Source organism: Alligator mississippiensis, chromosome 12 (assembly GCF_030867095.1).
Source record: "Alligator mississippiensis isolate rAllMis1 chromosome 12, rAllMis1, whole genome shotgun sequence".
In the NCBI taxonomy this organism is placed as follows: domain Eukaryota; kingdom Metazoa; phylum Chordata; order Crocodylia; family Alligatoridae; genus Alligator; species Alligator mississippiensis.
In genome coordinates, this window is record NC_081835.1 from 42,440,109 (window position 1) to 42,575,019 (window position 134,911).

A 134,911-nucleotide genomic window follows, 5' to 3' on the forward strand; every position below is an offset into this window, starting at 1 on the left:
ACAGAATAGACAGTGCTCCAAATTAACTTTCCTGTTCAAAGCATAACTGCTTTTTCCACAGTGTCATCCAACTCAGCATCGTGCTGCATTGCATCACAAGGATTGCCTTCATACTACCAGCCTGGACTGCAATAGGGAAACCATGTGCCCTAGGTTTATGCGCTGGACTAGGCTTCAGGAAACCTGATTTCTGATTCTAACTCTGCCAGTGCCCCGATGGATGATCTTAAGTAAGTAAGTCACTCCACATTTCAGTGCCTTAGTTTCCTCTTCTATAAAATAGAGTAATGATAATGACCTTGTTTGCAAAGCACTTTTGAGATACTGTAATGAAGAAAGATATAGAAGTAAGTGTTGTTGTTGTTGTTATTATAGTAACTGAAGGCACTCATGACTGAAGCCCCATTCACTGCACAATAGGCTTAATTATCCATCTCAGCATGGGGAAGCTCTGATAATTGGCAAGATCCCCAGATTTATCTCTCCCTATTCTTTTTGGGGGAAGTCCCTTGCTGGAAATGTTATATCATCCAGAGTATCCAAATACACAGGTAATGTTTGTGGCAGGCAGTAACAGCATTGTGTCAGTCCGTCTATGGAATATCAGTGAAAAGCAGAGCCACGCGCTAGTGCTCCTGACCGAATTAGAGTTCCATCCATTAAAGCCCAAGTGTCTGCAGGTGCACGGGGATCTGCTTAATCTGTTATGCTGCTGCTGCTGTTTGTCACTTCCCGGTGTCCATAGGCTCTGGCCACGTTTCCAGAGCTACCGGGATCCAGCTCGTCACGTTTCCAACACACCAGCCAAGGCCCCTAAGTTGTGCTATACCCTGTCTTCACTGTTCCCGTGCGCCTCCCCGGCAGCAGGCAGGAGCCAGCCCTGCCTCCCTCTCCCCGCACTGAGCGCCGCCAGGGCCGGCCCTGCGACCACCAACCCGGGTGTCAGGCCTCTAAACTACACCTCCCAGCGTGCCTCCGGGGGAAGCCCTAGGCGCTGCAAAGCATTCTGGGAAATGTAGTTTGCTTTCCGCTCCGCTTACGCCGAGGTCGCTAGAGCATTAGGCCGCGGGGTGCCTCGCACTGCATTGTGGGAGCGGCAGTGCGGAAATGGGTCAGGACTCTACGTCCCATGGTTCAGCGGGGTTGCCCCACCCCGGAACTTCCGGCTTCCTCTCGGCGCTGCGGCGAGCCGGGACGGCCGACCCGTCCGTGGCTAAGGTGAGCGGCCCGGTTATTATGGGATGTCGGGCGGGAGCCGCGAGGCCGTTCCCTGCCCCCGCGCGCTCCGGGGCGGTGGCGACAGCGCGGCTTCGCTCGGGCTGACGCGCGGGCCCCGGCCCTGGCCCCGGCCCTGGCCCGGCAGCGCTCCCCGGCGGGCGCGGGGCGCGGCTTCACGCGGGCGGGACCGGGCCCTGCCGGGAGCGGAAGCGGCCGCGTCCTGGGCGGTGGGGCCCTGCCGGGCGGGACGTGCCGCCGCTATGGGCGCTCCCAGCTCGGCCGGGCCTCCCCGCCCCGCCCCGCCCCGCCCCGGGGCAGTGTAGCGGCTGCTGCTGTCCGGGTGCCCAGGCACGGCTCGGCGGAGCGGGGCCCGCGCAGCTGCGACTGGAGGGCGCGTGGTGGAAAGGCGTCGCTGTCCCGCGCGGTCCCCGCTGCGCAGAGCCCGGAGGCTTCCTTCCCCTGCGGGTGCCTGTGGCGGGCGGTCTCGGCTTGTGGCCTGAGCGCGCCCGTGGTATATGGCAGCCGGCTGCAGCGCCCCCATGTCTCCTGAAGAGGCGGTCTGCAGTGACACTTCCCCATGCTGCCAAGTACTTGGCAGCTGGAGATGCGTGCATGCGTGTGCGATGCTCCACAACAGGCCGAGGCCCTGGCTCTGGGGGTTTAGGCGAAGTTCTGTGAAACATGTGAAATAGCCAGCACTGCGGCTGGCCTTCCTGTGGGTTCAGCCTTGCTGTAGTTTATTCAGCCTCTCCATAAGATCACAGAGCAGAAGCTAAACTTTCTTGGACATGTCTGAATTTGTAAGGATGTGAAAAAGGAATTTTTGAATGTAGCCTCCCTTTATGGTCTGTTAGTGCCCCGAGTTGTCCACACGTGTTAACTGCAGCTTGACGTGCTCCTGCTTCGAGTTCCAAAAATGTGTGTAAACAGCTCCTCTAGTAATATGGGCGTTGTCTACTTGAATAATAGTGCTTTTGTATTGCTAGAAACATCCAGGATTTTAATACACAGTAATATTGAATGCAGCAGAAATGTTATAAACACTTCACTTAATTCCATTCCTGATCTCTCTCAGCACTGCCAACTTTTTGTGGAGATAGGGAAGAAGAGGGTTGTAGTTCTGTCACCTTGGTCCCTTGCGATAAATTATCATGCATATGTACTAAGGAACAGTTAAAAACTTGTTTTTGTTTGTAAATTTTGCATTGTTTAATATTTGGTGTTTAAATGAAACGTTCTCTAAAATTCTATCATATATTACGAAAACCCTATATTAAAGTTAGTAGGATGCTATGTAAGCGAGCAACTCTAGGTTATAGTTCAAAAACTTCACTCTGAAACTATTTTCAGTGTTGTCAGTCAACTTTAATGGCATGTGTCTGTATAGCTTCTGTATACTTATTGAGAGATGTTTGCTAGTTGTTTTTATTGAACAAAAAATTCTTTCCAAGTTGTTTATGAATTAGAAATGTAATTTTTTGTTCAGCTTTAGAACTAAGGGTCTGCCTGATGGGTCTTGGACCTTTCTCATAAGGTAATTTTGAGTATTAGGCCCTGTGTAGTCAAGTTAAGTGGCTGGTTTTTGGTGGAAGAGTAGTGATGTGTCTGATGTATTTCAAAATACATTTCCCCAGGCCCTGATTAAGACTGGGAGGTATTGTGCTTGGTAGTAGATCTCTGATATGATGGCTGCTGCTCCAAGGAACGTATGGTTTTTCATTTTATTAAGTAAATAAATAAATATTTATAAAATAAATTTAATACATTTGAAACAGGGCAGAAATGGATGTATGTTAGAATGTGAGAGAGGATAATCTTGTCTCTTGTTGGGAGCGGCATTTCTGAATGATATTGGGATGCTAAATGGATTAGATTCTGAGTAACCTGCTCAAAATAGTGTTCTCAGTGGGGGAACAGGGTCCTGGGTAAGACTGTAAATGGAGGATAATGTGTAGATGGCATGTTTTCTGGCATATACCAGGGAATATGGAAGACAAGCTTTCATTAATGCAAGCTGTTAACAGTATTGGGAGCCCTAGCATAAGCAGTGTCTCTGTCCTTTTTCAACAGAGCTTACAATATTCATAGTGTGACAGGGAGATCTTGGTAAAAATAAATATGTTTATTAGTTGCAGACACTTGTACAGTCCTTGTGATCTTATGAGATCAGAAAAGTATGCAAGGAAATATCCCTTTACCTGCATCCAGTATGTGATGGCTTTTTTAATACTTTTTTTTTTTTATTTACTCCACTTCTGTACATGCCAAAATGTACTTCACTTCATATTGTAGTATTGGTATCAGACCCAGTTTTTTGTCTCTTGTAACAATTAATAGTTAAATGCATAAACCTCTGAAGTCAGAGGCTAGCAACCTACAGCCCATGGACCAGATCTGACTCTCAGAGACATTTTATTGAGTCCTTGGAGTTCGAGGGTTTTTGCAGTGTTTTGGTGGCAGGGGGCTTCACCTGGGTGGCATGGAGAAGCACGGTGGCATTATTGCAGGGGTGAATGGTGATGGATGCTCTTGTGGTGCTGTGGACCAGGTTGGAAGCAGCTCATGCTTGGCTCCACTTGAGTCTTTCCCCTGCCCCTCGCCCTGCAAAAACTTGCAGACCCCATCTTAAGAACATACTATCTTTCAACCCCACTGACTACTTTATAACTTAATTATACTTGTTACCTGAATACCAAGTCTAGAAAATGCATCTCTACCCTGCCTTCTGCCTGGCGTACTAACTGGAACTGTCTGCTTTGCAACTAATTGTTCTCTCTCTAACTAGAAACAGTGAAGGGAGCCTAGTAATTTTTATGGCTATCTCCCCCTCACTTCCAAGAAGCAAGGTGATTTTTCCTTTCCTTTTTTTCGCAATATCTTTTACTTGCTGCTTTTCCAGGCCTGAAGGAGGAGACTTGCTGCCCAGAAGCTTGTCTAATCTCTCTCCCAACTATACAGTTGGTTCAATAAGTTATGTTGCTCAATAAATTATTGCTTCCCTTATGTTTCCTGACCCATCATGGCTACAACCCTTGAATGCTCATTTTCAAGACTTTGAAATAGCAGACCTAAAGCTGTTGGAAGTGATTCTGTAAATTCTAAAACTATAAAGCCTATGCTCCCCATATCCATTTTCAAGTGGGTATTTCTAGTCTGGTTTCTGGGAGAGATGAGTTATCCCTTTGCTACCTAACTTTCAAATATTTGAATGATATAGTTTTAATGTTTTGGGGTATAGGACTGCTGTCTTCAATTTTTAGTCATTTTCTTGGTTATTGGAAATTTCTATATTTTTAGAAGCATTCAGGCCTGTGACTTGTAGTGTTGGAAGTCTGTAGGAGCTCTTCCTCAATTTGTCTAAGGTTGTGGAAGTTTTTACTGAGTGTGCAGAGAGGTTGTCAGATCTCCATCTTTGGAAGTTTTTAAAGAGTCGGTTAGACACTCACTTGGTTGGGATGGCTTAGAGAGGAAGGATCTTCCTTTAGCATAGGTGTGGATTAGATCAGTATTTTTCAACCTGTGGGTTGTGTCTCAGAAGCGGGTCTCAAGAATATATGAAAGGATTGTGAACAAACTTTAAAAATGTTTTCTCCTTTAAAGGAGAAAAATGTGGGAAACCGTGGCTTTTCCCCTGGGGCTTGGGATGCCCTCTGCCCCACACACCTACCACCTGCCCCATGCACTGGGGGGCTGGGGCCAGGGGGCAGCGGGTTGCAAGTGTGGGGCACTGAGTCAGGACTGGCTGTTGATGTTTACAAATGGGTCCTGGTGCAAAAAAAAGTTGAGAACCACTGGATTAGACCTCCTGAGGTCCTTTCCAACCCTACTCTGCTGTGATTCTGTAGTTAAAAGCTACCTCTTTTAGGAGTAGTTCCTACATAGCTGTAATTTTGACAACCTGCCAGCACTGTAATTCAGTATGCTTGTAGCAACTATTAAAGGGGCAATAAATAAGGGCCACCTGGAATAATAGGGATACACACTGAGAAAACAACCCTGAACTCTGCAGCAGTGTTGTTGTGCCATCATGAAATAGAATTGTCAGCTTCAAGACATAGTTGCCTATTCAAAGGAAATGGGAATGAATGCTAATTTTATAGATTATTTCTGAGGATCAGGTAGGTTCCCTAGCTTCCTTTTTTTCTGGCTTATGAGTGATCTTTGGTAGTAATGCAATAAATTTTCATTTTTTAATAAACACTGAAAATCAGGAGGTTACAGGTAGGCAGGAAGACAAGAATTGAATAAGCTGGTACCTGGCTACAGCAGAATGGCCAATTCTGCAGCAAAAATGCTGATTTTTTTTTTGATGCATTTTGGCAAAATGTTAGACTCCCTGGTCATGGAATTGGGAAGTCTGCAAAGCCTGATTGAGATGAGTGAGATGGTGCACACTCTTTAGAGCACTTGTTTTGGTCTCTTTACATACTCAGATGTGTAGCATTGCATAGGCTGACTGAATGAAAAAAAGATGAACTTGAGGGCTTTTCTTTTTCTATATAATTTTTTTAGTGCAGTATTCAATCTGTTCCTAACTGACAAGAAATGTAAATGTCAGTGGACAGACTCTTGTTGCTTTGAAGTAAATTGAGGGACAAAATAGGAGGAGTAAATGGGGAACATATAAGGTCCTGGCACCTGTTTAGAAGACTTTGCAGCTTCAATCCCTGTTGCAGTTTGCCATAATTAAAAGAACTGTTGATAGCAGCCATCATGCAGGTATTCAGGAGAGAATGCTGTTACCTCAGTACCTTGGGATTGCAAGACCACCCACTCTCTGAAGAGTATAAGAGGAAACCATCTCCTCAGCATTTGCTCTTACTATCCTAGGGGGATAAGAAGGTAGAGCAGGGGTCAGCAACATTTTTGGGCACAGTACCAAAAAATACCTACAACCTGGACTTGTCAGGTGTTGATGTGCCAGGGGTGGATGGTGGGGGATCTGTGAGGGGCCTTTCCTTGTTGTGGCATCTCAGCCCTGGTCCCTTCCCTGCTGTCAGTCCCAAGGTGCACGTGCATTGCTCTGGCACCTTTGCCATGGGTTGTCTGGTCCTGAGGTAGAACCTTTTCTAAGGATGGACAGAAGGAGCAACCAGAAGGGCTACAACAGGCTTATCCAACATATGGCCTGTGGGCCACCATGCATCCTGCCAAGCCATTTTCTGAGGTCCAAGGTGCTGTGATGGGAAACAAAAGTAAACACTGTACTTTTGTTTCGGGGGGTGATGTGATACCGCTTCCTGTGAGGTCTTTGAATATGGCTCTTCGGCCCACTGGGTGATAAAGTTCATGATCCAGCCCCACATTAAAAAAGATTGGACACCCCTGGGCTACAACTTCAGGGTCCCTTTAATGTTAGCAGGGGTCAGCTGCTCTCCATGGTATTAGAACTTCATGGATGTTTTGCCTATAGTTTTGCTTTGGAAATTGCATCCATATGGAGAGCTTAAGTACAAGTGATAAAGATGTCACTTTGTTTTGTAAGCCAGTCCAACAGGAGTATGTTCAGGGGAGGGGACCAAATGATTGGTACAGGGTACAACTTTTCTTTATTAGTTATCAGCTGCTGAACCCTCAAGTATGGAGGCTACTATATTCTTCCTATTTTAAAGTAGCCTTCCCACCCACACTTTTTATCAACTGAATTGTAATGGTCCCTAGCTTTAAAAAAAAATGGTATTCTTTGTTCATAAAGCAATCATTGGCAGTTTTAATTTCTTGGCATGGACATATTTGGGAACATGCTTGATCTGGGCCAGAAAGATTAGCCTTTAGAATCTTTCCCTGTTCTCTACCATGCTGCATTCTCACTAATGGTTAGTAGTAGCCAAAGGGCATGCCTCTTAGTAATCAGACAGAGGTTTATTAATTTTGATGAAAAACTCCATATAGCCACTGTAAAGGCAGGTATGATGGTCTGTGTTCCTAGTACAGTTTATGCTTCAAAACCTGTTTCAAGTGAACGGTGGAGTTGGTTCAACTTAGATGACAGGACATGGACAAGGTCTAGCCCTACATTTCTCTCAAGCTGTTAATATAAGGAAGGGTCTGTATTATCTATTACAACAATATCCATGGTTGCCTATCTATGATCTCTGAGGATTCCCTCCCCCACCCCAGTACTGCTGCTGCCTTCTTTCTGAGTAGGATGCTGATGCAGGATTTATGCAAGATCTTTAGGCAAAATCAAGACCCTTTTGGTGGTTATCTATCAGTGTGCCAGTGCTGCAGCTGTGTTATCATTTTTCTGGTTGGTTGTTTCAGCTGTCAAACTTCTTTCTTTAGACCTGAGGGTGATTAAGTTAATGTTGATGCCTTGTTTTATTAATCCTTGTGTCATTGTTGGAGGCCTGTTGATGTTGCATGGTCTTTTCAAATGGTCAGTCTGATAACATGAAGTCTTATCTTGGGTTAGTGAGCCCTGCTGCACATTCCATTGAAGAAATTGGCTAGTAGCACCAGGCTTACTAAGATGGTATAACTTGTAGGACCTGCAGTTTGTGTCACAATCTCCTGCTGCTTCTAATGGCAAGGACAGTTGAGCTGCTGTTGAATCACTTAGAGTAGAAATAAATGTCACCAAATGAAGTGGATCAGTTTTGCTAGGATGTGTCCTGGCCCAGCTGGCTGCTTTGTTGAACAAAACACACATCAGCCTGTTGTTCCCCATCAACAGGCAGGACAGCAGGTGATGTGTTGTTATCCCAGTGATTGAGGGGCCTAGTCTTGTGCCCCCTAGGAAGTCCCATGCAGAATCGGGTGCCCCTCAAGCTTTGGAAACACCTACCCGGCTTTCCCCACTGATGATCAAGATGCACCTCTGATTTCTGGGGCATGCAGTCTCAGTAAGCTAGGGAGGTGCTTCCAGGGCTTGAGGATCCTGATCCTGCACAGGATTTCCCAGGATGCACAGGACCAGTCCCCTCAAACCTTTGGAGCACCTGCCTGGGGTGGGCAGCTCCAGGCTGCCTGTGCTCTCACACCATAAAATAAACAAGACATCTGCCACTAGGTCAGAGGTAGGCAAAATCTGCGTGACGGACCAGAACTGGCTCACCAGTTGATTGGCTCTGGCCTGTGGCTGCCCCCATGGCTTTCTACATGGGGCCAAGCCCTGCCCTCTCCTTTGTGTGGCAGCTCCCACCCTTACCTGCCCTGTGCCCACTGGTGGCCCCAGCCCTGGCCAGTGTGCACAGCTTCCTAGCAGGGCTGTTTTCCACCCACCTGGCTGCCTGCAGATGGCTACTAATTGTGCCAAGTGGCTGAGTGGGTAGAGAGTGGCTGGGAGCTGGAGCTCCATGTGCTGGGGCAGGAGCTCCCTGGTTGCACCCCCCCCCCCCCCCCCCGTTTGCCTGGGCATGTGGTGCCCCATGCTACCTGCTGCCTGGAGCTGCTCAGGAGGGAGGAAGGAGCTGCTGGAGGTGGGGGAGCTGAGCAATACCCAGACAACTGCTGCAGCAGTGGCTGTGCGCATTCACCAGGGCTGGGGCAGTGCCATCGGCAGGCCATGGGGCAGGTGTAGGAGTGTGGCACAGGCTTTCCTGGGCCAGAGTGAACTGGATGGGTGGGGGGGGGAGTGAGCACACCACCCAAGCTCTGCTGCACCTGCCCACCCCAGTCCAGTTCCCTCTCCTAGCATGCAGACAGCTCCCTCATGCGTACACCCTGCCACACACACCCCTCCTCTCCCCCCATCCCCTCCCACACACAATATATGAGAGTAAGACTTTATTTTGAGCTGTTAGACAGCTCTGTATATACTACTCAAAAAAACATACTTCAGGACAAAAAATATTTTTTGAAATAAAATATGTTATAGTAGATTTTTTTTTTTTAAAGTGTATGATTTGTTTTGTATCCATAAGTTGTTAAAGTGATATCTTCTGAATGATTTTGTGTGTGACCCTCAACAGCTCTCCAAAACTCATTAAGTGGCCCTCCAGCTGAAATAATTGCATACCTCTGCACTAGATAGTAGCACAAATTAATACCGCTTTTGTCATGGCCGCTATTTGTGGTGTGACAAAGGGTACAGATGCTTGTTTGCTTGGCATTTGTGCTGCCATAAAATACTGTATGTATCCATTGTTTAGAGGTGCACCGATTAAATGCCCGTGCTGCGCACAGCCATAGCACAGCACTTGGGCAGCAAGGAGCACAGCCGGTAGTGTGGAGAGCTGCTTCCAGCTGGTAAGTTCAGTGTGGTGGAAGGGGTTGGGGGGGGGGCAGATCAGTGCCCCCTGCAGTGAGGGAGGGGGGTTCAGGAGCTGCCCAAGTGGGGCAGGGGGAGCCAGAGCCGTAGCTTGTGGGGGGGAGGCGGCTCTTGTCTCTGCTTGAACCCCAAAAGGGCATGGTGGGGAGGGCTTATGCCCCCCAGATGTGCGCGGGGTAGGCCAGGCTGCAGCCGGGGCTGTGAGGTGCTCTTCTCTGTGGGGCTGGGCTTGGAGCTGGTATTGACAGTGCTGGGAGCATGCTGCATCCAATACAAATTTTGCCACCGCTCTGCTCCCAGTGCCAATGCTGCCAGCTGCCCAGTGCAGCCCCAGCTCAACACCCCGCCTCCACTCATGCACTGGGAAGAGCTGGGGGTGCCCTGGGCGGCTGGTGGCAGTGGTGCTGGGAATGGAACGGCAGCAAAATTTGTGGTGGATGCAGCACCCTCTCAGCACCACCAGCACCCTCTCTGAACCCATCCCCCACCAAGAAGAGCACTGTGCAGCCCTGGCTGCAGCCCGTGCCCTGCGCAGATCCGGGGGACATGCACCCCATGCCCTCCCAGGGTGCAAGCAGCAATGGGAGCCGCCTCCCCCTCCATAAGCCGCAGCTCCAGGCCCCGCCCTGCCCGGGCAGTGTCTGCCTCTGCCCTTTCCCTCACCGTTGGGGACGTTTTTCTGCTCCCCCCATATCCCTTCCCTCCCTCCTCTCCTTCCACCACACCGGACTTACCAGCTGCAGGCAGCTGTAACGGAAATCGAATCTGTATCGGCCGATATGCCTCCTTAAATATTGGCTCTTGGTATCGGGCCCCCAAAATCTCTATCAGTGCACCCCTAATACTTTTTTTTTTTTGCGGCCTGGTCACTTAATGTTTCTGTGCTTCAATTCTCCACCTGTAAAATCAGATAATTAGAGGTGCACTGATGCATCAGTCTGATATCGGATTGACACCAGTACAAAGAAAATTGACTGTATCATAAATCGGCCATATCAGGCTGATAATTTGGCAGTTAAGTGGCCCATGTGTGCATGCAGCCGCAGCGCAGCACAGCACAGGCAGCGAGGAGCACAGCCGCCCGGTAGTGTGGAGGGCTGCCTGGTAAGTCTGGCGTGGTGGAAGGGGAGGGGCGAGGGGGGGCAAATCAAGGCCCCCCATGGAGAGGGAGGTTGTGGGGGTGGGGCAGGGGCTGGGGCAAGCGTTGTGCAGCCGGGGTGGACACAGCATGGAGCTGTGCCACGTCCGGGGGGGAGTGGGGGGACAGGATGGCTCACACCACTTGGCCAGGAGCCTCTGGTCCAGCAGCTCATCTGGTGCTTGTCCACTGTTGTTGTGGCTCCCCACCCCGACAAGCTGCAGCTCCATGCTATGCCTGCCTCACCCTGGCTGGGCAGCACTTGCCCCAGCCCCGCACCCTCCCTTACTGTGGGGGGCGTTGATCTGCACCCCAGCCCCTTCCCTCCTTCCTCCCCTTCCACCACACCAGACTTACCAGCTGGAGGCAGCTCTCCACACTGTTGGGTTAGGTATTGGAAATCGGATTGGTATTGGCAGATATGCCTCTTTAAAAATTGGCTATTAGTATCGGCTGTAAAAAATCTCTATTGGTGCACCCCTACAAATAATACTGTCTTACCTAAACATTAACCTACCACCTTTGTTGACTTCAGACAGTATATTGGTGGAGATAATATAACTAACAATTATCACTTGCACACTGTCGTCAAGGAAGTTCCTTCTTTCTTAGGTGGAGGGTCTGTGGAGTAGGATGTTAACAGATTGGTATGCATGCTTCGTGTTTTGTCTGCTATCAGAAGGCCTGAAAGTTTAGGGGAACAGCAGTGTTCTCTTGTATGACATCAGGCTTTTTATTCATTGTCTTGTTTCTCAAAATTATGCAAGCAGTATATACCATGCAGTCTCTGCAAGCTAAGTTTCCTGCATTAGTATAGTCAGGGACGCTTTCTCTTAGTTGCAACTGTCAGTTGTCAACTCTGTCAGTTATTTTTGGTGATCAGAACTGTCACAGACTTTTCTGGAGAAAACAAATGCTTGGTATCTGCCCTGGATTTGATAATAGCCAGCAACTCTTTAGAAATTCTGGTTCTCTGGGTAAGAAAAAGTGGGTGAGAATCCTCGCAGTGGCAGATAGAACTTGGTCTAGAAGTGTGTTTTTTGACCCTTCTCAAACTCTTGGCAAATACCTGCTATTCCACCCTACCACTGGACTTCCTCTAAAAAGCTGTGAATGTATGTGCTGTTTGTTTGTGTTGCTTCACAGTGAAATGAGTTTGTCTAGACACATTTTTAAGTGCATTTCTTCACCAGCTGAACCATGCAAGAACAATTGCTTCAGTCTTCTATACTACCACCATTCCATGTGTCTAGTAGTGAGCTTGCTTACATGTTGCACCTAGCTGTTTAAGGTCAAAATCCATGCAAGGCATTTGCTGACATTGGTCAAATGATCTTTGCTGTTGCTACCATTAAGGTTAAAGTACTTGCCACACCCTGTGGCTCCTTTTGTTCTTCATCCTATTGGTTTTCTGGATCGTGCTCACTAAAGTGCAACCATGGGAATTTTAACTTAACTGCTGCTTTCTAAGAGCACTTGTTCCACTGATGTAATACCCTCTTCTGCCTTTCCTTTGTGCTAGTCAGCTCTAACAATGTCAGCCGTGAGAAGCCACATTGCTTTGCCTGTTACCTGAATCCGGCTTAAGGTGGTGTCAGGGTTGAGATGTATAAGGAGAGATGAGAGTTCCACTCTATAAAGTGCATTTATTGAGAGATAAACACGTAGTGTTGACAGGCAACAAGTTGGTTATCTTGCTAAGCAGATGTTCTGTCCCAGAGAAGGTTGATCAGACAGCCCGTGGGCTGTGTGGGACCACATATCACCTCAGCGGTTTTGAAAGCATGTCCAGCCACACTTTTACGCTCTTACCTTTTCTTAGCTTACCTCCTCTAGTGCCTAAGCATGTTTTATTATACTTTCCCCATATCTATTGTCTTAACTCTGCCTTTACAGTCCCAGTCTCACTTCTCTCATGCCCATACAATGTGGTTTTTGTTGCATCTTTCTCCCCAAAAAACAGAATTAACCTTAGTCATCACAAAGTTTTTAACCTGACGAGCTAGAGCAAATAGTTGATAAGCTCAATTATTCTAATTCAATAGGGCCTTGTTAAGTTTCTGGAACAGAGATGGAGGAGGGTGGAAAGGTGGAAAATGTGAACAGATGCTGACTAGCTTTTTGGCCCATATGCCCACCTATGCAAGTTCTTGTCCTAACTACACACAAACTGTCAGATTTTTCCATCTAAGTTGCTATGAATTCTTTTGTTTGGTGCCCTTAAACTCCTCTCTTTCTTGGTTATCACCACTTGAAAAGCTGTCCTTGAGTGTGAACCTCTTGTGATTTTGGGCTTATGGGTGTTTCATAATCTACACTGGAAGTCTTTTCAAGGGTTTATTTGTGAACTTTACAACCTTCTTGATTAAGACTATGCATAAACATAATGCCTATATAGTACTGTATTTACCTGAATCCAAAATGACTGAATTTAAGACAACCCTCCAATAATTAGATTCTGTACATGAAAAGCTTATAAATTTATTATACTTTCCAACTGTACAATTTAATTATGGAAGGGTTGTCTTAAATTCATCCCTCCCCTCCCCCTCCATTGCAACAGTGGGGCAGGGTGGGTGGTGGGGAGAGCAGGCAATGGGGGAATCTAGACGCCTTACCCCTTGCCTCTTGCTCCTTGCCTTCTGCTGCCTGTCCCTCCTGCCACTTGCCTCCCCCACTATCTGCCTCCAATGCCTGCACCCCCTGGCATCTTTCCTCCTGCCCCCACTTGCTACCTGTCCTCCCCCATTGCCTCTGCTCCCATCCCTACCCAACACTCCTTACCCTCTGGTTTTGACCTTGCTACAGCCCAGGGCACAGCAAGTGGTTGCTTCAGCCATACAGCAGCTGTTATGGTGCAGGCAGCTTCAGCCCAATCCCCGACTGGAGCTGCTGTCACTGCTCCTGCTATCAGGCTGAACTGGAACCAAAGCAACCCTGTGCTCCATGGCCTGGGCCAGAGTCCTATCAACAGGGATCTGGGTTTTCCGTTTCCCATGAAAAATCAGTGTTTTTTCTGTTTTTCTCTTTTAACTGAGAACTAGGCAGATTTTCCATTTTAATGGAGAAACATACAGATTTTCCACTTTTGCAAAGAGCTCTATGCTGGCTGGCAGAGTTCCAGCCTGCAAGGGGCTGGAGGGACCAGGAGAAGGGTGGTCAGGCATGGGGACACCACATGTGCTCTCACACATACATATGACCCCCATGCAGCCTGGAGAGCGGCTTCCACAGGTAAGTCGAGGGGGGGAAGGGGACAGGAAAAGGATTGAGGTCTCCATAGGGAGGGAGGGAGTTGGGCAGGTCTGGGTCTGCTGCCTAGCTACCTGGTGTGTGGGACTTGGGGCCAGGATGTACGACCACAGGGCCTAGGCAAGGTGGGGAGCGTTCCCTACTGCTTTGTGCGTTCCTGGGGGAGCACATGCCCCCCCAGATCTGGGTGTGGGGCAGGGGTGGGTGCAGGCTTGGGCTTCCTGCCCTGCTACCCTCCCCCGGGGGCCTCCACAGCCCAGCGGGCAGGGCAGAGCAGGGCCAGGTACTCCATGTTGCCATGGCAAGGCATCCTCTGCCCATCCGGCGGCAGCAGCAGGGGAAATAGCACTGAATTGTACCCCTTGCTGCTTCCAGACGGGCAGGGGATGCCTCACCAGGGTGGCACTGGGCTCCCAGCAGCGGCACCGAGTTTCCCCGCCCAGCCCTGCCGGGTCCCGCCCGCTGGGCCATGGAGGGCTGGGAGGAAGGCAGCAGGATGGGGCGCCCTGAGCCTGCAGTGGGCAGCCTGCTCACTCTTCCCCAGGCTACTCTCTGGCAGTGCTGCCTGTTAGTTGGGGAGCCAGGCTCCATGCTCCACTCCCTACTTGGGCTGCAGCAGCTGCTGCCTCCCACAGGTGGCAGCTGGGGCTGGAGGGCAGGGGTTTGTGGACACGGACCCCTGGCCCCATAGCCCTGGCAGCTGGAGACCCCCTCCGGCATGGCTGGGGGTCAGCAGGGAGCTGTGGGTGGGGAGTGAGGGGCCTGGACCTGCATCCTGGGGAGGGGGGAGGAGGGGCAGCTCTGATAATTATCATGGGGGAAAAAAACCCACACAAAACCAAATACCAAGATTTATAGGTACTTAGAATTGATTTTATTATAGTGATTGAAGCACTGGTAGTCTTCAAAATTACTTTAACATTGTAAATATATCAGTGAAGCATTGTATTCTGTATGTGTATAGTGGTGTTTCATTTTAATTGCCAGTTTGGGGGGGTTTAATAAGAGACTCTGTGATTTTTATCAGAACTTTTGATTTTTAAACAGAAAACCAGGATCCTTGCCTATCAGAGTGAGAGGGTTAATTGTCAGGGGGCGGGGGAGAAGCTGTAGCTCCAACCCTGCATCAGAGCTGCAGAAGCTGCCTCCCCAACCACTTTGTACTTGAATCCAAGATTAGGGGTTTCCCCCACTTCCCCCCCCATGTTAAGTGGGGAAAGAAAACCTAATTTTGCATTCAAGTAAATACAGTATTTTAAGTGCGTGTGGTAGATCGTTAAAATGGAAATGCTTTGTCTGTCTTGGTTTTGTTTTTGTTTGGTTTTTGTTATTTTTAATAAAGCTGTGGCTCTAGTGATTTTTAGACTTCTAGTGTTTTCTCCTGTATAATTGGATGTAAATGTCACAGTAATAGACACTGCTATTAGTGATGTTAATCAACTGCATATTAAATTGCTGTTCCATACCATATTGACAGGCCAGTTAAAAATATGAGTGGCTGAGACCGAGCATGAAAGGAGAAGTTTAATTGTTGTACCTATGTAAGCTAATACTTGTATTAATACTTCACCTACATTCATGGGTGGAAGGCAGGGTACATTTGCACCATATAGACTAGTCAAAGTAGAGAGAGATAGCTTCAGCCTATGAAAGCCTGTGCTCACTTCATCAGATACTGTGAAAAGACCTGCACAAAGCAGTGGATGCGAGGAAATTTGAATGCAAGAGACAAGGCAGTGGGAGGGGACAGTGCTGAAAAGGCAAGCAAACAAGCAGTAAACCCATAGGAACAAAGTAGTCACAAAAAGCTAGTCCAGGTAAGGGGATAAGAAAACAAAGTTCCCATTTAAACTATGCTTAATGCAGTCCAGCCTGTTGATCGTGTTTATTGTTCTGCAGTTTTCCATTCAAATCAGTTTTTAGAAGTTTGTTGTCTGAGAACAGCCACCTGCCTGTCAGTGACGGAGAGATTAAAGTGTTCTGACACAGGCCAGCATGCCTTTCTGCAGCTGATGTCAAATCTGTGTTCATTCATTGTGTCATGTAGGAATCGCACCATCTGTCCAATGTAGAAAGCAGAGGGGCACTGTAAGCAAGTGATGGCATATATGACAATGGTGGAGTTGTAAGTGAATGAACTTTGGATGTTTTAATCCATGTTATTTGGTCCAGTGATGATGCAATCTGTATTGATGCTGGGGCACAGAAAGCATCTGGGTCCATTGCAAGGCATCGTGCCTTGGTGAGACTGGAAGTTAGGTGGCCTGTTGCTTGAGAAAGATTGGGGTTGGGAGGCTGTAAGCTAGGATAAGTTTATCCCCCATGACTACTTTGAGGCAATTGTAGAATCATAAGAAAAATAGGGCTGGAGGGTACTTCCACAGGTCATTTAGCCCAGCCCCCTGCCTGAGGTAGGATCCAAACCATCCTATACAGTCCACAGTATAAACACTACATACGACCTACCATCAACCCTAACACAACACAGTTCTCACACCCTCACCTGCCACAGGTAAAGCAGGGGAACCATGGCAGCCAATGTCCTGCTTCTATGAAATGTTGTCAGTACATGCTCAAAAGATCCTGGAGAGAGGGCCATGGACCCCACTACAGAGGAAGGGAAAAACCTCCACAGTCCATACCAATCAGCAGAGATGTGGGTTTTCTGGAAAAATTTCCAATGCCCTAAATAGAGTGTGATCTGATGTAGCGTATTTATTTGACTTAAACAAAACTAAAAAGGTACTGCCATGTTAATTTTATGTCCCAATAGCCACCAGTATTTGAACTGAAATATTTGATTAGGGAGAAAAAATAAGTACAGCACACTTAATGTGGTTTAAATGTTATATTCGAACAAATTTAAAGCTTTATGTGGAAAGACATTTTTATTGTAATACTTGTAATAAAAGACATACACAATAGCATGGACTTCCCTTGCATTTTGTTTACATTTAAGAAAAAAAATGAAGACCCTGAAAACTGTTCATACACTAATTTGCAAAGAACTGTGCATGACATGCTGTGGTTGTCCACTCATCTACTTCAACAGAGTTTAACTCTCTTCCACTGAGGTCACTGCAGCACCTCCAGTTTCATTGTCACTATCTGTAGAATCACTTACACAACTTATTAGTTCCATTTCAGCGTCAGTTTGAGGCAAATCTGATTCAGAACTACTTGAACCACATGTTCTTTCACTAAAGGATGGTTTTACCAATGAGTCTGTGGGCAAGGGTAACTTATCATCACACTTCATCTTCTTCACTAATTGTGCTCCTGACTGATTCTCCAGAAGCAAGAGATTATGAGAAATAGAAACAAGCTTAGCAGTGGGTTCATTTGTTAGTCTATTCCTCCTTTTTGTCTTGGTTGAGCTGAAAGCCTTCCAGTTCCATTCACAACATCCCCTTTGGCCAGGACCAGGTCCAGTTCTGTTCACAAGAAGCTGCTGTTGGTGGAATATTTAGGATCCTTAGAGCAATCCTGGACAAGTTGGGTGTTACAGTATCCCTTCCACCATGTGAGAGGAGACGTATTCTCTGCTGCCCACCAAATGATGTCTTTGCTCCAAAGTTTTTCTTTTGTGTGGCACTCGGCAATGTGTCATCATAGCTATTTCATTGATGTTGCGCCATTCTTAGCTACTTCTATAATTGTACTGAGAGCAGTAGATAATTCATCTTCTGATAAATGTTGTCCTCTGGGTTGAGGGTCCAAAAGGTTTGCTGCCAGATGAACTGGATGAGAACAAAACTCAGATCTCTTAGTAAACATTTGTACTACTACTTTTTTGGATAGAGTTGAAGAAGGCAAAACCCCAATTAGATTTTCATTCAGTTGTCTGAATATCTCTGGACTATTTGAAAGGCTTGGTGTATCTCCTTCACCTTTCTTAATAGCCATGGAAACTGGTAGTAGTAAATTGAATGCTCCTTGAAGTCGAACTAAGATCACATCACTGTCAAGAATCTGTTTTTGAATGTTCACAGGAATAATCTGGGATACTGTGTCATTTATTGAAGGACACTGTAAGCAGTTCTTTGCACGCAGCAAACTACGTACAGGCAGTCCTTGGACTTATGACACAATTGGTTCCTGAAAGCCACATCTTAAGTTAAAATGTTGTAACTCAGAACCGATTTTCCCATAGGAAAAATGTTATCAATGGGGGGTGGTTCCTGAACCAAGGACTGATACCCTATTTTCACCAAAAATAACCTAGCATTTTGTATTCAATCAATTAGCTATACTCATCTCAAATACATTAATGTATTTATATTGTAAACAGCAATCATATTGATTTGGAAGAACTTGTTTGAAGTGACTTTGCTGGACTTTTTGAAGGGCTCTTGGCTAGAGTCTTCTCAGGAGTCTTGGCTCCAGGTTTTTCTGGAGTGTTGTCTGCTTTCTTAAAGAAAGTGTCCAAGGAAGTTTGGACAGATGTTCTCTAGGGAGATGGGTAATGCAGTGAACTTGTTCTCTGGTGCGGCATTGCGTCAGATCAAGTGTTGTGAAGTCGAAACTGATATCAGAAAGTCGAAACAGTGTCAATTTATAAATGTCATAAGTGCCATTTGCTGTAACTCGAAACGTCTTAAATTGAGGACTGCCTGTAAACACTTTGTAGCTGAGCCCCATCTAGTTCCTCCTGACAGTAAAAGTGCACTTTCCTTCCCCTACTTCTCTTTCTGTTATTTCTTCAAAGTCTGATTAGCAACATGATGATTGTTGAATACCTTCACAATTGCTTTGCAGTTTGCCAATATTGTCTTTGCTGTATTTGCAGTTATTATTTCCTTTGCCAGAAGATTCAACCCATGAGCAAGACAGCCAAATACTATTAAATGAGGATACTTTATCTTTAACATTTGCCATGCAGCTTTCATGTTATTTGCATTACCAGTTACAAAGGCTCTAGTTACCCTAGAGGGACCTGCACTTTCAGTCTCTTCACTCAGTAATTTGGCTATATATTCACCTGTATGACTATAAGATTTGGTAGCAGTTGCTTTCAGAATATTGGTTCAAGTGTTGCTAACATAATGTTCAATAAAGGATTTCCTTGTATATCAGTCCATCCATCTGACATCGGAGTCAGTGATTCTGCTTGACCAATCCTTTGAATAACCATTGTTTGAACTCTGTCATACTCTCTATCTAAGAGAGAATGTGATAAGCAATAACATGATGGTAATTTATATGATGGGCGAATTAGTTTGTAATGTTCCTTCCATTTTTTATTTCAGTTATGGAAAGAGGTGTACCACTTGCACATATAGCTTGAGCTAATGTCTCATCTGCTTTTTCTTGATCTTCTTTGACGTTTTGTCCACAAAGCTTGATTAAAAAGCTTTCCTGAGTTCTCTGCCCGAGCTGCACACCTCTGGGGGGGAGGGAGGAGGGGCGGGAAGCCCTGCATGATGGAGCCAGCTGCCCAGCCCCACTAGCTGCCATGTGCAGGTCATGGGGGAACTGCGGGGAGCTTTGTCCCTCTCTTTGCTGCCCTGGCCGAGCCCCACAACATGCACCAATGGCTTCATTGCATGGGGTTTTGGCTGGAGAACCTGGGAATTCCATGCAAGTCCCTTGCAATGGATCTGGTGGGCAGCCATGTGCAGTCCTGGGGTTCTCCGGGACTGTACATTGCCTGGGCACTCCATCTGCCATGGGCTTTGAGTGCCCCAAGGGCCTGCTGCTACTGCTTGTGGCAGTGGCTGTGTGCAGTTGAGGTGGGGAGCATTTCAGGGGGACCCCCACACACCCCACCGTACGCATGTGCCCACCCCACACACATGCCATACACACCCCTCACAACCCCCAAACATCCATACGCAGACCCAGCGCCCTCACCCCCCCATGCCTACACACACACCCACCCACCCACCCTTCTATCCCACCATATACAAGAGTAAAACTTCATTTTGAGCTATTATGCAATCGCCTCTATATGCACAACGCAAATGTACACCAATCGGGGAAAAATATTTTTTGAAATAAAATTAAAATATAGTGGACATTTGATTTATAGTATATAATTTGGTTTTTTTTCTGGTTCTAAGATGGCAACCCCCCTCCCAAGAGGAGTACTTCTGTGGGCAAGGGGAGGGACTTCTGGTGGCAACGGTCAGGGTTTAGGTGGCGGGAATTGAGGTCTCAAGGAGTTGACCAGGGGGCGGGGCACCTATCCAGGGGTCGGGCTACCTTTGAGGCCCTCGACAGCTCACCAAAAGTCGTGAAGTGGCCCTCTAGCCAAAATAATTGCCCACCCCTGCTGTAAGATGCCCTAGCCAGGGGCTGTAGGAGACAGCCAGTGGGACTGTTGTCCTTGTCCCTGGGAGGTGGGGTGGGGCTCAGATACAAAAATATTTACATTGCTCAGGTGATAGTTTTCTAGGTTTATTTCCTTGTCTAATGGCTGATGGATATTTTTCCTACAGGTTCTGTGTTTGGGTTTTTTTTGGAAAGAGTTTCCATTTCTGGAAGACAGGGAAACATGTGGGGGGACCCTCGACCAGCCAACAGAATGGGCCATTTCCAGTAAGTATTTGAATTTGGACTTTATATTTCAAGGGTGCTTTTTTTAATGAAATGTTTAAACCAGTGTGGGCTGTGACATTCATTATGTTCTGTCTGAAGCATCCAGGTATTACTGTATAACAAAGTGACAGGTTCCTAACCACTCCTCTCCCCCACTCAGGGAGATGAGGGTTTGCAAAGTATCCCCGGGATGCACAGAGCTGGAGCAAAAAGTTCTGCAGAATCACAGAGATGTTCTAATTCAGGGGTGGGCAATTATTTGGGCCAGTGCACCACATAAGGAGTTTTGGTGAGCCGTTGTGGGCCGGGTCAGCACGCCCCAGCATGCAACAGGTCACCAAAACTCCTGGGGTGCTTGGCTGGGATGGGTCTGCAGGCAGGTGGGGAGCAGCATCTGGGAGCAGGATGGATAGGTTGGGGTGGTGCTGGGATCACAGGTTGGTGACAGTGTGGGGCCAGGGCCCCGTGGCAGAGCTGCAGTCTGTTGCCTGAACGCCCCTGAGACCAGTGTAGGTTCTGTGGGCAGGAGTATGTGGGGAGCAGATTGGGGCTCCACTCTGGCCCCCAGCCCCACACTGTCACCACCCAGCGATCCCAGGGTCTCCATGGAGACTGGCTGGGACCCACGCTGGGGCCTCAGGCTGGCAGGGAGCTGTGTCGGGTTGTAGCCGAGATCTTGGGGCAGTCATAGTGTGGGGCTGGAACCCAGGGCAGAGCCACAATCTGCTCCCTGCATGCCCCTGCCTGCAGTACCCATACCTGTTGCAGGGATGTGTGGAAGTGGATTGTGGCTCGATGCCAGCCACGCTGTGTCACCACCTTGCAATCCTGGCCTTGGCTGCTCATTCTGCTCCCGAACACCATTCCCTGCCTACCTGCGGCCCCATCCCATTGGCCCAGCTGCCCCCACTGCCTACACAGGTCCCAACCCTGGTGGTGGGTGTGGGGTACATTGGGCCTGGGTCTGGCAGCCGCAGCAGCTGGAAGGAGCTGTTGCCTCCACGGCCAGGGCTGCCAGAAAGCGAGCCTGGCCACTGCATTGCTTCAGCCCCTCTGTGTACCTGGGAGCAGCGGGACTGGCTGCATGGACCATGGCCTGGGCTGCCCCCCGTATCTAGGCTGGGAGGGACCCTCTGTGGGCCAGACAAAATCCCGTAGTGGGCTGGATCCGGCCTCCAGGCCATATTTTGCCCACCACTGTTCTAAGTGCTTGCTGTGGCTTTTATTTCAAATATCACTACTTTTCCAGTCAGCCATTCAGCTATGGTCATGATCTCCATGGGTGCCTGTAATTGTGCAGGGAGGCCACTCCAACACGCTGTAATTACAATGCATCAGAGCAGACTCAATTAACCAAATCTAGATTAATAGAGTCTGCTGGAGCGTGCTAATTAGCGTGCCTCCAGCAGCCTCCATGTCTCATGCATCAGTGTCCCAGTGCTTCAAAATGGCAGCAGGACTGCTTTAACTAAAGCTCATTGAATGAGCTTTAGTTAAAGCACTCCAGCTGGTATTTTGAAGCACAGGGACACTGATACACGAGACATTGTGGGTGCTTTAATTAGAGTGGCTCTTGGAGCCACTCTAAAGTATTGCCCCTCCTCCCCCCCAGACACACCCCGGAGCACGTGTAAAAACGCCACATTTGATTGGAGAAGTAGCACCTTATGAAGTAAAAGCCCACAGTGCTTGCTGAATGGTGTTTGCTGAAACTTGTTCTGGCAAATTTTAACATGTTGTGGACCTCCCCAATGGGAATGCTCTGCATTCAGATATTTGTCAGAATTTCCTCTTCATCTTGCTGTGAAATACTATTTTTTCCATGATGTCTAAGATATTGTTCAGGCACCAACACTGGCTTAAGCTGCTTGTTTTCTAGCACAACATTTTGTTCCAGCTTTCTGGAAAGTCTTACTGATTTTTTTTTTTTTTTCCTCTAAGGATAACTGTTTCTAACATTTCTGCTCCACTCATTGCCAATTTCCAAAAAATATCCTTAAATTTAAGGAAGATATACATGTCTGTGGGCTTTAATATACACCTGACTTTGACTCTAGATGTTGCTAAGACCTCTGGGAATTTTAAATATAATGTGGATCCTCTTGGATCACAGTGTCTTTCTTAGTTTTACATATACCTGCAGTTTCATAACTTCTGTTAAGTCTCTTGTGTGGATTGAGGGTTTAGGCTACTCTGAATACTAGAGAGAGAAATTTCAGAGCACAAAGCTAAAGATTTGGGTGTACAATAAGAGTCCTAGGGATGTTGGAGCTGTCCTCAGCCATGAAGGACCAGCACAATAGAACACTTCCCTCATTTTGCATTCCTTTTGATTGTTTTTGTGCCCTATCTTGAAAATGGGACATTGGGTAAGAAAAAGGAGGCTGCAGAATCTAGACAGATTTTTTTTTTTTATTTGTTAGTACATAGTTCTTTTTTTCATTCTGGTGAACTTGTTTATATTGTCCAGCACATTTTCCCTGAATATGAATCCACTGATTACATTATTTCACACTTGAAATTGCTCCTGGGATCTCCAAGGGGATTGAGTATCCTTGTTACTGTCTGAAGCAATAGTTAGAAGTAAAGAATACTGAGAAATCATTTCACCCTTATGTACTTCAAATGTAACTGCACATATCTTTGGCCTGTAATTAGCACTGTCAGAGCACTATTGATGATTTTTTATTTTCAACAAATTTAAACATTATTATTCTTTAGTGCTAGAAAATTCCACCCTTGTCCCTGATTCAAGTTATAATCCTTGTTTTTGTATTAGCATTCAATATGATAATTCTAATGGCCAAGTTCAGATGTGTCATTGCACATTTTATTGGTGAATAATTTTGTCACTGTTAACTTTTTAAAAAGAACTCAATGTGCTAAGATGGCTAAAGAAGTGTCTGGTGAATGATCAAGATCTGGGACTATTTTTAAAGTCTTGAAATACTTTCTTTCTTGATTATTATTATTTTTTATTAGGTTTTTTTTTGCGTGTATGTGTGAGGGACTTGTACTTGACTAAAGTGCTCTGTATTGCAGTAAAATCTACTGGATTGATTATAAAACTGAATGAGATGTTGAGAATAAACCTCCCTGAGGATCTTATTATGTAGGGATCATTAGCTCCCACAGTACCACCTGCATACTAGAATTGGATGCACAGAAGCTAGCATGATATTGTAAGGAAGCTGTACAATTTTGCATCTGACCACTGCTCTGTTCCTAGTCTTTGGTACCTTTAAATATCTTAGTGAAATTAGCATGAGTTATGGGTCCTCTGCATCATACAATATGGCAAAAAGATACAGCAAGAAAGATAAATTAGCATGTAGAGCATATTAAGATGTTTAGGTAACCTTCACTTCTGAATGTCTCATGGTGCTTTAGAAAGTTAACCATTTGTAGAGGTGGTGAGAGAACTTTGTCAAAGCTGGCCAGTTTCCTCTAGCATTGTACTGATGATGATTACACAAATGTACTACTTGAGGGAACCTTGCACAGCTCCCTAGCCATATACAGTTTAGGACTGTCAATTGCTACCATCACTAACTCATTAATATTGCAGGTATTTCCTGTTGAGTGCTTCTGGAAATTGTGGTGAAATGGGAGCACGCGAGTTTTCTTTCTCACAACTGTCGTATGCTGCCTCATCTTAAACTGCCAAACATCAATATCTTCTGCGGATCTTAGACTGTTACACAACTCTATAAAGGGTTAGAGAAGAATGTGCTGCTGTGTAGATTGCAGACTCTGAGCGCGTTATGAATAATACTGTCTTTATTTCTACAGTGGGAGCCAAGAAGAAAGGTTTGCTCCCGGGTGGAACAGGGAATATCCTCCTTCCCTTGATAGTCTTGCTCAAGAAAGACACTCTGGCAACTTCTCTGGCAGAGAATCACTTCCTTTTGATATCCAGGCAGTCACAGGCCACCTCAATCCTCAGTTTGCCAGCAGAGAGGAAACTTCTTTCAGCTTTGGAGGTAGAGATGGACCACGTAGTGACTTCAGAGCTGGGGAGGGGCATCATGATTTCAGGGGCAGAGATTTCCCACCATGTGACTTTCAAAACAGAGCTGATTCACAGCTGGACTTCAGAGGAAGGGAACCTCCCGCTTCTGAATTCAGGGGCAGGGAAATGTACTCAGGAGACTTCCGGCATAGGGAGGGGCTACATATGGACTTCAGGGGTGGGGACATTCCTTCAATGGATTATAGAAATAGGGAGGCATTTCGTATGAATTACAGAGATAGGGAATCACATACAATGGATTATAGGGGAAGAGATGAACCCCCATCAGATTTCAGGGGTAGGAGTTCATTTGATCTGGACTTCAGAGGTCGAGACGGATCTCATTCTGACTTTAGGGTAAGGGACATGTCTGAGTTAGACTACAGGGGCAGAGACCATTCCTATTCAGATTTTAGAAATAGAGATGTACCTGATTCGGACTTAAGGTGCGTGGGTACATCTGATCTGGATTTCAGAAACAGGAATATACCACCTTCAGACTTCAGAAATAGGCACAGGTCCCGGTCTGATCAGGATTTTAGGGGCAGGGATGTTGCTGCTTCTATGGATTTCACAGACAGGGAGATGCCCCCTGTCAACCCAAGTCTTACAGATTTTAGGCAGAGTCAGTCTACGGTACCTTTAGCAGACAGAGAGCCCTCTGGTACAAGTGGCAACAAGAGAGAGGAGTCTGCTACTCTAGACAGACCTTCCTTTGGTGGACAAAAAGGAGAGTTTCAGCCTTCCGAGCCAAGAGCCAGAGAAGAGGAGTCCCTTGGACTGGGTCTTGAAACTGAAACTCCACTCGATTTCCAGAGTAGCCATGGGCCTCTTCCCACACTTCAGGACCAGGATGAGGTGCCTCAGAACTTTGCTAACAAGCAGCAGCTTTCTGGGGGTGAGCAGCAAGGAGGCGAGTCTAGCCTTGAAGTAAAGGGAGAAGGTGACCTGGATTTCCTTGGAAGGCAAGATACAGACTACAGAAACATCGAGTACGGAGATGTAGATCACCGGGTGGCGGGGGTTCAACTGTTTGATTATGAGCACGGCAAGTCCTTTACAGAAGGAAAACCCAGCAAAGATTCTAGGCAAGACCTTCAGGTATGTGGTTTTATTGAAACTCTGAGCCATAACCCATCTCTCTTTTTCTTACTTTTTCCTTGCATGCTTTAAAGAATGGGGGAGAGTTTCTATTTATGTCCTATGCTGACAGCTGTATCCCACTTTTCCTACTTTCTCTGAAAGCTGCTTCACTCTCCAGTTCTCTGCACCTGCTCCTTTTCTATGAAACCTCTTTCTCATCCATATTTAATTTATTCAAAGTAATGTCAAAATAAATAAAAGAAGTCGGCTTTCAGTGTCTAAATGTCTAACTTATGGGGAGCACGTAAAAGACAGACAACAAATAGCCTACCTTTCGTTAACATTGTTTTTTATTGTCCTATGATCTTTTCAGGATTTGGGACACTTGGCAGTGACTGATTATTCTGAATTAGTTAGCATGTAGGCAAATGTTTGCTCAGATTAGATTGAGACAATGACATTTGATCCTATAATCTAAAATCCATTTGAAACGGATCTCCCTAAAGAGCTAGAGTAAGTTGCCCAGTTGGCTGCCTAAATCTAAAAAATAACATTACTTTGAAAAGGTGGTCTGAGGAATTTTCATTATGCTCCTTGTGTTAGAATTTTGTTCTACTTTACCGTTCGCTATTTTGTCTTTTGGACAAGTATGCCTTATTTGTCAAACCATCTTGATTTCTAACCTTAAGGACCAAGATTACAGGACCTGTCCCAAAGATGTAAAACCAAGCAAACTCATTCGGTTAGGAGGAGTGCCTGAATCTGCCACAAAGGATGATGTAAGTCATTGTTTTAATACTTCCAAAATCTATTTACCCATGTAGCAAAAGGGGTTTTACCCTCCTATGTATTGCAGATACTTACTCGCATATTCAGAAACAAACTTACTCGTCTTCCCCCAAGAAAATCTTTATATCTTTTTAAACAGAACAAAAACAAAAAGCCCAAAATTACCAGTCTAAAATTTTCAGGTCTTTTGTTTCTAAGTGATGTGCTGAGTACAGCTTACCTCATCTCCTCAGGTTTATTTTCCACATTTTCCTATCCAGGTTCAGAGATGATCAGTAGTAATTATAGGTAGTTCTGATTTGACCGAGTGGTGCGTAGAAGTTAAATTCCTGTTCTCTCACAGGTGGGGAAATGTAATTAATATTGGCTTGATAGTTTAAACCATTTTGGTGGTCCCAAGGCATTAATTTCCCTTTCTTTCAAGGCTGCCTCCTTCATTTACATTCGTCTTAGTCATCAATGCAGTTAATGTCCAAGGGAGTGACAGGCTGCTCCATAGTGAATAGCTAGAAACTGCTAATATAGAGATGTCTTTTTCTATCTTGTACTGTATTTGATTGTAGTAAAAAAGCCAACACTGCTTCTATGAGGTGGCAGAAATTACCTCCGTAACGCTTTTAGTTTGTCCCATGATATGTTTTACAGTTATTCCGAACACTGGACCTGGTATCTTTAACACTCTTTGCTTAGACCTTCAGTGATGGTCAGGCAATTACAGAGATCTGGCTACCTTGAGAATTTGTGAGAATTTTCTTTGCTGAGACTCTTTCATCAGAGACCCTATCAAGACCCAAACTGTCTCAAAGATGATGAGCAATCACTGATTTTAATAATGTAAAAGAAGTGGTCAGGGGAGGATTGCAGTTCATTGAGGAGATTAAAACCAACATAACACTATGTAACAAACCTTTTGCACTGTAGCTAAAACAGATTTCAGCCGTGTTCATCTTCACAAAGCAGTTCGCAGATTTGAAGGGGACTTGGGAGACCATGTCCAAGAACACTTGTCCAAAACTAATAGAAATCGTAGAATGTGTTAGGTAGTACTGCATTGTAAATATGTTGCCTTTCCAGAACAGTCTATATTTTGGTATTTGTTTTTGAATGATGCAGATTTTTGGGACTTTTTTCCTATAGATTCTCAGTGCTTTCCGGGGGCCTGATGGAACGCGTGTGAAAGGCCTGCGCCTGAAAGATTACTGTTCAGGTGAGTGTGTGGACTTTTTCAACACTTACAAGACTGGTGCTCACTTAGATTTTCTTTTTTCTTTTTCTTTTTTTTAACTCCTTGATGTCATAACCACACAAACATTTTAAATCCACAGTACCTACTGAGTCATATAGTGTGTCCACTTGCTACCTTCAGGATTGATGGCATCAGTCACAGATGTGGTACTTCTGAGGTTAAGCACCTGCACTAGTTCCACACTAGCCATAGGGGCTAGACTGGGAGTGACAAAGTGCACCAAGGCTGTTCTGATGAACCCTATCACAGTTAAAATAACTTTTCACACCAGGTAGTGTTGTCTAATAAAACTAGTTATTGGGCAATATTTTTTCCTGTTCATGAGGCATTGACCTCTGGAAAAAATTCTCTACAAATAGTAGTCTTCTCATAAGACCTTGTAATGTTGATGGATACAGCTGTTACATCTCATAGATGTGAAACTTGGGACAAAACCTAACTTTTTTAATCACTCTAAGTACTGGGTCAGGATAGATTTCCTCATCTCTACCTATCTGTTTTGGTTCACATTGCTTTGCTTCTCACTTGTATTCAGAGGAGTTTTGCACAGGAAATCTTTTAAAAGGTTCCTTTCTAGGTGAGAAAAATGTAGAAACAAGGAAGTGCAATGGTTGAGAATGATGAACATAAGTGATTGAGGGTGATGTTAGAACAGGGATGGGCAAAAAAAGGCCAATGGGCTGGATCCAGCCTGTAGGTGCCCCCACAGTGTTTGAAATGGGGCAAAGCCTCACCCACTCCTGCCAGAGCAGCCTGTGCTGCACTCCTGCCAGCCCAGGCCCTGGCCAGTGTGCAGCTTCTGGCAGGGCTGTTGCCCGTGCAGCAGCCAGGTGCTGCTTTGGTCCCCTCACCCCCAGCGGGAACCACCCAGCTGAATCTGCCTGCCCAGACCAGCGGAGCAGGGGCAGGAGTGAGAGAAGGAGCTGCTGCTGGAGATGAGGGGAACAGAGCAGCACCCAGCTAGCTGCACCTGCACCAGGAACAGCCCTGCCAGATGCTGCACACACTGGCTGGTGTCCAGGCCAGCGGGGCTGTCCTGCTACCCTTGCTTGCAGCTGCTACTTCTGCCGTGCCACGCTGCTCTGGGTAGGTGTGGGGGAAGCTTCAGCTGGGCAGCTCCTGCCCAGCATATGGAGCTCTGGCTGTAGCTCCTGGTTGCCTTCCACCGGCTTCTCCCACCTGGCATGATAAGCAGCCACCTGTGAATGGGTGGAAGGCAGCTGGGAGCTGGAGCCAGAGCCCCACATGCTGTGCAGGATCTGCCTAGCTGAAGTTTCCCCCAGGCCTGCCTGGAATATCATGGCAGCAGCAGCAGTTACAGCTGGAAGTGAGGGGAGCAGAACAGCCCTGTCGGCCTGCTTTCCAGCCGGTGCATGCAGCTTCCAGTGGGGCTGTTCTTGGTGTGGCTGCAGCAGCTGGGTGCTGGTCTGCTCCCCTTGCCTCCCAGTGACAATGTGAGCCCAGCTGGCTGCGGTTGCATTGGGAACAGCCCTGTCAGAAGCTGTTTTGTGGCTGGCTGGTTGTGGGCGGGAGCATGGTACAGGCTGCCCCAAGCAGGGGTTGGCCCCATGTGGAGTCCAGCTGCCTACTGGGTGATCTCTGCTGCATGTGCCCCCTACTTCCCACTCCCTCCCCTTACCCCTGGCTGGCTCCCAGGCAGCACCTCCACACATGCACATGCCCCCTCCATGTACCCCTGCCATATCTCCCCTCCCCCTCAACAGGGCAAGGTGTGTAGGGAGCTGATCACATCTGTCCTGCTCCCTGCCCACTCAAAGCCCCACAGGGAGTTTGATGAGTTGTGGTGAGGGTGGGGGGGGTGCTGATCCAGCTGGTGACAGACAGCGCATCAAAACTGTCCATGTAGCTCTTGGGTCCAAATAATTGCCCACCCCTGTGTTGGAATCATACTAGCAGGGGTGGTCTGTAACTAGCGGGGGTGATCATTGTAACCCTGAAAAAGGTAAAAGTTTCTGTGCTTGCTGCTGCATTGTTTTATTGTGAGTTTAGGTTGTTTACTGAGCACTTTGAGTCCTTGGGGTCAATTCATTACTTATTTGCAGTTAATTTCTAGGGGTGCACCAATAAAGATTTTTTTGGCCGATGCCAATGGCCTATTATTAAACATCCATATTGGCTAATACCAATCTGATAGCCAACATGCAGCCTGGCAACTTGTAAACCAGTGTCTGGCCGGTAAATCTGTTGGGAGGAAAGGTTGTGGGGGGGGGGGGGGGGGGGCAGATAGAGGCCCCCTCAATAGGAGGGAGTGGGGCTGGGGCTGGGGCAGGGGCAGAAACAGGCGCTGCCCAGCCAGTGTGGGGTGGACCTGCAGGCAGCTCATCTAGTGGGGAGTGAGGAGGAGGGACAGCTCCCAGCCACTGTGCACACCGCTGAGGGAGCCATGGGGGGCATGTGCCCTCTGGATTTGTGCGTGGGGCTAGGTTGGGCTGCCTGCTGCAGGCTCTGGGCCAGGGACTGTGCCAACCTCTTCCCGGTGGGGTCTGGGCTGGGGCTGCATTCAGGGCAGGTGGGGGTGGGGTGGGTGGCAGTGGTGCTGGGAGAGGGGCTGTGGGGGGGCTACAGTGAATTTTGAGTTACAGCCCATTGCATAGCCCCTCCTCCCAGTGCTGCTGCTGCTGACCTCAAGCCCAACACCCCCCCCCCCCCCCCCCCCCCCGCCAGGAAGAGGCTGGCACAGCCCCTGGCCCTGAGCCCACAGCAGGCAGTCCATCCTCACCCTGCATGCTAATCCGAGGGGCACATACGTCCTCCAGAGGTGTGTGCAGTGTGGGGAAGCCACCCTCTACCCCATCCCCTGCAGCTCAGTCCTGCGCCCTGCCCCTGCTGGGCAGCACCTGGTCCACTCCCTCCCTCTGTGGGGGCCTCCATCATGGAGTCCCACCTCCATGCCCTTCCCCTCTGCTGCTTCCCTTCCTGTCCACCCCCTCCCTCACAGCAGACTTACTGGCTGAACACTGCTCTCCAAGCTGCTGGGCTGCATTCCTGACTACATGTATGCTGAGGCTGTGTGCTTCCACGTGGCATTTATTGGTGACATTATTGGCTACACTGGCCAAAAAAAGCCATTGGCCTATAATGTCATTTTTCCTTTTATTGGTGCCAATCCGATATGGACTGATATCTCGGTACACCTCTATTCATTTCCTAGTTTTATTAGCTAGGGGCAGAGAACCAGGAACCACTAGGCATTTCACAAAACAAATTCTTTTAATGCATCTTTGGTTCTAGAAACTGAAAGAAGCTTTCTCAGTTTTTCTGTGATCCCCTGAATTATAGAATGTACCAGTGTGATGTTGCTTGCTCTTGCCCAACAAGCAGGATTCACGGAGGGTATCGTCAGTTTTTCTCTGCACCCTTCCATTTTCTTTAGGTAATGATACAGCATGGTTATCACCAAGACTGTTAAACAAATACAGTGAAATACAGCAATTGCAGAGCATGGAGGTTATACATGTGCAAAATGGTTCTTTTTGGTATCCTTTATCAGAAATATCTCACTTTTCAATCATGTATACATTCCAAATTAGACTTCTCTTCACAGGTCTGGCGGCTGCTGCTGTTAGGAATTGACTTACTGCCCCACAGATTCAATACTTGAAACTGCCAACTGGTGGTCATTCTTTACCCTTAAGGGTGCCAACTTTCTTTGCAAAGTTCATTTTGTTTCAGTCTTTGTCCTTATCAGTTTGGCAAGAAATAAATTGTTTTTTATAAAATACATCCATGTGGTGGGAAGGGGCTACTTCAAGTAGCTCCTACTTTGAGGGCCACCTGAAACCTGTATTTTGATCCTCTTTTGGGAACTTGATTGCTTAATAGACTGGCTTCGTAGTGGCTGGTTTACAACCATGCAGAATTATTGTAGGTCGCATGACTTTTTCAGCAGTTCTATTATTTTAGCACTCTAACAGATTTTCTTTTCCATATATCCCAAATCTTAATCTCAACCATGTTGTTGGAGTAAACAGTAGTTGGAGATCTCAGAATTTGAGGTTCCCATGCTATTGACTCATCTGCCCTGACTATATCTATGACAAAAGAGCTTTATAAAACACCTAATCAGGTAGCTAAAGAGATTAATAAATTTTACTTAATTAAAAAATTACTGAGTTGAAGAGGGTTTATGAAATTGAACACACAGTTGAGTTTTTCTGAAAAAACAAATATTTGGAAGTAGTAGTACCCTTATGACTAGGACACTGCTCCTGCAGCTTAGGTAGGTCAAAAGCAAAATTGTGTGGCAAACTGTTAGAGTATAGCTATAACCTCTGTCACATACCTACTTGTAATAAACAGGCCCATTAGCTGTGGTGTTGATTAAATACAGTATTTTGAATTATGCTGTGAAGTAATGTTAAAACCCTCTAAGAGTGGGTTGTATATTCTTCTTTGAGTGTGTATCTGCTGTCCCACCAAAACTGATAAATTTAAATGCGTAATTGTGTTGGTAATATGTTTTGGGAAGAAGAATTACTGCAGGTACAGGGAGAAGGAAGTTGCCAGTAACTAATAACACATTCATAGAATCATAGAAATGAGGTTGGAAGGGACCTCTGGAAGTCATCTAATTCAACCCTCTGCTCAAAGCAGGAGCATCCCCAACTAGATCATCCCAGCCAAGGTTTTTGTCTAGCTAGGTCTTAAAATCCTCTAAGGATGGAGATTCTGCCACCTCTCTGGGTAACCTGTTCCAGTGTTTTACTACCCTCCTAGTGAGGAAGTTCTTCCTAATACCCACTCTAAACTCCCCTTCCTGTAACTTGAAACTATTGTTCCTTGTTTGTTCTGTCATCTGTCACCACTGAGAACAGTCTAGCTCCATCCTCTTTTTAACCCCGCTTCAGAAAGTTGAAGGCTGCTATTAAATCCCCTCTCCGTCTTCTCTTCTCTCAACTATATAAGCCCAGTTCCCTCAGCATTTCCTTGTAAGTCACATGCCCCAGCCCCCTCACCATTTTTGTTACCCTTTGTTGGACCATCTCCAACTTATCCACATCCTTTCTGTAATGTGGGGGGGGCTCAAAACTGGACACACTACTCCAGATGTTGCCTCACCAGTGCTGAATAGAGGGGAATAATCACTTCCCTTGCCCTGTTGGCAACATTCCTACTAATGCAGCCCAGTATGTCATTAGCCTTCTTTGCAACAAGGACAACACTGCTGGCTCAACACTGCTTCAACTTACTGTAGCCCCCAGGTCCTTTACTGCAGAGCTGCTGCCCAACCAATCGGCCCCCAGCCTGTATCGGTTTATGGGATTGTTCCATCCTAAGTGCAGAACTTTGCACTTGTCCTTGTTGAACCTCATGAGATTTCTTTTAGCTTAATCCTCTTAATTTGTATAGGTCCCTCTGAATCCTAACCCTACCCTCCAATGCATCTACTCTTCCCTCCCAGCTTTGTGTCTTTGAAAACTTCCTGAGGGTGTACTCTATGCCATCTTCCAAGTCATTTATGAAGACATTGAACAAAATGGGCCCTAGGTCCATCCCCTGGGGCACTCTACTCGATACCAGCCATTGATTAGTACCCCTGAGTCTGCTCCAGCCAGTTTTCTATATACCTTACAGTTCATACATTCAGCTCATACTTCCTTAGCTTGCCTGCGAGATTCAATTTGAAGTAGGCTTTCCATAAGTAATGATCAGATTGGTTGAAAGTTATAAGATAACAAATATAGTAAAAAGGTTAGCTAGCTCTCACAAAATCAATGACCCTGCTCTGTGCCTTTTGCAAGACTAGTTTGTATGTCAAAATGTGCATAGTTAGTTATTCATTCTTAAGATTAACAACTTGACTTGTTTATAAATATAATCTTAAAAATGATAAAATGTAATAAGGGAGGCATATTTCCCCCTCTGTACATACTGATCATAGAACACTGTACCTTACACAGAGCTTTATTTTTGTTGTTGTTTGGATTCAAGTGCTCTCTTCCTTAGACTGTTGGCCCATGAGGTATGCAAACAGTAAAACACTTTCTGTGGGGGTTTTTAAAGGGGGGAGTAGAAGGATAAATCAAGACAACTGGCTTTACAGTGCTATTGACTTTCAGCAAAAAAGCCAGCACTAAGTTAGATGAGCATCTTGTATCCAAGCTAAAATTACTGTACCCTGTTACCTTCCACAGTGCCAATTGATTTTGAGCTCGTAAGTTGCGTTTTTGGAATGCTCTTTATGGGCAGGCTAAAGGGACTGAGCAAATACATTGGTATGGAGGTTTTTCCAACCTAATGGTATAGAATAATGTTGGCAGATCTAATCATAGTGTAGGGTAAGTAGTCTAGATTGGTGGTTCCTCCTTTGATTACACCTTTTTCAGAGTTTTTTTCTTTCTTGGTTAGTGTCACGAAGACATGGTATCTAGTGTTTCTTTAAGAACTGTATGCCATTTTATTCTCTATCACCTTCTTTTGTTGATTGACGAGGAAGTGCTTACCCCGAGGTTGGAAAGTTGTGGAGTTTGTAGTGATATGTAAGATACCACCAGTCTATTTGTACCACATCCTAATTTCTTCCTATCTTATTATCTATAAATTCGAAATGGTGCTGACACTGGCAGAAATATGAAACTGAAAGTTTGTCCTTCAGGGAATCCCCTCTTTTTAGTTTTTGGATCTTCTCAAATTTTAAAACCCACTGTTCCTGCATAACTTTTTTCAATCTTTATTTTTTTACTGTTTTAGCTAGTGTGTAAATGCTTCAATTTTTTGTGTGCGTGCCTAGTGCCAACAGAGCTTTTGGGATCGCTGTACATATGACCAGCTCAATAGAGAGTGAGGAGCTAAATTTATTTTTAAAGGACTTTTAATGAGTTGTGCTCCTTTTAAACAGCTATAGTAATATTTGCCAAATGCAAAATTAATTCTAAGTAAATGAATGAGAGCATGAGATGGATTATATAGTACCAATCTCAGCTTTCTGTTCAAATGAATTGTTGCTGCTTTGGAAAATCTCTGCAATGGAAAGAGCATGGAAGGGGTGCTTTCTTCAACCAAAATTTGTATTAGGGTTGGTACCAGCAGTTGGGGAAGCTGTATAAGGGTGATGAGCCATAAGCAGAGGTTGCTGGTAGACCCCTGAGGTTGTTCTGGCTTGCTCTACAAGTGCATCTGGGGAGCCAAGAGGAGTTCTTCCAGAACTGGGAGACCCTTGCGGAGGATGGACACATTGGCCGAGGTGGAGAGCGGAGCGCCCAGAGAGGAGTCCCATGAAGCGGAGCTGGAGGGATCAGGTGAGCTGGGGAGGAGATAGTGTTGGTTGAGGGAATGATAAGACCTATAGCAGCCTATTTAAATATACCTTAAGTGGCTTGGGAGTAGAAAAATTTAGAGTGAGGAGGTTATGGGGTTTTGAATCCTGTTTTTAAACGGGGAGCTGATTTCTGAATATTTTGTTTGAAAGCCTGCGTTGGGTAACGAAAGGAAGAGCCCAAGAACACTATACATTGAGAAATGGGAATATCTTCCTCCCCCCCCCCCCCTTCCCCTTCCCTGCTTCTCCTGTTAGTAGAAATATATGGGTGACTTGGGTGCAGGGAGGGGAAACTGCAAAGTTTGACTGGATAGCTATTAGAGTAGGAAGCATCCCAGAAAAAAATATCTGGGTACGACACTGCTATGACAGACCAGAGATGCCAAGTAGCCCAATGATGCATATGCTAGATAAAGTGTTATGGAACAATTGGGTATTTGAGCTCTGAAAGGCACTTCAACCACAGTGTCAGAGTTACAGAGTTCGTCTTCAGAGCAGGAGGAATATGTAGAGCAGTAATCATCCCTGCTCATTGAAGGAGGATAGTTCAGTTGGGAGCAAGTGTCTGATAATGGAAGGAGGGATATTTGTAATTGCCGATTTGCTTTTGGTCTATAGGAAATTAATAGTATTACCTATTAATTTGCATGAATTTCTTAGAAGCTGCTTTTAATATCAGCTGTTTTGCTTTATTTGTTCTTGGTGGGTGTTCTAGACACCACTACTTTTTCCTTTGATCCCATTATACCTCTCTTTAGTGACCCTGCCAGCTCTCTTTGCCTGTTGGCTCTGCTGAGCGCTGCTCTACTTACTCAGCTAAAGGGTGGGATGGAAGGTACAAGCTTTACATAGCTGTCTGCCTTCTCTGGCACCAAGCACATTGACTTCATGTTCATTCTCTATGGCCCTGGATGTGTCCTGGAAGGTGGGCAGTGCATGCACTTCCCTTCCCATGCAGCTTAAGGCAGTTCTTTCTAGGACTTGACCAAGAGAGTTGAACTTCATGGTCATTCTGCTTAGCTGCTACCATATTGGTGCCCTTTCAGATCTTGATTAATAAGCTCTATAGGTAAACTCATGAAAGGGATTCTTTCTGGTGCAGTCTATCCTGTATATCGGAGCAGTGAAGTGAGTATCCATTAAGATTTTGAAATTTAAAATAGAATTCCCTCATAAGGCTTATTAACTTGGTAAGAGCTTGTAGTTTGAAGGCTGATAGTCAACACTTCCTTTGGGATTTTTGTATGTTTTTCTCATCAGAATGAAGCATTCCCACATACTGGGGCATATACTCTTCACCTTTTAGTGTGCATGCCAAGGTAGATGGGATCCTCTTGTTAAAGCAGAGCTCTTATGTTCTCAAGCATTCATTGTCCTTTTACTCTGGGGTGTTTTTTTTTTCCATATAACCTAATTCCAGCTCCCTCCTCCTATCCATGAGTGTAGCTGGGGCAGGTGGGAAGGAGAGGACTGACAGCATGCTTTAAGACTGAAGTCTTGCACCTTCACAACCTGCTGGTGTTTGTGTAATTGCACAAAGCATTGCTGCACCTTCCTGCCCTACTGTCTCCTGAAGGCTTAGTGCCACTATTCTGACACTGCCAGTGCCAATAATACCTATGTTTGCATCCCATATCCTACATAGCAGTACAAAGCCAAGCTGCTGTTCTGGTCAGTGGGGATTGTTTTGTGAAGGGTGGACAAGTGCCTGACTAAACTGAACCTTTTTTTTGTTTCCTTTCAGAAGTGACTCAGGTTAATCCTTCTGAAGTATGGATTTGTGGCCTCCATTGGAAGCCTCACTGCAGAAGAGGTCTTGGTGCCAACCATATGGAGCACAACTAGAGATAGATCCCACAAGGGCTTGTGTCATAGTTTGGTGCAAGGGACATGCTGTGGAATGAGTTACTGTTTCTAATAAAAATCTGTGGCACAGAGGGGCATTTTGCCCAGTGTAGTAATTATACATTTAGGGGAAAATGACTTGGCTCACCAACCAAGACTGGGATTAACGAACATGAAGAATGACCTTATAACATTGTGTTCAGTGTTTCCCAAGGCAAAAGTTATGTGGTCCACTCTCCTGCCTAGGGCATGGCTGGTGATGTGCAACCCACCAGCACTTATAGAGAAGTCTAGGAAGATGATTATTAAGGAACTCTCCAGATTCTGCAGCATGTTTGGAATCTCAGTTTTAAGGCATGACCAGATACGCTGTTCCCCAAAGCTATTTAATCTTGATGGGTCTCAACTTTCAGAAATGGGGGAAAGTGTCTATAATGCCAGCCTGCGAGAAACAATTGAATCCTGTTCGTAGCCAACGGAAGTGGCCTGGACCAAAAATCCCACTTAATTTCAGTTGGTTCTTGTATCTGGGCAGGTCACTTGGTCCCTGTTAAGTCTGTTCAACAGAACAGACGGTTACTTCTTGACAAGTTTCACAGTTCTAGGGCTACAATAAGCTGCCTCTTACCAGTAAAAAGGAAGCGAGAAAAGTGCTAATTGCCTTGTCAACCCCACTATAGAGTTATGGGGCTAATGCAATAACCCTGAAATGCAACAGCAGGCAAGGCCATTGATTAAAAAAGTGTTCACAGCCCTTTTGAGATGCACAGTCCTCTTTCTATATTTGTTCATGTGAACTATGCTGGCCCTTTTCACTTCCTTCCACAGACTCTGACAGCTCCTAACCCCCTCTGCAAGTTGACTCTCTACCTGCATTTTTACTGAGTTACTTGATTTATTTTGTGATTTGATACAATTCCCCTTCATGTCACTAACTGCTTGGGGTTGTGTGTTTAGAAACATTGTAATACAACAAGACTCCTGTATTTAGTTATGCCTTCCATCATGTGCAGCTTCCAGTCCTCTTATGGGATATTTTGATGGCTCCCACTACCAGATTTTGGGATCTTCTGTATATACAGTGTTGTAATACTTTATCCTTAATAAAGGTGCAGTGTGTACAATCTAGCAGTATTGTGGGTTTCTTTTTTATCTCTGTTCTGATCAAATCTGGAGGCTATGATGCTGAAACTGTTATTTTCAGTTTCGTTGCTTTAAGTGAAGGGAAAATGGAGAAAGGGTGTATTCAATGAAGGGCTCAGCCCCTTGTGTGTGTGTCTTGGGCAGGCCATTTCTGCACATTTCCCTCCCTCCTCCCCCCCCCCCCCCAAAAAAGAGGGGGGGGGGAAAAAGGAGTAGCTGCCATATAACAAAAAAAAATATATTAATAGTCATGGTTGATGACGTTTCCATTATTTTAAAAGTGGATACATATATTTTTGGCTTCACTGCCTCTTCTCGACTGATGCAGTTTTGTTGCGTTTTGAGTTTGTGGTGCTACCCTCTTAGTACAGAGGGAACAATAAATTACTTTATCATTAATAAAGTTACAGACTTCTGCCTTGCCAATAAGAGTGTATATTTTCTGTGTGTTCAATCTAGAGTGAAGAGAAATTGCATAAGTTTTCCTATAATCTGTGCTATTGAATTTCAAGTGAACCCCCCTCCCCCCCCCCCCCAAAAAAAAAAAAACAAAACAGCTCATCCAACTCCCTGCCCATCCCATTCTTCATGACCTTAAAGACTTTTATTTATGTATAAATTATGTAGAATCCAGGTTTGGAAGAAAAATTCCTACCAACCCAAAATGCATCAACTGCTAATAAAATGAAAATAAGAACATTTATTCTTATTTTTAGGTTCTGAATTCCATTGCCAGCAGTTTTGTTGGTTGCTATTCACTGTAACATCGCTAGCATACTAAAATATCAATGTTGGAATTGGCCTGGCTTGGCCACAGAATTACCTGATATTTTTTCATAATATTCTTTGACTTTAAATCTAGCTTACATCTTAAAAATTAACTTTTGCAATATTATGTTCCTAAGAGCATGACCCATGTATTCCATAAGTAAGCTTCATGTTCCTGTGGAGTCTAGAAGAGAGAGAGAATGGAGGAAGGGGGTGTTATCTGCAGTGGGACTGGATTTCAAGATCTTCAAGGGCAGTGGGTAAAGTAGCTCTTAAATGCATAAGTAAGGAATAGATACCAAATGTATCGGAAGTTTTATTTTTGGTTTAGTTTTCAAATTGCTTTCCATTTCATCATCTGGACTAGTGGGAGGGGTAAATATTTTTTTTCAATCTTTGTTAAAATAAGCTGTGTGAAATGCTGTTTCCAAGTAGCCCTGTTTTTGCAATAATTAGGAGCAGGGAATTGATTTCCTGAATTAGGTAGACAGTGAATCTATTGGTTTCATAAACTGCTATCATTTATGATCTCAGTTGTATACTCTTGTGAATACCTTACAATAACTGTGTTTTGAGTAATCTTGGATAAGTTTTTTTGTATTCATATATTTTCTTGCAGGCTTAATTTGCAGTAAGTGTCATACCTACCTAAACTTCTTATCAAACTAAACTGGTCACTAGCACAAGTGGGGAAGGTTTTTGTTTTAAGTTTACAAAAACCATTTGCTTTGTGGCTTATTGGCCTGGAGAGCTTACTGTGCATCAGTACAAACATCTGAAATATTGCTATATCAAAGATATAATAAAATCAAGATTTTTTTTTAAGTGTCCTTTGTTCTGGTTTAATATCTAACCCCTCAGCCCCTTTACTTCCAATCAGACTGTATTAGTGCTGCTAGTTTTAATTTGTCCATTCCAAGTTCTTTGCACTGCCAGATGTTTCAAATTAGTTAACTATATTTACATGGGTGACTCTGATCCCAAGTTCTATTTTCCTTTAGCCAAATGTGTTTATTTGTAAATATTAATGTAAAAACATTGGAATCTCATCTTTCCCTATCATGGCTGAGAACAGGGTTTGGTAAACTATGGCCCATAGGCAGGATCTAGTCCATGGAGCCACTGGTTCCAGCCTGTGGATCTAGGGGGCTTCAGCAGCTTTCTGGCACTGAGCAGTGGAGAACTTAGTCCATACTGCAGTGGGGCAGCTGGGAGAAGCAGTGGTGGTGGCAGTGGCCTTCCTCAAACCCCAGTGGGGTCATTCTGGCCCTCCACAGCAGAAAAGTTTGACTGCTGGCTTAGATGACAGTGGAATGAGGAATTTTTTTTTTTGTAACTTTTTAGTTCACTACAAAGTTTTAAAAAGTATTTAAAATTGTAAGTTAAGTAAGAGTGAGTTAATTATGAGATACCTGAAAATGTAGGTTCTTGTAAAGTATAACGCATCTTAAGTTCAACTACATATATAACTTGTATTCACTAAAAGCAAACAGCCGAACATATTTGTGTTCCAGTTCATTTGAGTTCTACTTGATAGGTTTCAAGTTCATGGCAGAATGGTGCCATTTCTAACCAGACCTTTTACTTGGGGGGAGGGCGGAATACCTAAATTTAAGGGCTTGTCTAAAAATCCTAAAGTGCACTGTTTTTACTACGGGGGCACTTCCATTTTAGGTTTAAATGCACATTTTATTGACTAGCTTACATCTTCAAATTACAAGTGCAATATAAGAATCCGCATCCAATTTATATCCATTTAAATTGGTTTGGGACCAAGTCTTGAATTTATACCAGTTTAGACTTAATGTATAGACTAAACATCAAATATGAATTGCAAAAGATCTTGTGAGTTACCTTGTGAAAATGTCTTCCCTAGTCTGTGAGAGGCAAGAATTTCTTAAGGAGATATCTTTTATTGGACCAACTATGGTATAAAGTTAGACAAGCTTTCAAATGAAAACATTCTTTGGTGGGTCTCACCTGACGAAGAATGTCTTCATTTGAAAGCTTATCTAACTTTATCCCAACTAAATAGCTGGTCCAATAAAAGATAATCACCCCAAAAAAATCTTGCCTCACAATTTCTGGACTGTCACAGATGCAACATCATTCTCACATTTCCTAACCTGCTCACATATGGTGGAAGTGGTGCTGCTAGTTTGTTTTACCATTTAAAAGAATATATTTCAACTGGAACTTTCAGAAGTCCTGAAAGTAGTATGGTTAGTAAGGTACTCAACTTAGGTTCCTTTTGATATCTTGCCTTTAAAATTTGAAGTAGAAGAAAATCCTTTACAAAGAAAAATATTTGTAGTATGCAGATATGAGGAATTTCTTTAACCTTTGTGGTCTGGTGTGTAATTTTTCGAGGAAAATCTACATTCCTCAGGGATAGCTGTGGTGTATGAAATGGATTTGACAGAATTTGGATTTTTGAATTTATCAGGGTGTGCCTTTGCATGGTAATCACACTGGAACCTTTAACTATTTAATTTCATAATGATGATATTCCCTTATGGGTGGACTTTGTACACAGATTGGCAGTGAAGTAATGTTGTCCTTAAATTGGACTAACCTCCAATTATGTACCAAGTGTCAAGTCTGATAGTTTTACAGCTGCTACTCTCCCAGTAGTGTGGAAGGGTGTCCTTTAAAAAGCAGACTTCCCTTCCTCTTCCAGTGATATCTTAGGTGTTATGCATGGGACCTCTGGGTTGGGTCAGAATCACCATGGGGTGACAGCTCCTGAATAATGTGCAAGTGTCCTTAAAGGGGCAGAGGTGTACTTGGTAGCCGTGATGGTCTGAGGCAAGAAGACATATAAAGAACTAGAACTCTTGATTCCAAAATGATACCTTTTATTAGACCAACTGGGAAATCGCAAGAAAATAGTCCTTTTCTGCAAGCTTTTGGGATCAAAGTCCCTTCATCAGGCTCTGGCAAAGGATCTAGAGGTCAGAGTAGTCTGTCTGAATACAAGCTCACAATACAGTACTGTGGCCAAAACAGCTAATACTATCTTTGCAAACTTTGAGTATGCAAAAGTAGTGAGTAGAAATAGGGATGTGATTGTTATGTCTAAAATTGATTAGACTGATACTGGCATGTTGCATCCAAGTACTGTGTCCGTGTTTTGGAAAGGGTGTTGTAAAATGGGAGAGGATGCAGAAAAAGTACTCAGAAGTGCTATGGGGGCTGAAGACAGTGCCTTGTAATGTGAAACTTAGTTTTTTGGTTAGTTAGTCAAAAAGAAGATGGGGTGAGGGTGATTTGTTTTTGACATACTGGATTTCTGCACTATAAAACTGGGTGCTAAAATGCTCTTCCGTGTAATAGAGAAGGGCATAATGTGAATCAGTTCCTAGAAGCCAAAACAAGAAAGAGAGACAAATTAAAATTACAAACATGTCAAAAAGAGGGTGGTTAATCACTGAAACTGACTACCAAGTGAAGCAGCGGGTTCTTGCTCATTCTGTATGCCTTTTTATCAAAAACTGGATCACTTTCTGAAGATAGGCTTTAGCCAAACAAGTTGTTGGGGTTCACAACGGGGACAGCTGAGTAAAATATAATGGAGTATGGTATGCAATGGTAATACAATGATGTCTTCTGACCATACATTGCACATATCTGTTTGCTTTCAACAATTCTGCTGATGCCTGTTCTATTTGGCCCATCAGAGGATGCCTTTAGGATCATGACTGGCTTTTGCAGAGCAAAACTGCTCTCAATTGTCATTATTTCTTGGTAGTTCTTTAGGGCAACTGTACATTGAGTCTTCTGGTATGCTTTGGTCCTAGTTGACCATCCCTTGTAGTATACATTTTCCACTTTGAAAATCACTCGCTAAAGTAAATTCTACCTTGTTCATAGCATCTGTTTGTTTTTCTATTGTCACAACTTTTGGCAAGCATTCAGTAGAGGATTATTATTATAGTAGGGGGTTCCTTTGTGGATCTCCGACTGGAGCGCAGGGCTGGGGCCTGCTGTGGTGAGCAGGGCAGAAGTGTGGGTTTCATTGTTGTGTGCAAAATGAGGTATCCTTCATTTGGACCCTGAATCCTTGCATGAGGGAAGGGTGGTGTGGGATGTTGATTTGTGTTGAGTTCCATGCCTCCCTTTTGTACATAGCATGGCCTTCAATAATTAAGGGTTAAGAACTGAACTGGATCATTAGCAGGGATCCTGGTTTTCTATGATAAAAAATCACAAATTCTCTGATAAAAAATTGCAAATTCTCTGGTAAAAATCCCCAAATCCATAGTTAAAATGAAATTCCCCCCACAGCCCTGCTGGTGTCCCTCACTTCCCCAAACAGCCCTCCAGCCTTGCTTGTGCCCCTTGCTCCTGCCCCCAGCCTGGCTGGAGGGGGCCCCCAGCTGCCAGGGCTATGGGGTCAGGGACCCAGGTCTGCAGCCCCCTGACCCCAACAGAAGGCAGTGACTGCTACAGCAGGAACACAAGCCAGCTTCCCACCCCCCCACCTGCCTCCTGCAGGCTCAGGTGGGGCTGGCTCCCAGTGGCAGCATGCACTGCTGGAGGGCAGGGGAGACCTGCGCCCCCTAGATATGTGTGGGGGGTGGGGGAAGGGTGGATGTGCACTGCAGGCTCGTGGTCCCCACCCTGTAGCCCTCCCCCAGGCACTCCAGAGTGCAGCATGTGCAACCTGGTGTGGCAGCGCACAGGGGAGACGCACACGAAAGCTGCCTCTTGCAAGCTCCGCACTGCCCTGGCCACGCTTCTTCTGCAGGCAGGGGCAGCAGCAAGGGGCACAACTCTGTGCTACCCCTGTGCACACAGGAAGCATGACCAGGGCAGCACGGAGCTTGCAGCAGCAGGCAGCTTCTGTGCATGACCCCACTGTGTCCTGCCATGCCAGTCACACATGCTGTGCTCTGGAGGGCCTGGGGGAGGCCAGCAGGGTGAGGAGTGCAGCCTTTATGACCCAGGATTTGCAGCTGGCCAGGCACTTCAGCCAGGAGAGGTGGGGTTTTCAGTCTCCCTGCTCCTGGCCCAAGTGTCTGGCCAGCTGAAAATCCCCCCCTCCCAGCCAGAGAGTGCCCAAGCTGGCTGGGGGCTGAAGGAGTAGAGGAGGCTGCAACCTCCCGTCCCGTCCCGTCCCACTCCCGGCCAGAGTGCCCTGCTGGCTGTAAACCTCTCCGGTTCCTCAGCCCCTAGCCAGCTTGAGCACTCCCTGGCTGGGCACTCTGGCTGGGAGCGGGGGTTTGCAGCTGGCTGGAAGCAATGGGGGTTTTCAGCTGGCCAGAGTGCCTGGCTGGCTACAAACCTCCCCACTCCCTCAGCCTCTAGCCAGTTCCTCCCCCCCACCCCAGCCCTGCCCCGCAACCCCCAAGCTCCACTCACCTCCAGCAAGAAGAGTGAGCCTGAAGCAGCCTCTGGTAAATGCAAGTGTCAGACCCTGCCCTTCCGCCTCTCCCTTCCCCTTCAGGCAGGGTTGAGGCTTTCCCACTCTTTCGCAAACAGCTTTTGCAGGCTGGAACTCAAGGGGGAAATCCACAGATTTCTCTGATAAAAATGGGAAATCTGTGGCTTTCTCTGGGGTTTTTTTTCGTGGGAAACGGAAAACCTGGATCCCTGATCGTGAGTACCTGCAGGCCAAGCTGCCCAGTAACTGTTTCTTAATTCCTTTGGTATTCATGACTATTAGCTAATAGAGTTGTAACCTAATTAACCATATAATTGTGGTGTTCACCAGCATTGTCCAGAGAAGAGGTGTCAAATTTGGATCTGGCTCATTGTCCCCAACAAACCCACCTCTGCTAGTAGGGGAAGAAAGGTCTGAAGCTGTGTTTCGCTCACTGTGACATTCACCCCCAACTGCACGACCATACCCTGGCTGTTGGTGGTGGGCCCTATCCCTGGTTGCCCCTTCCCTAGTTCTGAGTCCCTCTGTGAGCACCATGGTCCCTGTGTTGGCACCCCTAATCTAGTCAAACTTCCAGTTATTTGCCATGGCTCTGGAAGCTGCAGCAGTTGATTCTGCCATTGCTCCCCTGCAGCCAAATTTCTGGACCTGTTGGGGAGCCCTGTGGGTTGACTGACACAATACCACTGATCTAGGGCAGGGGTTGTTAACCAGGGGTACGCATACCTCTGGGGGTACTTGGACTGGTCCTAGGGTATATGCATGGGCAGGCAGGGACAGAGTGCTGCTGCCTACCAGGAGCAGGGCTAGGGTGGGATGAGGGCAGCAGCACCCCTCTGTGGGGCAGGGAAGCTCAAACATGGCAGCCGCTGCCACATACCAGTCCGGTGAGCTTTCCCACGCCACTGCACCCCAGCACTGCTCCTGGGAAGCAGTGGCACTCCGTCCCCGTCTGCCCACATCCCTGCTCCATGTCCATTAGTGCAATACCCCCTTCTTTCCCACTCGGCGTTCAGCTGCTGGGGGTACTTATACTAAAAAAGGTTGAAAACCCCTGATCTAGAGCAATGGTACGTTGTCTCTTAAAAAGGATTTATTTTGCTTGCAGCATCAGAATGTAAATTTAAGTTGTGGGACTGGTACTGGTGGATATTTGGCTTACTCGGAATGGTTTGTGCTTTCAAATGAGCATGTTTAGGCCATGTTTACACTATAAAAACACCTGTTTTAAAGCGTGGTGGTCATAATTTTTTAAAAGCACATGGGTTCCTAACTATCTAAAGGTACAGACACATGAACAAATTACTGCAAGGTAAGCTAGACTATGAACTTCACCCTTTTAGTTACTACTTGGTAGGTATCTGTACACATTCTTACCCAATGGTAAATGTGAAGTATTTCACCCCTCATTGTAAGCAAGGTGGGCTGCCTTGCATGCCCATTGGCATTTACTTCAGAGTAGCCATTGTGCTGCAAGTTCACACCCTAGTGTACCTTGCCAGACACTTGGATATTTAGAAACCCATGTTCTTAAAAAAAAAAAAAAAAAAAAAAAAGCCTATTGTGCTTTAAGTTGCTTGTTTACCTACAATCTCTTATTTTTTGAAAACAAGATTTAAATCCCACTGGCTGCATCTACATGAGATGCTCACTGCACAGTAGCTTGTTAATATTGCACAGTAGTGTCTCCGGGCACGGACTGTGATATGACGCTACTGCACAGTAGCAGCAAGCTACTGCACAGTAAGTGTCACTAGGCAACTATGCCTGGACACTACTGCGCAGTACTTGGTTATGCAAGTACTAAATGACTGTGCAATAACAACTGTGTAATAGGCATCTCATGTAGATGCACCCACTGATTTGCAGATTTACACTGAATTTTGCCAGCAAGACCTCCATTCTGCCAACAGTTATACTACCTGTACAGGGGGTCGGGGGTGGGAGAGTGTAAGACTCTGCCAGCTGCTGCAGTCCCATCAGTAGCTGATCATTTTTCTTTATGTTCCAGAAGCACATGGTTGTCTATGTGCTTTGGTGTTTGTAGCTGTTCTCTGCCATTAGATATGTTGGAGACTCTGAGATGAGTATGGACAGAACTTTTGAGATTTTTTTACCAGGTGCTAAATATAACTTAGTGTCTAGAGTGGAAAGAGTTGTGGTCAGCACTAACATGTTTTAAAATGCTGCTTGCTTGGCTCATGTTATGTGTAAAATTCTGGTTAAAATGTTTTGATTAATGCACATGAACCCAGCCATTTCTCCTACTCTAGACATGCCCTTTAGGCTATTTGGAGCTCACTTTGGAGGCCTGCTAGTGACTTTTTAGAAATAAAACTGTATGTGGGTGAAGCGCCATGTTTTATAGTTATTTTTGACACCCTTTCTTTTGTTTTGAAAATGAAGCAGCAGTTAGTCAAAAGTCTGAAGTCATCAAAACTTCACTTTGCATGAATTTTAGAAGCCATCTGTTTTATAGGCTTCGTGTAAAAAATATTATGTAAATAAAGAAGGCAGTGTTCCCATCTCTGAATCAAGCAGATCTCATTATTAAAACAAAGGGAAAATCATGCTGCTATACTCTTGATAATGGATTGCAGATAAAGTATTTGATTTATCACTTTTGCAAGGGGAAAATAATTTCTTGCATAAGGAATTTGTTCTGGATTGGTTAAACGCTACTCAAAATATATTAAGACAAGTTTTCGTCCCTCTGTTTAATATCTTAGCTTAAAATGTAAGATTTTATTTTTAAATCCAATTTATTCTTTGTATACGCTAAATTCCTAAAATTTTGTAAAACTTTGTCAAAAGCTTAGCTATCCTTTTCTAAAATTAGTGGAATGTGCCTTAACACTGTGGTTAATAATTTACCATGTAATCTTGGGATGTTTTTGTGTGTCTTTAGAAAAATGGCTGAATGAATTCAATAAAGCTTTTAATAAACTTTATTGAATTCTGTGAACCATTCTCTTTGTATGCTCATTTTACAAAATACAGCCCAACCAGGAACTCATCCTTGATGTCTAGTAACCCGATGGAACATTGCATAAATAGTATTTAGTCTTATGCAATACTTTACATGTTTACTTCTCATATTTCTGAAGTTAAAGAACTGTCTGTTTCACTTCTTGTTTGAGAGTAGAATGTGTTTCCAATGTGTAAGTCAGGAAGGTGGAATGGATTCAGTGGTCTGTTTAAAAGTTAAGTAACATCTTTACAATGTTGATAGTTCATTTTAATGGCTACATTGATAATATTCTTAGGAGTATATCTGCATACTTAATCAAACTTGCTGCTTTAAAGAAAACAAAGATTAAGAAAGCTAAATGACCGTTACAAATTCAAGGGAGCTGTTTTGTCACTTTTGGGAATTGTTGTCAAGAAACTCTTCCTCTGACCTCATACCCAAATAGTTTTTATTAATTAAGTGCAAAAAATTGTGTTCAGTGTTGGAATTTTCTTTTGCAATTGGAAGACAGTGCATCTTAGTCACAGGGGCTTCCTGACCTCACACCCCTGCCACATGGACTTCTTCACTGGCTTGCTTCCACCATCCTTACAGTCACTGGTGTCCTTTCATTCCATAGGATCCCAGATCGGTGGCAAAGGTGAGTGCCTTAAGTACTGTAGCTTCATGAAGGCTACAATTCTGTTCCTTTCTGCCTTGCAGTCTGAATCTTCATATGAGATTTGGGAAGTTAAACGGAATTCCTTGCCCCATTATTTGTGTCATGAGGTATAGATAGGTAGTTTTCCAGAAGGAGCATCCTAGTTTCTCTGTACACTCAAGGGTATGCTCTGAAAGAATTCTGTAGCTGGAGAGTAAAGACAGGTTTCCAAAGAGCTACTTTCAACTTTCCATTTTTAATTGTGCAGGGGCCGCCATGGTATTAACTTAAACTTTCACTGTTTTTGATCAGATGAGATGGCTCTTCTCAATTCTTCTGCCACCTCACATTACTTAGCCTCCAGAAAAAGGATCAAGACCAGAAGACTTCAGATTTTGTCATGCTGCTTATAACACAATACTGGTTGGGAACATATGTTTTCCAAGTGAAAGAGGCCATGTGTTCTCCAGTGGACTATGCTTTTATCTCAAATTTATATGCCATTTTTTACCTTCTGGATGTCCAGGTCATTCCTGTTTTGTTATATTGTCTGGCTTTTGGGGTGATGTAGTTTAATGCATAAAGACTCTATCATCAAACCAAATGGAGTCTGTGTGCTTTTAGAGGCTTGGTAAGAGCCCCATGGTTCTTACCTATAGCATCTCTTTCAGCCAGGGTTTCTAGTTCAGTTATATATTGAAATAGAATGCAGTGTGTTCCAGTCAGTTTTCCTGGCTTTGTCTGAAAGGAAGATCCTACATTTGACTTTATCATGTTTTTGACAAGGGTTAGTCTCTTTGCGGTCAGATGTTAATGCTCATCTGCAAATCTGAAAATAACAAGTGTGCATATCATTTTTGAGGGGGGAACAGGACAGAGAGCTCAGTCCCAGCCTTCTGTTTGCCAGTCTGTGGTATCAGTCTGAAATGGTGCACTCTAAACTTTGTTCTCATCTTGGTTTTGAATTTGCTTAGTACATTCTGCATAGAGTATCTCTGTGAATGTCCCTTTGTTCAGAACTTCAGTATGATAGGCCACAAGAATCGAATCTCTGGTCTGAAGCCTGCTCTTGGCATAAGACGGCATTGTAGGGATATGCTGTGCTTCTTTGAGTTTCTTATTTTGTTTCTTTCTTGAACATACAAGGCAAGATGGGGAGAAGGGGAGGAAGGGTTAAACTTCTGTCAAAAAAAAATTCTGCATGAGTTTTTTCTTCAAACACTTGTATACTTCCCGCCTTCTTTCTCTCCCAAACCCCTCCTAGAACATGATATTTCTCAGATGTCTCCCGTTACTATTTTAAAATGATTCTACTTCTGCAGCATGCATTCTTTCAAAAAATTAGGTTGCTTTACATTTTAATTACCAGGGCTTGAGGTGTGTGTATGACATTCAAATCTTACTCCTTACCCTACCTTAGTCCGATCTGGTATTGGATCAGATCCTGAGGGGTATCTGTAACTGCAGAACATCTGCAGCTTCCATTCCATTCTACCAAATGCTGAGTTTAAAGTGCCTCTCAAGGTGGAGGAGAGGGGAAGCAAGATACAAATCACTACAATCTAATTCCTTGACAGGGGGGAGGGAGAGAGGGAGCACATGGGGTGTCTGAAACTTTCCAAGTGGCTGGGATTGTAAATCAAGACTCTTACCTGCTGGTACATGCCACTCCTGCAAGCCTTTTCTTAAAAGGGAGGGGTGCTTTAGAGTTGTAGATTTAGGGGACATTCAGATGCATCATGTGAGCCATAGTGCTATTGAACGAGATAGACTCTTTTAAATGCAGAGTAACATGCTTGCAGATGGCAGCACCTTTCCTTCAGAGTGGCTTTTGTTTCTTGAGCATTGCTTCTTAGGTGTAAAAAACAAAACAAAACAGAACAAAACAAAAAACCTGCATATGTCTTAAAGGTGACTGATGTCACTAAGGCAGAATCGATGTTTGGAAGACAGCTGCATTAGTTTGCTATTTTCTCTGCTGACTTTTTGGCCGGTCTGTCTCCCATTAGTTGATTTTATTACTGCAATTCCAAGTGACTGCTCTGTATGATTGTATACTGCTCATTCCATGCAACAGGGGTCCTGTGCTTGTCTGTGTGCTAAGCTTAAAAAAAAAAAAAATTTATCTGAATTATATTTGCATGGTATTATATTGCAAATACAAATAATGGACAAAACAGAACTAATATATGAAAGAGAAAATCCTATAAAAGGAGGTTCAGGTTGTCATCTCTCCAGTTGGAACAATTAATGCACAAAATTAGGATTGTATAGCTAGTACAGAATGCAGAGAGTTTGTGGAGCATGGAAGAAGCACAAACATGAAAATGTAAGAAATATGGAAACCAAAATTAACCAGAGCAGCAGATAAAATTCTAAAATAGTTTGGAGAGCATAATGTGGGCTTGTTATAAGAGACTGATGTGTCTCTTCTAAGTGGACAGTGCTGCTATTCCCTACCCACTTGCCCTTGCTGTGTTGGAGAATGGGGAAGTATAAGTTCTCCAACTGTTATTATTGTTGGCATATGCTCAGCAATGTTGAATAGCAGCTAAACTGTTTCTGGGTTTCGGCATGTGTGGAGAAGGAGTATGCTTCATGAACTTCATGCGTGTGGGGGTGTGCTTCATGGTGGTGCTCTAGGACATGCTGCAGAGTGTTATTTAAGTCTTGGCTGCTTTTGGAGGAAATGCCACCCTTGGGAGGGAAGGAACTGGAGTATTCAGCTGAGGTGATCCACCCGAATACCATCTGTGGCTCTGTGCATACATCTACTGGTTGACCCCAAAGAGTGAGAGGAAAAGGGTATCAAAGTGTATGTATAATACTTGTCTCAGCTTGAAGGTGTCCATCCAAGCTAATTTGGAAGAAGCTGCTGGGGGGATGAGGGGGGAGGAGATGCAAATAATCAGAATGGTATAAAAATTCCTCATCTACTACTAGATTTTTTCCTCAGAGCTTCTGTTCTTGGAGTCACTTTCAGCATCAGGGATGACTCTTAGGACAATCATAATTCCAGTAACATTAATACTACACTTTTCCTATGGGACATACTTCAGCACAGGCAGGTGGGTCCCTCTTGCTCTGATTGAGGCAAAGGCTCGTTCAGAAAAGGTTAAGAGCATGGCTTTTCTCTTGTGATTTGAAAACAGCTTCACTTGCAATTTCCTCCTTCCTTTCTTTGTTAGTGTACCAAAATATTTATAGGAAAGACATTGTGTTTATCTTAGAAGCCAGAATGAGAAAAGGCTGGAATTTCCCGTCCTGTTCTGTGTGTGTTACTCACAATTCAAAGGACTTCCAAATCAAGCAGTTATTACAGGAGCAGAGTTAAGAAGCCAAATAAGCACTTTTGTTCTCTCTTTGAGGCACTACCTGAATTAAATTACTAGTTGCTGGTGGCTGCATGGAATCAATACTATCTAGGTTTGCACTACAGTAATTGTTCTGAATTAATCAATATTTGTTTCGGAGCAAGCTGTGTTTCGTAATTACTATGAACCTGTACCTGTCACACAGTATCACTGTGCCTTTCTTTCTTTTTTTTTTTAAACATGTGATTCATTATTACTTGTTTTAAGGACGGGTCATCTGGTTTCAGAGGGGGAAATGGAAATACCATCTTTGTGTTGAACCAAAACATCGGCTTAGCTTCATGAAGTTGAACAGCATCTGACATCAGCCACTGATCCTCTGCTTTTTATCTTGCACATATTTTGGGGAGGTGGTAGGAGGGTTTGAGGTTGAGGGAAAAGAGAAATGGGGTGTTTAATTGTGGCTTTCTTTATTACAAGGCACTAACATGACTCCCGTCTGTATTTAAATGCTGTCCCCAGGTTCCCACTATGGCTATGTCTGCGTGGAGTTTTCACTCTTGGAAGAGGCCATCGGATGCATGGAAGCCAACCAGGTTGCTTTACACTTCGGTCAATGCTGCTAGAAAAAAATTATTTTGCTGGGGGCGGGTGGAAAGCCAATAATCTCTTAGAGTGATTCAAAGGAAGATCTACTCTTGTGTCATATCCAGCTCTTCATTTAAAATTCCACTGTTTCCAGAAACTTGGAAAAGGCTTAGACATGCCCTTATAGACCATTGATGAAAGACCTTATAGACGACCATCAATGTTCTGCCCTATTTTGTGTTTTTAGCAGGTTGGCTAGATTTGAAGCTGGTAGCTGAAAGATTCCAGGTCCAGGTTGTTGCATTTATACTTGAAGCAAAATCCAGTTGGAAAGAGCTCTGCTAGTGTGAAACATTTCACTTCTTAACAGTGTACAGTAATTGTAAATACCCTTCACTGTATACAAAGATTTCAAGTTTAAATACACATACACATGTAGTTGTAGGCAAGGCCTCTGCTCTGCAGCTCTGAGTTTAGATGTTACTTGCATGCACCACTTTTCCATGTGCCTCATCTGGGTGGAGAATTTATTATGTGCGTCTCCCCTTGTATTTCCATTGTCCTTTGGCAAATTGGAGTTGCATATATGAGGGCTGGCCTATGCACAGTTGCACTTGGTGAATCTAAAGGTTTCCAGTTATTTTAATTTAAAATGATTGTTTAGAGCATTTCATATTTCCAACTGTAGCTGTAACTCTGGTCTGATTTGAGATCTGTAGCTATTGGTCCCTGTACCAATATGATGTGCCTAAAGTCTGTAAATTAATGACAGGGAAGAAGAGAACAACCCCCAGTGACACCTGTCCTCCCAAGAGATTGCTCACCTGGAAGACAGACACTTCTGGATGGGCCCTGGTAGTCTGCCTAATACTTGATAGCAGTTCAGAGTTGCACAGAACAGTTATTCCTTTATGCCCTTCCTTGTTGGTGTTCTCCTGTTTGGGGAAGAATGTAATCCCACTTCCTCCTTTGTTTTATATGAATAATAATCACCATAATCATCTAAATCTATCCATGCCTTAGCAATACCAATGACTACCTTGCTTTAGCTGAGGAAGAGCCACAAGTCACTAATTTTAGAATTGTGCATACAGAAATGTGTGGTTACAAATGTACATGCAATCCCACTGTTAAATTTTTCACTGCTCCCTTACATTTTCCTACATGTGCAATTACAGTAGGAGTTCAAAGTAGGACCTTACTCACATTCAGTTAAAAGGGCAGTCATGTTTGCTTTAGCTGAAATGCAGCATCCCTTCAGTAGTACCCACGTATTTTCACTAAAGTTCATCCTATTTAAAACATACCTGGAAAAACTCTAGATAATTTGAAGTAAACTTCATGGTAACCAAACCCTTGTACATGTGCACTGTTGTCTCCAGTTCTGCTCATGTGTGACAGTAACCCCAAAGGACAGCCACGGGACCTGGGAGAGTAAATCTCTCTCCTGTTATGCTGCCTTTTCATTGCCCTGTTGAGACATTCCCAGAACTTTTTACTTCCATGTTTTTACTGACACAAGTTTTACATAATATAAATGGAACCCTTCTGCCAGGGTCTGGGTGGCAGGAACAAGGGTGGGGTTCAGAATTAGGGATTTAACACCAACCATAGTTTAAAAAAAATGGTTGTCAGTAAAATGTTTACAGATTGTAAGTATAAAAAAAAAAAAAGGAAAGAGAGAAAAGGGGGGTGGGGGTGGTAACCTTGACTGACATCCCTTACTGCACCCCATGTAGTGCTGTTCCCCTTGGACCCACCATCCAACCTTACCCATAGTGGCCCTGCTTCCTCCCATCCTCACATAGTCCCCCACTTACTGGCTCTCCCCATCCCAGCCTGAAACTCCATCTTGGCCATACTGTCCCCTTCCCTGTACCTTCAAGGCAAACAGCTGTTAGAGGCAGGGGATGGCCAAAGGAATGCAGCAGGAGTACATGACTGGGGAAGGGTCTACACAGGTTCCTGAGAGCCATAAAGACCTGACAGGAGTTATTTGTAGAGTGCTGTGTTTCCACACGGACACCAAAGGGTGTTGCTGTGCTTCATCTGTCTTCCAGTGCTACCTTTCCTGTAATGGAGCTTCAAGCTCCAGTGGCTTTGTGCTTTTATGGAAGGCATTTTTTTTTACATTTTTGTATGGACAGGTGTGTTAGGGTTTTTTTTTACGGAGTGTCTGTAAATTTATGGGCATTTGGCAATGCTGGTCTGTTTAGTTTAGTTTTTGACATTACATACCAAGGTTGAGTGTCCCACCAATTGCTTCAATAATTTGTGATTAATATAAGAAGAATAATGCACATTCCTCAGCACTGTAACAAAACCAATTGATGTCAATGGAAAAATTCCTATTGACTTTAGATCAGCACCAACCCTCACTCCAACCTGGTAAACTTCTATTATTTGATGGACACAGAGAAAATGGCCTAAAAAAGCTTAGGTTACACACTTAACAGTGTGCCTGAGATGCTGAAAAGTAACAAACCTTTCAGTTCTGGGGCAAGTCCAAATTTAGATCAATAGCAAAATGAATGGAAGAAGAATGTCATAAGTCAGTCCCCAGTAGACAGCAGTCATATCATTTTAGTCACTTCCTGAGACAAATCCAGGGCTGAACTGTTGAGGGGAAAATTGTGTCTTCAAATAATTTGGAGTAGTTTGAATTTTTACAAGCTGTAAAAAAAATAAATAAAAATCCAGTGGTTTAAATGTAATTGAGAATCTTTTGCAAATATATCATTAACTAATCCCATCAGTAACTCTCAGTTAAACCAGGTAACCCTCTGGAAGCATAGGTATCTGAGGAACTGATATTTCCATACTTCTGCCTAACCCTGTCTTACACTAAATACATTACAGGCTAAGAATCAAGACCTCTATAAAGGCTGGAAATTTGCAGTGACACTGCCTGGCCATAATTGGCTACTCTTTCCTGTATGGCACTCTGCTTACACAAACTACTGTTCAGTGTATTGTGATGTCATTTCCAGATTCTTCAACCACAGATTCACCATGTCCATCTGTTTCTCAATTTAATAAATACAACGTGTGTATATGTAGTATAAGATTTGAGGAGACTTTCTAATGAATGCATGATGTTAAGGAAACCTCCATCTTGTCTTGAGCTGTCCTCATTTTATGAGAAGGATGCCTTTCTCACATGGTCACTCACCAACTGGTACTCACAGCAGTACTTCAAGTAGTTGAAATAACCTCATTTTAAATTTGCACTGTGGCATTTTAGGTGTTTAATTTACATGGAGAGGTCATTTTGATGCAGGGGCAGCCAGACACTACCTAGTTGTTTGCTATATGTGCAACTTGTTGGTAGCTCAAGGTTTACATCTGATAAGTATATGTTATATGAAAGGTTTCAATGGGCTGATACTGCAAATGATAGCATGCAGAACAGCTTGCTTGCTCAGGTCAGAATGGAGACTGGTATACTGTGATCTGTAACCTCCATGGGCTGGCACTCCTACGTTAATGAAGGGTGGCTGCAGTCTGCTTTGCAGAACCCAGCAGGTGGCACTTGGCCGTCTCCGTTTTAACGCTGTTGATTATTGGTGCTGTTGGTTGCCTCAAATGTTGGATTTTGAGGGTGGAGGCTTTTTCTTGTTCATGTGCTGATATTGGACTCTGCGAGATGCAGAGAATTTCAAAACCACCAATCCTTGCTGGTTTATGTTTGTGGAATGATGTGGTTTCTCCCACATAATGTTTTAATTCGTTATAATCCTGGAGAAAGAGGATAGTATATAAAGCTGCCTTCTTCCATTTCCTTCATGCATACAGTTCTGTGGTACCTGCAGAGTACAGTTGTATGCCCCTCCTGATGCCATTATAATACTGGCTAATGTAAGAAAAACCTTATGAAAGAAGTAACTGTTATGGCAGTTATTCTCTTCATTGTCATTAGATCAATTTTGAGTGCCTGTCACCCCTCTCCGTATGGTGATGTATTCATTTTTAAGAGAAAGATCAGCTCCATTTTAAAAAACGTTGGGACTTGTTTTTGGTGCACCCAGAATTAATCCTTTTCTGGGGGAAATGGATTGAGATCTGAGCTATGGTGGAATTAAAGAATCCAGTAAATAGTTAAATCATGAGCTGATACATGTTGTAAGACAGAAAATATAGCCTTATGCATTCTCTTCCTCTATAAAAATGGTTAGAAGGGTAGAAACAGAGGGAGAGAGAGATTGTACCTGTATTGCTTTCTTCACTCTGGTATTGAGCTCTTGAGGTGACAGGTATAAAACAATGCATGCGCCTGTCAAACGTTTAAGCTGGAGGACCACGAGAATCTATAAAGCCTGTTTCTCCCAAAAATATTGGCAACATAGTTATTTCCTGTATCCTGTTGCCAATGACTGACCTCTTCCTGCTGATCTCTTACCGAGAGTGTAAATTTGTAGATGAGGAGCTGAGCAATGGCACTCCCTATGTTCTGCTAGATTCATGCTAGAGTGGTTGTTCAGTGCTTTGCACAGAGCTCCAACTGTGAATGCAAGAGGTGTATACCAAAGAGCTACTGCTGTATGCTGCAGCACCGCCTGGAAATACTTTTGCATGATTAACACAACGATGTTCCTTTCCTTTGCTTGCTATCCAGTAAAGGGAAATTTAAATTTTGTTTTGGAGCCTTAGTTTTACATGATATGTGATATCAGAATGAAGAATTGATCTACCATTTTTGCTGTTGTGTGTCTTCTTTCTCTTATCTTCTCTTTAAACTGATAGTACTGCAGTGCTGTTTTGGGCATTGGGAGGTAGAAATCCTAATGGTACAGCAGGAACTGACCCACAGCTGCTCCTGTTAAAATCCATGACACTCTGGGACAAGCAAGAGTGCTATACTGCTGTCTGTCATCACCTTCTTTGGGCAGGGCTTATGAGTTACCAACCTGAGAATAAATTGCAATAACAAATCCTGACTCAGCACCAAAAACATTGTGTCTGGAAAAGACATAACTGTCCTAAAATTAAACTGCATTTTTAATATTTGTTTGTGAGTATATCTGTTGTACAGTATTGGGGTCCATGTGAGGGATTTTCATACTCGGTGTACAACTCAGCATTGAATGTGGATTTCATTATCCAGTATTGGCACAAAGTATTGATTTGTGGAGGCCTGTCATTTGTCCAGGAAACCTGCAGAGATGTCCCATATGTAATAGGAAACAACATTGTTGATGTAATGTCTCTAAAATTAATGTTTTGCTTGGCATTCAGGCTCCCATCACTTTGCTCTCAATTTGTCCAGCAAATCAACCCCTTCCCAATTTACTGAGCAACCTTCTATTGGGTGTGGTAGGGATGATGATCATAAACATGGTCCCATGTATGCTATTTAGACTCCAATTCATATCTTAGATTGAGAGCAGGAGAAGGTCCTACTCGGATGTTGCTTTTGGCACTTGCCTTGTGGGTTAAAGAATTGCTGTGTGGTTTTTTTTATTTATTTTATTCTATTTTTCTTATGAAGTATATTAAACACCTGGGTTTTTATAGGTATATTATAAGGGATAGTTTTGTCCAGTAACATGTCCTGGTTTAATTCATAAAACAGTTCTAGCAGTGTCCATTCGAGTTTCCCGATGCAGATTGCTCTCTCTTGAGGGCTGTGAGATGATGGAGGCTTGTCCCTATGTCCTTTCTCCAATAAAGCTGGTCAACATATTTATGAGACATGCAGGACACAAGCATGATATGTTTTTTGTGGTCCAAAGGGGATGCGTGAGATGCCTTTGTTAGGATACATATTAACTGGAAAAGTGGATTTTCAGGTAGAACAGTAGCAAGGCTGATCTCTCTTTTGTTTTGATTCAAAGTTGTTTGACTTTTTCATGAACTGATTTGCAACCTCATGAACTGCTAGGGAACATGTTCAATTGACCTTGTGTGCTCTGCCATATAAGCTATCACTGGGTCATCTAGTCATTTGAATTTTAAACCCTAGGAGATGGACATGGTTTAAGTCTGCAGCAGTACTACACACCCATCACCACTCAGTGTTGTTCCTAGTTAAATGGTAAGTTCCATTTCCTGGTGTCTGGTACAACTGCACTCACGTACCCTGTGCTCATGTTCTGACAAATACAGTATATATTTGTCTTGAAGAAAGGGAATGGCTCAGCTCCTGTGTACTAGAGACATTTTTGCTCTGCAAAGGGGATTCATCAGACTATGACAGGTTTTGCACAACTGAGGAACTTTCTGATTTCATTTTTTTTAATTGCAACAGTTCTCTAGATCTTGTCTTCTTCTGTCATCTCCCCCAGTCTCCCCATTTTTCTCTCTTCCCCTTAATTTCTTTTTGCCAGTGTGGTTGTCTGGGCTCTCCCTTTCCAAAAGCTCTTCAGTGTATTGATTCTTCCTATAGCTATGGTAGGGGGGGACCCACAGTATTGCTGCTCTTGCAGTCTGCCAGATGAGATGAACACTCTTCTACTCAAGAGATGAATGTGCTTGCCCTGCTGCTCTCTGAGGGAGCAAAGCAGCCAAATTTGTCCACTTGGTTCCAAACTGCTATGCTTCTCCTGGTTTAGTTGTGCAATTCCTTCCTCTCCTCTAATTTGCTTGTTTTTTTGACAGGGGTAGGAAAGGGCACTTTTCTCATTTTCTTGTACCATCTCCCTCAAATCCCATTTTATTGTTTCCCACTCTCCTCCAATTTCTTTCCAAGATCCTTGTCCTATGACTTTCTTCAACGGGTATTGATGGCCTCAGTGGAGTGAGAAGGATTTGCATGACTTGTTTGTTGCCGTCTTGTTAGATTCTCCCACAGGAGAGCTTCAACAAGAGAGTGCTCTGTAGATGAGAACATAGGAATTACATCACTGTTAAAGCTTCGTATGTTGTGGGACTCTCATTCTATCTTTGTTTTCTGGTGATAGGTTAAGACAGAGAAAATGTGACCCCTGGATTTAATTGCAACAGAATTGTCTATTTTATGCACCACATTTCAAAGACCATAGCATGTTTTGGGTACTATATAAATAGCAGTTGTTTGAATTTAAAACCAAGCAACCTTCCTCTTCAAAATGTAGTTACTCTACTCCAGCAGGTGTCTTCTAATTGTAGGCCTTGTTTATCATTGGATGATGATAAAGGGATATGAGGCCAAAGCTCTGAATGATCCCTTCAGTCTTCATTGGCATGGGTTTCTGCATATTTTCAAGTTTAATATTTCTTTTGTGACAGAAGATGCATCTAACAATCCAGAATCTTGTGTTGGCAAACTTTAAAGGACATTAGCCTGTTACCCCTGCCTGCCTGGAATGTCACATACCAGTGCTTATGCCATAGCTGTTTGTGCAGTATATGGGGGCTGCAGTGTTAAAGGTTATTTCCTTTATATAAGGTGATATTTATAATGGTGGTTTTAAGTGGTAAAATAAATCAATATGAAGTCTTACCAGTGAGCATCGCATGTAGTGCATACAGCAGGTAAGTATACTCCCAGTTTCTCTTTGGGGCTTATAGATAGCCACATCCAAAGAAACTAGTGTAAAAGCTTGAGCTTTTTGCAAAAAAATAAAAATCCACAACCTCTTCCCCCCTTTCTTTGTCTCCTACCCCCTATTTCATCTATTTTCATAATAGTGCACCTTCCTTGGTGATGTGGGATATAACCACTCTCCAGATAAGGGACTGTTGGAGCCTGTCAGATACTGTGATTATATTGAGTATCCTTTCCAGCCATATCCTAGCAAGCTGACAAGGAGGTATTGCATTTCTTCCAAGGAACTTGTGTATTTTTGTTTCTATTCCTTGTTGTAGCAGCTGGAGCCTTCCAACTCTGCAACTTTGGAGAAAGACCTAAAAAAATTGGGTCTCTTTAGGTGTTTATACATGAGCAGTGAGGCTGCTTCAATGCGCTGTAATTACAGTGTGTCAGAGCAGGCTTGATTAATAGAGTCTGCTGGAGTGTGGTAATTATCACACTCCAGCAGACTCCAGTATCTTGTGTATCCGCATCCCTGTACTTAAAAATGGCTTTAAAACTCCTTGAACGAGCTTTAGTTAAAGCACCCCCACCGCCATTTTGAAGTGTGGGGAATGCTGATGATACACGAGACACTCCAGGCACTTTAATTAGAGAGGCGCTCAGAGCCAAGTGCCCCTCGCGCCCAACTCCCAGAACATGTGTATAAACGCTCTCTGGTTGTAAAGCCTGCACGTCTGCCAGCCTCTACGAGTTAATTGGGTAACACAGTATGATAACTGTGATTACCTGCCCACTAATTGTCCAAATAATCTTAATATAATTGCAAAGAGCTAAAGACTGTACCTAACAGACAGCTAACAACACACTCATTGTTAAAGCCTGCTTTGGACGCATTCAGTCTGCTGCTATGTATTATGACTACATTGACCATGAGACAGTCCTTCTGGCTTCAGTCTTCAGGGGTTTTCAAGGATGTCCAAACAAAAATTGAGGACTTTCACTTTAAGGGCAATGAACCCTTAATTTGTAGACAGATATAATTTCTGTTCCTTAAAAGGTTAGCGTGTGACCATATTCTCTGTGCCCCTGCTACAGCCCCAAGCAGGGAGAAAGCAGAGTGAAAAATTGTGAGGTAGTATTCTGCTCATTATTGTTACTTTCTCAAAGGACCTTGGAGCCACTGAGAAAGAAAGAGGTTCCAGTGACAATGACCTGCTTCTTTCTCTGGTGCTGCACAATGTATCTTCCAGGCTGCTGGTTTGTCAGGAGCCTGGTTGAATGTCTCCAGATTCTCTTCATTACTGCCACTATCCCTGTTGGCAACCACCTTTTATTCTTGGAGGGAGGGGAGGTGAGGACATTGAGGATAGGAAGCACGTATGCGCTTGCATCACTTTAGATCTGAATCATGGTAATTGTAAATAAAAGATATGCTATTCAATTCTTGTCCCCTCCTATTCCCATTTCTAGTCCTGCTTTCAGGGACCTTTTCATAAGAGAGCTTCTTATAAGATACTTCTCAGTAAAATGAGAAGAAGACTGTGTTCTACAACATCAAGAAGTGGTTTTCGAATTTATAAAGTTATGGAAACCTTTCACAGACAAGGTTCTTTGAGTGAATATGATATCTTTTATTAGACCAACTTAAATAGTTGGAAAAAAATTTCTTAGCAAGCTTTCAGGTTTAAAAACCCTTAGTCAGGCTGAGGAAGCATTTGCAGTTGGCAGATGCTACAGCCTACAGCCCTGGAAACCTTTCATATCACTTCTGCCTTGGAGCCCCTGCTCCTATGCTAAAGACTCGCATGGAATCAGGCCACTCAGCCTGGCAGTGGTGGCACACTGCCTCCTGGTCTACTCTGTTGTTGCCTCCAAACTCCTTGCAGAATTTCTGATGACTTATCATGGAACCCCAGGGTTCTGCAGAATATAGTTTGAAAACCACTTACTTAAAGCGGTGGAGGAGATGCCCTTTGAATTCAGGGGCAAGGGTTTTTATTTCCATTATTCTTTTCACCCCGAAGAAAGGAGATTCTTCAACTCTGGACTTTTGACTTGTCAACACTGTCTTCTATGGTTTTAAGTTTGGGATGATGATTGTGGCTGCAGTAATTCCATCATTAGATCCATAACACCAGTTCACGGTACTGAACCGCTAGATGCCTGTTTTTCATTTATCCAGTTATACAACCTATTGCTTAGTATAAGTGTCCTGCTACCAGTATATTATCATACCCTTTGATCTTTCCATAGCTCAACATCTGGTGAAGTAAGCTGCTGCTGCTTATGGAAGCTTATGAATCTCAGATAGAAAGCATAAAAAGCTTGTGTCTCTATCCTGTCTTTTTTCCATAGTACCAAGTGCTTTGGTACTCATGATAGCTTATCTCAGGGAAGAGGGCACCAGATATATTTGTATATGGACAGCTGGCAGATCTGAGGAAGATCTCTTCCTTAACCTTGAGCACAGTATTTGTAAAGTTGTCAGCCTCATTGAGCTTAAAACAAAGCAGTCCATACTTTCACTCAAAATAGATTGCAGAGGAATTATGTTAGATTGTAGTTAGCAGAAGCTTACCTTCCCATCAAAGATTCCAAACTAGAGCAAACCTTATCAAATAACTTTAAGTTCAGTGAAAGCATACTTTGTGCTGCTGGGACATATGCACTTGCATGAAGCAATTTGCCAGAATTCATGTATGCTCCATGAAAAGGTAGTTGGAATTAGGATATCAACCAAGCAGGCATTGCATGGACAATATTTCAGTGTATTTTAACTGTGTGGAAATTCAAAGATTCTATTTTTCCCAGATCATTGGGGAATGAAATAAGATGATGTGCTAAATTTCTCAAAGGATACAATTTTATCATTTTAATTCTTAAGCTAGTTAACCAGTTTACTTATGGATTTTCTGAGAATTCTTCTTCTAAGGGAATGAGTGTTTTACTGAAGAAACTAGAACTGTAAAATGATTACTTTTATCAGCAGCAGTGTTTTTTGAGGATGCTACTGGGAGCTTGGTTATGGGTGTGAATAAAGTACAGATATCTGCACAAATATCCTTAAATCGCAATTTTAAAAGTGTTGGCAAAGAGATATATAAATAAGAGTCAGATCTTGAGATTTCACATTTTTATCTCAATTAGAATTGAAGTACTCCTAGTTTGTGCTCCAGCTGTTACTACCATTTCTTTTGCCAAATTTATAGGTAGCTAACATAACCATGTTCAATTACTTTAGTAGGGTGACTTAGTAATATGGATATGTTCCCTGGTTGTATGTAGGATCTCTCTTTAAATCTCTGTTTCAGTTCTTTGATTTGTATGGAGCTTTGTTCTTTGATTTGTATTACTTTGAGTAGGAAGGTTTTAGGGCATAGATACTGATTTTTCTCTCCATTGAGGTTCTGAGCAGCCATGACTTTTGTTGCAGTAGGCAGAGTAAAGGTTAAGAATTTTTTTTGTGCATGGTGGTATCCATGTTTATGCAGCAACATATACACCTCCATGTAAGAACCACAATGTCATACTTTTGCTTCCTTTCAGGAATGGTATCACACCCAAGAGAATAAAAGGTGGTAATGGGAAGGAAGGATCTTTCTTCTACTACAATAAAGGCTTTCCCAACCATGGACCATGAAAACAGAAAGCTAGCTGAAATGCATGGCTTGTGCTTTACCCCTAAATTTTAAATTCTTGTATACAAAAAAAAAAAAGTGTTTTGGAGCCAGTGGTTTCTTGTTGAATGCTCTGCCACCCGACTTCAAGAATTATAGTTTTGTACCAGTCACAGCTGTTGTGATAGGACATGCAGGCAGTTGGTATCTGAGACGGATCTGTGCCAAGCCAGTTCCACATTTATGTATGTTAACCATCTTACACTTTTAATCATGCCCGTAAGTTAAATGGCAACCAGGGGAGACTCCTAAGTATAGCTGTTGTGTAACTGTTCCACTTGCAATGACACTAAGTACATAATGTATTAACTAAGTTTCAAAGTTACTAAAATTTGAAAGGTAGCCATGAGCAGCTTTAGTAACAGGCATGAATTAACAAGACAGAGTCCTCATTGTAGAACAATGTTTGCAAATTCTGTGTTTAGTGGAAGAGAGGTTTCAAGCTTATGGTCCTCCCAAGGTTTTGAATCTCTGACACTAAAAGTGGGAATAATCATCACTAGAGTAGACATCATAACTCAGTTATTCAGTCTTTCTCTCTACCCTCCTAGGATCCTGTCATGCCTGGATTGAGTGTAAGTTCACTGGTTTTTCTTCTATGGGGGGCACTTTGGAGAGGAAGAAGGCAGAAGCATTAAGTGCCTGTAGTCTGTATGTACTACAACTCCAACATGTCTCTGCCTTCCCCAGCATTTTCATATTAGAGCTTTTGGAATGTTACCCATCACAAACTTTTCTTGCCTGAAAACACATGAGGGTGATCCCTGTCAAGCAATCCTGCCCAACCCTAACTAAACCCAGAAACCAGATAAACCAAACATCTCATGACTGACTGTTTCATGGTTTGCTGATAGGTCCAATAAAAATTGTATGGACATCTGATCTATTTTAGATCAGCCATCATGGCAGTTTTCATACCATCCATGAAGCATATGATGTAAATATTAAGCTCTCCTGGAACCTCTTTTTTTTTTGATAAGCAGGAAGGTTCCAGGATGGGAATTACCCCCTTCTCATTGTTGGTTTCAAACAGGAATATTTGAAGCTAAATATCAGAACTATGCACTTGCATCCCCCCCCTCCCCCCCCCCCCCCCCCCCCCCCCCCACACACACACTTTGATTCCTGGTCCATTCAAAGTTTAAAACCAACTCCCTGACACTGGCATCAGCATTTCTAGTCAGGCAGTCAGTTGACTTGATGACTCATAATCTAACTGATCCCTTCTAAACTCTTCATTCCACAGGTGTTAACAACCCTCTCTTCTTTTTAATGGTCTCGATGTTCCACCAATCAAGTTTTCCTTTGTTCTGCAGTTCCGCTGTGTAGCTGCTCCTGGTAATGAAGCTCCTATTTCACAGTCCTGCAGATTGTTTTTAATTGATTCCGATTAATTTAATTTGTTTTTGCTTCAATTTTAAACTGAATAATATGGCCCTAGGCCCCCCCCCACCCTTGCATATTAGTAAAGTTTCTAGTTTATTTTTAACTGGAGAAATATATGTGTTGTTTTATATGTAATGATACACTTCACCATCCTCACCCCCTCTAGAGATCCACCTGTGGGTAGGGCAGTGGCACCAACAACTTGAACAGTCTGGGCATTGTTCAGACACGGGCAGTAGGGTCCCAGCACAGCTCCCTGATAGTTCACTGCTGGTTGGGCCACAGGGAGCCAATGCTCTCCCTCCCTCTCACCCCCTTCTGTCAGGGGGAGGGAGAATGGAAGACTGTGGGCTAGTGGGTGTTCTCAGGACCCTGAGAAAAGTGTACGGGTGTAACAGGTAAGTCTGGAAAGCTGCTTTCCCCCAAAAAGTTCCTGGTTGTAACTGCTATCACTTTTTCATGCAAGGGCTGTTCTTTTTCCATGAATAAAAAAGCTTTTATACTACCTTTTTGGGCTAGGAGAAAGATGCTCTTCCTGGCAGAAATGTAATGTTTGTCAATAGCCTTAGAGAGCATCTTATTGGAGGTCTTGATCTGCCAGCAGGAAGTATGACCCTTACCCAGGGAAAAGAAAAAATCAAAGGAGCGTGATAGCAGTTTGAAAAAGTCATTAGATTCGTACAGAGTGAGTCTGAAGAGTGAAAGCACAAAATATTGTGAAGTAAGCCAGTCCAAATATAGCTTCTCAATAAGTGTTATGATATCCAGTTCATTGCATCGTCAAAGGTCTTAAGAAAGACTCTTAAATGTCTCTGTGAGGTAGGTTAGAAGAGTGTTAGCCTATTTTCAGAATGAGGCAGCTGAAGCACAAAGTAAGGATAAGATTTTTAAAAAATACATAGGTATTATTGGAAAGGAAATCATAAGTCCTAGAAAAGTAGGACTGGAAGGAAGCTTATATGATCTAGTTCAGCCTCTTAATCAAGGCAGGATGCTCCTTGTCTAAACCATCCCGTGCAGGTCTTAAACCCATGTGAACAACCCTCATGCAGCTACCAGGCAGTGTCCCAAGAACCCTTTAACCTGCTGCAGGTAAAGCAGAGGGATGAGGGCACTATCAGTGCCCTGCTGCTGCAAGGACAAGTAGTTTGTTAAAATACACCTGAGAGATCCAAGGAAGAGGACTATGCCCCGTCTCAGAGGAAGGCAAAAAAAAAATCCCCCCCCCCCCCCCCCCCCCAAAAAAAATCTGCACCACAGTTCATGCTGATCTGACTGTGGGATAAAATTCCTTCCCGATTCCAAACATGATATTTAGTTTGACCCTGAGCAGAGGAGCAAGACCCAGTGGTCAGGAAGTTCCATGTTTTTTATTCCTATCAGGAGCATTGGTGCACCTGAATTAAAATCTCCAGCCTTGGCTGCAGCCAATACCCAACATGTCCAAGGAAGGTGGAAACCCTTCCACTTACCCCCCATACTTAAAGTAACGGGAAGGAAAAAAAATCCTCCCTAGCCCTGTATGACAACCAGCAAAGCCAAGAAACATGGGGGCAGGGGGTGGGAGCACCCTCTGCTCTGCACTTCAAACCCAGGGCTGTAAACAATTCCATACATTACACATCCTAACTAGAGAGCAAGAACTCTGTTTTCTGTCATCTTATCCATAAACATATCCCAGCTCCTTCAATCTTTTGTAACCAAACTAGTTGTAGAGCTTCATTCTGCTGATGATCATGATCTTCTTCAGTTTGCATGTGCTCTGGGCTACAAAGCTTGCAGAACTTTGTAATCACTGAGCAATGCCAGTGTTGCTATTCCCAGTTCCCTCTAGGTATTGCTACTCCTAGCTCATCCCTGACCAGTGCCTATCCAACTTCTTAAAAATCTCCAATGAAGGAGATTCCACATCTTCCCTAGGCAGTCTGTTCCTCTCCTTACTATTCTAATGATGAAGTTTCCCCTGGTTTCCAATCTAAATCTGCTTTGTCACAATTTCAAGCTGTTGCTTTTGCATCCTACTCTACACAGTCTGCTACTGTTTCCCCTTTTCTACTAGCAGAAGATTCCTGTTTCTCTCCTTGTATGGCTTGCCTTCCAAGCTCTTTATCATTTTTTGTTGCTCATTTCTGGACACACTCTAACTTCTCCATGCCCTTTTTAAAATTTATAATTCCAAACTGCCCACAGTACTCTATATGAGTGGTCCTTTTGGCCCCAAGGAAACTCTGTATACCTGGATTGGGCCCCACACTGCCCCTGCCTAATCTTGTGTGTTGAGATCAGACTCTGGGGCTTCGTGCCACCCTTGTCTGGTCCCCTGTGCTGGGTTCAGACTCAAGGCCCTGTGCTGTCCTGTATGCCAGGATCAGGCTCCAGGGTCCTGTGCTGCCCCTACCCAGCCATGTGTGCTGGGATTGGGCTTTACACTGTTCTTTGTGCCTAATCTTGCACACAGGGCTCCCTATGGACCCCTGGTGAGCCCTATAGGCCAGATGACACAGCTCTGTGGCCAAGCACCCCTGCTGTACATGAGTTAAAGTTAAACCTAATGCGTCTGTTGATGCAGCCCAAAACCATGTTTTTCTTTTTTAAAGCTGCACTGCATTGCACACTTATGTTGAGTTTATGATCTACCAAGATCCTCAAGAGCTTTCTCTGCAATGCTGCCATACAGCCAGTTGTCACCCTAATGCCTAATGCAGGGGTGGAGAGGGGAGAGAGGAAGGCTATTTTGGCAGCTGCTGCTCCCTTTCTGGATCCCTGTCCCAGTCCCGGTCCTGGAGCAGCAGTTGTCAAAGACAGCCTGCCTCCTCTCCTGCTGGGGAGTAGCAGCAGCAACTACCAACGTCATCCACTACCTACAGGGATGTGTGTGTGTTGGGGAGGGTGGGGGCAGGCAGGTGCATTTAGGAGAGTGTTCTAAGCATCTGGCTGCCCCGCGCCCTTGTAGCTCGGTTTTTTTCTTGGTTTGCTGCACTTGGTACTTATGTGCAGCAATTAGTACTACAATTAGACCCTCTGACAGAGGGGAAGTGCACAGGGATTTAATGTTTTATGAGCGATAGAGCAATTACATCTTCTGTACCTTTGTTATACACTGAATAGCTGTAGAAACCAATTAGATTTTAGTGCTTCTGTAAGAAAACCAATTGACAATTACCACACAGATGCTTATGCAGATGTATCCAATGCTTTTGTTCTGTACATTCATGAATTAGTGCCTGTGTTTTTGCACCTTCCTTTAAACTTCCCTGTCTTCATGGACTTATTTTCCAGGTGTGATCTGTAAGGGTCTTGAAACTCCTGATTTATTATATTTTTTGCAGCCCAGTTGGCCTGGTACTGTCTTACCCTGGAATTTATCACTTAATTTATCATTAATCTTGGGCCAGCTCCCAAGATCTAGCATCCAGGCAGCTCCCCCTGCCCCCAATACACCTCCATTCCCTACCTCCCCATCCACACAATATACTAGAGTAAGACATCATTTCAAGCTGTCATGCAATTGCCTCTATATACACTACTAAAAAAATCCCATAAATCAGGACAACAAATATTTTTTGAAATAAAATTTAAACATTTTATAGTAGATGTTTGATTTTAGTTTTTTTTATCTGTAATTTGTTAAAAGAATATCTTCCGAAAGATTTTATATGTACAGCCTTCGACAGATCACCAAAACTTGTTAAGTGGCTCTCCAGTCAAAATAATTGCCCAGCCCTGCTTTAGTCTGTCCAGCAGAGAGCAGTCTCCTCCATCTGGGAGGGGGAAATCAAGGTATCTTTGACAACTTGACTCAGCCCTATTAGGGACTTCAGGTATTATTACATACCCCTGTGTGAAGTGACTGTGTGTGGCTTCTGTAATGAGATCTATAAAATGGGAAGAATGACAGTTGCTAGCTTACTAAATTAGGGGCCTGATAGCAAAATTAGTACCAGTCGCTGGAATAGTTTAGATTAGAATTCCAGGCCAACTCACCTTCCCCCAGGCCAACAGGGCAGCAGTGGTTGGTACTACCATTTCTTGCACACTGTGGTCCAGGCCTCTGCTTCCTATGTATATGTCTTGCTGTGAGCTGGATCATGATCAGTACAGCTAGAATGTTCAGAGTTCAGCATCAAGTCATTAGCAGGTTTTGCTGAGGATGTTCAAATTGGTATTTTCAGTACTTTATGCTTGGCTAAATGTGGTTAGGTTTTTGGGAGATCTGCAAAAGGCAGATCTGTATCATTAGGGCCATTTAAGTCCTAATTTTAAATCCTAGGGCTAAAATCCAGAAACTCCTAGTACTGGTACTTTTATCAAAAGAAAAAAAAGGGGAGAGGGAAGGAGGATGGGGAAAATGCACAATGGGCAAAAATATCTTTTGCCACATTCTTGGAAAATAGTTCATCGGTTTTGCTAGAGCTTCCCCATAAATTCAGCATGAAATAGATAACAAGAATGAATTAACTTAAATTTCAGTTAATTTAAGGTTTAAATTTTAGCAAGCTTAAGTACCTGAGAACTATGGCTTGATATACTATTAGACACCCTTATCTAACGGTGTTTCTAATGGTTCCATGTAAAGTTAAATATTTTTAGTGTGCCTAAGTGTGCGTTTAGAGTAACCTGTGAAGATTAAATTGATTTAGCCTTGGGCTTTTTACTGTCTGTACTTAGCCCCTGTGTAGTCCAGGCCTCTACTCAAGGCAGATATCATCCCTGCCTAAACCATCTCATACAAGTGTTTATCGAACTCAGTGGTTGTCAGTTTTTTGGAGTCATGGGTTGAAACAGCTTGGCTTGGGTCCAAGGTGATCTAGTGTTCTGACCCAGCTGCTGCTTCCACTGCTTTTTATTTCCACCGCTTCATCCCACTCCTGGGCACAGCTTACAGCCACCTGGCCCCATCACAGCTTCTTGTTGCTTGATGCTAGAGTAGGGGCTTCTGGCTCTAGCGGCCAGGCTGCCTGGTACAGCTCTGGCAGGCCAGATCCAGCCCATGGGCCATATGTTCCAACCCCTGGTCTCACTAGTTCTTAAACCTAGAGTTATCAGATGTCTGGGTTTTCCCAGACATTCCTCTTTTTGGACCCTCCAGTCTCTGTCTGGTAGATTTTTGACATCTGAACCAGTGTCCAGGATTTTGCTCCGCTCTGTTGGCAGGAGTGAGGGGGAGGGCACTTGGAGGTAGTGGCTGTACATTAGTCTGTGTGTGCATACACATGTGGCTAGCATGCAGCCTGTCAGGGTCGTGGGAGCAGCCCCAGCAGCTGGATGCAGATAAGTCGGTGGGGGGGGACGGCTGGAGGGCCAGAGCTTGAGGACTCTCCAGGGTGTGTGTGTGTGTGTGTGTAGGGGATGGGGGTGTGGTGTGGGGAGCATGTGGACTCTCCAGGGTGTGCGCATGTGTGTGTGTAGGGGATGGGTGCATGGAGCGGGGCAAGTAGCTCCTGGTACTGGGGGAAGCTGTCTGGGTACCGGGGCTGTGGCAGAACAGGTAGCATGGGGGGCAGGAACCTGCTGCTCCAGTGGGGGAAAGGGGTGGGAGAGCCCTTTGAGGGCAGTGGGGAGCTCTGTGGCCAGGCTGGCGGCACCAGGGCTGGTGCTCTTGCTCTCAGAGTCAGGCCAGCTGGGAGACATTGCCCATGGGGGGTGTTGCCAGGCTGCCTGGTGCAGCACTGGAGCCCCAGTCCAGGGCAGTGGGTACCACAGGCATCCACTCTTCTCTCCCGCCTGCTCTGGGGGTGGACTCGCTCCACTGCTGCCTGCACAAATTGGAGCTGCCATGCTCTGGTCTGGTTGGGATGGGGGCAGATGGGGGGCCCCTCCAGCAGGGCTGGAGGGAGCAGGGGGCTGCGGGTTGGGAGTGAGAGACACCAGCATGGCCTGGGGGCACAGGGGACTGTGAGTCGGGAGTGAGGGGCACCAGTAGGGCCAGGGAGCTGCAGGTCAGGAGTGAGGGGCACCAGCAGGGCCAGGGAGCTGTGGGTTAGGAGTGAGGGGCACTGGCAGGGCCAGGGGTCTGTGTGTTGGGAGTGAGGGTCAGCAGCACGGATTGCAGGGCTGTGGGTTGAGACTGAGGGGCACCAGCATTGTTGCCTGCATGGGTGAAGGACTGTGGATTGGGAGTGAGAGAAAGCCACAGGGATGGGGGGCTACAGGTTGGGAGTGAGGGGCACTGGTAGTGCTGGAGGATGTGGGTGGGGAGTGAGGTGTCCCCCAACAGATGTCCTCTTTTGGAACTGGAGATATGGTAACTCCTACTTAAACCTACACAAACAGCCTTCTTGCACAGCTACCAGGCACATTTACCTGAGAACATTAAAAGTGCTCCAAGATACCAACAGGTAAAGCATGGGGCTGAGGGTACTGTCAGTGTCCTGTCACTGCAAAGACAGAAAGTAGTGTATTAAAATACTCTCAGGAGCTCCAAGGAAGAAGACCATGACCTCCCAATCCTTACTACAAAGGAAAAAACCCTCACAGTCCATGCTGATTTGCCCATGTGGTAACATACCTTACTGATTCCAAAAGTGGTGATCAATCTGATCCTGAGCAGAGGAGCTGGGTTTTATTAGTTTCAGCAAAAACATTGACACTCCTCCTCAAAATCCCTCGCCTTAGCTGTAGCCACCGCCAAGTGTTTGAGGAAAGCACCCCCCAACCTTGACACCTGTAACAACAGAAATGGAAAAAAATCCTTCTCAGCCCTGTATGAAAGCCAGCAAAGTCCAGAAGCATGAGAAAACTAGGCCTTCCTCCATACTGTAATCTTGGGATTGTGCATACAACTCCACAAAACCATGCATAATAAATTGAGTTAGGAAAGTTTACTTTTAGGTGAAGAAATGTGTTCCTCATGTTCCTGAGCGCATGTTATAGGCAATACACTAAATAAGACAAAGGCAAGGCTTTTTGTGATATCTTCTATTTAGACCAACTGTATAGTTTGGAAAGCTGTTGGACAAGCTTTTGGGCATTGGGTGCCATTTTTCCTGAGTTAAACATTTGAGGAAGGACACCTGATGCCTGGAAAACTTGTCCAGCTCTCCCATCTATACAGCTGATCCAAAAAAAAATCACAAAAAGCCCTTGCTTCTTGACTTTTCCTGGACCATCATGGCTATAACACATTCCAGCCCTACTAAATAAGATAGCTGATTTTATAACCATGTCAAACAGAACATCTGCATTTTATATTTTTTGTTTCCTGATCAACAATGATATGTCTCCAATCTGAACACATCTGTAGGTTAACTTGGGTCCTATGTTTCCTCTTTATTCTGGTGTGTTTGTTTCTGGGTCCTTGGATTTGTGTGTGGTCAGTACTTATGCCAGTACTGTGACCCATTTTTCATTATTTTGGTTTGTTTACCTCATGCAGATAATATTACTATGTAACACTTAAATCAGTCTCCTGAACCTCCAATGGTCATGACTAGCTTCATTGGCAAAGTGTCTCCAGTAAGACTAAAAGTTTTTGTTGTCTGGTTTTACTTGTTATCTGTTTGGATTTTTTTTTCTCTGAAATGGTTTGTGAATAACATTCACCATGTCTGACTATCAAGACCTTGGGTGTTGTGTTGCATTGTGAGTTTTCTATCTTAAAGCTGTTTGTTCTGTTGCCAAGACTAGTGCTAGTCTTTTTGGTATCTCACTATTTTCCTTGGCTGCTGCAGCACTATTTTCTCTTTTGACTTGTAGCAACAAAAATATAGTATTGAGTTTATGGTACCTATTACGCTTCTATTTATTCATAGGTCTAAATGTTATTTATTAGTGTATATTGTAAAGATAGAAGTTTTATATTGGTGAGAGTTTGGGATGGTAAGTCTCCACCTAAGTAATTCAGGTCATTGCATATTTCCTTTATACCACATTGTGCAGAAAGTTTTAAAGCTTTTCTTGTAATTCTTGTGTTTGTTTTTGACCAATCAACTGCAAATATGGATTCCAACCTATAGATCTGTGGCAGATCTGTTTTTATATTTAAAACACTTTCAACAAAACCTGGCTGTGTTCTCGTCGGTAATATTGTGATATTCAGGTCTGCTGTCACTGCACTTTTCAGGACCCAGAAGTAAATGTTGACTCTCTTGGAAAGCCAAGAATTTCCCTTTCCACTAGTATAAAGCATCCTCTTGCTTTTTAGGATCACTCTGGATCCTAAAGCATTTATTGGTATAGGCCGCATATAAACTGACTTGGGGTCAAGTGATTTTTTTAAGGAAATATATTATTCATTAAGAAGAAGCAAGGAAACTTTTCTTTGGTAACTTGATTCGAAAATGTAAAGACAAAGTCAATCAGAAGTTTGGGGTGGTAGAAGTCTTAAGGCAGATCAAAGGTGGGCCAAGTGCTGGTGAGTTGGTCAGAAATCCATAATACATTTTAGAGACATGGCAAATTCCATTGATACATTCAATATCATTATCATGTGTTTCTATTCTTATTTTATATTTTGTATTGTGCCAGTAGCAAAATTTCACCAGTACTAGTAATACTAGTAAGAATGATCACAAGCAACCTAAATTCAGTGTTAGTAGTTTCATGGGATGTACTTTGTGACCAAATTCTGAGGCAGTGGTAAAGCAGTATGTGACAGTGTGTACAATTCAGTGTATTACTCGTATTGTATTGGAGAAAGCTGAAGAGTGCGGAAACCATAATAAAGGCTCTACTATAAATATTCAGAAAAAAAAGGTGTGTTCAAAGTTTTAGATCCTGTTTTAGGCAAATAGAAAAGCAGACAATTGGGGGAAGGCCTGAAGGGAAAATATAAAGACATTAAACAAACAAAAAAAATACTGGCAAATACGTTGTTAAAGGAAATAAAGGGTTTGAAATTATCTGGGAGAAGGTTTATTAATAAATGAGACAAGGCCTTTTAAATTCACTCAGATCTTGAACTCTGTTAATAGGTGTCCTTAATGAGCAAAAGAGAGATATATTGGTTTAGTAAGTAATGGTGGTAAGCTTGTGAAAATTGCTAATTATTTTAATAAGGTGGAAACTGAGTAGAGGAGCACATAAAGTGAGCATGGAATCAGAAGAATTTGACTAATATAGGCTGTTAAATAAATTAGTGACTGAAACTACTAGTGGCTTTTTTAAGTCTCTGAGAAATGGGGTCATGGCAGAGGTTCAATACCAAGTCCTTTTTTCCCAATATCTTAGAAAAGTGGGAACTTCATAATAGCTACCTGATAAGCTTAGCCTTGGTCACTACTGAAATAATGGAGTGAATATTAGAGAGAGAGAGAGAGAGACAGAGAGAGAGAGACAGAAAAGTTAATGCTGTTGCAGACCTGGATCTTAATCTTTTCCATACTATGAGGCCCTCCTCCTATCTTAACTAAAATCCATCCAGGATCCCTTATTAGTTAATATGTAGAAGGCAGGATGGTTAAATCTCCTGACATTTGTGAGAACTCCTTGTCTATTAGGATGGTAGAAGCCTGAGCATTAACCAGCAGCATTCCCATTGCAGTAGAAAGGAACACCTAGAGGGATCAGAAACTGGCTGGAGGACCGTAAGGCAAAGATTAATGACAGTAAACAGATGTATACCAAGTTGCAGGAGAAATCATTATTGAGGATGTGCACAACACCAGCATTTGTTTCATTAATTTTTTTTCAGTAATTTGAAGAGGGGCAGATGGCACTTGGATGAAATCATTGGATCATACTAAATTGGGAAAATACTACTGAAAGCAGAGGAATACTACAGAGGGACCCAAGGAGGTTAAAAATGTGAATGGGAAGAAATGCAAGTTAAGATGCACTTGCTGCCACAGCCTGTGATTGGCAGCATTTTGGAAGGGACCAAAATGGTTCCTTTTGCATTGGTGTGGGCATGGTGGCCCTTCCTAAAAGGAATTTCACTGGACAGTTCCAGGCCCATATAGTAAGTACCAGGACTGGTCCAGTTAGAACCTGTATCAGTTATACCTTACATGGGGGAAGAGGTTTTTTTGTAATCATCCAATGGGGAAGTGGGGGAAAAAAGCTGGACTGTGGGACTTGTGGCCTATCCCTTTAAACCCCACTGAGGAGCTAATAGCAGAGTTTGGGTGGAACCATGCCATCTGCATCCTGGTTTCTTACCTAGTAACTAGATCCTTCTAGGTTTTCCTAATCCCTGCAAACATTTAGCTCTGTGCCATTGGATGGATGTTTAACCATATTCCTGGAGTTTACAGGTGCCACCCAGCCTATTTACTCTTACTTTGAATATTCATGAGCCTTTTTGCCCCAGGCGGTTGGCTTGACTAGAGGCCTTTGTCTTTTTTGTCATATTTCAGGCAGATTAATTCCCCCCCCCCCCCAAAACCAAAGGGGGCCTATCTTCTCTAAGAAGGTTTGTATGTGATAGCCAAAGGATCAAACTGATACAAGATTCCTCACATCCACAAGAGCACCTACTAATGGTGCTACTGGAAATGTATGCTTAATTTACTGGGTGACATTACAGTTATCACCTTTCGGTATTCATGGGAATCCATTCATGCTCAACCACCACCACCTCTCTGAAGCATGAGAGAGACACTAATCGCCATGTTTCTTGATCTAATGGCTTTTAGCACTCAGTCTTGACAGTGTGGCAGCTTTGTTAGCTGCCATGGGGAATAGACCTTACTGAGGCTGAGGTCTAATTTCTGGGTAGCTTCAACTCCACTTGCTTCCAGGCCTGTGTCCAGTCATATTTGTTTGCTTTCAGCACTTATTTAAGGGATTGATATGGGGTGCTGTGACTGTGGCTTCCTCTGTTGTTCCTATTTGCCAGCCCCCTTTTTTATTCTGTCCAAAGGTGGCTTATCCCTTAAACTAAAACATTAATGCCTATTAAGGGTAAGAATAAACAGAAAACTGGATTGCTATTTACATGATCTGGCATTAGGAAAGTCAAGGCACATTCAAAAGCATTGTCTTAAATTCTCTCTGCACCTATTTTTGGGGTATCTTTATTAACAGGAGGATGTAGACCTGTGGTTCTCAACCTTATTGGACTCAAGGCACCGCTCCATAACTTCTGTGAATTGAATGACACCCAGTTTCAAAAACTAATATATATATATTACAGAATTTACCTCTTTGCAGAGCAGCTGGATAGTGAGAGTAGGGAATCAGCTAGAGACAAGCTTAAGCCTGCACTTACCTGCTTATATCTTCACGTCTTGTGACTTTTTCTTCAAAGGATCTGGGATGTCTTGGTTGAGAATCACTGATGTAGACAAAACAGGATATTTAGAGGAGATCAGCAAATATGCTAAGCATGCTGGAAGGACTGATTTATGAGGAAACAGTGAAAAATAGTAGTGTGCTTGATTTAACTAAGTATGACTGGAGCTTTCTGCAAATATTTCGAAGGTGGTACACCAAAGAGGAGGAAGAGGATTTAAGGTGGTTAGCAGGTCCATGATTAAGAGAGACTGAATAAATTAAGACTAATAATACTAAAAGTTTCTTATGTGGTAAAACTTTAAAACGGCAATAGTTCTATGACTGTGGGGATAAACTTCCAAAATGGAAGATGATCTCAGGAAGGTTTAAAAACTGCATCAGACAAAGCAGTAGGAAACAGACTTTAGGAAATAATACTGAATTGGCCCTTGGGTGACCTAGCAAATTTTTTATTTCACCCTGAACTTGTCAAAAATCATTTTGCTTCCTCTCAAGGTTTCTAACGAGCACCAAGCTGAAATGTGTCTTTTCCTTTTGTTCCTCATTATTTCTTTAAGAAAAAGAGCCTTCGGACTTTCATATTTTGCCATTAATGATATTTAGGAATGATGAAACTCTTAAATGTTTGTGCCCCACAGTTATGGAATTGGCTTCCTCTTTCTGTTCAAAGGCCAATCCAATCTATACTTTAAAATCAGAATTAACAAGTGCATGTACTGTTTTATGTTTATATAGTTTGTTTACCTTGGAAAACACCCAGGACTATTGTGAAGGGGTTTGCATGTATATATGTGGTGTTATTTTGCTGTGAATTTTTACATGTTAAAGACATGGCATCAAATTAAGTGTGGACCTCCTCATTTATTGGACTGCTTGCCTCTTTTTGTGAATTCATCCCATGACAATACGCAGCTTGTGGAAAGCTAGGTCCCCTCTACGCGCAGGTAAAGGTGCGATGGGATCTAATGCAGGTTTCACACAATCATGCCTCCTGCCATGCTACTTGAGCATGGCCGGAGGTGTGATTGTGGGATCGTGCATTGGATCCCATTGTGTCTTATTGCCAGTGCAGGGGGAGCCCTCATGCAGCTGGGAGCTGCATGCACTCCAGTACCCTGTGTACCCTTGGAAGATTGCCACTGTGGCAATCTTCCCTGTTCTGGGGGCCTGTGAAACTCCCAGGGTGAGGGGGGAGGGTCACTGCTGCAGCAATTCCCCCCCCCACCCTGAAAGTTGAGGAAACCCCCAGGCCCAGAAGATCGCAGCAGTCCTTCAGACCCAGGGGCTTGTCTGCACCCCTGGGGCCGGGATTCTCTGGCTCTGAGGGTTTCCCACACTTCTGGGGCTGGGGGATCACCTCTGCAGTGATTTCCACCCCCACCCCCCCCATTTTCCCCCTACCTAGCACCCCCGGGGCAGGGAGATTTGCTGCAGCAGCAGTTCTCCAGCCCTGGGGGTTTCCTGCACCCGAGAGCCCTAGGGATTACAGCAGCCGTAATCCCCAGGGTCTGGAGGTTTCACACAATCCCCAAGCCATGGCTGCTGCAATCCCTAGGGTTTGGAGGTTTCACACTTGGTGCACCCCTGCAACTGACAGGGTTCCCAGCTGCAGGGCAGACCCTGCTACATGAGTAAATTAAAGCTCAATAGCAACCAGCTATAAAGTTAGACCTCAAAATGTGTACTAACTTCATAGGTGGTTGGAGCTTTTTATGTTATCATAGCTACTTTTTATGTGTAGCTGGTCTCCAGGTAATTTTGCAATTAACCAGTTAATTGTGCAATACCTGTAACATGTGAAGGGCACCCTAATTGCTCTTTTTTTCAATCCAAGGGTTAAATGTATTTGATTATGCTGCAGACAGATTACTGTTTCTTCTTTTCAGACAGACATATCTCCTCTGGCACTGGCCAGCACCTGGTATTTCAGAGGAAGGTGAGAACTCATAATATACCTAGTTGAGCCCTGCAGGCTAACCTCATTTAAAGTTTAACTAGGTTAAAGGCCTAAGTACAAGGATCCCTTGGAGAAACCCAAAACGTTCTTTAGTACTTTTCCTGTGTACCCTGACTGCCATTGAAGCCTATGTGTGCCATATGGCATGGTTCCAGACAACTAGATTGGTGATTCCTTTTGGACAGTACTAAAGGAAGTACAGGTTGGATGAGTGGTGGGTAGAAAACTGGCTGGATTGTTGGGCTCAGAGGGTAGTAGTCAACGGCTTGATGTTCAGTTGGCAGCCGGTCTCGAGTGGTGTTACACCCCCATGGCACTAAAGGATCCCCAAAGCATAATTAACCTGTAGTTTAATGCTTCACATAATTCAACTAAAATCTAACTTTATTAACGCATTAAATGCATTAGTGGTTTCCACATGGAGAGAGTGAGGAAAAGAGTTCAGCGGTCTCACCCAATCCCAGATGTTTTTCTGTTTCACAGAAAAGATGGCCAATCAATTTCTGAAAGTAGAAGGTGGTCATCTATGGGTAATGGTTGTTTTTCAGTCCAGGTGTTGTTGGATGACGACACACACTCAGCTTTCTTAATTTCACTCCTATGATGACTTCATTTCTGGGTACTGTTGATTGGTTTCCCTGTGATCATCATACTGTTCATGTTCTTATTCTATCAATATATTCCTTTGTTCCAACAAACTCATCACATGCATACATCTTAATTTGGTCTTTTACCAGTGTCTTAATTTGGGCATGGCCCTGAACTCCTAATTTGGTCTGTCCATCAAAACCGGTAATTCCAAGGGCTCTGCAATTGGGCACTGTCCAGTTGGTCCCCTCTTATCACCCTTCATTAGCATATCCAATTATGTCATCCCTCTGATTCAGTCGGTTATTACCAAGTTCAGTTAATTCGAGCTAGTAACAAGGCTTACATTTTACATGCCTATGTTGATAATGTTAGAAGAAAATACTCTTCTCACAGTGATTAAGAAAACAAGGAAATAATGGGAAAGTGAGCTTGAGGCAAGCTCAGAATGCAAAAGAAAAGTTAAAATAATAAGGTTATACACAAACTTAAGCAATGCTTAAATAAGGCTGAATATAAAAGAAAGTTCAAATAATACTATAATTTACCACTCAAGCAGGTGCAGCTAAAGCAAAATATGACAAGCTACCATAACAGTGGAGTGCCCCAGGGCTCAGTCTTTGGGGCCAGTTTTGTCCAATATCTTCATTAACACTCTGGAAGATGGAATGGAGAGCACCCTCAGCAAGTTTTCAGATGACACCAAAGTGTGTGTGGAGGGGGAGTAGTAGTAGTAGACATGCTGGAGGCTAGGGCTAGGAGTCAGAGAGACCTAGACAAATTGGAAGATTGGATCAAAAGAAATCTCATGAGGTTCAATAAGGAGAAGTGCAAAGTCCTGCACTTAGGATGGAACAAGTAGCTGCCTAAGTTGCAGCTCTGCACTGAAGGATGTGGGGGTTATAGTGGACAGTAAGCTGAGTATGAGCCAACAGTGTGCCCTTGTTGCAAAGCAGGCTAACAGCATACTGGGCTGCATTATTAGGAGGGTTGCCAGCAGATCAAGGGAAGTGATTATTCCCCTCTATTTGGCACTGAGGAGGCCACATCTGGAGAACTATGTCCAATTTTGTCATCCCGTCGTGTCGTGTTCCCCCCACCCCCACTACAGAAAGGATGTGGACAAGTTAGAGAGCTTGTGGAAAGCAATGAAAATGGTTAGGGGGTGGGACACATGACTTACAAGGAGAGATTGAGGGAACTGGGCTTATGCAGTCTGAAGAAGAGAAGGTTGAGGGGGGAGATTTAAGAGCAGCCTTCAACCACTTGAATGGTGGTTCCAAAGAGGATGGAGCTAAACTGTTCTTAGTGGTGGCAGATAACAGAAGAAGCAGAAATGATCTCAAGTTACAGCAAGGGAAGTTGAGGTTAGATATTAAGAATTTTCTCATGAGGAGGATAGTAAAGCAGTGGAGCAGGTTACCAAGAGAGGTTGTAGAATCTCCCTCCTTGGAGGTTTTTAAGACCTGGCTAGTCCAAGCTTTGGCTGGGATGATCTAGTTGGGGCTGGTCCTGCTTTGAGCAGGGGTTAGACAAGATGACCTCCTGAGGTCCCTTCCAACCCTAATTTTCTGTGATTTCTAAAGGAGATGATGAAGTAGAGTGAGGTTGCATATGACTTCTGGTTACCCTTGCCCTGCTGTGGGACGTGGCTGTCCTTCACGGGTTATATGCTCTCAAACCTAGTCCTCCTTGTTCGACAACATTCCATTGCTCCATCTTCTTCAGGATGCTTTGCAAGGGCAGGTAGGTTCTGAGCCCCAAAGAAGGAGCTGGCTAGGTACCTGTGCTTTGGATATCTGGACTATGGTATTGACATGCACTTTATTTTTCTGAACTGACCAGAAGAGTTTGGGCTGTGGGCTGTTACATGGTATCCCCAGGGAACCTGTCTGTCTGCTCTAGAGATATTTCTTGATGCATATCAACAATGTTCCTGCTTTCATCACTCCTCAGACAGGTGCTGGAATAACAGTACATGGTGTTTTCCAATAGGTGCAGCCTTATCCCCTGAGTCAAGGGGATGCCTGCTTTAAGATCTGTCTCAAGGTTCTGTTTTCTCTTGTGCCCAAATGCAGTGTCATACATGAACCCTATAGAGTAGGGGTCAGCAACCCCCAGCACACATGCCAGAGCATGGCACACAAAGGCTTATTGCTTGGTACGTGCACCTTGGGGCAGACGGCAGGGAAGGGACCGGGGCTGCCCTGCCACAAGAAGGATCGGGCCCCTGTGACTTCCCCACTGTGCCCAGAGGCAAGTATGCACCTGCTAGCTGAAAGAAGTTGGACTGGGGCCCTGTGGACCCCACTGCAGCTGCTTGCAGCCTGCCCGCTGCAAGCAGCCCAGGATCCATGGCAGGAAGCAGGGGCCTGCCTAGAACCTGGGCCGGCTGTGGCAGGCAGCTGGGAAACTGCAGTCAGCTGTACTGGGGTCCGTGGAGTCCCAGCCCAGCTTGTTGCTGGTGGCAGGTGAACACACACCTGAGGCAGATGGCTGGGAAGCCACAAAGGCCTGATCCTTATTGTGGCAGCGTAACCCCAGCCCTTTTTTTTCCTGCTGTCCTCCCTGGAGCACGTGTATACCTGCTGCCAGCAATGAGCCAGGCCAGGGCTCTGCAGACACTGGTGCAGACACTTGCAGCCTCCCGGCTGTTTGCCACAGCCGGCCTGGGCTCTGAGCAGGCCCCTGCTGCCCATCCCAGAGCCCAGGCTGCTCACAATAGGCAACGGGGAGGCTGCAAGCAGCTGTACCAGGGTCTGCGAAACACCAGCCCAGCTCATTGCAGGTGGTGGGTGCTCACGCACCTTGGGGCAGATGGCAGGGAAGGGGCTGGGGCTGCACTGCCCCAGCAAGGATCAGGCCCCTTGTGGCTTCCCCACCATCTGCCCCTGGCACACCAACATCTTCCAAGTAGAGGTTGCAGGTGTTTTAGGTGCACTGCCCAAAAATGTTTTTGACTCCTGTTGTAGAGACTCTGGTTTGCTGTTCAAAGCACTGAAATCCAGGCATGCAAGAAAATTGTTACTGAGTGCTACAGTTTTCCATAAGACTACCTCAAAATCATTTAGTCGGTTTGGTGAGATACAGGGTTTGAAACTGCTCCAGAGGGCAAGTGGATGGCAGCAGGAGATGACTGCAGCAGGAAAAGGACAGCATTGGGTTCATAATGGTAGGTTACAAGGGAAACAAAAGAGATGATGACAGTACTGCCTTGGTAAGTGATGCTGGGTGGACAGCTGTTTCTGTTGTCTAGTTACCCAGGGCTGAATTGCTGATCATGCATGTAGTTTCCAAGCCATTCTTTTAAATCCTTCCTTCCTAGCTATGAAGGGATCTTGCAAACTAGTTATTTATCAACTTGTCCACCACGATATCTACAGCAAGCAAATGTGTATGTTTTAAACATTAACCAGACAAAGGAAATCTAGGAATGTGTTCCAAGGGGTCCCTAGTAAGTAGTCTCCTAAATCAGACCCTCTAGAGAAGATTCTGATATACTGTTATACTGTTTCACAAACAGTGCAGAGCAAGTGCCCAGTTGCCAGAGTCCTGTCTGCGTTGACTGAGGGATGGTCTAGTTAGCTATAGTGTTGGTCTGGGAATTGGGAGACAAGGATTCAGTTCTCTGCTCAAAATTTTATCCTGCAGCATGCTCATGCTACTGCCAGAGAGAGCTTGATCTGATGAGGCCTTCCAGTACTATGCGAGATATGATATGACTTAAATTTTGTGGTGATTGTTGTGTCTCTTTGAGTGTCAGTGTGCTCTAAGACGACAGGTTATTTTCTTTATTACTGTTTGCGTGCTCAGTTATCCAGTAATTAGATGGATCACCTAATCAGGAGCATTGAGAGTGTTGTGAAAGCATGTTTCACTTTTCCAGAAGGCTAATTTGGAAAGGATTGTAGAAGTAAAACTGTCTCTCTAGTACTCTGGCTGTCCATGTGTGTATTAGAGATAGTTGGTTGTTGTCATTTGGGAAAGAAATTCCCAGCAAAGCATAGTCTTTTTTCAAAATGAAAATTTCCATTCTTTGATGTTTGTCAATAGCAAACACCTGGGAATGGGAGAATTCTCTCCATGTTCCTGTGAACATTGGGAACAGGTTGTCCATTATCCATGTGGTGTGGATCAGGCAGCCTGGCCCATTCAGTGTCAAAAGAAAGAGGGAATTTGCCTCCTGCCAGTCTAAAGTCAAACTCTATATAAAATCTGGACTACAGGTTCGTGGGTAACTCTAATATTCTGCGTATCCAAACATGGGCTCCATCTGAATCTGATGCCACTAAGAATCCTCATTTACAATTTTCATAGGAAGATGCAAATAGATAGCTGGGGATTTTCACCTTCATTTTGTCCTCTAAAATCCATATGCTCAGCTGCAGTGAAAGAGAGCTTGTTGATCCTATTGGTTTCCAGTATGTGGCACAGCTGCTGTTCCTTTCCAAGGCACTTAAAGAAAGAGCTAGAGGTGTACCTGTCACTTGATAGGCACAGACCAGCTCAGCAGTGCTCTCAGCTCCTGTCTGCCCACTGCCCATGTTGCCTGAGCCCTCAGACTCAGTCCCACTCTTGGCTGTTCCATGTGGTAGTGTTATGCTATCAACCAGACCAGCCATGCCCATGCGCTTGGACACTTCCTTCAAGAAAAGATAAGGCCTGAGGAAGGATGCAGAGGAAAAACAGGTACCTGGCTCCTCTTGACTTTGTGATGTTTTTTCCTTTGTTCTTGCTTTAATATCTGCACCAGCAAGGTTTCCACTCCTGAAGCCCATCTGGCAGATGTGGAGGATGGCTGGAATGGGCAGCTTGGCCCACTCTCCTTTTCCCAACTTTTTAAAGAGAGTCCTATATAGTTTTATCTTAGTAATACATACCAGGCTATTTTGTCTCTTCTGCTCCAGAAGAGACAGAATCTTTCCCGCCCAGCTCAGCTGGGGCTAGCCATGCACAGTTAGGTAGCCCATGTGGCAAGGTCATTGCCTGTTTCCCTTTAATTTCTCTGGCAAAGCTCCAGCTGAATGGCTGACCCAGGTAACCTGTTTTTACTATTTTTTCTTTCCTATTGTGCTTCCGAAACCTGTTGGTTAAGAATCTTAGAGGCTTCCCGACCTGTGTGTCTTCTAGTGTGTTTTGTCATGTCTCAACAGGGAACCCTTGTGATTGGTGGCAAAGAAGTGACTCTTGAGTACACCCCATGCCCAGAATTTTGGCGCTGTAAACATGTAAGTACATGGCAACTGATGACTCCTGCACTAAATTTTCCACCATACTTCTTTCCAAGGAGCAGTAGGCAGGAGAATTAGTTGCTTAGTGGGTGAAGATTTCCATGAGAGTGCTTGATGAATCCTGAATGTCTTGATTTTCCTAAATTTCAAGAAAATTTTGTTCTTTCTACATATTTTTGCCAATGCAGGAAATAATGTTTCTACAACTCAGTGTGAGTTAATGTGCCCTTACTATAAATAGCAAATGGCAGCAGACACCGTCTCCCACATCTGGTTTTCTGGTTGCTCATGTTCCTCCCTAGAGCATGGTTTCACTCTGAGAGGGGGCACTGAAACAATACCATCTTCCCACTCTATGGATTATCTCACCTCAGTGGCCCAAATAAAGTAGTGCTTCTGCTGAAGCAGAGTGGTACTAGCTCAATACAGTGGAGCAAGCTAAATTTTGTTCTGAGTCGTGCATCATCAGTGATCATATCTCCAGTGCACAGTTAACCAAGGCACTCTCACTCCAGGTTTAGCCCAAACCTGCAGATCTCACAACCAGTCACAGTTTTGAACCCCTGATCTGGATTTTGTGGTTTATGAAACACAGACTAGCAAGGTACTCAGACCAGTGCCAGTCACCTGGGTTTAACTATACATTGAAGACAGCCTCAGGTTGCAAAAAAATTCTGTCTTTAGAGAATAACTCTACCATTATTCATACTTAAAACATTTTGATGATCACAGTGGGACACACAATTGTCATAGGATAGGATAGCAAAAGTAGAATTATTCAGTTGTCAGTTCAAGTAGAATTTTTTTCTGCACAAACTTTATTTCTAAAGTTTATGGACAAGCCTGAAAGAGCCTGGCTTAACTCCCAGATCCCAGGAGGAGTTGGTAGGGCTAGTAGGAAAAGGGAAAAATGTTTACAAATTAATGTTGTTTGAGCTGAAATTTAGGATGCTATAGATACAGGACTTCCCAATGCTACATTGAAATAGACTGTTAGTGTAGAGGGTTCTTGACCTTTTCTATACCAAGAGCCAGGCCTACACAGCTGAAACTCCTCCCATTTATCAGTCTGGTAAGGTTAGTGTGACGCCTGTTTATTGCCCACCTCCAAGATGCAAGTGCTCAACTTGAAAGTGAAATGACACATTAAATTAAGTTTCTTCCCCTGCCTTAGAGATCACAGTAGGAGAAGGCATTATGCAGTAGCAGGGGACTGGACCTGATGACCCAGGAGGTTCCTTCTGGTCCTTTGGCAGTATAAGTCAGATTTCTGGTCTCCCAGTGTCTCTCTACTATGCATACTGAACCATTTGATCCTTGAGTTACTGTTTTTTTAGGTTCTTTGACAACAGGGTCCAATCTTAGAAAAGCTGCCCCTAAGTGTACATACAGCTGTACCGACTAGTACAACCCTCCCATATGGCAAATTGATAACAATGGGATTTATACTCCAAAATCTCACAAAAATGTTGTCTGTGTAGGACCATGTAGGACTTCCCCAATACTTCCCCAAATTCTACCCTTCCAGCCTTCTGTGTTCTGCATGCCTAAAATCATCCATTTTGCTTTTATACCCTTTCCTATATCTAACCTGGATACATTCTTGAAGTATTGCAGCATCTGTACTGTTTGGAATAGGCTGACTTTTGCAAGAACCTTATAAATGTCATCTCCTCATGTGGTCCCTCTTTCATTTCAGTGTAAAGTGAGCACTGTAGGGTACAGATCTTCCTGCTCTTTTTGCAAGCTCCCAAGAGATGGTGAGTATGTTTTATCATGATTTTAAGTTGCATTTTATCAGTTAAAAGCCTTTTCCCCCCCTTATGAGTGAAGATCTCTGTTTCTGAGTTTTGGTGTGTATCCATTACTATCCTGTCATACACCTAGACCACTGGAGGCCACAACCTTGAAGCAGACACTTAATTAGGTGGGTGCCAATGGATGAGACAGACCATGGAACTCATGAGTTCCCTCCCATCTATTTGTTTTGCTTAGGAGATGGGTTATAATTTTTGGCTGCCACTGGACTTTCATTTAGCCCCAACTCATTGTAACTGTTGGCAGCCTATGGCCTGGGACCTGGATCCAGCCTGCAAAGACAGTGCATTTGGCCTGCAAAGGTCCAACCTCACCTAGTTGGCATAGGTGACTGGGCAGAATGAAGCTGCATTGAGTTGCATTTATCTTCATCTCAGAGGGACTGGGTCACAAGCCCCAGCCCACAGCAGCACAAGGTTGCCAGCCTCTGACCTAGCCTATGATGATGATATTTTGGTGTTCTAGCTAACCAAAGTGGCTTTCAGCCACTATTGCTTGGGCATCTAGGAATAACGATAAATCTGATCAGATTTGAAACTGCTGTCTCTGTGACTAGACAGCAAATCGCAACAACATTTGGTCACAGACTCTGACCATTCTTTAAAGTTCCTCCCTCGCTCTTTACCAGTGTTATCTGGGGGATGAACTTGACAGCTGACAGCTGTCCATCCAGGATTGCATTTGTTGGACATTGTCCCCTCAAAATTATTCCTGTTATTCACGGTGGAAGGTTTTGCTTTGCTGCTGTTCTTGGAAATTTAGAATGGTCTCTATGTAGCAAGTCCTTGTCATGGATGGATATTATACGTTAGAAAGTTTTGCTTCAAAGAACAAAATGACTGACATTACCATTTTAGCTCCTAAACTTTCTGCTCTTTTCAGAACTTTTTATTCACTGCAGCCCTATCCTTGCAGAGTTCAGCTTCCCTACAACTGGCTCTGTAATGTGATGGCTCCCCTGTTAGTCAGGAGAAGCAGAGCCTGGCTGACCTTTTATCTCCATCTATTTAGCTTGTGTAACAATTGAATGGTAGTGCAAACAACTGAATAGTTATTTAAACATTTGCAGTTCTCTCAGTGGTGTGAATGTCTCATCTTATCAATTGATGGTAAGGAAAATGTATGTATTTTAAGGGCAGGCAAGGTTCTTTGGTAGATGTAATATTTTGTATTAGTCCAATTAAGGGTGAACTCTGCATGACTGTTCTTTAATGGAAGAGTGACATGAAAGTGCAGATGAGACGACCTTGAGGTATATGATTATCCCTTTGTATAAGGAGCTGTTGGAGGAACTCCTGTGCACATTATTAGATGGTAGTTTTGAAACACAGTTTTTGTCATGCCTTTTTCTTGCAGGAAGGAAACCAGGGACAGAGCCCAAAGCTGGTTCTGAGGAGGAGGACATGCAGGCTGAATTAGACTTCAGTAAGAGAATTGTTGTCACAAAATATGGGATTGTGGTTCTTTAATTGTGGAAGAAATGCTTATAGGCCAGATTTTTTTTTAAATGTATGTGAAAATGTTCATGTATAATTTTATATAAACAGTACCACAGTTGCATGTGCAGTGTCTACAGTTTCATGTGCAATTTTGCACAAAGATTTTTAGGCAACTTTGGGATGTAGTCAGGATCCTGTATACTGCAGATTTGAAGTGAATTATTAACTGTTCTCTTGTACTGTATGTGTTTGTTATCACAAAGCATTAATTTAGATTACAACAAATCCAGTATGTAGTCTCTCAATATTTGTACAGTGTATGATCATATTACTGCTCCCTGGGTCCCACATGGGGTGGCATTAAGATATTTTCACTTGTTGGGTTTGTCTTAGTGTGCAGATTTGGGAGCATTTTAGTATTCAGGGCCTGTCAGATGTCACATAGTACCTCTTGGTACCGAAATGATAGCATCAGTTCCTGTCTTTCATGGCCAACCTCAAGTCCAAGAATTTTCACAGAATATTATATTTCCAAAATCAAAGACAACCCAGAATTTAAGACAATCCTCCTAATAATTATGATTCTGTATATGGAAAAATTATAAATTTGTTATAATTTTCCATGTACCGATTCTAATTATTGGGAGGGGAGGTCACCTTAAATTCATCCCCCTACCACTGCAGTGGGAAAAGTAATGGCAGAGGGACAGGCAGTGGAGGGGGGGAGGGTCAAGCAGCTTGTCCTTTCCACTGCCTCCTCCCCAACAGCCTCTACCCCCTCTGCCTGCCCCTCCTCGCAACCTTGGGCCCTCTGCTACCCTTTCCTCCATCCCCCACCCCTGCACCACCTCCACTAACCATGTTAAATGGGGGGAAAAGCCCTCATCTTGGATTTGAATAAATATGGTATTCACCATAAATATGGTTGTTCCCCCTGCCTATGAGTGGCTTGTGGGTTATATCTACCCAGGCATGTTTCATATTCCCAAGACGTACCCTTTCTTATTTAAAGAAACTCTTCTGCTTATTTTACTGTTCCCCGTAAGTGAGAATTTGCAGTCTGTCTTGACATAGGAGATTACTTGCCATGAAAACAGTGTTGTCTCTGCATAGTCAAACATCCTGTTGGAATTTTATCCCCAGAGGATTCTGGGACTTGGTAGAAGGGGACCCCTTAAAAGGGGTCCAACAGTTTTTCTCCTCTTCTTGGAAGTTCTAGGGTGGCAGTGGGGCAGGGGAGGTGAGGATAACAGCAAGATGTGACCTGATCCAGTCTAGAGGAGAAAATGAAAATGTGAAGTTAATTTATAAACAAACTTTCTTCCTTTAAGACTGGTAGGTGCATTGGTGTTGATGCCTTGCCTCCACAGGCCCACATCTGTGGAACACTCTCTATCAGCTTTAGAAGGATCAGAGCTAGATCCTTTTTAAAGTAGGGCTGAATATCTCTATCACAGAGGTCTTTCAGCACAGCACAGTGAGGCTTTGATCAACGTATTATGATTTTATTTAAAAGGTGCCTGTATTATCTATGATGAATAGGCATCTAATATGAATGATCTCATTATATTGCATGTCAGTGCTATAGTTACACATATCTACACAAGGTCTTTCTCCAACAGATAGGGAAGACAGATACCACGTGCCAATATGCATAGCTACAGTGGTCTACAAATAGATTAGATAAAAGACTGAGATAAATGTAAGGCAGGGTTGATCCTGTACTGGACCAGGAGGTAGTCGGCAAACCCATCTGGGGTTCTTACTCAGGTAACAATTAAGCCTAAAAGTCAAGAACTTTTCTTTCTGCAGTTAAAAAAAAAAAAAAAAGTCAAAATAAGAATTTCTTAGTAGGAACAGAGTTGTGGTGAGATGACATAAAAAGTGTTGCTTCTCTAAATCACAGAAATATTTGTGCTTCTCACTTCCAAGACTGTTAAAATATATGAACACTTAAAGGTCAGAAAAAGTTGTGCAGTTTCCTTTACAGCCAGCTGCTACAGGTGACAGAAACAATAAAGATAAAATCCATCTACTTGTCTTCTCTAGTAACAGAAGCACCACTTGAAAAACCTGAGCAAGAGTTACCAGGGCAGCCTAAGCCTGAGAAACTAAGTGCTGTGGAGGCAATTTCTCCACAGCAGTGCCAGCCTCAGGAATCTGAGCCTAGGAAGAGAGAAGAAAGCAAGGAACGGCCACCTTCACAAGAGAAGAAGAGGGATGTGGACAGGCACTTTCCTCGGAAAGAAGGCCAGGAGCCTGTTTCAAGGAGAGAAGCTGAGGAAACTACACAACAGGAGGGTGGTGGGAGCAAAAGTAAGTTGAGCCATAGATATTCAGACAATGGGAAAACAGTGAGACTCCCCTCCCTCCCCCACAGTTGGTTGTGTGTTGTGCCATTAAGAGATGGACTGTGATTGCTTTCCAATAGAAGGCCTCTTTAAAGAATGTTTTTTTACAATGTATAACAAAGTACAAAATTTATTGAATACAAGCAAAGTAAACTGGGAGTGAGGTCTCTGTCCAGCTTGTACAGGTGCTGGAGAATTTGGGGAGGACACCCCAAAGTGAGAGGGGTTGGTGCCTGCCTAGGCTACCCTCTATAAAAATTAATTCAGGGCAAGCTGTTACCATCCTTTCCAATTAGTATCTCAGTCACTGGGCTTGCCTTTCTGTATGGCTGCCTCTTGAGGGAGGTCCTTAATGTGGAGGCAGCTATGAGACCCTGATCTGAGGGCAGGAAAATGCCCAGCTACTCAGGATTCCCCTGTCTGTTGGATGCAGGGTGAGTGGTTGCCAAGGAATAAGTGTTGAAAGTTCTTCATTTCTTTCCTGGCAAGGGGAGGAAGGTGTTACCTCCCAGTCTGTGAAGATGGTTACACTAGCTATCTGACCTCACTCTCCATTCCCTTCTCCCCAGTGCAGAACGAATGTTGAGCCTATCACTCTCTCCTTACCCCATCCACACAATCCAGCTACTGCTGCTCCTTGCTCTTGTGGGAGCACCACCTGATGATGCAGGACTGCCACAGAAGCAGTGCAGGCCATACTGCACCACACTATGCAGCTGAGGACTTCATGAAGCTGCATCTGTCTCAGTGGTGCAACATGTCTGTGCTTATACAGTGGCACTTCCCACATTGGCCTGATTAATGTTTCAGTAAATTCTAACCAACCCTTTGGACCACCTTGCATGGCTGTTTCGTATCTGCCTTGTACCAGAGAATCCCCTGAAAAAGTACAGCATTGATCATACTTATGCATAGCGCCAAAATTGAGAGATTAACAAGCACACAGGAGGGCAGGGCCAAGTTACTAAGGGACTTGGAAATAACAGGGGGGATGACAACTGGGACAGATTAGGTCTTCATTGATTTAAATCTAGACCAAGAGGAGGAAAAAGGCAGCATACCTTCTTAACTACCCCCATTGCATTCAGACAAATTGATTTTCACTTTGCCTCTGCCATAGTAATGAGAGTTTGGCTTCATAAGACAATCTTTCTGTCTTCCTCACCTTCATCAGCAATTATGCTAAAGCGTATCCCTCGTTTCACCCCACCTGAAGTGATTGTGGGGCTTCTGGCACCATATGTTCGACTCTCCATCTCTAGCGTGCGCATCATGAAGAACAAGGCTGGCCGAATGGGGCACACTTATGGCTTCATTGAACTGGACTCACATGCTGTAAGTGGCAGTATTTATGCACTCTCTGCTTTGGCCTCTATAATAGGTAGAAACAAGCTTGACAATATTTAGAGCAAACAAAAATGCAGTAAACTTCTATGTTCATGTCAGAGTAACTTTTGGAAAGTTTTATTTGGCTGGCAGCAGTCATTTTAGACCACCTTAGTATCACCTGCTGAAGCTCAGGGAGACTGGACCTGATGATTTTGTTAGATCCCTTACAGCCCCTAACATCTGTGAACCTCAGTTTATCCAGATGAGCTCTTAGATATAGGAAGTGGCTGAGTGCTCTTCGCCTATCCTTTCCCTCTCCCATATAAGCAATTCAATATTTACTGTGTCATAGCTGCCATTAAGCCAAATGAATTGCTTGCACAAGTAGTGCATAAAAGATGCAAATGTTGAGAGAGCAATGTATATTCTCCCTGGAGGAGTACGTCTTGTCTTTGGACAGGTCTGCTTCCAATATTATACCTTCCCTCTACTTTGGTACAGTGTCACCAAAATTATTAGAGGCAACTCTGAAGACACAAGATTCAGGTGTCATGCCGGTTAGCTTGAAGGGGCCAGAGAATGGACAAAGATCCTAAATGTGTATTTTCTTTTTCTCATATCCCACGGGTCTTTCAAAAACATGTAAAACTAATGGGGTACTCATTGGCCTAGGATGTCCTCTACTCTCTGGCTTCTAGCAGTAAGTCTTCTTTTGGATCTCCTGCTTTGGGGTCCGGGTAATTTGGCCCAGAATTTGGCCCAGAAAAGCTCTCTCTACTAGTAGTCTGGGTACCCTAACTGATATGTATTTGCTGATTGCCATAATTGGAGCAATGGATATTGACCAGATCTTAGTTAAACCTACAAATCCTAGACCAGGATGTTTACAGGAGGAGAGTATGTTTTCCCTCCACTGTGCAGGATTCAACTCCCTTGACAAACACTGCACTAGTCACCTCTGTCTTTGAGTTCCTTCGTCAGGATTGGTTTTTGGAAATGTCTCCTTCTGTCCACAGGAGGCCCTACGACTGGTGAGGATTCTGCAGAACCTGGATCCCCCAATCTGCATAGATGGGCGCACTGTGGATGTCAACTTAGCCACAGGGAAGAGAAGGTATGAAAAAGAGACATCACAATCTGATATGCAATCTGCTGTCATATTGTGGTCTGTCCTGTTAGGTCGCTGTTATCAAACTTGGATACATAGTTATGCATGCATATCAGCCTGTAAGTGCTGGATTTGGGTAATATAGGTACCTAAATTTCAGGGGTGAAATTTAGGCACCAAGGTATGAGAAAGTAGAGAAAACTTGAGTAGCAGGAAAAACAAATGTAAGAGTAGTTTGGCTGTTATGGGATTAACCCTCTGGTAAAAATACACCCCAGAGAACTATGCAATTATGTGCCTGCACAGCTTTGCGTATAAAAGGTACTGTCACACATAATTGCATAATTTTGCATAATTTAACCCAGCAGGCTCTGTGCCTCCACCTCCATTGGGCTCCTGGCACTCCAGCTGGGAGCCCCATGTGGAGGCACTGAGGGCAGTGGCATGTGACTAGACAGCTGGTAAGTGGGGAGAGGAGTTTCTGCCTGCAGGAGGCAGGGGTGGGCTGGGCATGGGGTTTGTGAGTGGGTGTGAGGGTGTGTGCGGAAGGTGTGAGCCGCACACCATCAGGTCATGCCAGCTGGCTCCATACCTCCATGTGGGGCTTCCAGCGCTCCAGCAAGAAGCCCCATGTGGAGGCACAGAAATGTGTGCCCAGCCCGATGATACGTGATTCCATGCCCTGGAGTGCTGAAAGCCCCACATGGAGGCATGGAGCTGGCGCGGCCCAGCCTGGCCCAATGGTGTACAGCCCCTGCCTGCAGTGCTGCAAACCTCACATGCTGGCATAGTCAGCCCGGTCTGGTTTGAAGGTGCATGCCAGCTGGCTGGCTCTGTGCCACCACATACAGCCCCTGGGACTCGGCCAGAGTTGTGTGCTGTGTGCAGCCACAGGCTCTGCCTGCTGCAGCCATGAGTGCCCCAAGAGCCCAGCGCCTGCTGCTGCTGAGCCACAGGTGGTGGGGGCTGTGTACCGTGGTGGGAGTACGTGTAACAGGAGGGGGACCCACACCCATCCACGCACCCCCCACAAATTCCATACACTCCAGTATCCACACCGCTCCACACCTCTCCCACAAATTCAAACCCCACACCCACCCCCCAACCATACAAAGTATTTCTAAAGAAAGGTCAAATAGTGTTGTATTTCTAAATAAGGGTCAAATAGTGTTGTATTTAATTTGTAAAAAAATAAAAGTAATTTTGCATAATTTTGAATTTTTCTATGCATAATTCCCTGGGGTGTATAAAGAACCCTTTATTGCTGATGTCCAGCCATCAGCTCTTATTGGAAGAGGCTAATAAATATGGCTTTGTCCTTTTCATAGAGCCTGGGAAGGTGAGTACCAAACCCAATACATTTTTTTTTGATTCAGCAAAGAGGTTAGGCAGAACTCCTTTGGAAATGGCCTGACCTCCAGGCCCTCTGGAGGGGTACAGCTCTGCAGAGCCTTGCTTGGATTCTTACAAGACAGTTACTACAGGAATAGTTGGCCCAGGGGTAAAGAAGACTCTCTTCTCATCTTTGTAGCCCAGCTGGTCATGTTGAAGATGCTGAGATTAAAGTGAAGCTAAACTGACATTAATGTGAACATGTTTTTTTCCTTAACAGGAATGACTATGGGGAACACCCTGACCATCCCTACTATGGCCCGGTAGGTCTGTGAGAATGACTCCCCTGTATGTTAACAGAAGCTAGTTCTGTTGTGACAGCACAAATGTCGATGGGTTAAGGTGGTTGGTACTGAGCAGAGCGAGTGGACTTTTCTTAGACTCCTATTTTGAACAGCCAAACAACTGTGTGTGTTTAAGGCAGAACATTCAGCCAAGGGCAGAACTTGCAATTGACTACAGTTCTGCCCATTACATCTTGGCCCCTGATGGATGTTAATGAAAGGCGTGACGGGATTTGGCGTGGGATCCCAACAGTTGGATGTCCTGCCATGCCACACTCCCATTGCACCATATTGCTGGTTGACGGAGAGCCCAATCCTGGGCTCCCCCTGCACCGACAAGCAGTAAGCCATGCTTTCCTGCAGCTAGGAGCTCCAGTCAGCTGATTGGAACTCTGTGGGAGCTCATGGAGCACTCCCAGCTTTTGGAGCTGACGGGAGTCTTGAAAGGCTCTGTTGTGCTCCAGAGACTGAAAGGACCGGCCACATGTTTAATTAAAGGCATGATAGGGACTAGCTACAAAGTTATTACACATTTTGTGTAATAACTTTGTAGCTTATTGCTCATTTAACCACACTATTACTTGATTGAACCATTGGCCAGGTAATATGTCAGGGGCCTTAGACAATGTGACATGTTATACGAACTATAACATGCTATTCTGAACTACCATAACTGGGCACAACTGAACATTATAATCAGAATATTTTAATACTGTGAATTCCTATTTGAAATCTCTGGGTTTATCTTATGAAGCATATTTTTGCTCCCAACGGTGCTAATGTTGTGTGGTACCCCATGGCACCCTTGAAAGCATCTCAAGGTACCCCAGGGTGCCATGCCAGGCAGCCTAGTTTGAGAATCATTGTCTTAGGAAAATATAATTGTCCTTTTATTAGAGGAAAAGCTATTCTTGCTCGTGTTCCATTTTAAAGTGGCCGAATGAGTCTTACCCTTTGAGTGTACAGAGAGAGAGAGGAAGAACCCTGTGATGTGTCAGATTTGTCTCCTTTCTTGATCTGTCTTTAAATAGCTCTCTTATTCTAGGGTAAAAGAGGTATGAGGGACAGAAGGGGCGCCGACTCGCAGAGACGCAGCAGAGCACAGTGTAAGCCTAAGCTCCACCTTTCTTTTACAGAGTTCTCTTGTTTTTCACAGGCACTTAAGAGCCCCATCCACATAAAAACACTCAACTTACAAATGTTTAAAAAAACTATAGGTATAAGTGCTGCATTCACTCCTGATTTCTTTGCCAGTATAATTGCATTACAGTCACATTTTCCTATTTTGTTGTGTTTTTTCTCTCTCCTGTTGTTGTGTAAATAACCTGGATATCAAGAGAAGCTCACTGTAACATGGAAAGTAGCAAAACTAAGTAGCATAATGTCCATCATAGTGGAGGGTTTTTTTCTTTAAATTTTTTCAGTTACAAAAATCATACTTGGTATGCCCAATGGTATGTAAAAATTGCACTTCTGTTTGACATTGTTTCACTGACTTCTTTCAAGTAGATTTCAGTTCACACATACAGTGACTAGAGACAAATATCCTATACCATACGCTTGATTGGTTGTCTTTATGGTCTGAATGGCCCTGTGGGCTTAGTCAGTTTTATGATGGCCCCTGCAAAGTCTCTTGCCTTTCCCTGTTGTTTATCAGGGCCTTCGCATAACCACATGGCACAGAAACACATTTGAAAAAGGGAAGCTTTAATGTAAAAGCAAAAAAATCCTGTCAAAGATATGTAGGGTCAGACCTGAAAGCTACTCTTATTTCTTCAATGAAAAAATATTAGATTTCAAGTTGGCTTAGTTAATTTCAATGTAATAAGTTGGTTACCTCAGTCCACTTGCTAGTGAGGGCATGTGCCCACATCACGTAAACTATCACTTAGAGGTATCAGATGGTTTCCAGAAGGAGAGTCTCACTGTAGTCCTGCAGCTGGATGCATTGTGAAAACTTGTCTATTTTCTTCATCTGTAGAGGAATTAAAGTTATTTGCAAAACATCATGGTGAAATACAATGTCACTGCCCAGGCTCAACCTGCTTTCATCTCCCATTTCTCAAACCTCCCATCAGAACAATATTTGCTCACACCACTGTTTTTTCAGAAGTGTTCTTTGCATTCCCTTTTGGAGAATCTGATTTTGGCTCTTCTCTCCATTTAGCTCCATCAGATATGTCCACTTTTATTTATGATCCTGAAACTGGGAACTACTATGACCCAATAGCTGGATTATATTATGATCCCAAGACTCAGGTGAGTATGAGAGATGACGGGGGAAATTTACACCTTCCTGGTTCTAGAGCAGGACTTGTGAATATGCCCCCCCCCCGGAGATTTTTTTTTCACATTTGGGTGTCATCATAATACAGTGTGAAGAGGAGTTGGGGAACGATACCTATTTCTAGGTCTCATCCTCTTCATATTAAACAATTCTAACTTCCTAGGAGAGTTCAAAACGACTGACTTAGTGGGAGGAGAGATTTGAAACTAGCTGGTTGCATTCTCTTCTTCCTGAAGTACCACCTTAGAGAATTGGCTCTCTTTTGTTTACTGGCGTATCCTTTCTGGGAGGTACTAGAGACCAGGAACATAAAAGTGCCAATGCAGCATGCTGAACAATGAAAGTAAAGCTTTACATGGTTTCTTGGCTTATTGCACCTTATGACAGTAGATGGAAAGTTACTGTAAAAAGGGGGAATATATAATATTAGCTACAACTCTGCTGGAAAAGGGCTGCCCAGAGCACTTCTACAGCACTGTGGTCACACCCCCTTCAAGTCAAGAGTTATCTATTTGTGTCCAATGGGTTTCTTAGCTCTGCTGTGTTTGCCCATTCAAGTCTATAGTATCACTCCCACTACTCATCCTTGTGCTTTCTGCCACAATGTCATTTGCTCTTGCAGTCTTTCTCTTTCATCTGATTATCCTAGTAGTTGAATGCTGTCACTTGACTGCATTGGCTAGCAGGTTCTTCACTAGCTTTGTTTCAAATTCTCCTTTCAGAAACAAGTCATAGTGAACCGAGAAGAGCCCACATCACCTCCAAACAGCAGGGGAAGGCGGCATGGAAGCCAAGAAAGGACAACTGAAAGGAAAGAGCCATCCAGTCGGGATAGCAGGGACAGAAAGGAGAAAGGAAAAAGTACTTCAGTTAAGGTAAATCTTTCTCTCTCAATGGGGAGAGTAGCTTTAGAACATATAGAAAAGGACAGGAGGGACATCATGAGAGCAAAAGAGTCATAGAGTGAAGCTCAACCTGGCTAAACCTAACTCATCCTGGGAGCCACAATTAGGTTTCAAGTGTTATCCTTTTTATGGCTAAGAGGCAGAGAAGGAAGATGTTGAGATTCTACCCTGTTGTAATAAGAGTGTTTGTTCACACCTGCCAGCTGCAGGATTGTAGCAGAAGTCTTATTGTGCATAGCAGGGTAGGTTGACTGCTGACAAGGAGGGTTTTGCTACTGCAAAGGAGTGCACTTTGACTTTCTGCCAGCAAAACTTTGCAGTATAGACTAGGCCTGAGGTAGCAACTGTGATCCACTTCATATGAGCAGATTTGGGCAGGATAATGTTTTTTACAGTACTTTGCACAACAAGTTTTGAACCTCTATGACTTAGCTAAAAAAATGCTAACAGTGGGTCATAGGATGGAATGGAAATGTTTTGATGCAAGTATTACCAGAAACTGCTGTTGTCCTTTCTCATTTTTCATAGTACATCCTGTAAAAGGAAGCTGAGACCTGGTAGAGGTAACTGTTCTTGAAAGCAGGTTCCTTAGCTCTGTCACTGATTAGCATAGTAGATTACTAAGAAATCTTAACTTGCTCAGTTTTGGCATGGGAGGTCATACAATCTTCTGTGGGACCAGAGGTGCCTGGATTCTAACCTTCCTATTGTTTTGCCTCCTATTCTCAGCCTGCCTTGTAGCACTGTTGGAACATGCAGCCTCCTGAGAGGTCACTGCAAAGGAAATATCCAGCAGAAGCAGCTCAACAAACTGTGTTATACAGGTTTTGTGGGGAACTGTTACTGCTGCCACCACCACAGACCATGCTGTTTCTCTTCTGGCTCCTTAGTTTTGCTTGATTGTCTAATTTTGTTTCAGTGCATTCTGAGCCACTCTGTGGAGACAGCTTTTGATTCCCATATTGCTGTAGGTTTAACTCCCCATCTTGGATGTTTCAGAATGAGTCTGGAGATGAGAAGTTCCCTGCAGAAGATGTCTTTAAAAAACCATTACCACCCATGGTGAAAAAGGAAGAGAGTTCAACTCCGGTAAGACATTAGACTTTGTAAGGAGCAAAGGGCCTTCACGTTATCACTGGATAAGTAATGGAGAAGTGTTCAGCTAGATTCTCTTCCTAGAATCCTGAACTTAATCTGATGTGGAGCTTTGCTGAGACAAGCCTTGCTGCAGTGGGCAAGAGCTGACTTAGTCGCTAGAGAGACGAGTGCAGTTAGGGATTCCTCTGTTCGCATACCTGAACCCTTTGGCTTCATATAGATTTGCAAGTGAAAGGCATTGGATGATCCTGTCTCAGCACTTCCTTAACTTGACACAGATTTGTACCTTAGCTCTGTGATAACTCCACCCTCAAATATTCACTAGCCTTGAGAGACTGTAAAAGTGGTCTGTTCAGGGATTTTTATTCCAAACTTGTTTAAAAGATTCTAGAATAGTAGAATTCTTCAGTGAATATCTAAGAATAAAATCCTCATTTGAGTAAGCCTCATGCTAAAAATTTAACCCAGCCTTCCCCATCTTTAAGGTCTAGATTTCTTGTCACTCTATATACCAAAGAGCATGACACTGCTGCTGCTGTAAACAGAGTCCAAAAGAGCCTTCTCATCACACTGCAGTGAAAACCACACACTTTTGTACCTGTCTCTTTTCTTAAGGGCTGTTTGCAAACGACTAGCTTGACTGCCATCCCCTTTTCCTATAGTTCCTATGCTGCTAAAATGTCACCTGCTAGCTTTCCTGTCAGACTTAAACAGTGAGAATGTGGGGTGGGGGAGAAATCCCATATGGCACCTACTCCCACATGGTGAAGTCAGCTTTGATATTGCCAACTGGCAACCTTTTCTTCTGTTCTCTCTGTAGCCCAAGGTGGTGAACCCTCTGATAGGCCTTCTAGGAGAGTATGGAGGAGACAGTGACAATGAGGAGGAGGAAGAAGAGGAGCAGCCACAGGTGCAGCAACCACAGCCTCACCATCCTCCAGTGCCACGGGAAGAGCATCCCCGGAAGGCTGAGGGCAATGAGGAGAAGCTGACTGACTGGAATAAGTTGGCTTGTTTGCTGTGCAGGAGGCAGTTCCCTAATAAAGAAGTGCTGATCAAGCATCAGCAACTCTCTAACCTGCACAAGGTACAGGGGGACTGCATGGCTGGGGGCTGCTCATGCAGTCAACAGCCTTGTGATTATTGGGGAAGAGAAAAAAATTGGATGGGAAGAGTGGATTTGATGCTGGTTCAGTTTTAGAAGAGGTGTCTTGCAAAGCTTTCTGTTTAAAGTTGTCTACTGCAGGGCATGTATTGCAGCTTTTTAACTTAGCTGAGTTGTGCCCAGCAGGCATGCATAACTTCTTATAAGGGACCATATGGGGACTAAAATCTGACAGTATTCCAGCCATGGGTTTCTGTGTAGTGCAAAACAGAGCACTGGAACAGAGCAGTGCTGAGCAAATGTGTTGGAACATAGCATGCAGGTGAACTGAAGTCATCTGTACTCTGCCTGTGCTGGTTCAGTTTTGGCACTTGGTATTTGTAGGGTAGCAACAGAAAGCTAGGGCTAAGCAGCAATAATTGTATCCATCTGGATCTGTGCTCCCAGCTGGTTCTCTGATGCTGTGGATTAAGAGATGTTGGCTGATGTGCATTCCTGGTGTTACAATACTGAGATTACTATGTACAAAGCAACACTAACCACCCAAACCTTACAGGTGCTGTTCTGTGAAATGTAGCAATAGTTCTAAGCTAGGAGGACCCCATACAGGAACAGTGGTTGGAGGGGGAGGCAGACAGGTTTGGGCTGCAGAGCTATATGGAGGGACAAGTATGCACAGCAAGCGTCTCATTCTAGGTAGTATCAGACAGCTCACTTCCAAAAAGCACCTGATTCTAATGCTGTTGAAAACAGGAAAGAATAAAAAGAAGTCCTAAAATGTGTGGGAAGAGAGAGCAGAAATTTCTTACTAATTGGAGGCCAGTGTCAATCTAGGAATGTTCAAATAGGTGTAAAAGCAGAATCTTGGACAGCTTGGTGGATTGTGACATCTAACACAAGCAGATAGGACAAGAAGCCAAGGGTCAAGTTCTTTAGTTCATCCAGTCAATAGTCAGATCCATCCAGACTGAAAGAACAATGGCTTTTTGCCACCTTCTCTCTTGGTGACTTCTGCTTTTCTTCTTCCAGCAAAATCTGGAGATCCACATGAAGATCAAAAGATCTGAGCAGGAGTTGGCATATTTGGAGAAGAGAGAGCGAGAGGTAGGACTTTTATATAAGAGAGGGCATGCTTTGACTTGGTACTGTCCACCTGTGTTCCTATAGAACAGGGGTGGGCAATTATTTGGGCTGGAGGGTCACTTAGGGAGTTTTAGTGAGCTGTTGCGGGTTAAGTCAGCACCTCCCCCTCACCCCCCAGCCTGCCAATCTTACCAAAACTCCCTAAGTGGTAGATTACTTACCTGCTCCAGATCAATCTAGTAAGGTCTCCATGGAGACTGGATTGGGACCCCTGCTGGCAGAGCATGCTCAGCAGAGCTTATGGGATGGGGCTGCAGGCAGACGGGAAGCAGCGTCCAGGAACAGGATGGGTGGACAGGGACAGGATCACAGGACAGTGACAGTATGGGCCAGGGCCCGGGCCAGGGCCCAGACCAGAGCCATGATCCACTCCTAGCCCAGCCCTGCACTGTCACTGTCCTGTGATCCTGGCCCCAGCCACCTGTCCCACTCCCAGCCACCACTCCCCACCTGCCCACAGCCCCATCCCATCCCAGGCCACTTTCCTTAAAGACCAGAGCTGCCTGCTCTGTCTGGTGCCCCGGTGGTGGGTGCAGGGTGGACAGTCCAGGGTGTCTGGGCAGCAGAGTCAGGTACAGTGGTGGCAGCAACTTTGGCAGTGGCCACTGGGAAGTGGAGTCCAGCCACTGCACCACCCCAGCCCTGCTGCACGCCCAGGGACAGTGGGACTGGCCATATGCACCATGGCTTGGGCTGCCCCATACCTGGGTTAGGTGGAGCTGAAGGACCTGCTGCAGACCAGATCTTACCCACCCCTGCTGTAGAATCAAGAGTGAAGCCTACTGTGTAAATGAACCACTAACCCAAAGCTAGGCCCTATCACATGTATTTATATGTTGAATGTAGCTTGTGAATCAAATGTAACCCATGGAGTTTTAAACTGTGGTGTTTGGTTCAGTCAGAAGTAAACAACAACAACAACAAACAAAAAAACCTTGGGGGAACTTGGGGGAAGGTAATTTTGACAAGTCAAATTTGTCTGCTCTTTCCCTTGAACAGCTCTGGACATGGCCCTGGTATTTACTGTCCTTGCCCAACAAAGCTTCCAATGTGTGAGTCAAGGTTGTGGCTGTATTAAAAAGGACATGTAAAATTGGTGTAGCTCCTAAGTAGCTAGCCAGCTGCCATCATGCCCCACCGTGTTGAGTTAGATCTCCCTGCCAGAAGGTACTGCAGTATTTCAGGGTTCTGGAGCCAGCAGAGTTGGTATTCACTGGAGAAGCCTGAAAATCTGGCTGCAGTTCTTCATGCCAGCTGAAAAGAATATGATTTATGGGAACTTCCTGGCTTTTCAGTTTCTGAAGCATGGTATTTTTCATTATGAGTAGAAAATGGCCATCAGCAGATACCAAGATCTCAGCTGGTGGGTGAGCATCTCTGCTGCCAGCTGTAATTGCCATGCATGAGTTAGTGTGAGAGGCCTGAGGCAACAGGAGCTAAGGCTGGGCTTTGACCCTGGAGAAGGGCTAATGAGGGGCCTGATTGTTGTACCATATTTGTTTTTATATCAGATGCACCTTCCCCCAAAAATTAGCCATCCAAAATTGGTTGGTATTAGTATGGGTGTGTTTGTGTGTTAAGTGTTGAAGCTGATTTCACTGTCCACATGGAGATGCTGTAATGGCTGCCAGAGGCTGTGTTACCTTCCCCATCAAGCAGGAGGGGTAGTATCTGCTACTCAGCTAAGAGCTACAGGTTTAACCCTCTCACAGCTGCTGCCAATTTAAATTGGCATTCAGCCATGGTGAGCCTGTGCTATGGTGAGCATTCAGCCGTGGTGAACCTAGGCTGTGGTATGGAAGACCGGACAAGTCCTTTTCTTCATTCTGCTTTCCCAAAAGAAGATGCATGTCCTATTTTGTGGGATGTGGTATGTGAGGAAAATACAGCCCTTTGTCTTTCTGTGCATGGGATGCTGGTGGTTTCCCTCTGCACTGAGGGACAGCTCCATCTGCTCCCTGAAAAATCCCAGGAAGTTGGTTCAATCTTGGGCTGCTTTTGTTAGACACATACAGTGCCCTGAGCGGTGAAATTAGGCTGTGAGCTGCTGTTGCCCAGTGGGTGTGTTCTAGCTTCCCCTTTTAACCAGCTCAATCAAGGTTTCTTCAAAATCTTCCCTAGGACTGGCCCTAACTACCTGGGGCATCTGTCTTCCTTCTGTGGTGGGGGAGATGGGTGTGTATGTGAGAGCATTCCCACAGCACTAGACTTTTGTGGAAATCACTGCCACTAAAGAGGCCTGCAGATACTTTCAACACTCCTAGGTGGTGGTTTTGAAGTGCTGTTCAACCTTTCTCTGCTAGCCCTGCCTGCATCCCAGCTATTGGGATTTCTAACCAGTCAGTGGAGTTCAAGGCAAGGTGACTTAGTTTCCTTTCTGGAGTGACCTAGATGGCCACATGGTTGTACTTTGAGTAATTTACCAAAGTCCTGTGTGCAGCCATGGCCCGTAACTGAACCTGTTTTGGCCAAGTCTTCTCATCCCAACTCTCTATGTAGGAGAACATCCCAGAAAGCATTGAAATCCTCAGAATGAAATGAAATTGAGATACTTTCAACTTACTGAGAAAGAAATAAGTCCTTCAGACCTCTGACTTGTACCAACATAAAGCCCTTACTCATTAATCAATCTGAGAAGGGAAGATGCAGCGGAGCTTTACTAGCATTTTATAACTGTTGGAGATAGTGAGGTATTACAGTAATGGGGAAGGGGCATGTAATTCTTTTCAGTGGTAGATCTCCAGCAATGCTGAATCTGTGAATGTTGATAAAATGCTCTAAGAACCTCCAGGGTCCTGCAGAATTGTGGAGTGTTGTGACAGGGGTGTAGGTTGTAGCCATGTTGGTCTTTTGAGTGAATCTGATATCTTTTATTAGACCAACTTAAGTTATCAGTGTTACAACAGACTGATTGGATAGAGGGATTTCCAAATAGACCTGCTTAGGTGGAATTGGGTGGTTTGAGCAGCAGGGGGGTGGGCCTCTCATGCAGGATGATGACTCATTTGTAGTTTCTTTGCTAATTGTCTTCTTTCCAACATTAAGGGGAAATGTAAGGAAAAGGGAAATGATCGAAGAGAGAGATTCCAGCGGCTAGACTCTCCTGAGAGAAAAAGACCGAAATATGATCAGAATTCTGAGAGGTAAGAAATGTGTTTCCCCCTCTCAAGTCGTTTTGGACTCCTCAAAGCTGCTGTTGTGCGTAACATATTGCATTAACTGAAGGAAAATGAGGCCAGCCAATGGCCAGCTAGGAGGAACCATGAAGTTAAGGGTCTCACAGCCTTAATGTGTACAGCACCGTGGAATCCTAGTGGCTTGTTAACTCTCTCATCACCTTTCAACTGTTCTCTTCATGCCTCAACTCCAGATGTGTAACAGGTCCCAGAAGGGCCCTTTAGTGATTTTTCCAAAGTACTGTGTAGGGTTGGGGTTAGGGATTTGGAATTAGAAGCAGATAATTTAAAGAGAAAGGAGGAGCCCAGCTATAAATTAATGTCTACAGTAGTGAGAGCCAGATACCTTAAGTATGTGAGGATTCTTGCGGGGCACTCCATCTCTGTTTTCCAGCTAGCTCTCTCCTGTGGCACACCCATCCCTTCTCTGTGGTATGGAACCACAGGAAATGAGAAGAGATTGTATATCTCTGTTCTGCTGCTCCATTGAGTCACACGCTCAAGTGCTCTGCAGATTACTTGACTGTGCTGGGAGAGGCCCTGTGGTACTCAGGGTCAGTAGGCATGAAATGTGCAGGCTCAGTTAAAAGTGACCTGTAAAGGGCAATGCCACATGTTTGTTTTTGATATATGAAACCTGGGAAGGAGATGTTATCACAGCTGGGTTTTCTTTGGATTAGAAATTCAAGTACCTCTGTGTTTTTTCTGGAAAATACTGGGGATGATTTCAGAATTTGGTATGTATATGGCACTCAGACATAGCCATGAGGTAAAACCTGATTGAGAGGATAGAAGCGATTTTTTTTCAGAGTTTGAAATTTTGTTTTTGCTAACAAGCAACTTAAACACCTAATGAACCTTGGGAAGAAAAGTTCTGCTAAAGATTGGACACCTTTATCTCTTCAAAATAAATTCTGAAATCAGAAGTAAAGATCTTGCAAAATGGGAAGGGCCAAATTCCTGGTATTTCTAAAGTTTATTTTTTAAAGCCTTTGTAATGCCTTTCAGGGATTCTTTATGTATCATAAAGAAGAGAGGAGGCACATATCCATTTTTCCCTTCACCTCTCTGTACATCCAGGAGCTAGGTTTGGAAAGATGTGCCTTAATCATGCATGCAAAATGTACTATAGTAAGTCTAGCTCAGGCCTCAAACTTCATGTTTGTTGCATGCAAGATGTGCTTTTCTGAGCCCTTAGATTTGCTTGCAGTGCAGCCAACTTATCTTAAAAATACCTGCTATGTTTTCAAAACAAAACAAAGCTGTTTGTTTGGTTATTTATAGTTGTTTCTTTTGCAGTGACTATAACCCTATGAATAAAACAAGAATTGAGAATAACAACCAAGGAGGGCGTATGTTGCAACCTCTGGGTTGGAAAGAAGGGTCAGGCTTGGGACATAACCAGCAGGGCATGATGTCGCCACTAGAGGTGAAGCATCTTTCTTTCCCTTCAAAAACAAATTACTACAATCTTTTATTTGGTGGCAGTTCCCATGCCAGTCTGAGTGGACTATGGTATGCCCTCCTCCATCTGCAGGGAAAGATTAAATCAGGTTAAAGCAGAATCTGACAAACTTCTGGTGGAGGGAAACAGCCATTAGTACAAGTGTCTGTACTTCTTGACAAGATGTTTTAAGTTCAGAAGATTACATCATAAGGAACAACTAATTTGTTGCATTTTACCCTAGGTTTTCGAGTAGTCTCAGATTATCTGTGTTTTGAAGTAACTTGGAGATTTTGTTGAATGTTTCCTCTCAAGAGAATAGTGTATGGCTTGAATAGCATATGACTGGATACTTGCAAACATCTGAAATATGCACTGTATTGTTTAGTGACACCAGTTGTATGTAATTGTTTCTGAGTCCTGATTGAAGGACACGCACAACTCAGACACAGCTCAGATTGCAAATTTTGAATGTTGCAGTCAAATGTCTAATTAAAGGCAAATATTTGAGTTCGTAACATTAGTGTTTCATAAGCAGGTAAGCTTCAACAGTAAGTTTTTACAGGTAGCAAACGCACAATTCCCATTCCAGTTCAAATATTGTCAGGAAATGTCCCCAGGTGCTCACTTGGTTGTTGCTGCGAGGTGCCTGCAGTTCAGGATGGAGTTTTGGAAAAAAGCCAGCTCAGATTAGCACTGGGAGGGCTGCTCTGCAGCCAACATCTCTGTTGGACAGGGGAGCTGGCCATGTTGAAAGCAGACTCTCATAATATTCCTGCAGAGACCTTATAATGAAGCCCATCAAAGTAGCAAGTGCTTTACCCCCACTTTCTGTTAGTACCAGGAGAATATTGTGCTTAATGCAGCCTCTGGAGACCTTCAGCTTAATTGATCAAAATTTTAATATCCTTTACTTTGATCTCTGTTACTGTTTTGCCAAAAACAAGTTGTTTCTGTTGTTTTCAGGCAGAAAATTGGAAGAAGGGAACTGGTTTAGGAACCCAAGGAAAACCCAGCAAGAGGCAGTCCAATGAAACTTATCGGGATGCTGTCCGGAGAGTCATGTTTGCCCGCTATAAGGAACTTGAGTGAATCCATGGAATTCATTTCTCTCTCTCTCTCTCTCTCTTTGTCACGTTGTCTCTCTTGAGGGTTTTGTTTTTGGGTTTTTTTTGTTTTTGTTTTTTTAATTGTTAAAGGTTTTGCTGCTAGAATTTTTTTTAATAAAACTGAAAATTTGTCAGTGGTTATTTCCATATTCCTTCTCCAAAATTCCATGCATCGCAAACAGATTTCAATTTGGAACTTTTATGAAACTTTTCTATCCAAAAGCATTACTGTCTCAAGGATTGGTACAGCCTTTTGGTTGAATGGGACAGGATTGCAGAGGCAGAGTCTGGTTTCTTTATTCCTAGTGATGCTTTTATATTGTTGTACAAAAAACTTTTTACCAGCTGTGCAGGTGAAGAATCACTGCCCTGAAGTTGAATACCTTTCCACATTAGAAATGGAGGACTTGCCAGGATAGATGGGAAGTGAGATCCATCTAGTCGATTGTCCTTTCCATGACATTAGCCAACATCGGGTGCTGCAGAGGAAGATAACCCCACAGTTGACCAAGTTAATCCCAAGGGAATCTCATCCTGACCCCCAAGAGGGATTTGCTCAAGCTCTGAAGCATGAGGTTCCTTTTCTGAAAGGACTTGGTTCAAATAGTTAATGTTCCCTGAGTCCTCCATGTAGCCATATAAACACCTGACACATCCAAGAAGATTGCTGTTCCTGCACCATAATTTTACCTCTTCCAATTTCACACCCAGTGTTTGTGACCCCCACAACAGAAATTGAGAGTTCCAGTCAGCTACTTCCTCAGGTGTGGCCAGGTCCAACTTTTTATTTTGTGTTAGAAAATGGAAGGCTTATTGTTTTGGGGAGTACTTCACACAGTTTAATAGATTATTTTTTTTAACTGCTGATTGCCAGTGGTTATGAACATAGCTAAGTTGTGCTGGGAGGCACTAGGTTTGGGATTTCCACCTTCAGTAGTGGTGATGGGATTTGAGAGGGGATAGTAAGAAACTTAACTTTCCCAAAGATCTTTTTCTGTCTTAGTGGAAATGGTAATATGCAAGAGCAAAAGGCAACAAAATAAAAACTACAGTATAAAACTGCTGGAGGGGTGAACTCAGCAAGGGCTAACTATCAGCAAAGGAGTCAGCAAATAGAGCTTTGGAGTTAAAAGATTTGCAATTCAGAAGGTTTTTGAGAGATCTGACACCTGTCTAATTACAATAAGAGAGGCAAAAGATATCACAAATGTGAAAGAAAATGCCCAGTCAAAGCTTTACATGCCTCTAGTGAAGAGGCATGTGATGCCAGGTCATCTTGTTCATGGGTAAGGAGGTGGCATTGAAAAGGAAACTGGCTCAGTAATATTGGAGCATGCATTGCCCAAATTCTCTTGGTGTGAACTGGGATTTCGCTAAGGAGGAAAGAAGTGGCTACAGCCCCAGTTGAGCTAGCAATGGGATTCTAGTGATTATTAGCCCTCAATAATAGACTCAGAATACAGTAAGGGTATGGAGACCCCTTTCCCCCATGGGCAGATCATTTAGTTGCATACAAATACTTATAAGAATAAAGGCCCCAGGAGCAGGTGTTAAGATTTATGGCCACGATAATATGCTTTTGGACTGTGGCTGGTGGCTATTTCCTTATTGGTAACTGGTAACTATTCTGGTATTCTGCTGGTTGTCTTGATTCTTGTATTGTCCCAGACATGGAAGGGAGCTGTTAGTGCACAAAGGGGCTCTGATGCAACAAAACATTTATCAGGTGCCACAGTTGCGTTACGTATTTCCAGCCCTGGTAGAGGGATTTCATTCTACTTGTAGGACTGGAAGGGACTTCATGAGGTCACCTCATCCAACTTCCTGTACAAGGCAGGATCACCACCGAGTAAAACCACTGCAGTTGAGTATTAGTCTAACCTGTTCTTAGAAGTCCCAAAGATGGATATTCCACAGTCTCATCTGTTCCAATGCTTAATCATCCTCATAGCTGGAAAGGTTTTTCTAATAAGAGCTAGAACTAGTGCTTATAAATATTGGATCATCCAAGTGATGACCCAAGTAATGGAACTTGTGTTCCACTGAACAGGTTCCAAAGTCAATTTAGGCTGTCATCTTTAATAAACTAGTTTGGCTGAGCTTTTTATCCCCATAAAGTTCGCAGGGATTGATCTTTCCTTTTCTCCCATTTGCCCTGTCACCCCCTTAAACAAGCCTGGTATGAGCTGTCTGTCAAACTGTGTTGCTGATTTTTTTCTTTAGTACACCTGATAACCTTTCAAGCATTCCCCTATACAAGCTGATAAGAAGGACCTGATTTAAATTGTGGGCCCAGCTTGCAGCACGGCAGCTCCTTTAATCTTAGAGTCCCCTCCTGTGCACCCCTCTGCTGCTGATTGGCAGGAGGGAACCCGTCGGCCTCACTGCTCACTCCTGATGGCTGGAGGCAAAAACTGTGGTTTTAAATATGCCATGGCTTTTGCGTCCCTTCCAGTCAGCAGCAAGTGGCAGGAGGCAAAAACAGCAGCATATTTTAAACCATGGTTTTCACCTCTTGGTCATCAGGAGTGATCCGGGAGACTGACAGGGTCCCTCTGCCAATCAGTGCCAGGAGGTACATGGTGGGACTCCAAAATTAAAGAAGCCACCATGCCACAAGCTGGACCCATGATTTCAGCCAGGCCCTGCTGATAAGACTTGTGTTAATTGTCTAGTGCAGTCATTTTCAACCTGTGGTTGAAAAGGTGTCTGTGAAAGATGACTGTGATCAATAAAAAGTATGTGAATACCCACACTTACAATTCAAAGGGTTCTGCACCTCCATTTGAAATTTTTTAGGGGTCTACAAATGAAAAAAGGTAGAAAACCACTGGTCTAGTGAGTGTCAGGTATTGGAAGACAGGCTAGTAAAAAAAACAAAACAAAAAAAACCCCAAACAAACCCTAAAATTGAAGAAATGATGAAGTTAAACACAATGAACATCCTGTCCAAATTCACACAGCAGGCACTGAAAGCTACAATCTGTTAAATATTATGCAAAACTGAATTTTAGTTGACAATTTGCATGGTATTCCACAACCCAATGCAAGATGAGATGGGGCCAGTTTAAAAAACATCAAGACTCTCAGACAACTCTTAAAGAACTAAGAAATGGATATCCTGGTAGCTATTGTTTGTGGGTTTTGGACTATACTAATAAGAGTAAGTTGAAGACTTGTCTGGTGAATTGAAAATGAATCTGATTTGAAGAAGCTGGGTCAGAAGAGAACTCTGCAGCTTTTGAAGTCGAGACATTCCATAGCCCCCTGGGAAAACATTAACTTGACAGTGACTACAGGCTTAAGGCTGCAAGATAGGCAGTTGCAAAAAAATAACTTTGAAAGTGGGTGAGGGCTTTGTTCTACAACAGTCACTAATGGTTCAATAATAAGGCTGCCTAAATGTTTAAAGCCATCTAGAGGGAAATAAAAGACTAGGAGTAACAAACATTTTTTCATTCATAATGTCACCAACTTAAAAGAATAGAGTGAAACATTTCATATGGTGCAGGCAGTTGTACTTTTCCTACTGTATGATTTTAGCATTAATGAAAGAAACTGCATAAACAAAAGATAAGAAGCAATGTGTTTATATTGGCTAAGACCTGGACATCTTGATAGTTATTGTTTGTGATTTTTGGAATATACTCATCACTACATGTAAATGACAAATGACTAATTCTCTTACTTTTCTATCATTTCCCATAGTCAAACACAAGTGAAAAGTAAGCTGGCATTTTCTGAGGGGTGTCTTGAACCTAAAAAGGTTGATTACTAGCATTACTAGTGGTGCGGTTAAAAGTCTGCAGGTCTCCCAAGTCAAAGTGCTTGCATACATATGTCTATAAACAAGAACCTGTTACAACTGCCAATATCCTACCTCATTTACCCTTGCATTTTAAACAGACAGTTGGTAAGAGTTCATTTGCTTCTTAAATATGGCATAAGCTAAATAAGCGGAAGATGAATCATATTATCAAATGTAATGCTTTGGTTTTGTGAATGACACTTCAGCTATTTTTTGCAGTATTCCTCATCCAAATAAAATTATGGGCAATTAAGAGACTTGGGAAAAGATTTGTTAGGCAAATAATCAGTCTCCATTTGGCACTGTTTTTTAAAACCTCCAACATTAGTGGAGCATGAATTTGCCTGCCCAGATAGTTATATCTTCAGTTAAATAACTTCTTAAACCAGTAGTGCTCAACCTTTTTGGCCAGACGGACAGTGCTGAAAAATGTTCACTCATCACTAGTTATATGACAGCTTTTTTTTGGTTTTGTTAAAACAACTCGGTGTCCAGAAATGCCAGGCCAATTTTTTTTGGACTTAAGTCATACAATGGAATTTGCTTCTACACAAATGAGGAAATGAGGATGGAGCTACAAGGACTTAAAAGCCCCAGGAGCAGAGTCCAAGGGAGGTGGGAGGTTGTGGTAGTGCAAAAGAAGCACAGAATTTGGCCCTCCCCACCTCCTCAAGGTTTGAAGAAAGATAGGTTTTGGGGTTTGATTGTTGTATGCTTGTTTTGTTGTTTGCCATGTTGACTGTGAGGACAAGGTTAGCCCACGTAAAATAAACTGGCTGGAAATCCTGAGCACAAAGCTGACTGGCCTTGACAAGGAACCTGGGTGAGTGACCTGCTTACAGATGCAAGTCGCAAAGGAACAATAGACTGGAAAACGTGGTATCCGTGTTCAGCTTGGGAGGCCAGGGAGGGGGATGTAAGGGAGACAGCTTTCAAGAGGCCTTTCTGAGAGAGAGTCTAGTGAAATGAATTATTTTTTTACTTTAAAAAGAAAATGGGTGGAAGTATGCACACTTCCACAAGGTGTTGTCTATGCTAGTTGGCTACTGCTAGTGTTATTCTCTTTTTAAAGTAACACAGCTCTACATGCTTTGATATAAATCAGTCTTCTCTTCAGGTGTGTCCTGGGGAGTTAATTCATACTTTGCAGCTTGCAGTGGCTTCGGTGACTCTGCTGGAGATCTTGGAAGACTTCACTCCCATGAAAACTTGTAATATTAAGGTGGTTAAGCATTGGAACAGACTACCTAGGAAGGCTGAGGGATCTCCATCCTTCAAAGTCTTTAGAAGCAAGTTAGATGAACACTTGCGTGGGATGGCTTTGTCCGGGATGATCCTCCCTTGAGCAGGGAGTTAGACAGGATGACCTCCTTGGGGTCCCTTCCAGTCCTACTCTTCTAGGATTCTAAGCCACAGCTGGAAAAGTTTGAATGGTAAACTCAAGGGCAATGTTCTGCCTTTTAGTAATATGCAAGTACAATTTACATGAGGATAACAACAATACCAAATGTTGATATCCAGTATTGAACTCCTACTGAGTGAGCTTGGATTGGGAATGACCACTTGCATAAATCAGAGCAGAAATAGTCTCAAGATTTCAAAATTGCAAGATAAAATGCAACTGATGTTGAAAACTAGTTGGGAAATAATTTAAACATGGAAGGATTTGGGCTTGTAGATCACAACTACAGAAATCATTTGGGAGCAAAAAGACCAAACACTAATTAGAACCACAAAGTCATTAATAGAGTCCATTATCAGTCACTAATTTCCAAAAGAGACTATATTCCCTGAAGCCAATGGAAGGCACAGGCTTGTTTGAGGCCTACATGCTTTGGTTGGCAGGACTTTACAAGACCATATGATGGTTCTGATTTAAACTGGGCATTTAAAAATACAACTGAGCAGGGAAATCAGGGTTTGGATGAAAAATAGAAGAGAAAACAAAACAAAAAAATGATGGATTAGTAGTATCTCATATTTGTGAATTATACTTTATAATCATAAGAGCTCAATTTGGCAATATTGAAACATTTTGGACTTCCTAGAACTAAAAAAAATTAATTGTATTTTTTAATTAAAAAGGGACATAGCTCTAGTACCTGAATGTAACAATACCCTATTTACTCAAATATAAGATGAAATTTGTTTCTCCAACCTGCACATAAGGGAAAAAGCCCCTTGTCTTTTATTTGTGTATCTGCAAACCTCCTTCTTTGAATACATTGTCTAACATTAAACTTCTACTTCAAAAAGCATAGGCTCAATCATGGACATCAGTTATGAAATTGAGTAAATGCAGCCTACAATGAGCATGCCCATAAAGTACCTGGCCCACACTGGACAAACTGATGGGGGAACCTTTTTTTTAACTTATTTATGATGAAAGTGTCAACACTTAAAATCTGCTTCCATCAGCTTACTTAGCACTACAAAACTACATCAACTAACAGTAAAGTATCAAAACAATAAAGTATCAAAACTTAAAACATGTTTCCATCAGCTTCTAAAATTTGACAGATAAGACCAAGAGAGCCATAGAACATTTTTACATTATCCTATAAATTCCCTCCTTCGTCAAATTCCCATTAATTCAGGGGCCTGGACATTTTTGTTTCTTAATACTGCATTAGTCCTTGTCACTTTCTAGGTTTGTCTATCAGTCACCCTTTATCCCATCTTTTAGCCCCTATCATGCCTTTTTCCTAGCCAATCCCACATCTGTGGCCACCACTTCGCCACCTCTCAGGCTTCCCCATCTTTTCATCCTTCTAGATCTACTAGGCATCACCATTCTTCTTTTCCATAAATCCGTCACTTGCTTCTTACCTAGTTCTCTTGTGTCCCATCAGCAATACCACCCCAGTTTGCTCATGCCCAAATGCAAGGTCTCTTCTACAGAATGTTCTAGTTGCAAGACTACTGAGTTTCTTGCCTTCCACAATGCCATGCAAAAGCTCACTATGGCCTTCCCTACTCTTTCTCTCTCCTTCCTCTGGGTCCCACTCACACTCTGCACAGAACTACTTCTTGCATGAGTTGGCTCTTAGCACCCAGCTGCTGTAGGAGTTTCTCTGCCTTCCCAGTGTGTGTTCTGATGAACTGACACTCCCACATCATATGCCATATGCTTTTGTCCCTGCAGCATGTTTGTCTGGGGCATTCCACTGTTCTACACTCCCCCCACCCCCAGTTGTAATGAAGCACCCGTGCCAGAACAACCCAATGTGCTAGCAGCCAACCAAAGTCCTGGTGCTGCTTCTGTAAACTTCTGTCAAACATCCCCTCCAAATTGTCCATGCTTCTTCCCCTCTAAGTCTCCCTGCTGGGGACACGGACTCCTTTTCCATAACCTAGGCCTTGATTTTCTTTTTATGGTCCATCAACTATGTTGCAGCTATTGTCTACATCCCATACCCACACACAAATTTCACAATATTATATATTAGCAGCATTATCGTGGTCCAGGCCCATGACAGTGACCTTTTACATCCATTATATTCATGCAATAATGTCCCTGCATAGTACGGGGGACAGACAGCCCATTTGGTACCTCCCTTTTGTCTCTTCTGTGCAGCATACACTGACATATGTTACATGAACAAACAGAAACACATCTGGGAAGCCCCATCCTTTATTCACTTTCTCCTTGTATAGTGTTGTTCTAAGCCTTTCACTTTCGGTTTTCCAAAAGAATACCATCAGTTCCCATTGAATCCTACACGCAGTAGTCCACAATGGAGGGAACACTACACATACATACACTGTGATTGGGAGTACCACCTTCTTACTTACATTTACCCATTCTGCCATCAACAGCTTGCAGTCATACCATCTCCCCAGTTTCTGTCTCACCTTCCCTTTCACCTTCTCCCAGGCCACTTCACCAGTTAGTAACATATCCGTCTCTACTCCTAATATCTTGATTTGGTCCACTGTGACCTGTAACCCCAGTTTTCCCATTTCTTCCTTTCTCCCCACCACCAGGCACTTCCTGTTCTGTATGTTTAATTTTGGCCTCGATGCCTTTGTACTTTTTTGCATATCTTGGCCATTCTAGGGATATGCTGCCTTTTGCTAAGTGTAAAGGGGAAACAGAAAGGGGACAAGAAAGTGGGTTATCTCCCAGGCTATGTCACCCCTGTCACTTTAGTGCAGGCAGCAAACATGGGCAGTGAGCCAGCTCCGACACACTGGGCTCTGACGTGTCACTTCCGGAGCAGTGTGGCCCTGCAGATTGGCATATGGCAAAGGGATGGAGAGGCTTCCAGCTTGGAAGGAAGGCTCCAAAGGTGAGTCAGAGTCCTACTGGACTGGGTGAGATCCTCATCTGGCTCACTGTGCTGAACAGGAACTCATGCTCCCCCTGGTCATACGCTTTATTTAAATAAAGATTCAGGAGTGCCATATTCAATCCTTATTCTTGACAGTACCAAATCGCATCTCTTATTAGTCACAGCATCATAGTTACTACTCTGCTGGGGACTGCCCAAACCTGGTCACTGTGTGGACCACCTTTACCATGACTTTTTAAAATCTGTTCACTAATACCTTGGCTATTATCTTATAGTCTAGGTTCAAAAAGGTTATCAGCCTCCAGTTCTCCAGCTTTTCCTGCTCTCCTTTCTTATACAATAGTATTGTTATTCCTGTGTCCATAACTGTCCCCAGCTATTCTTTCTCCAGACACTACTGGAATACTGTAATAGGTCCAGGCTTCATATGTCCCATAAAGTCTTGCAAAATTCTTCCAGGAGCCTGTCGTTCCCTAGGGACTTTCCTGTTTTGAATGTTCAGGTTCCCTCCCATAGTTCCTCCAATACCGATATCTTCTCCAGCTGCTGCCTTTTGTTTTCCTTCAAACTTGCCTCTCACCCTGCCCAAAATGAATCAAGGGCTCCCTGATGCAAAACTCTGCTGAAGTATAAATTTTGGTAAAATTCCTTCACTGCGCTCAGTAACTCTTCTGTCTTTGTTAGCCATACTCCCCTCTCAGCCTACACTGCCCTTATGAGCCACCTGGAAGAAGACTTCCTCAAGAACTGCACCATCAAACCCTTGCTGTACTTACTATATCTCGATGACATCTTCATCATTTGGAGTGAGAACCGGGAATCTCTAATTGAGTTCCACCAGAAATTCAACAGTCACCATCCCTCCATCTGACTTTCTTTAGAATACTCCAGCACCAACATCCCCTTTTTAGACACAAGGATCAGTATCCAGAAGGGTAAAATACAGACCACATTATACAAGAAACCCACAGACCAACACACCTATCTGCACAGAACCAGCAATCACCCGAAACACACCAAAAAAGCTGTGATATACAGCCAAGCCCTCAGATACCACCGTATCTGTACTGAAGAGAACACCCGGGATTGCCACCTCACCAATCTTAAAAAGGCTTTCACCCAGCAAGGACACTCCTCCAGAGAGGTAGATCGCACGTTTGAAAGAGCCACCTGGATACCACGTGAAGAACTGCTGCAGTACAGAAGAAAAACACCCACAAATTGCACACCGCTGGTTATGACGTATCACCCATCCCTTGAACCTGTACGGAAAATCCTCAAAAAATTGCAACCCATATTAGAAAAAGACCCTATTCTTAAAAAAAATCTTCCCAGAGCCACCCATCCTAGCCTTCAGACAAGCACTGAACCTCGCCAACCTCATCACCAGAAGCAAACTTCCTCAACCCCAGAACACACCAAAAGGATCCAGACCAGGCCATGACAAGAAATGCAAAACCTGCCCCCACATCTCCACCACCTCCACTATTACTACACCCCACAACAGAGCCATCAGCATCCCAGGATCTTACAGCTGCACCTCCAGGAATGTAGTATACCTCATCCAATGCACCAAATGCCCTGATGGAAGATATGTAGGAGAGACCAGACAACAACTGCGCACCAGAATGAACGCACACCGGAAATCCATCAAAGACAGAAACACCCAATTACCAGTGGGGGCACATTTCTCACAGGAGGGCCACTCTCTTTCCAATCTCTCAGTCCTGATCCTCAAGGGAAATTTACACAACACATCCCAGAGACAAGCCTATGAGCTCCATTTCATCAACCTGCTGGATACTAGAGATCAGGGACTAAACATAGACATTGGATTTTTGATACATTACAATCTGCCTGGCAACTGACTCCCCAGCCCAGCCCCTGGCTTGTTTACTTTTCATTCCATCCAGGAAGAGCACACACCAACTGCTGCAGTGTTCTTAACCTGACGAAGGGTTTTTGAACCCGAAAGCTTGCTTAATAACTATTCTCCAACCATTTGGGTTGGTCTAATAAAAGATATCAAATTCACCCAAGGAACCTTGTCTGCCTATATCCTTAGACCAACACGGCTACAACCTAAACCCCTACACTGCCCTTATACTTTTCCCCCACTTTCCTCGAGGCAAACTAAGAGAACCATTATTCTTCCTCCACTTAGGTGGCCTTTGCAAGGAACATGTTTCCTGTCCTTTCTCTCTAAATCAATATTAGGGGCAGCACTCTCAGTAGGAGGGTTGTCAGTTCCTCCAAGAGGGCACAGCATGCCTCCTGCTCTGCCAGTGCATAAATGTATGCTAAACCTTCTTTCTCACTGATCACCTATAAGACACTTCCCCCAATTATCTCCTGTTAGCCTATTAGTCCAACTGTGGATCTTTAATAAGTACTGCCAACACCCACTGCTCTGTTCTCATTACTGCCCAGCTACACAGATGAACCATGCTTCCATCTTCCTATGAGGCTTTTATACTCTCTCTGTCCCAGTGTCCCATATTCATGCAGGCCTATCACGTCTCCCTCCATCTGGTCTAAATACTGGCCCACCTGCACCCATTTTGCATGGCTGCTAATACTTCTTACAATAACCGATATTAGCATAATAAGCATATTTATCCCAAGATATTGCTCACCATCCTCCAATTCTAGACTATGCACTGAGGTCTAGGTCTGGTCATGACTCTGCTTTTAATTCCAAACTCAAGAGCGATCCTTCCTTCTACTCTTGTGTTCATCCTCCTCTGCCTTCTCCTTTCATCATGTCCATTGCACACCAAGAAACTTGGATTTTGCCTTCCTCTAAAAACTGTACCCCAGCAGGACTTTGGCCTCTTTCTGCAAGCCCCAATGCATCTAAGAGTTGTAGGGCTAGGAGTGGGCTGGAGTCAAAGGGGGACTTGTGTTGCCTATTTATCTCCTTTTTTTCCCTCCTGCAGCTCCACCTCCTTAAACACCTGCCACACTGGTTTCTGCTTCACACATCCTCCACACCACTCCATATCATCATCATCCTCTTCCTCATCCTCCCTACCATTTTCCTTAACGTTTCTCATCTCTGTTGTCCCTTTCCCTAGTCGTCCTCCTATTACACCCTCCCAACTTCTGTCTTAACCTTTCCCTCCCTCCATCTTTTCTACTCCATTCATCCCTGCCTCTTCTTCCCTTCCCCTTCTGTTTTCTCTGTTCTCCTTTTCCTTCTCCTATTCCTTCTGTCCTCTCTTCTTCTCCATTCAACTCCATTTCCCTCTCTCCTCATCTCCTCCTTCTCTCTCCCTCCTGACTCTTTTTCCTTTGTGAGCTACAACTTTTCTCCATCTCCGGCCTATTTTTCCTTGCCTCATCTAATTCCTCTTCCCTCATCTGTGCCCCTGTAGTCCCTCCCTCTGCCCTCCCTGCTCACTTTCCCCTGCCATACTCTCCCTACCTTGTCTTCTTTTGACTATTTGCAAATGGTCTTAGGCAGGTGTGGAACACATGACCTGATTTTCCACACAAATTATACTTCCATTCCTTTTTGCACTTTCACACACCATGACTCTTCTCTCTGTATGCCATGCAAATCTCGTATGGGCAGACCGTTGAAAAATGTCCCTCCCCTTTGCACCTCAAACATAATTTTGGCTGCCTATAGGGCCCTAAGGTAATTCCCAGAGGCAGGTGTAATATCCTGCCTGCCCCTACTGAGTCCACCCAGAGCAATACCCAGTCTATACTCTGTCTGGGTCTTGGACATTGTCCATGTTCTCCATTCTCTCACAGTGCCTCGATAGCCAAAATTTTATATCCTCCTCCTTCTCCTCTTCAATAGTTTGCTACATCTTAATTGTGACTACTCTTTCTTTGGTATCGACAGCTGCAAACCCAAAATGTGTCAGGATGGGGTCTTCCCGACATCCCTTGTAGGTTTCCAGAATTTTTGGTATGCCATCTCATCCCTGATGCAGAAGGGAGATCCTTATGTTGGGGAAAAAATCACATCTTTTTTTAAACCAACCTTTGAAGCTGGCTTAAATAACTGCTTCTCCTCAGATTTCTCCCTGAAAGGTAAGGTGGATCTTGGCCCTGTCTGTATCTGTCACCAGTTTAATTAAAAATCACTAAGAGGATGACTTGTGGTACACAAACGAGACTGTTTATTAAACAAACAGAACAGCCACTACTTTGTTAATATACAGGACAACAGGAACACCAGCAACAATTAACACTAAGTATTAATGCTATAAATCCTATAACCAGAACAAAGGGACAGCAATCACGAGATATATTTATTGGACGACCGCCGTCGTCGGCTCTGTCCGCCTCTTCAGGCCCAGTGCCAGGGCTTGCCTTACCCTATTACCAGTCACTGGTCTTTTATAAGGGTATATGACAGAAAGGATAGCCCACAACAGTATCCCTTCCCAAGGTATGAGCAGGGGGTACTCACCAAATACTCAGTGAGGCTGCTACCAAAGCCCTTAAGCACCTGACGGGAAAATGTCAAGGAGCCCACCTCTGACTCAGTATAGCTGCATGCTGAGGAGTGGTCTCCGACTGCTCCAGGGATCCTTGCTCCTCGCATAGGACCCAAATTCTGCGGAGGATCTGTACCCACTCACACCAGCTATCACCCTCTCTCGGTCTCCTCAGTCACCATCTTTGTCAATCCTTACAGGCCCTCATGCATTCCTATACAGTCTCTTCCACAAGCATACCCTTGCCACCTCACACGCACGCAGACGCATGCACACACCAAGCCCCTCACTCAGAGACCTTTTAAAGGGCCGGTGCACACGGCTCTTTGGATGGTGCACACATCCCCAAAATGTGCACACTGCACTCTATCTATTATACTTCAGGGTGTTGTATGGAAAATTACAAGACTTAGGACCAGCATGACATCATTTGTCCTACTTACAGTCTCACCTGTGAATGACCTTACCAGCCTGAACTGTCCTGGTCCCATAACTTAACATCAGCCATCCACAAGCATCTTAATTTGCTCTCAACACTTACACAGAACTGCTTCTTTCTCCCTGTTCTCATCCATTGTCCTCCACCAGGTGCAGTCTCTCCTGGCTCTTTCCTTGCCACCATTTCAAACATTGTTGCTGCAGTCACTCTATGGGATGGAGAGGGACAAGGTAGCCCTGAGCCTCATCTGCATATACATTTTTGGAGGGTCCCAGGCCTTGCTACAAGAACATCTGGTTCCACTCATGAGTGGAGGGCTAATTAGCACATGGATCCTTTGGGGAGGGGGAGGAAGGGTATCTGGACTACAGACACATACTGAGGAGTGTTGGGCTGTGGGGTCACAATGGCTTGAAATGCTGTTGACTGCTGGGGCCCAGCCCAATGAACTATAGCCAGCACAGGTTTGTTGGGGGTAGGTCTTGCTTGACCAATCTTATTTCCTTTTATGACCAGGTGACCTATCACCTGGACAAGGGAGAAGAGATTGATGTCATATATCTTGACTTTAAAATAACTTTCCATCTGGTATCCCATGATCACCTCTTAGCAAAACTGGCTAACTGTGGCCTCAGCCTCACCATGACCCGCTGGCTGGGGAATTGGCTCCATGGTGGGACCCAGAGGGTGGTGGTTGACAGAAGTCAATTGTCATGGTGCGCTTGTGACCTGGAAAAGTGCAGTCTCGGGGTGATCTGGTGGTCGCCTATAAGTTTATCCGGGGTGTTTACCAGGATCTGGGGAAACGTCTGTCCACTAGAGCGCCCCCAAGGGATGACAAGGTCAAACAGTCACAAACTCCTCCATGACCATTTCAGGCTGGACATGAGGAAAAACTTCTTTACTGTCTGAGTCCCCAAGGTCTGGAATAGACTGCTGCCAGAGGTGGTTCAAGCACCTACTTTGAACACCTTCAAGAGACATTTGGATGTTTATCTTGCTGGGATCCTATGATCCCTGCTGACCTCCTGCCCCTGGGGCAGGGGGACTGGACTTGATGATCTTCTGAGGTCCCTTCCAGTCCTAATGTCTATGAATCTATGAAGTCATGAGCCTTTTGACTCAGTACAAGTGATGCATGGTATTAATTCAATGTCTCAGTAGGTACAAAAGTGCTGCTCAAAGTGTGTTTATGGAGTATCTGTACTGAAACTTGCAGCAGTTTGCAACAAGCCAAAATGCATAAATTCTGGATTAACTTATCCATAGGAATTTGCATATATGCAAGTTACTATGGGTAAGTATGTTTATAATAAAGTCAGTGGGTTTTTTGGTCCCTTGCATTTCAAAATAACAAGGTGGGAAGTGGGGGCAGGCAACTGCTGCAGTTCTGACTCTGGCCCTGAGTCTGGGTTAGGGCCATAGTCAGACCCACAGCAGTCTCCTGTCCCCCCTTGCTTACTTTCTGCAGCTTCTGCTCTCCCCTCTGTCCTCCCCCTACCCCCATTACTGTCAAGTATAAAACACAAGCTCGCTCCCCTGTCCCACTTCCCTTCCACATTGTGCTTAGGGTGGGAACAGAACCTGAGCATGCACGGTAAGGGGGGACAGGAAAGCTGCAGGGGGGAAAAGTGGGGTGGAGGCAGAGGGCAAGGGAGACACCTTTCCCCCCCCCCCCCCACACTATTTTCCTTGCTTTGGCAGTGGGAGGAAGAATTCAAGACAACCCTCCATAATTAGATTCTACACCTGGAAAATTATAGCAAATTTATAAATTTTCCATATATAAAATCTAATTATTGGGGGGTTGTCTTATATTTGAATAAATATGGTAAGTAATGAAATAACTGTTGCTGAAAGATATTAACACTAATCAATACATAGTATATTTGAGAACTTTTATACCACATATCCAGCAGAACCTAAATTCTTCTCAAGGGGTACATAAACATTTTACAGAGAGCTAATTTTTACATTTATAAAATGAAAAGGTGTTCTGTGAAATTTAAACAATTAAATTCAATATTTTTCTCTGATTCATGTCTTAATGGATTCCCTTTGTCTTCATGATAAGCATGATGCCTGAAATCAAGAGCAGAATTAATTGTTATACCAGTAGTTTAAAAAAACTCTCTTGTATTGTAATAATTCTCTAAAACCTCAATTTTAAGTAGCCTGGTCTCTCTCGTCCCACATTTTCTCTTTGATTGCTTTCCTTTGTACTTAGATACGAACAGGGCAGTTTCCCGGGCTGAAAATGGTGATCTGCCACATGCCAAAAAAATCCAAAAATTCTTGTGGAAGAGAAAATTGCCCAGACTTGCTCGGCAGTTTCCTGGGGCCAACAGCCAAGATATGCAGGGCAGCTCCCTATGGCCAAAACACTGACCTGCTGGGTGTGAAAAAGTCTGAAAATTCTGGTATTTATACTTTAACTAAAATGCATGTACAACACAAACTATTGTAAGAATTTTTCCTGTGATTTCAGTAACCACTAGATGGCAACATGAAAAGGAATATTGATACAACTTGAACTAAATAGAATTAGCTCACTATAGTATATAAAACATAGATAAGTCTAGCATCCAATGTTATAGTGTTTCTATTTCAATTCAATATTATGTAAAGATGAAAAAACTGCTATTAAGACAAAAAGTCAAGGCATTTAATTTCATTGAGAAGTTGAAATAAGTTGTAATTGGTTCAATGTCTGGGCGCTGATGAAATGAGGTACTCAAATTATACAAATTATACCTGTGATAAATTAGGTTTCAGACTTGACATTCACATGAGAACTCTGGTAGACATAGTTAGAAACCCATTCTGCCAGGCAGGTTTCAACTGTTCAAACTCTTTCTCTTCCTGGATTCTCCGCCCTCATTCAGTACACACCTTTCAGTTTTCCCAACAAATGAAATGGTGGTGCTAAAGAAAACAGACTCCTTTGACACAGCTCCTGTAAATCTGTGAAGCCTGTGCACCCTTTGCACAAAATGAAGCATGTCTAAGAGTCATAAAAGGTCAACAGGAAGGAAACACTTTGGGTGTGTACATCATGGGAATTCTAGGGTGGTTGCCCCTCCATAGCTGTTATCTTCTCTAGGCCTCACTATGATATGGATTCCTTTCTTGGTAAGGGGAGATGGACTGGGTTGATCTGCTTCCAGCAGGAGCAGAGCTGGGAGCAGATCCAGTCCAAACAGTGGCAAGAGGCACCATGGCAGCCAGGTGTTCTGGGGCTAAAGGTCTTGCTGTGCCCTCATAGACAGTGAGCTTGTCCTTTCCCCAGCTCCTAGTCCTGCCCCTGCTCACCAAAGCCTCTAGCTGTGGAAGTGAGGGCAGTCATAGCAGGTTTTTTGCCTTAATGTGCAATTACTCCACTAAGCTGAACAACACTAAGCTGATCAAAATTTGTGTGGCTTTCAGCCCAAGGTGTAACAAGGCCCTTAAACTGGAAATAAACACATGTTCAAATGCCTAAGAGCAATAATTTACCATGTTGATGGGAGTCAGTTATATATTTGGAGCTCAAAGGCCCTGATTCTCAGTTGAACCACTCTAAGATTTTATAGCAGAAAACCACTTGTACTGAATTTAACCGATGGAAAAATCTTAAGGAAAAACATCCTGAACAAGCAGATACTGCTGTGTTAATCACCAATGTCATTCCCATGCCTCAGATAAACATAGACTTCCACTGCAAATGAGCCTTGACTTCCACTGAGAAGGAATCCTGCTTGTGAATCAAGCTCCTCTCTCTTAAGGAGAGGCAGATAGGGAGTTTCTAAATTGTCAGCCAACCAACAAGTTGGATGGCTTCCCTCTAATTGCTTTTATTAAAGGTTTAAAATTAAATTTTAAACCTTTAATAAAGGCAATGAGAGGGAAATCTTAAATGCTACTGCTTCCTCAGGGCAAAGAGAGTACTCCAACCCTGGAGCGCTTGACAGCCACAGTGCCTCCCACCTCCTCTTGGACCAGATCTGCTCCTGGTTTTGCTCCTGGCCTTGTTATACCTTAGACTTGCTAGGAAGAGATGGGATCAGCCTGAGGAAGAGAAGGAATAGGATCTTTGCAGATAGGCTTGCTAATCTAGTGAGCATGCTTTAAACTAGGTTCGCTGGGGGTGGAGAACAAAGCCTTGAGGTAAGTGGGGGACCTGGAGGAAGCAGAAGCAGGAGGGTGCAGCAGGGGAAGGCCTCATTCTTCCTGAGAAAGCAGGGCAATTGGCTAGTCACTTCAGATGTCTGTACATAAATGCATGGAATCTGGAACTAAGCAGAAAGAATTGTAAGTCCTTGCACAGTCAAGGAACTATGATATTATTGGAATAACAGAGACTTAGTGGAGAATAACAAACTGTTCAGGCAGGGGAGAAGAGGAGGAGAAGTTGCACTTTATGTAAAATTGCTGTATGATTGCTCAGAGCTTCAGTATGAAAATAGAGATTCATTCTCTGAGTTAAGGTTAGAGGGGAGAACAACAAGGGTGATGCCTGGTGCTCTATAGCAGATACTAACTACAATAAGGAGGATAGATAGATGAATCATAGAAAGTTAGGGTTGGAAGGGAACTCAGGAGGTCATCTAGTCCAACCCTCTGCTCAAAGTAGGGCCATCCCCAACTAGATCATCCCACCCAAAGCTTTGTCTAGCCGGGTTTTGAAAACCTCCAAGGACAGAGCTTCCACCACCTCTCTGGGTAACCTGTTCCAGTGTTTTACTACCTTCCTAGAGAGAAAATTCTTCCTAATATCTAACTTAAACTTCCCTTGCTGCAACTTGAGACTGTTGCTCCTTGTTCTGTCATCTGCCACCATGAAGAACAGTCTAGCTTCATCCTTTTTTGAACCCCTCCTTTGGGTAGTTTAAGGCTGCTATTAAATCCCCTTGCAGTCTTCTCTTCTCTAGACTAAATAAGCACAGTTCCCTTGTGTTTTTTTCCTAATAAGTCCTGTCCCACAGACACCTCACCATTTTTGTTGCCCTCCACTGAACCTTCTCCAATTTGTCCACATGCTTTCTGTAGTGGGGGGCCCAAAACTGGACACAGTGCTCCAGATGTTGCCTCACAAGTGCTAAATAGAAGGGAATAATCACTTCCCTTGACCTGCTGGCAACACTCCTATTGATGCAGCCCATTATGCCATTAGCCTTCTTTGGAACAAGGGCACACTGTTGGCTCATATTCAACTTATTGTCCACTGTAACCCCCAGGTCCTTTTCTGCAGAGTTGCTGGCCAGCCAGTCAGCCCCCAGTCTGTACTGGTGCATGGGATTGTTCCATCCTAGGTGCAGGACTTTGCACTTGTCCTTCTTGAACCACATGAGATTTCTTTTGGCCCAATCCTCCAATTTGTCTAGGTCATTCTGAATCCTAGCCCTACCCTCCAGCATATCTACTACTCCCTCCCCCCACCACCCCCCCCAGCTTGGTGTCATCTGCAAACTTGCTGAGGGTGCGCTCTATGCCATCTTCCAGGCTGTTGATGAAAACATTGAACAAAACCGGCCCCAGGACCAACCCCTGGGGCATTCCACTTGACACTGGGTGCCAACTAGACATTGAGCTATTGATTACTGCTCTCTGAGCCCAATGCTCCAAGCAGTTTTCTATCAACCTTACAGTCCATTCATCTAGCCCATACTTCCTTAGCTTGCCTACAAGAATGCTGTAGGAGACTGTATCAAAAACCTTGCTAAAATCAAGGTATTCCACATCCACTAGTCTCCCCGCATCCACAGAGCCAGTCACATCATCATAAAAGGCAATCAGGTTGGTCAGACATGACTTGCCATTGGTGAATTCATGCTGACTGTTTCTAATCATCTTCTCCTCCAAGTGCTTAGAAATGGATTCCTTGAGGATCTGTTTCGTGATTTTTCCAGGAACTGAGGTGAGGCCAACTGCTCTGTAGTTCCCTGGATTCTCCTTCCCTGTCTTAAAGATGGGTACTATGTTTTCCCTTTTCCAATCATCTGGGATCTCTCCTGACCACCATGAGTTTTCAAAGATGATGGCCAGTGGCTCTGAAATCTAATCGGCCAAATCTCATTGGCCAGCTCCCAATGTGAGCTCGCTTTCACATTTTTTTTTCTTTTCTTATCAGTGTGAGAACCCAGTTTGTTTTTCTAATATTATCAACATATGTGTTCAAATTAACTGAACTTGACATTAACCAACTAAAGGGGATGATATGATAGAACATGTTAATGAAAGGTGATAAGGGGAGTCCTTCTAATTTCCGAAGTTGATGTACAGATCAAATTAGGAGTCTGGGGCAGGGCATACTCAAATTAAGACACTGGTAAAAGACCAAATTAAGATGTGTGCATGTGACAGGTTTATTGGACCAAAGGAACATGCTGACAGAATAAGAACACGAACAGTATGATGATCATAGGGAAACAAATCAATGATACCTGGAAATGAAGAGTCATCAGAGGAGTGAAGTTAAGGAAATTGGATGCGTGTCATCATCATGAATGCCGTGTGCCCCCAGAGTCTGGGGGGAGGGGGGCATGGCGACCCCCCCGCAGATGGTGATGGTGGTGTCGGTGGCGAGGGTGTGGCTCCTGCAGGCAGCTGCAGTGTAGCGGCAGCAGGGGGGGAAGGTGGACAAGCGGCAACCGCCCACAGGCACTGCTGATGGTTTTTGCAGGGGGTGCACCGCCAAGCTCAGGGCACTCATGTGAACCCCCTGTATGTCGCCACTGGAAGTCATCCAACAACATCTGGACTGAAAAACAGCCATTACCCACAGATGACCACATTCTACTTTCATTAACTGATCAGCCATCTTTTCTGTAAAGTAAAGAAACATCTGAAATTGTGTGAGACCATTGGGCTAAATGTTCTTCTCCCTCTCTCTATGTAGAAACTATTAATGCATTTAATGTACTAATAAAGTTATATTTTTGTTAAGTTGTTGATTTTAGTTTAGTTGTGCAGCTGGGGGTTTTCCACCCTTTTTGCAATCATCTTTTGCAAGCTGGAATTCTGCTAGCCTGCAAGAGCTCTTTGCAAAAATGGGGAATCTGCTGGTTTCTCTGCTAAAAGGGAAATCTGTGCTTTTCTCCATTTTCCCATGGGAAATGGAAAACCCAGATCCCTGGTCATCAGCATAGCCATACTTCTTGGACTGGGAGTCAGGCAGGTTGATAATGTACATGTTGAAAAGTAATGGAGAAAGTACTGAGCTTTCTGGAATGCCATTCTTGAGACTTCTATGGTGGCTTTTCCTGTCCATTGACGGTCTTGAGAGTGAAACTGTGGTTCTGAAGCATGAGCACTAATAAGGACCCCAGAATATACAAAAAATCCAGTCTCAAATCTGTAAATGGTTACTGAAGCCACTTATTTTTATAATGGTCAAAAGCTGAAGAATATAGAAGGGCTTTGGGCAAGTTGGTTCAAATACAATGTTCATTTTGCTTGTTGAGCCTGTAGCAGAATGCCATCTTAGTTTCTTGTCAAACTCTGCTTTCAGGTTTTTCCTTGCTATTGTTTTATCAGCTGGCTGTCAATTTGGTTGCTGTGGTCACTGTGATGGGCAGGCAGCCCTCTCCCCATCTGTTTCATGTAATCCTGAGTTGTAACCTGGGCTGGAGATGTTCCTGAGGGAGGGGAAACCTGCTCCTGTGGATGGGAGGCCCTACAGATAACCAAGGGGGAGAACTCAACCTCCCTATTGTGTTAGCACTGACCTCATGGCCTGTGGCAGGGGCTTGACTCCTATATTTGACCAGTGTTGCTTTTAAACTGATTGGACCTGAAAGGTGAGGTCATTTGAAAGCACCAGGCTTCAGCCAATGGGGCTGCTTCTGGTGGGACCTTAGAGATGAGGTCACGAGAGGGAATAAAAGGGGTCCCCATGAGGAAGGAGGTAGAGAGCCATCTTAGAGAGCCATTTTGGACATCATGGGAGCAACTGACCAGACAGAGAGAGGGGGATCTCTACTTCTCTCTCTTGAAACTGTACACACATAGAACTGGCTGCCTCTAAAGGAAAGCTCAACCAGCCTTTGGATGATACTTGTGAGTAAGCTACTTAAAACCTATCTATATATATAGCTGGCAGTATAGCAGGTACGTAATCAATAGCTATCTAGCCGCAGTTTGCTCTAACATCCAGGGAGGTGATGCTTCCCCTCTATGCAGCACTGTTCAGGTCGCAGTTAGAGTACTTCGTCCAGTTTTGGGTGCCGCACTTCAAGAGGGATACGAACAATCTTGAGAGGGTTCAGAGGAGTGCCACTCATTTGGTCAGAGGCCTGCAGGCAAAGCTCTACAAGGAGAGACTGAGGGACCTAGATCAATTAAGCCTTCACAAGAGAAGGCTGAGAGGTGATCTTGTGGCTGCCTATAAATTTATCAGGGGAGGGCAGCAGGGAATAGGAGATGCTCTATTTACTAGGGCACCCCCTGAAGTAACTAGGAACAATGGCCATAAATTGACGGAGAGCAGATTTAGGTTGGACATTAAAAAGACCTTCTTCATAGTAAGGGTTGCCAGAATTTGGAACTGGCTTCCAAGGGAGGTGGTGCTCTCCCCTACCCTGGGGGTTTTCAAAAAGAGACTGGACAAGCACTTAGCTGGGGTCGTCTGACCCCAGTGCTTTCCTGCCAAGGGCAGAAGGTCAGACTTGATGACCTACTGAGGTCCCTTCTGACCCTAATATCTATGAATCCAAAGTTATTCTGTAATTCCTCCCTATCCTGAATCCTACCCCAAGCCTCCTCTCTGTAAACTAATAAAGTTCTCCACTGTACCTAGTGTGGTGGATTCACTGGGAGAGGGATAAGAGGCATGCCTTCATGTCCCCTCAGTCCAGCAGAATAAGGGAGGCTACTATTTGTGGTCCAGGCCAATGGAAGCACCCCACGTTTTTGCAGTGGGTTGAGCACCCTCAAGGTCTACAAGGCCTGTGTATCCCAGGGGGCACAGGGCTGCAGAAAGACCAAGACTCCTGGGTGGTGGCAGAAATGACCCCAGGCTCACTCGTGTGCTCCGTGAAGGGGGCGGCTGGACATGAAGCGCCCCAGAGAGGCACTCAGAGCCTGATAGATAGTCAGGCGCAGTGAGGTGGGTGGCTCAATGCAGAAGCACCCCTTGCTGAGCTGCCACAGAGCCTAAAATTGTTTTTTAGATATATAGGGAGTAAAAGGAAGGCCCAGGGAGGAATAGGACCCCTGCTAAATGGGCAGAAATAATTGGTGACAGACAGGGGGGACAAGGCTGAACTCCTCAACGAGTTCTTTGCCTCAGTGTTCCTAAGTGAGGGGCAGGACAAGTCTCTCACTGGGGTTGTAGAGAGGCAGCAGCAAGGTGCCAGACTACCATGCGTAGACCCTGAGACGGTGCAGAGTCACTTGGAAGAACTGGATGCCTTTAAGTTGGCAGGCCCGGATGAGCTCCATCCGAGGGTGCTGAAGGCACTGGCCGACATCATTTCAAAGCCACTGGCGGGAATATTTGAACACTCGTGGCACACAGGCCAAGTCCCGGAGGACTGGAAAAGGGCCAACGTGGTCCCCATTTTCAAAAAGGGGAGGAAGGAGGACCCGGGCAACTATAGGCCAGTCAGTCTCACCTCCATCCTTGGCAAAGTCTTTGAAAAAATTATCAAGGCTCACATTTGTGAGAGCCCGGCGGGACAAATTATGCTGAAGGGAAATCAGCACGGGTTCGTGGCAGGCAGATCATGCCTGACCAATCTAGTTTCTTTTTATGACCAGGTTACGAAACGCCTGGACACAGGAGGAGGGGTGGATGTCGTATGCTTAGACTTCAGGAAGGCCTTCGATACGGTATCCCACCCCATACTGGTGAACAAGTTAAGAGGCTGTGACTTGGATGACTACACAGTCTGGTGGGTTGCGAATTGGCTGGAGGGTCGCACCCAGAGAGTCGTGGTGGATGGGTCGGTTTCGACCTGGAAGGGTGTGGGCAATGGGGTCCTGCAGGGTTCGGTCCTTGGACCGATACTCTTTAATGTCTTCATCAGTGACTTGGACGAGGGAGTCAAATGTACTCTGTCCAAGTTTGCAGATGACACAAAGCTATGGGGAGATGTAGACATGCCGGAGGGCAGGGAACAGCTGCAAGCAGATCTGGACAGGTTGGACAAGTGGGCAGAAAACAACAGAATGCAGTTCAACAAGGAGAAATGCAAAGTGCTGCACCTAGGGAGGAAAAATGTCCAGCACACCTACAGCCTAGGGAATGACCTGCTGGGTGGCACGGAAGTGGAAAGGGATCTTGGAGTCCTAGTGGACTCCAAGATGAACATGAGTCGGCAGTGTGACAAAGCCATCAAAAAAGCCAATGGCACTTTATCGTGCATCAGCAGATGCATGACAAATAGGTCCAAGGAGGTGATACTTCCCCTCTATCGGGAGCTGGTCAGACCGCAGTTGGAGTACTGTGTGCAATTCTGGGTGCCGCAATTCAAGAGGGATGTGGATAACCTGGAGAGGGTCCAGAGAAGGGCCACTTGTATGGTTAAGGGCCTGCAGACCAAGCCCTACGAGGAGAGACTAGAGAAACTGGACCTTTTCAGCCTCCGCAAGAGAAGGTTGAGAGGCGACCTTGTGGCTGCCTATAAGTTCATCACAGGGGCACAGAAGGGAATTGGTGAGTATTTATTCACCAAGGCGCCCCCGGGGGTTACAAGAAATAATGGCCACAAGCTAGCAGAGAGCAGATTTAGATTGGACATTAGGAAGAACTTCTTCACAGTTCGAGTGGCCAAGGTCTGGAACGGGCTCCCAAGGGAGGTGGTGCTCTCCCCTACCCTGGGGGTCTTCAAGAGGAGGTTAGATGAGCATCTAGCTGGGGTCATCTAGACCCAGCATTCTTTCCTGCTTATGCAGGGGGTCGGACTTGATGATCTATTGAGGTCCCTTCCGACCCTAATGTCTATGAATCTATGAGCCAAGTTGGAGCATCCCCAGCTGGCTCAATGTGCTGCAGAGGGGCTGGCTGAGGCACAAGGGTGCTCCAGTGTGGGGCTAGCCAGCAGGCAGCCCCTACACTGAAGCACCTTCAGGCCCCAGCCAACTGTGCCACCATCTACGGGTGTGTCCAGAAGAGCCCACACGTGCCTCTTGCAGCATCTCGAAGCCCTTTGAGACACTGCAAGAGGCACGTGCAGGAACGAAAAAATGTTTATACATCAGTTTATACTTTTCTTACATATTAAACAATATCAGTTTCAAAATGTAAACATTAAGGTTTCCATAGCGTCTCCCTAAACTCCCTCCTTGGATTTGACGTTTCTGCAACATGCTTTAATTACAGCCAGTTGGAGCAGACTCAATTTCATAGATGTTAGGGCTGGAAGGGAACTCGAGGATTAGTGCCTCCCTCGATCAGTGCATCCCTCAGCTGCACAGCTGCAGGCCCCACCCTGAGGAACAGCAGGCCATGTCACCACTGGCTGTCAGCAGTGCCAGCTTCTCCCCAGGGAGGGCCCCGGCCAGGTTTCATAGATTTCATAGACGTTAGGGCTGGAAGGGACCTTGAAGATCATCAAGTCCAGCCCCCTGCCCCAGGCGCAGGAAGTCAGGTGGGGGTCAAAGGATCCCAGCAAGATAAACATCCAAATGCTTCTTGAATGAATCCAGAGTAGGTGCCTGCACCACTGCTGGAGGGAGTCTATTCCAGCTCTTAGGGGCTCGGACAGTAAAGAAATTTTTCTTTATGTCCAGCCTAAAATGGTCTTGGAGGAGTTTGACCATTGGTCCTTGTTTTTCCTTGGGGCGCTCTGGTGAACAGATGTTCTCCCAGGTCTTGATGTACACCCCTTATATACTTATAAGCAGCCACCAGTTCCCCCCTGAGCCTGCGCTTTTCCAGGCTGAAGAGTCCCATGGCTCTCAACCTATCTTCATAAGGCCTGTTCTCTTGCCCTCTGATCATGTGCGTGGCTCTCCTCTGGACTCTCTCAAGCTTCTCCACATCCTTCTTGAATTGTGGAGCCCAGAATTGGATGCAGTACTCCAGCTGTGGCCTCACCAAAGCCGAGTACAGCAGGAGGATGACATCCTGAGATTTACTTGAGAAGCGTCTATGAATGCAAGCCAGAGTATTGTTTGCTTTGCCAGCTGCGACATTGCATTGGTAGCTCATGTTCATCCTGTGGTCAATCATGACCCCCACATCTCTTTCAGCCATGGTGCTAGCAAGTGTAGGGAGTCTAATGGAGTGTGGTAATTACCACACTTCAGCAGCCTTCGGCATCTTGTGTATCAGTGCCCCTGTGCTTAAAAATGGCAGCAGAGGTGCTTTATGTAAAGCTTGTTTGATGAGCGTTAGATAAAGCACTCCTGCTGCCATTTTTAAGTGCGGGGACACTGATACACAAGACACTCTGAGTTTTTTAATTAGAGTGGCTCTTGGAGCCACTCTAATTAAAGCACTCCCACCCACACTCCCAGCATGTGTATAAACACACTAATAAATTTTCATTTCATCCTGTTGTTGTATCTAACCAATTATCTTTCTAATAAAATAATATTTCAAGCTACAAGGGAAAATTAGAAAAAATACCAGCTAAGAAACACAAATGATAAGAACCAGCAAAATCAACACAATTAAAAATCAACACTTAAAATTTGTCATTTGGATCTGGGGTATACCTACCAGATGCTTTTGGAATGACCTAATGAAATGGATCACAAAGAAATGTGTTACTTGCAAACTTTAAATTGTGATTCAATGGTCCAGCAAAACATAAAAGTACTATTGAAATGGAACAGCCTGGATTCTGTTGATTTTATGAAGCAGCAGCAACACCACCGCAGAATCAAATCCCAGCAAGTTCAATTCCAGGATGATGGTAAAAACAAAAAGTCAAGTGATATCACTGGTTTGGACATCAAGCCTTCCAAAGACATAGCATTTGTGACTGGCAAGGCACAAACATCTAGGCACCAGAACTTGCCAAAATACTCCCTTTCTTTTCCAAGGATTCCCAAGGAGCTTTGGAACATAGCTATTCAGACTTCTCTTAGCTTCAGAAAACACTTGCCAGTTTTTAGGAGGAAAAACTAGCAAGCTAACAAACAAGCAAATCTTTAACAGAAATTCCAACTGAGCCTGAAAGCACTTCCCATGTCAAAGCCATTCTTTCTGAATAGGATCTCATGTCTTCAGACTTTTCTTATTTAAGGATAAATAAACATTTAAAGGATGCATCTAAAAGAGACAAAGGAGTGCTAAAGCACAAAGCAATGAACCCATCCACCCGGACTTGATGCTTTCTCAATACTGGAAAAGGCAACTCTTTCTACTCAGGTGCCTGAATACATATATCTACACATATAGTTTCAGTTCTGACAGCTTGCATGCCAACGGTTTTTTAAATGGTCATTGAAAAAACAAATCCTATGAAAAAGGACAATAAAATATGCAATGGGCACATTTACATGAGACATTTTTTGCAAGTAGGTTAATTAGCTCCACAGTAAATGTCTCAGTGTCTACATGTGCAGCCCTATTAGGCCATAGGAAACTAATAAACTCCACATCGGGGTAGTACTTGTAAATACAAGTACTTTCCTGCTGCAGAATTTTTTAGTTTGCAACAATGCATGTGTAGACACTGACACATTTTGGCTGGGGCCTGAAAGTGCTACAGTGCAGGGGCTGCCTGCTGGCTAGCCCCACGCCGGAGCACACTTGTGCCCCAGCCAGACCCTCTGCAGCACATTGAGCCAGGTCAAAGCAGCCCTAGGCTGGCAAGCTGATCCCCAGCCCCCTGCCAGGCAGGGCTGCTCCAACCTGGCTCTCAATGTGCTGTGGTGTATATGTACAGACACAGCTTGCGTGTCTATATATATGTGTGTGTGTGTGTGTAGACTCAATGTCCAGGGTGTATATATGTAGAGACAGCACTTTGGAGCAATAAGCTCTGCCACAACGTGCACTGGAGTTTATTGTGTCACATTAATATGCGTGTATAGACACATCCATTATGTAGTAAATGATAAGGAAACAGTAGTTTTGGTAAACATTGTGCCAAGCTTACAATGTTGTGCTATGTGAGTGGGAGAACATGTAGAACGTTATTTATAGATAATTTTTCTTATAAAATTGACTACAGCTGTCAGTTGGTTATGCCAACCTTGGAATGTGTTCTTGATTCTAGAAAGACAGAATGCATTAATCATCAAAAATACAAAAGTAAATGCATTTGATAGCAGATGGCTATAGAAAAAAATGTCCCTCCCCTCCCTAATTTTTGTAAATACTAAACTATTTCTGTTTTTCACACATACTGATTTCTGCTAATTACTATTCTATTGTCCTGCTGTTTTTTTCGGAGAAGTCAGCCTCACTGTATAACCAAAATGTTTATAAGGTTTCTTATATTTGGAATATGAGTGAGAAACCAGCTTTATACACCAGGCAGCTTTAGGCAAACTATATGCAAGGACCACTTTATAACACTCATGAAGCCGTAAGATTTTACAGCATGCCAATGCATGATTCCAGGAGCCCACAGTAATAACAATATAATTGTTTATTTGACAAACTATTATTTGTCTTTTTTAATAAAAATGAAAACTAGAATTGACCTGTTCCCACTAGTAGACTCCAAACATCCCACAGATGGGGGCATATGTGTTTTTTATTATACTTATTGCAAAATAAACCCTGCAGGCCCCAGCAGCAAGAGGCCTTCCTGAGGCTACCCCAGCAGCTAAATCAGAAATCACTTGCAGCAGCTTTGGGAAGTAGGGGCACCTACACATGTGCCCAATGCCTGCTCCAATGTGTGCTAATTAGCACAGGTCAGAGCAGACTCAATCAAGTCTGTTGGAGTGTGCTAATTAGCATGTTCCAACAGCCTCCACATCTCATGTATTCAGTGTCTCTGCACTTTAAAATGGCAGCAGGGGCACTTTAACTAAAGCTTGACAAATGAGCTGTAGTTAAAGCGTCCCCACCACCATTCTGAAACATGGGACGCTGAATACACAAGGTGCTGTGGGAGATTTAATTAGAGTAGCTCCCAAGAACCATTCTAATTAAAGTCCCCACCCCTCACCAGGGAGTGCAGGTAAAGATGCCCCAGGTGACCAGCAGGGGCTGGGGACAGGGAAGCACATCAACACAGGGCCTGAAACAGAGGGATGCAGGCTGACCCTGCAAGCTGCCAGTAAAGGAGCTCTTGACTGGGAAAGCTGCCAGGGAGGGCCTGGTGGACCGCTATGTTGCCTGGGACCTACCAGCAAGGCTGTGTGAGCCTTCAGGAGGACATAACTCAGTTCTAGGGGTTATTTTGGCACTTAGGGAGGGCTGCCCCTCAGGCAGAACTAGGCCACTCAGGCTGTCACTTGGGGGCCTGGCACCACTTGCAGGGACTGCACATTGCACAGGCTGGGTCCTGCCTCCACGTGCCCTACACACCATTGGGCCAGGCCAGTTCCACGGAGGCAGGACCCAGCCCAGTTGGATGCGCAGTCCTTGCGAGTGGCGCCAGGCCCCAGGGTGACAGTCTGAGTGGCCTGGTCATGCCTGAAGGCTCATGGCCCCTCTCTGGGCCAGGCCCATGCAACATAGCACAGGTGGCACCAGATGCCAGGCAGCTAAGGCTGCACTGTGCTGCCCTACACCACGGGGGGCGGGGGAGGGCTGCACCAGGAGGACACTGACCACCCCAAAGGTGGCTGCTGCTGCGGGGGTGCTGTGGGCTATGCGGGGAGCAGGTGGGGGACCCACCCCCCCCGAGCAACTCCCCCTCTGACACAGGATCCAAGTCACTACAGCCTGCATTGCTCCACTTTGCCCCTCACGGGGAGGCAGTGTGCTGAAGCACTGGGGCAAGGGGCAGCCATAGATACACTCTGGCCGGCTACCAGAGCATCTCTTTGGAGGACTCCAGCCTCCAGTTTCTTCAGGGTACTCTACAGAAGTGTGTCTTGCCCTGCTTTTTTCCGCAGGTTTTTTTTTTTTTTTTTTATTTGCATTCCAGGTATCAAATTTTGAGCCCGTGGTGCAAATATGCAGCATGGGGAAAGTTTTTTTGTTCCTAGCGTGCCTCTTGAGGCATCTCAGACTACTTTGAGATGTCACAAGAGGCACATGCACACTTGTCTGGATGCACCCTATCTACAAATTATAAATTTCAAAGTTCTATACAAGTATTTTACACACAACCCCAGGAACTGGCACATGGAACCAGCAAGGGAAGTTCTCACTTTTTTATAGGAAATGCTGGGGATTAGGGTCACAAGCCAATGAGCCAGGGAGAAAGACAGACACAGGTGAATAAATATTAACATTAAGATAAACCAGTACTTCTTTGAGGGAAGTTAATGCTACGCTTTTGTTGCCGCCCCTGTGTTAGGATTGCTACCAGCCGAGCAAGGTTCCCATGCCGAGCATAGCGCCCTTTTTAGGACAAGCAGTTACAGCCTCTGGGCCCACACCATCAGTAGGCAACAAATCTCCATCTAGCATCCTAGATGGTAGATCTAGGAAGCAGCACAGCTAAGCTCTCTGTTGTTAGATTGCTGCTGAATGCAATGCAGCTGCCATCCTCTTGCAAGGAATGCACTGTGAATCACCTGACAAACTAGAACTACAAGGCTTTAGTCTGGCTGCCTTCACCATCAGCAAGACCTGTAACCTTGCAACCTTCCTCAGAAGATAAATTGAGCCATGCCAAGTTGTTTCCTTATCAGATGACAACAACATTGAGTGGCTCACTATCAGTTTTCCCACCCAGAAGAACATATACCACCCTTCAGTTCTCCTGTGCAATATGAAGTTTCATTTCTACCTGGGAGAAATTTTACAATCTGTGCATTCTCCTTTGCCTGAAGAAGGGTGTATGAGCCTGAAAGCTTGCAAATAAAAAAAAATTGTTTTGTAACTATCTAGTTGGTCTAATAAAAGATATTGCCTCTACCACAAGAGTTCTGACTGCTATCAAGTTCAGTGACACTTCTGTCATCAATGTCTATAAGACTCCAAGAACTCTAATTTCTGCCCACTGCCACCGGTCCAACACCTACGTAGC

At 44.3% G+C, this 134,911-nt stretch overlaps 1 protein-coding gene across 2 annotated transcripts; it reads left to right on the forward strand.

The window, feature by feature from the left end:
• Positions 1-209: 209 nt before the first annotated feature.
• RBM6 (RNA binding motif protein 6) lies at positions 210-105,016 on the forward strand. 2 transcript variants are annotated; one of them, XM_006265535.4, is made up of 22 exons: positions 1,128-1,218; positions 20,261-20,360; positions 24,153-25,473; positions 26,145-26,234; positions 27,382-27,451; positions 51,359-51,432; positions 82,814-82,888; positions 84,591-84,651; positions 86,066-86,134; positions 88,198-88,464; positions 89,674-89,834; positions 90,845-90,942; positions 92,549-92,591; positions 93,658-93,718; positions 94,780-94,871; positions 95,622-95,774; positions 96,804-96,893; positions 97,723-97,989; positions 99,037-99,111; positions 102,196-102,293; positions 103,626-103,755; positions 104,737-105,016. In XM_006265535.4, the coding sequence occupies exons 2-22, from the start codon at positions 20,317-20,319 to the stop codon at positions 104,860-104,862; spliced, it is 3,465 nt and encodes a 1,154-aa protein (XP_006265597.1). In that variant the 5' UTR covers positions 1,128-1,218; positions 20,261-20,316; the 3' UTR covers positions 104,863-105,016. The 2 variants fall into 2 exon arrangements, with proteins under 2 accessions (XP_059572135.1, XP_006265597.1); XM_059716152.1 differs by lacking the exons at positions 1,128-1,218; positions 103,626-103,755 and adding an exon at positions 210-230 and having other exon boundaries at positions 104,737-104,864.
• The last annotated feature ends 29,895 nt before the right edge of the window (positions 105,017-134,911 follow it).

Excerpts from the sequence above, each read along its gene's own strand:
- RBM6 (XM_006265535.4), top strand. The coding sequence starts at position 20,317 with ATGTGGGGGGACCCTCGACCAGCCAACAGAATGGGCCATTTCCA. Across the intron at positions 82,889-84,590 it reads AATTTTGGCGCTGTAAACAT|TGTAAAGTGAGCACTGTAGG; the intron begins GTAAGTACATGG and ends CTTTCATTTCAG. Across the intron at positions 96,894-97,722 it reads AGGAAGAGAGTTCAACTCCG|CCCAAGGTGGTGAACCCTCT; the intron begins GTAAGACATTAG and ends TTCTCTCTGTAG.